The 123,449-nt window shown below is 38.3% G+C and overlaps 9 protein-coding genes and 1 long non-coding RNA gene across 13 annotated transcripts; 5 read left to right on the top strand and 5 right to left on the bottom strand.

The window, feature by feature from the left end:
* Positions 1 to 11,578: 11,578 nt before the first annotated feature.
* LOC102712018 (transcription factor DIVARICATA) lies at positions 11,579 to 14,161 on the top strand. Its single transcript, XM_006643677.3, has 3 exons — positions 11,579 to 11,866; positions 12,322 to 12,820; positions 13,242 to 14,161. The coding sequence occupies exons 2-3, from the start codon at positions 12,366 to 12,368 to the stop codon at positions 13,663 to 13,665; spliced, it is 879 nt and encodes a 292-aa protein (XP_006643740.1). The 5' UTR covers positions 11,579 to 11,866; positions 12,322 to 12,365; the 3' UTR covers positions 13,666 to 14,161.
* A 3,622-nt stretch (positions 14,162 to 17,783) lies between these two features.
* Positions 17,784 to 26,098, bottom strand: LOC102711739 (sulfoquinovosyl transferase SQD2-like). Its single transcript, XM_006643676.3, has 17 exons — positions 25,888 to 26,098; positions 25,616 to 25,682; positions 25,409 to 25,531; positions 25,238 to 25,321; positions 24,379 to 24,465; positions 24,204 to 24,287; positions 21,587 to 21,954; positions 21,049 to 21,115; positions 20,883 to 20,953; positions 20,159 to 20,276; positions 19,999 to 20,072; positions 19,526 to 19,581; positions 19,350 to 19,433; positions 19,164 to 19,251; positions 18,996 to 19,073; positions 18,801 to 18,857; positions 17,784 to 18,551 (listed from the first exon to the last, which is right to left on the bottom strand). The coding sequence occupies exons 1-17, from the start codon at positions 25,956 to 25,958 to the stop codon at positions 18,047 to 18,049; spliced, it is 2,082 nt and encodes a 693-aa protein (XP_006643739.2). The 5' UTR covers positions 25,959 to 26,098; the 3' UTR covers positions 17,784 to 18,046.
* A 98-nt stretch (positions 26,099 to 26,196) lies between these two features.
* Positions 26,197 to 30,835, top strand: LOC102711191 (probable zinc metalloprotease EGY2, chloroplastic). Of its 2 annotated transcripts, XM_006643674.2 has the most exons (13): positions 26,197 to 26,410; positions 26,521 to 26,587; positions 26,877 to 26,972; positions 27,165 to 27,242; positions 27,330 to 27,383; positions 27,599 to 27,706; positions 27,994 to 28,068; positions 28,164 to 28,269; positions 28,430 to 28,523; positions 28,923 to 29,076; positions 29,420 to 29,627; positions 29,805 to 29,965; positions 30,303 to 30,835. In XM_006643674.2, exons 1-13 carry the CDS (start codon positions 26,253 to 26,255, stop codon positions 30,555 to 30,557), a joined length of 1,614 nt encoding a protein of 537 aa, XP_006643737.2. In that variant the 5' UTR covers positions 26,197 to 26,252; the 3' UTR covers positions 30,558 to 30,835. The 2 variants fall into 2 exon arrangements, with proteins under 2 accessions (XP_006643737.2, XP_015697748.1); XM_015842262.1 differs by lacking the exon at positions 26,197 to 26,410 and having other exon boundaries at positions 27,146 to 27,242.
* Positions 30,836 to 31,134: 299 nt separating this feature from the next.
* LOC102710912 (mucin-5AC) lies at positions 31,135 to 35,826 on the bottom strand. The gene is made up of 5 exons (XM_040523540.1): positions 35,314 to 35,826; positions 35,087 to 35,192; positions 33,392 to 33,506; positions 31,869 to 32,969; positions 31,135 to 31,785 (listed from the first exon to the last, which is right to left on the bottom strand). Exons 1-5 carry the CDS (start codon positions 35,564 to 35,566, stop codon positions 31,543 to 31,545), a joined length of 1,818 nt encoding a protein of 605 aa, XP_040379474.1. The 5' UTR covers positions 35,567 to 35,826; the 3' UTR covers positions 31,135 to 31,542.
* Positions 35,827 to 40,651: 4,825 nt separating this feature from the next.
* On the top strand, positions 40,652 to 45,041 carry LOC102710627 (DNA damage-binding protein 2). The gene is made up of 11 exons (XM_040524170.1): positions 40,652 to 41,072; positions 41,650 to 41,740; positions 42,285 to 42,412; positions 42,511 to 42,633; positions 42,753 to 42,841; positions 42,922 to 43,042; positions 43,194 to 43,285; positions 43,585 to 43,714; positions 43,803 to 44,051; positions 44,145 to 44,341; positions 44,432 to 45,041. Exons 1-11 carry the CDS (start codon positions 40,773 to 40,775, stop codon positions 44,655 to 44,657), a joined length of 1,746 nt encoding a protein of 581 aa, XP_040380104.1. The 5' UTR covers positions 40,652 to 40,772; the 3' UTR covers positions 44,658 to 45,041.
* Positions 45,042 to 45,076: 35 nt separating this feature from the next.
* On the bottom strand, positions 45,077 to 49,811 carry LOC102713033 (protein root UVB sensitive 5). Of its 2 annotated transcripts, XM_015832640.2 has the most exons (16): positions 49,632 to 49,811; positions 49,488 to 49,538; positions 49,169 to 49,311; positions 48,884 to 48,984; positions 48,392 to 48,450; positions 48,052 to 48,098; positions 47,844 to 47,922; positions 47,663 to 47,735; positions 47,474 to 47,563; positions 47,119 to 47,178; positions 46,864 to 46,977; positions 46,647 to 46,707; positions 46,444 to 46,562; positions 45,743 to 45,838; positions 45,358 to 45,601; positions 45,077 to 45,274 (listed from the first exon to the last, which is right to left on the bottom strand). In XM_015832640.2, the coding sequence occupies exons 1-15, from the start codon at positions 49,760 to 49,762 to the stop codon at positions 45,362 to 45,364; spliced, it is 1,464 nt and encodes a 487-aa protein (XP_015688126.1). In that variant the 5' UTR covers positions 49,763 to 49,811; the 3' UTR covers positions 45,077 to 45,274; positions 45,358 to 45,361. The 2 variants fall into 2 exon arrangements, with proteins under 2 accessions (XP_015688126.1, XP_006645488.1); XM_006645425.3 differs by having other exon boundaries at positions 45,077 to 45,601.
* Positions 49,812 to 50,070: 259 nt separating this feature from the next.
* On the top strand, positions 50,071 to 51,613 carry LOC107304666. Of its 2 annotated transcripts, XR_001550733.2 has the most exons (4): positions 50,071 to 50,172; positions 50,275 to 50,515; positions 51,045 to 51,153; positions 51,254 to 51,613. It is a non-coding gene; the product is annotated as an uncharacterized LOC107304666 (long non-coding RNA). The 2 variants fall into 2 exon arrangements; XR_001550732.2 differs by lacking the exons at positions 51,045 to 51,153; positions 51,254 to 51,613 and having other exon boundaries at positions 50,275 to 50,813.
* A 10,499-nt stretch (positions 51,614 to 62,112) lies between these two features.
* Positions 62,113 to 69,258, top strand: LOC102710338 (protein SUPPRESSOR OF K(+) TRANSPORT GROWTH DEFECT 1). Its single transcript, XM_006643671.2, has 8 exons — positions 62,113 to 62,803; positions 63,645 to 63,750; positions 67,213 to 67,411; positions 68,123 to 68,191; positions 68,281 to 68,355; positions 68,449 to 68,547; positions 68,625 to 68,780; positions 68,861 to 69,258. Exons 1-8 carry the CDS (start codon positions 62,332 to 62,334, stop codon positions 68,984 to 68,986), a joined length of 1,302 nt encoding a protein of 433 aa, XP_006643734.1. The 5' UTR covers positions 62,113 to 62,331; the 3' UTR covers positions 68,987 to 69,258.
* Positions 69,259 to 81,158: 11,900 nt separating this feature from the next.
* On the bottom strand, positions 81,159 to 82,609 carry LOC102712765 (AP2/ERF and B3 domain-containing protein Os01g0141000-like). The gene has a single exon (XM_040527408.1). It carries the CDS (start codon positions 82,529 to 82,531, stop codon positions 81,416 to 81,418), a length of 1,116 nt encoding a protein of 371 aa, XP_040383342.1. The 5' UTR covers positions 82,532 to 82,609; the 3' UTR covers positions 81,159 to 81,415.
* Positions 82,610 to 109,785: 27,176 nt separating this feature from the next.
* On the bottom strand, positions 109,786 to 110,851 carry LOC102712486 (putative AP2/ERF and B3 domain-containing protein Os01g0140700). Its single transcript, XM_006645423.2, has one exon. It carries the CDS (start codon positions 110,849 to 110,851, stop codon positions 109,928 to 109,930), a length of 924 nt encoding a protein of 307 aa, XP_006645486.2. The 3' UTR covers positions 109,786 to 109,927.
* Between the last annotated feature and the right edge of the window lie 12,598 nt (positions 110,852 to 123,449).

The raw sequence follows: 123,449 nt of genomic DNA, 5'->3' as shown, positions 1-123,449 counted from the left end.
CTACAGTTATATATTCAGATACAAAATAGTACTAGCTGCTCAGTTTCCCTGTATGCATCAGCATTATAAACAGGCATACCATAATATCTATCATAGAGCATATCGCCCTGCAAATTACAATAGCTAATATCCTAATTTACCAAAGATTAAACATTTCAGACACTGAGCTTCGGAGCACATTTCCCCTAACAAACTAAATCAATAGTTGGCATTCAGGGGCAATCTCAGCCAACAAATGAGCATCAGCTAAAGAAATAGTTTCCCAGTTAGTGTTCAGAGGAATTGGGTATCAATTAAACAACCAGAGCCCGGAGGCAACTTAGCCTGACAAATCACAACGAAATCAACGAATCCGAAACTTTCTCAAAAGTAAATCACACTGCTCCCCCTCGATATTCCACTACAGAACCGAGGAGGAACCAAAGATTCAGAAAAGAAGACAAAATGAGACACCTTTGCTCATACCTCCTGTTCAAATCAAAGAAGCAACACCAGGCAAACACGATACTTGTAGATAAGCATCTCATGTACAGATATCTGCAAATGAGGTCGGCAACCAAGCTGAAGAAGAAGAAGGCGATGAGTGCATGCGTGTATCTCCGGATCCTCTCCAGATAGGAGAGTGAGCAGCAAAACTTTGGGTCAAAAACAAGAGTGTGCTGTCCTGATGGCTGCTTCCTACTTTCCCACTAGAGAAGAAGAGAAAGGCTGCTAAGCTTTGGCCTTCAGGGATCCTCTTCTCCATCCAGGAGCTATGGCAATCCATGTGGCTGTGATTGGCAGGTAGGACTGGTCGCTTGTCCTGAAGCTGCAGTGACCATTTGGTGGCGTAGAAGAACCCAGAGAGGAGAGTGCAAAGGTGTCACTGATCTTTTGGAGTGTAGGGTCATTGGATTATTATTGGAATCCTCAGATAAAAAGGATCTGGTTGTTGTGACCTTCTTTCCAATGTTGTTCTTTTTTTCTAAGAATCATTCATTGTTGCTGACTTGCATCAGTGCATGCTATTGAATTCAGAGTTGATGATGAGATCATGAATACTACTACTATACTATATGAGAATACTGTGTGATTGTGTGGCTTTGGACCAGTAGCACTTTGGCATCTTCGTCACCATTTGGGGGGCTCTCCTGTTTTTCTTCCAAGCACAGTAGCATCTGGAAGACAACTTTGTTTTTCTACAATTTTGTTTCGCTGCTGAATTTCTTCAGACAGTGATCACACTTTGTTCAGACTATCAGAATATTATATTCACTTTTGCTCAGACCAGAAAGATGAGGACATTCTACAGGTTAAACCGTGAAAATGAAGTGCTTTTACAACAGACTAGTAGTTTATCTAAGACATACCGTATCAGTGACGACGATGTAATCCAAGTATCTAGCTTGCGCTGCTCTGAACTTTGTTCCTTCTATGACATTTGATTAACACGTAGTAGTAAGAATATTACTACTAATCTTAGTAATCAGCTGGTCAATTACTAGTGCAAACGACAGAGGGAAGTCTCGATGGCTCACGCAACAATGACGTCCATGATTTGGTTAAACTAAACGGCGCAGCGTTCATCGTTCCCACGGAGGAGAACAACAGGCTCTGCACTTCTCGCCACCAAGAAAATGATGGACTCGCATTGGCGACTTGCCTGTAATTTTCTCCGTGTTCTGAAGCTCAAATCCAAAACGCTCCTTTCAAAACAAAAAGAAAACTACTGGCATACTCCGGATTAACATCTCGGATGGCGTCGTCCCAAATGACGGGTGATCTACGGCATTCATATACTAATAGTATTTGTTCAGTTGTTTTAATTTCTTTGGTGTACCAGTATATACCGGCGAGATGTTTACAACTAATAATATTTTGGTGATGGTCAAAGGGAATCTTGGAGGAGCCCATCTATAGCTGAAGATTCAATAATGCAATCAGTGGCTGACACTCATCAACTTCAGCAATGAGCCAATGAGCAGCTGACGAGAGGTCTCTGCTACTCGGATTATGCATTGGTTTTGATGCGTATGATGTGGTAAAAGAGATCTACTTTGGTCCAACAAAAAGTACCTCGAGGTACCGGTATCTCGTAGTACCAATCGTTTCTGATCATTGAATCTAACAGTATAAATCTTACTCAGTTAGATCCAATGATAAAAAACGATTTGGTATGTAAGGTACTGGTACCTCGAGATCCTTTTTGTTGAACTGGAGCAAATCTCACGTGTAAATCAGATGCAGAATGTACATCAGCTGAACAGTGACAATTACCAACAAAGCAAGCAATAGGCACGCGTGATTGCGTGATGAATGATGATGATGATGATAATGATAATAAGTAATGCAAGCATGAGGAGCGAGCCCCACGAAGCAACAACAAAATGGATTTTCTTGTTTGGAGACGAATGATTGAATCGACGAATGGAAAGCAAGATAACTAGCTCTATCTAGTATGCACTAATGATATGAGATGGTATATATGAAAGAAAAGCAATATATATTTCATACTCCCTCTGTCTCTAATTTTTTTTAATACCGTTGACTTTTTTATACACGTTTGACTATTCATCATATCCAAAAATTTTACATAATTATTAATTATTTTTATACCATTTTATTTATTGTTAAATATACTTTTATGCATATATATAACTTTACATATTTTACAAAAGAATTTGAATAAAACGAACGATCAAAGATATATAAAAAAATCAACGACATCAAACATTTAAGAAAGGAGGTAGTATTTGATGGTGGTTCCATATGGCTTCAGTGGCTCGACAGGAGTGAGGTTCTATGGCGATAATGGCACCTTCATCTTTTAGCTTGTACCGAAATTTGAATTTTGAGTTGAATTTTAGGTTATTTTCACTGAAATTTATTTTTCTATATTAAATTTAAGATTAAAAATTTAAATTTTGATATATAAGTATAAGCAAAAGCAAAAATATGGGGTGAGTAGTGGAAAGATGGGTTAGCTCTGTATCTCCCTAATGGCTGAAGCAAGGAGGAAAAGATTTGAAGTTTAGCTTTTTCTGGTTGTGTTTTTGGAGTACTTTAGTTCTGGGATTGGGGGAGTATGACTCAGTGTAATCTTGGTTATCAACTATGAGATATATAGAGATCTGATTTCTTTTCATCATCTTTAAAAAAAATATGGTTTTCGTATATACTATAAGCATCTCACTAAACATGTGTTAAAATTTCTTGCTTTAATCCAAACATAAAGTAAAAGAATTAGTACTAGCTATAACTATATGAACAAATACCTAGGCAATAGAAATTAGAATTTTGTAACTATAGATCTAAATAAGTATTGATGCAATTCTAGAATTCAAGTTGTTAGGAAAATAAGACAAAACAGGGACACAAAATTTAATGCGGAAAAACCTCTTGAAGGCAAAGAGAAAAAAAAACCATAGACATCAACCAACGATAATCACTATGAGAAAGATTACAATATAAGAGAATTCAACGAGCCATCACATCTTTTCCATGTAGTTCTCGAGAAATATATAAAAGAAAAAATATAAGAGTGCAAGCCTTATTAAGAAACTTAAAAGACCTAATAAAAAATGCTACAAATCATATTAGAAATTTAATAACATAACCGACTTCGTTGCATATTAAAATTGGAAACACAACTCTAACACTAGTTATGCATTGTTGAGGACTTGAGGCAATATAATACTAGGAGAGATAAGAGGCAACAAGCACGGGCGGCGGCATGAGTCATATTGGTATGTGGTTAAGGGGCTGTTTGTTTGTATAAGTTATAGTACTAAAAATTAATTCTAATACTAAAACATAAGTCTTTTTAAGTAAATGTGCATTTTGTTACGGTGAAATTATGAGCAGCACATCTATGATATTGCTACAGCTACTGAGAGCACAATTAATTTGATTCTGTGCGTCCGTAGTAGAGGAGAGGCGATCGAGGCGGATGGTTTGGCGTCACATGAAGGCTAATTAATTAAGGAACTAAATATAACCAACACGTGGCATATGATCGTTAGATGAGGCGACGATCACTAGGGCGAGGCGATCTCTCCTGCTGCTGCTGTCCATGGTGGCCTTGCCGGCATGCAGTGCATGGGCAGCGAAAGCCGCTCACTATATATACATGCATCCAACGACACATCAAACAGCTGGAAGGAGTATGGATCGTCTCGGCGTGAGGTGGCGGCGTACCTCGTGGTATCCGGCGCGGCGGCGGGAGTGCACGCCTTGGTGTCTTCTCCTCCTCGTCGTGCGTGCGGTGGTGGCGGCGATCTCGATCAGTGCGGTGGTGGTGGTGGCGGCGGCGATCGAGAGAAGGACGAATCGAATCGAATCGAATTAAGGAAGAATTTGCAGCGGCAACTAAACGCAGGTTTGAGCCCCGGTGATTTATAGGGACGATCGATGGAGCAGGCGGGCGGGCCCATGGACGCGTCGGAACGTGTGGGCCTACCCACCTAGCTACATGTTTCGGTCACGGCTACGTACTTGTAGAGCCATATTTTGTTACGGTACTCCCCGTCATCTTCGGGGGTATTCGAGAGAAAAAGATATATTAATAAAAAAATAATTTATAAATAAATTTTTTATATATTTATGTTCTTAGCAATTAAAAAGTTAATGATGAAAAAATAAAATCATAAAATCAACTCTAAATTAAAGTTAAAATTTTTTTTCTTATAAACATAAATATAAGTCAAAAGTTAGGGTGCATCGGTTTTATAATGTAAATTTTTTTTAACTCTTATTTAAATTTATAAATCTGTTAATGAAATTTATGCACATATACGAATTATATGTAGATTAATTGATGAATTTAGGTAAGTTAGTAAGTCTGGTACTATGAAACAAGGGGGTAACGTATAAGGTCACACGTTATACTTTTGCTTCCTATTGAAAGTTTGCCAACCATTTATTGAACACACTTTGTCATAATTATAACAAATTGAGTTGTGATAAATTTAGCCCCCATCCAACCAGCTCCTGTATTTTTTTTCTCTTCTCTACGAGTGGCCTAGCTAGCTTAATTGTGATTCATCACCGATTGTACAGCTCTTCATTTTGCTGCCAATACTACACAGCGGTGCACGTACGCACGTAGGAGTACGTAGTATTATGCAATATAGTATACATGTATACGTTCGTGCGATCTGTACATGGTCACGTACAGTAGTGAGATTTTTTTACGGGCGGCGTTACGGTACGGTCGAGTAGCCTACCTACACGCCGTAAACGTAGGTACACCAGGTTGAACTTGTTTGGCCGGGATCTAAAATTTTAGTTAAGGATATCCATGTCTAAAAGTTGTCATATATAATTTAATAAATCTATTTTAGCAAATCAATAATAATTGTAAAATTGATAACATGATTCAATATATTTGCATTCATATGAGTTTTTTAAAATACGTATATATGCTAATATATACCGAATATACCTAGCGTACCTGTAGCTCTGCCCCTGTGCCTCCGATACTTAAGGCTCTATCATCTATCTATTGTCTAAACACCCGTGTTATGCTACCAAAAAAATATGAATTATATATATATATATATATATATATATATATATATATATATATATATATATATATATATATATGTCATTATTATTTGAAACAACTTGATGAAAAATATGACCACTATAGAATTACTTTATAATATTCTATACACAAAGAAATAGTTGATATTTAAGATCATGTGTGTGTATATATATATATATATATATATATATATATATATATATATATATATATATATATATATATATATATATATATATACACACCTTCATATTTTTTTATGTTAATGTTGACTTTTCGACGCACGTTCGACTATTCATCTTATTCAAATAACTTATGTGATTATTATTTATTTTTTATGATTAAAATCGTTACTAAATATATTTTAGTTACTATAACTTAACTTTTTACATATTTTTTAAATAAGATAAATGATTAAATATATGATAATAAATTATATAAAGTTGATAGATGATATATTGACCATCACCGCCGCTAGCTAGCGCCTAAGCAGTAGCACGGCACGGGACCAGAACAGCAACGGTATGGCACGCCTTCTCATACGCCTTAACTGACTCTACAGCATTTAAATCATCCATGCCTACCATCATCTACTACTGCTTTACAACAATTCTCGTACATACGCCTTAAAAAAAGAGAGAGATATTTACAGATATAAGTATTTTCTCTGAACACAAAGAATTAACATAAGAAAAACCGTAGCAATTTATCCGCAGAAACAAAGCAAAACACAAGAATCCGTGGAGCAACAGCAACGCCGGCCCATGACACCGTACGTAGAGATAGGAAGGCCCAGGAGAGGTTCAGGCCCAAGGTCTGCGAGACGCCAGCTGTAAAGCAGAACGGCCCATCGCCGGAAAGGCGGCGATGTGGTCCCGTGACGAGAGGCCCACGCGACGTATTTATATGCAGATTTTTTTTAAAAAAGATTACAGTACCCATAATTTATACTATTAAATAACTATAAAAATTTAGATAATTGCTTTTTTCATAAAAGAAGCCGGGCTAGATTTTTTACGTTAAGGGCATGTACAAATTGTCTATTAGCTGACTCTCTTAATCGCCACGTAAGAAAATTTGGTAACGTGGAGGAAAGAGAGAAAAGAAGTTATTGTCATGCATAGCAACGGCTTAGAGTCGACTTTTAGTATTTATTAAAGAAAATTTTCTTGCATACGAATGTATAAAAACAAAACTAGCTTAATAAAAAATATTTTATTGCATTAATGAAGAAATCACATCTAACTCTACCTTGTATTACTATAAAATAAACTTTTGTTACTGATGTGGCTTCCCTACCTTTGAATATGTCCCAATGGTCATACTAGTAGGCTGGCAGGGCCCACCAAGCCCAGGCGGTACCTGCCTCTCTGCTGTGATGTGAGGCTGTGGTTGCATTGCATGTGCACGGATGCAGACATGCCGCTGCGCATGGCTGACATCGGCGGCGACCACAGGCTTTTTCATCTTCATCGTCTTCTCTTCTCCTTCTCTCACCTCTGTACTGGATTCCTGCATACGCAGCGACCTAGTTTATTAGGAATATCGGGTCAGAATATACTAATTTTACTTAATTTTTATATCATCTTAGCTGTCTAAATAATATAACAATGGATTTTATTGGAGGTCATCGGGGTCGGCTGACCCCGACAGTTGTATTATAGCTTTGCCTGGTGCATACGTATAGTACACCTGTTTTTCACATCCCTACTTACTCCATTATGAATTCCAATATTTTTATTTTTAAATATTTTAAATATGTTTTATTACTAAATCTTTTATGTAAAAAAATTCACCATCTAAACCATTTTTTGCTATGCCACCATTTCTGGCGTGGCAAAAAAGGTTGTTAACAAGCTTGGTGTGACAGGCACAACACATTGCCACGTCAATTACTTAGCGTGACAGTATCATCTTACCACATTAGGCAGGGTGTCGTGGTTAAAAGTTCATATGGTAAAAATTACCTAAAATATTTAGTAATAAATTGTTTTATTAAAAGGTTTAAAAAAATCTCAATTTGATGAAATGTAAAACCATTCATATACTATGGCTGCGTTATTTTATTAGACATATGAAAGAGTATCTCATTTTTATATCTATTTTATGGTATAAGCAATATAATTAACTACTACAAAGTTAAATTCTAGTTTAGAATAACATAAACAACTTCTACATATAAAAGTGGGCGTGCAACAAACGATAAATAATATAACTAAAAGAACACAGCCTATGTTTTTTATGTTAGAAAAACAAATGTTTTTGTCTTGGCTTAAATATGCGATGAACATATGTATGGGCTTGTTTAGTTCCCAAAAATTTTTGGATGGGGTATTACGTTAGATGTTTGACCGGATGTCGAAAGAGGTTTTCGGACCCGAATGAAAAAGCGAATTTCATAGCTCGACTGAAAACCGCGAGACAAATCTTTTGAGCCTAATTAGTCTGTCAATAGCACATATGGGTACTATAACACTTATGGCTAATCATGGACTAATTAGACTCAAAAGATTTGTCTCACGGTTTTCCACATAACTGTGCAATTAGTAGTTTTTATTTTCGTCTATGTTTAATGCTGTATTTAGGTGTCCAAAAATTCGACGTGATATTTATAGAAAAAAAATTAGAAACTAAACAGGCCTACATGATCAGATGAGCTCTTATATTTCACCGGAATCTCATGTGTAAACGCACAGCCAGAGCAACCCTAACTGATGTAATCAAGCTAGGAGAGAGGCTGCTGCTGCCAACTTGGCATCCAAATTAAGAAACCCATCGACGTTGAAAACCTGCCGTTTTCTTGGAGCTCAAGGGCACTGCAAGCCTATAAACAAATCCCCAAAGCCTCCTCCAAACAGATGGCGCAATTGTTTAAAAAAATAAGCTAAGCTAAGCTAACTACTAAGACATGGATCAAAGAATGGTTAAGGAGAACTCCTTGTAGCGACCAGCAGACAGTGGCTCATGGCGCAGGGAAGAGCCAACCCTGACTCTGCCTGCTGCTTAGCTTCTTTCCTCTTCCTACCTGGAAGCGATCAAACGCCTCTACGGCTGCTTTATTTGACCCCTAATCTCGGCCATGACCATCACGATTTCTTTCCAACTTCAGGTGATCATGGAACCCAGCTTCTTCATTAAACAAACTAGTTAGTGTACTTTGTGTTCTTTATTCTTGAATCTTGATGATGAGTTAGCATTTTATTTTATTTTTTTGTATAGATGAGTGTGATGGTGTTTGTATAGTATATTTTGGTACCTAAGGTTAGATTAAGTTTTGCTGGTAAAAAAAATACTGTTTTTGTTATAAAATAATCAGATGCAAATGTCATAGTTTAAAGTCAGGTCTGTTGCAATTCATGTGAATGTGATACTGTGGTGCCATTTAGTTATGATGCCTTACTATACTATATAATGGAAGGGAGAACCTGCATCCAGCTTTCACATCTGTAATAAAATGAACATGAAAACAATAAATTTCTTGTGTTCATGCGAGAAAAGAATTATTGTGTACCTGAAGCCATACGCTATGCATCACCTGAATCAATCATTTCTGACCCAAATAACATATGATCTCCGCGTCTTCAGGTTCAGAAGAAAAAAAAAACAACTCTTTCAGTACTGACAAATTTAATCATGGATGCATCTCATACATTTTCATTTTTCGTCCCTTTCATGCATCCGATAAATTTGGAGCCATACAGTACATGGTTTCATTCTCAACCAGTGTCACTTTCCTAACTGATTTTCGACAGCAATTTACATTAGCTAGCTAGCTAGCTTGTACACGCTGCTGCGTGCATGTATGGTTAGTCAAAGTCATGTAGGATTAAAGATTGCAGACAGGTTCTACAGTTCTGTGTTGCTTGGATTCAAAGCGAGGTACAGTAGTTTGTTTAATTGGGATCTGTTGTTTCTTTCTTTCTTTCTTTTTCGCTTTTCTTGTTGTGCAGATCTTGACATGCTTGTGGGCTTGTTCATCAGATTCAGAAAAAGCTCCCCTGTTTCGGTTGTACTTTCGCAGTCTTTTTTATGGTTCCAGCTCCTGCTTTTGTGGCGATCTCATCTGCTTCTGCAGCCAAGAAGCCATGTGCCACAACATAAATGAAAGCCAGAAAAAAAAATGAGAGAACAAGTCAGCTGTGTTCTGATGCAAATTGAACTGCAAACGTATACTAATTATCAGGGAGGAAGAACTGTCAGGAAGGGTTCAGTCTTAGTCAACAAATATACAAGAGTTTCTTTGGTTATTCTTTCTTTCTCAGTCACCTGGGGAATCATATGGAAATGGTCTGTCAAAGCAGTGAAACCCACATTTTTCTTCACTTCGTTTTCTCTTCCTTTTGCTTTCAACAAAGAAGATGTCACCTGTAGTATTAGATTCTGCGAATTGTGACTACAGAATGCTTGACTGTACTGTAATTTTTTCAGGCTTTGTCCCTTGAAAAGAACTCTGTGACAGGCTGACAGCAAGAGAGCGTCTAATGGCTACAAAACTTCGGCAGGGGAAAATCCCTGAAAAAACTAATACTAACACGTGTTGGGAGGATCATCAAAGTGGAAATATTATCCCAAAATTGAAATGGAGGAGATCCAAATGTGCACTGCAAGAAAGGCATATCTGAAGAGAGCTCTGAACATTATTCATGTGTTCAACATGCATCAAATCCAAAATTAGCTGGTAGTTGGAGGAGGTGCTTTAGTGCTCTCAACAAAGTACAGATCACAAATTCTTGAAGCTCATTTAAGATCTAGTTGGCAGTCGCTGGCTTGGGGTAGTACTGCATCTCTCTAAACGTGCACTCTAGTACACATCTCAGCATCTGATCCCAAGTAGTTTTAGGTTGTACTCCTATGCAAGAACTAAGGCTCCTTGCATGCATATTATTCTGTCAGCGGTTGAGTTGGTAATATAAATATCTACGATTTGTTGAGTTAGAAAAAAAATAACAGTCTTACAAAGCAAGTAGAATACTTCTTTATATATGCATGCCCAAACAATAAAATTAATCATGATGGAGCTGAATTTGGAGTGAAATGATGTGATTAGTGTGAAGCACCAATAATCTTTTCCCAAGGTTGAGTCTGACAAATCCATATAAACCAAGCGGTTCAGTTGAGACTCACGCAAGCTGCCAACAAAACGGATGACACTTACTGCAAGAAAGCCAATAATTTCTCCTTTTTTTTTTCTTCTCCTGCGATAAATCAATGACCGCCCAATCCGTGGCCAGCAAATCATATGCTCTTTCACCAAACGGCTGACAGCAACATGTCGATGAAACCCTCTTGATCTCTACTTGTCAACGGCGACTAATTATCTCTTTTAATTCCTCTGCACCTGCACAAGCACAACATCTCACACCACAACTCCACCACTTCTTCCAATCCAAGCTATCTCCAACTCCAATTAATCAAAAGCTTCACAGCCACCTAAAGCAACACCAGCAAGTGTAGTATTATTATATTCTGATTAATGATTATTAATAGCTGTACACAAATTGTATTAGAACAAATCATTAGGAGAGCTCACTCACTGACACGACGGGTCACTGGCTCGTAGCGTCTCATTCAGGCCTGATTGACCGTTTGCTGCCGACAAAAACCACTAATACTACCATTTGCAAACTCTCAACTTATCTTTTCGCTTCTATTATGTTTATATATAAAAGTTTAAATTTTTTAACTGATTTTACAGGGGTATTTTTTTTATCAAAATTTATTTTTAAGCGTTATCTTTTATATCGTTAAGAATACGTATATAAAAATAAAAATTACTTTTCATTTACAAATATGTCGTTCGACGTTCACCCTTTCTTTCGTTTTGTTAATCAGATAAGAGAAAAGAATACAAGCTTTGCAACTAAGGATGTCTAAATTCAGAAAAGCTTCTGGCCAAGTAGCCTGTAGTGGAGGTAAAAGCAAGGAGGAAGAGAAGAACAAGCCCAAGTGTGCATGCGTGTATGCGCACGCGCACACACAGACACGCACACATTGACACATATGCGGCCTAGCTAGGCATCATACCATACGGACGGGTGCTGGTAATGGTAATTAGGAGTATATATATATAGTGCAAAAGTCGGCCACGAGGTGAGAGAGAGGCAAGGCCCAATCACCAGCTGCCACTCTCTCTCAAGAAGCTGCCTTTGGATCGCTAACCCTTTTCTAGTGCTCAGGGAAAGCTAAGCTAAATAAGCCATAGAGGTGAAGAGGGGGGAAAAGAAATCCTCAGAGAAATTGAGCAAGAACCGAGGGAGATCGCCTCCTGTCTGTCCCTCGTGCCAAAGGGGGCAGTTTGAGCTTGTCACTGCGCCGTCTGGTGAGATCGATCGATTGGAGGTGGGTAATTTTGGTGGTCTGGTCTCAGTTGTTGATGATGGTGTTTGGGATGGAAATTTGGGTTCTTGTAATGCGATATGGTCTGATTCCAACGGTGCCGTGTATGTGTTGGATGCGTGTGGGTCAAATTGAGAAAAAAGACGTGAATTTTGGAGATATTTGGGGGTTGGAATCCAATCTGTTCTTAGACTACATCTAATCTGTTGGACAGTTGCCTCTGATTTCAGGTTGGGTAGTAATCTCATCTGGGTGTTTGCAACTAGTTCAGGTTGGGTAGTAATCTCATAAAGATTCCGTCTTTTCTCCAAATCTCCCCTCAAATTCCGTGTATATCTTGTCTGATTTGCATCAGCCGGAGTTCCTGTTGGCAAATTCATGTGCTTTTGCAAATTCGCAATGTTATTAGAATCCGATCTTGTTCTGATGCCCAAAAAAATCTCACTTTGTATTATCAGTGAGCTGAGCTGAGCTGCGGGAAGAAAGGAGAAGCGGATTGGAGATGATGAGGGACGCGTACATGGAGGTGCTCCCTCCCATGGACCACTACGCCTCCAGGGGCAACTGGTTCATGCCGCCGCCGCGGAAGTGGTCGCCGGAGGAGAACAAGCAGTTCGAGCGGGCGCTCGCCGGGCTTGACCTGCGCTGCCCGGACTGGGACAAGGTGGCGCGGGCCATCCCCGGCAGGTCGGTCATCGAGGTCATGAGCCACTTCAAGGACCTGGAGCTCGACGTCCAGCAGATCGAGAACGGCATGGTGCCCTTCCCGGTGTACGCCCCCGGCGGCGGCGGCGGCGGCGGCGCGTTCACGCTGCAGTGGGACGGGAGTGGCGGCCACGGGGTCGGGGACTTCAGGAACGCGTACAGGTTCGGCGGCGGCGGCGGGAAGCGCCACTTCGGCCGCACGCCGGAGCAGGAGAGGAAGAAGGGCGTGCCATGGACGGAGGAGGAGCACAAGTGAGTACTGGTTTACAACACTTGTTTTGAGAGTGATTGCTCTCAAGACTGGAGAAATTTTCTTTGCTGAATTCACCATCACTGTTTGGGTTTACATCATCTGATGGCTATGGCACTTTACAAGTTGGAATTATTCAAACCATGAACTATTGGGGATTTAAGTAGGGAGAGAAGGGAAATTTTGTTTCTTTGGACTCACCATCACTTGATTGGGTTTACATCATTTGATGTCTATGGCAGTTCTACAACTTGTGTTTATTCATTCAAACTATGAGCAATTTTATCTGTCTTGGGTAGGATCAGAGAAACAGTCATGTAGCTTGATATGTAATTGTTTAGATCTTAGTACAATCCATCCGGTCAGGATGAGCAAGGATTGATGAATAGTTACTGATCAAGATCCTGCTTTGTTCTTTGCCAGGTTGTTCCTCTTAGGATTGAAGAAATATGGGAAAGGGGATTGGAGGAACATTTCCCGCAATTTTGTGCAGACGAGGACACCGACGCAGGTGGCCAGCCATGCGCAAAAGTACTTCATCAGGCTCAACTCCGGTGGCAAGGACAAGAGGAGATCCAGCATCCATGACATTACCACGGTTAACCTGACAGATGACCGGCCTCCCTCGCCGTCACAGTCTTTGATCACCAATCAGTCCAACACAGCAGTTGCCCCTTACTCATCGACATCCGATGTTAAGCCACAGAACGCAGCGAATGCGTCGTTCAATTCACCTAGCCGGACACTTGGGATGCCGGCTTACGGGATGGGATTGCAAGATCAAGGTTTGCAGTGTGGTGGTCCTCTACATGATCAACTAGCCGCCAGCCGAAGCATATTGTTTTAGATGCAACCAATCCAAGCTGCACCATGGGTCAGATGCCTAGTGTAATATTGCCTTGCTTGTAGCTTCACTACCTGTATTGAAGTAATTAATTATGGGAATTTTTCGGAACATAGCAGAGGGGGGAGGGATCTTTGTGTCATGTTGGTGACTGGTGCTCTGTGATCCATAATTGTTGGCAATACTGAGGATGTAACGAAAAGAACGTCAAGAACTTGATGCCATGGTATTTTCAGACAGTGATTGCTAGTGCTGAACGTTGATCATGCATGTATTCTATGAAGTGGACTTGAATTCAATCATGGATCCAGCTTTTCTGAGGTGGATGAGAAGAATTCTATTGTATGTTCTTCAGTGATGCACTGAGAACACATGTTTCCATCTGATTGAGGGATTGAGATCATGCTGTGCTTCACACTTATCATCAATTTTGCCCATTGGTGCTTGCCCCATCTGAAGTGTTCATTGAATTCCTTTGGATAAACGAAAATTAGTTTGCACCGAGTCATTCAGCATTATTACTACTTTCAGTTGCTCATCTAGTCAACTTTTTCTTGTTTGTAGCTTCATTTTTTATAAAGGAAAACAATAACTATTTTAATTCTGTTGATTGACCTGTGGTTGTTTGTATGCAATTCAGTCCTATACTGTATTCTTCTATGGTTCTATTGATGATGCTACTTCCACCAAAAATGAGATTGGTAATGAGTCAGAGTTGCACTAACTTGGCATCTCATGCTTTCCCTGCCCCCCTTTCCATCAACTTTTACATCTTCCCCCCCCCCCCCCCCCCCCCCTTCTTTTTGGCCCTGTTATTTCCCTCCTTGAGAAAGGCATCCTCAGATATGAGACAGATCCTTGTGACAACAGTAAAGAATAGAACAGGGAGCAGCACTGAAGAGGCACAAATGTTGCCTACTTATGTGGGTGCTTGTGCTTTTCCCTGCCCTGCCCTGCCCTGCCTTTGCAAGTTGCAGAGCAAAAACAAAGTGGCCACTCACTCTCTGATGATGGAAAAGCACTGTTGCATAGAACCTTCTGGTGTCATGTGGCTGCTTCTGCTTCTGCTTCCTCAAGTAGGAATTCTATTCTTCAGGCTCATACAGAACGTTCCATGTCGCTGATGCTCCACTCCAGCATCACATGATTAAGTTAAACACTTAACAACCTAGTTTTCGCCCATGGAATGGAACACACAGCTTCTGATGCTGATCTTTTGGCCATACAGGGTGTATCTTTGGCTTGTACTTTGCCATTTTAACAATATCTTCAGTGTCACGGAAGCATGATCATTGGTAGACGCCGTGCAGAACATCCCTTCACCTTAGTGTCAATTGGAAGTGACTTAGCAGCGCCTCTTTTTCTGAATTTCCTTCAGACCCTTACCGTGTTAAGTTTCAGATATTTGTTAGCCGTCAAAGCTTTGTTGTTTTTTCTTTTTCTGAAGAACCTTCAAAAGGGCAGGGAATCCGTGCAGTTCATTGAAGAAGAATAGAATTGATCAGTTAATAAGAAAAAAACGAACTCAAAAACCTTACAGAGGCATAATTTTAGTTAAAGGAAAACCAGCGAAGCCCTGAGACGGCTTTGTGTGGCAATCCCAGGTTGTCAGAACTTTGCATTGTGAGTCAATGAACAATTTCTACGATGTAGGAAAAAAAAAAGGTGATAGAAAAAAAAACTGTGGAGAGAGTTGTGTATAAGGTAACGGTTTTTTTTATCATTCTTGAAAAGTATTTTGAGACACTAAGAATTTTAGTGTAAAATTCTGGTAATTCAAGGTATACTAAATTTTTATACTGAAAAATAGAGTGTAAAATTCTGGTACTTTAAGATATACTAAATTTTTACACTGAAAAATAGGTACTGAGGTGCTTTTATAAGAATGTTAAGAAAGCTCGTAAGGTAAACCACCTTCCCTAGAATGAATCAGTTCTCTAAGAATGGTCACAATCACCGGTCACCAAATTGCCAGGAACAACAGCTACAGTGTCAGACAGAACCTTTGCATCCATTCTTCAGATAAAAAGGTGGCAACCTTTGTGATACAAACAAGGTGATCCTGTGTTTTGTAGAACTGCAGCTGTCAAGGCTGTAGAAGCCAGAATCTAAATTGGACAGTCAATAGATGCAGTAAGAGCCACTGATTTGTTGTTCTGGTTTTGCCAGCTGGAAAATGCAGATTAAGAAAACTAAAGCTGTATTAAAGAGGTGATCATTCCTTGGCCATCTAGACTGAGTTTAACAAGAAGAAAGTTGTTAAAGAAGATTGGTGGTGGCAATCAGTAATCCAAGTGGCAGGGCGCAATATCGTTCACAGTTTGTCACTGCTACTATTCAGCTATCTGCTTCCTCCTTTTGTTCTCCTTAAAATATTGATTGAAACAAGATTTGTACCAACAATCTCTTAACCTTAATTTTGGTGATGGAAACAACACATCATGCATAGTAGTTCACACGACTTGTGGGTCTGATTGACTGATTCCATTCCCCACAGTCTGCATTTCTGCACAAGGTTTCAGAACAATCACAGATGTTGGCAGACAGATTAAGCTTCCACTGTTCTGCTTCCTCTTTGCCATCTAGGCCGATTACAGTTATTGCCAAAGCACATAAGAGCAAGAGATAATTTTTAATAGCATGTAGTGGCAATGCATGATTGCACAAAGCTACAAGATAGATTTGCTTTCCTGGCCCTCCCTGGACGTCATTGATGCTAAGGGGTTGTTTAGTTGGCAAAAATTTTTGTTAAATGGGTCACATCGAACGTTTGACCGGATGTCGGAAGGGGTTTTCGGATACGAATGAAAAAACAAATTTTAGATTCCGCCTGGAAACCGCGAGACGAATCTTTCAAGTCTAATGAATCCATCATTAGCACATGTTGGTTACTGTAGCACTTATGGCTAATCATATCCTAATTAGGCTCAAAAGATTCGTCTCACGATTTCCCCATAACTGTATAATTAGTTTTAATATTCATGTATATTTAATGTTTTATTTAGGTATCCAAATATTCGATGTGATGTTTTTAAGAAAATTTTTTAGGAACTAAACAAGGCCTAAGATGCCTGGCTTCGATGCTCAAAAGGGCAACTTGGGAGGCCATCTGGTTATTCCCTGCAATCTTATCAAGGAAGGGCTGAGAGAGAGGGAAAAAAAAAGGCAGGTTCACACCACTGTTACCTGATGGAACTGAAAGCCAAGCTTTAGGTTAAGCAGGCACATGAAGATGTGGAACATGTCATGTGCAAGAAAGCAAGCAAGCAATGATTTTTGCTTCCTTGTTCAGTAACTCCTCAGGTACAGTAACTTGTCATTAGCAACTTGAAATTAGATGTGTGTGTTTTCTGTTTGTCTGTAGATTGCTTCAGAATCATAATCTAAAATCTCATTTGTAACCATGGGAAACATGTCATTGGCAGGTACAACTTTAAATGTAGGAGATAGAATAGGAACTTAGTATGATTCATCATGAGTCATGAACAACTAGAACCATCAAGGACAAGATTAAAGGAAAGTGCAACTTGAGTTTAAGAAGATGATGAAGAATGCTTCTATCCATTCTGTAGCAGCCAAGAAATATCTTGGTTGAGTACAAAAGGTGAATATTTTTTTAAAAAAACATGAAAACTGAAAGGTGAATCAATATCTTGGTTGAGTACAAAAGGAAAGTACATTTAAAGAGATGAAAACAAAAGTTCAATTAAAAAAATACGCCGTGGCTGGGGATCGAACCCGGGTCACCCGCGTGACAGGCGGGAATACTCACCACTATACTACAACGACTGGGTTGACAGTTAGCCAAAAGAACTATGTATAATGTATATTATTGATAGAATAATTAATATCTGAAGAAAACAAACAGCAGAAACAAAACTTAAACAATAAAAGTTACAGTAAAACGCTGGTTAGTGTGGAAGATAGCGCATGTCACAGCCTCACATTACATTGGCATCAAAGTTCATATACTGGTACAGAAGACAAAGTTCCCCGTAGATATGCACACGATGCTGTTCTCTCCTGTCATTCCGTTCCCCAGGCAAAATAATCTGACATGTGCTCTGACATTCAGAGTAACAGATCAGATAGCATCTCAAGAGTTGACCCCAAGGCTTTGATTGCGTGCACAATAGCATCTTGATGTATTGATGCCGTGGATTATAATCAAATACAGTTCACATCATGTTCCAACAAGGCAACACATTTCCACTACAGCAATACAAGCAATCAGTTGCTTTTGCCATACCATTCACAATTCCAATTCCATACAAAAACAAGACCTATCTCACCTATTGACACTGCACTATAATCAGGAAATTTACAAGGAATGCATCCATCACATGTCTGGATCACATGGGTGCAGAAGCATCCCCCTGAGGCTTCAGTGTTGTGTAATTCTGTTGGCCTCAGGTGCTGGTAGGAACATCTGCGCCAGCCACTGCAATGGTTTGATCAGTTCTGCACGCTTCTTCCGCCAGTACCAGATTGCAGCATTGTAGAACTCATTGCGGATCTTCTTGGAAGCTGCTCTCCAGTCGCATTGCTCCATCTCAGCTCTAGCAGTCATCCCCATGTTGTCTCTGAATTCCTTGTTTGCCAGCAATAGCTGAATCTTGCCAACACAATCTTCGAGGTCTCCTGGGGTGAACAGGAAGCTGGTCTTCCCTTCCTGATCTTCTGGAATTATGTCAGGAATTCCACCAGCACGAGCTGCAACTACTGGGACACCAGATGACATGGACTCCAGGACTACTTGGCCGAGTGTTTCAGACTCAGAGGGCATCACGAAAACATCGCCACTAGCATATGCCTGTGAGAGTTCTTCACCTTGCATCATTCCAGTGAACACTGCCGGCATCCCTTCAAACATCTTCTCCAGCTCACTCCTGTCATGTAATTGCAGATAGCATGTAAGGCACACTAGTGGCGAAAATCTCAACATCATTGGTTCACATGAAAGTACAAAGAAGGTCTCCAACGAAAATTTTCTTTAACCCACAATGCGATATTAGCTTAAAGTGATGAGGATCAGGGATTCAGGGTACAGGAAAAGCATGAGCAGGAAAAAATTGAAATACTGCTATTTATGACAAATTGGAAGGTAGAAAAAAATAAAGGCCTGATACATAATATACCTGTATGGTCCATCTCCAACAAATGCAATTCTTACTCCAGGCAGCCTATCCATTACCCTGCTCAGTCATGATTCAATATTAGTTCCAGGATCATTTAGTGTAAAGCACATAGGAGAGTCTCAAATGAATCATGTTTGTCAAAAGTAAGTCAAAGACTACAACCACCACAAAGTGTAGAGTAAGTATATAGCTCACGTTTTCAGAAAATCCAAGTTTTTCTCGCGCCCAAAGCGTCCTACATGGATTATCAATGGCTTTTCAGGTTCACCGTCACTGAAAATAATAGACATAGAAGAAGCATCAGCAATTAATCTCAACCTGCTGTGCACGGAAAATCCAGAGAGAAATGAAGTGTGATACCACCTTAGTCTAACTCGCATCTCGTGGCTGCAGAACTTGGGGTGGAAACTGGCTGAATCTACACCTTTATTCCAAAGGCGTATTCTGTTAGCTGAAAAGGAGGTAATGTATATTATTAACATGAGTATGTCGTGCATGCTAGGAAGGCAGGAAATAAGATCTGAATATGTAATACAGATATGGACCAACCTGATATAACATGGGCAGTTTCGAAGTCTTTGCTGATAGCAACAGATGGCACCAATGTTAGATCAGCAGCTCTATGAAGGAACCCTGTTCAAAACAACAGGACCAAATCAATGTTCTCATCGCATAAAAATCTAACTGTTTATGAAAGTAAACAAATGAGGGGGTATAATGCTTACTTATGACTTGCCACATTGGCTCTACAAGCCAGCTAAATGTATATCTTGGAATGTATCTGCAGGGAGCAACATTAAGATGACTTTACAGCTATGATGAATAGCTCAAAATAGTTCATATAAGGCTTCCAGTATCTGCCACCCACTTGCTTTTACTGGTAAATGGCAATCAAATATAAATGTACTCTATAGTATATGCAAATCCTTTTTTTTTGTTACATTGATCATGAACTTTAAGATAAAGATACTAAAATGGAATATAACTAGTAAAGTACTGAACTTGTTTAGGAAAGAAAATAAATTGTTAATGTACAATTCAAGGAAAATTTTATGGTCCTTGAGAAAGTATCAGGAGGTATCAATTTTTTAATATAAAATTTTAATATCTGAAGGTACTAAGTTTTTACACTAGACAATGTGGTAGCTTAATGTGCCATTTTCAAGGATGGTTAAAAAGCTCATCAGTATTCACTTACACTGGGACATGAGTGTGGTAGGACATCACTAGAGGGACACCGAGCAGTTTAGCAATAGCAAGTGCCCCAAAAACCTGAATGGCCAACAAAGAGGCATCAACTTAGTGGTTAAGTAGCAGAGAATATTTGATGAGTAACTTGGTTGCCAATATGAAGTTACCATAATTCCTGGTGAGGATGCATGAATAATGTCAGGCTTGAACTTTGCAACCTCCGAAATAATCCTAGGACTGAGTGCCAGCGAGAGAGGAACTTTTCCATACATTGGACATGGAAAGCTGGAAAGGAGAGTAAACAGCTGTGACCACAATAATATTGCCACCAAAAGGCACTACAGATCATATGATCAATAAAAAAGGTTCCGATGCTTCCACTCTACAAAGCTTGATATCTATTATACTGCATTTACTAGTAGTTCATACAAGCACAACTAGAGTATTTTAAAGAACTGGTATTGCATTGGTTTAAGTATTGAGCTATAACTAACGGGATGACCTAAACAGTAAATGTGTGAATGCTATATATAGGTTTTTTTATCATTCTTGAAAAGTAAGATACCAACAATTTAGTGTCCTCAAAGTACACTGTACCTTAAGGTACTAAATTTTTACATTGAAAAACATAGTATCTAAAGGTGCTTTTTTAAGTATGGTAAAAAAGATCTTTTATATATATATACTACTAACTTAAAAGAAATTTACTGCTCATGAAGTAGGCCGTAGCTGTGGTAGTTAAGGTTTCTGTTGGAGGGTCAGTACTCATTAGGTGGTCCCCATTTTCGTTTTGAAACAGTACCTTTACAAGTCTGAGACGTTCAGCAGTATCCTGCCTAAATTGTTACTAATATCCTAACATAAGAGTAGAAAGAAGTATGTTGAGCTCACCTCCATGAACCAATAACCTTGGCGCCATGGAATTCTTGGGGAACCCCCTCATGGTTGGTCACAACAATCACCTGCAAAAGACATGAAGACACCAGAATACAAAATTAAGTGTCACAAACTAGAAGCAATCTACAATGTCAAACTTTCTAGCTTTCTGCCAAATTACCTCATCCCCCATTTCACGCAAGTGCTTGATGAAGTTCTGAAACCGGTTCTTGTACCCGGAGATGTAACTGCATACATGAAAGATGAAAACTTGCTCAAAACACGAAAGCAAACATTCAAATCAGCCCTATTGGGATGAACAGTGTAACCATTTGCCCGTTTCTTTGTTCATAGGCAACAAAATGCAATCCTGTGCTGACACGTCCTATAAATGATGAATGGGTTTACAGATAATACACTTCCCGTCCTTGCTACTACTAATTCATCAACTAATTGGGGGTTGTTTTCCCTAATCTCCACGTTTAATTCACCTGAAATTTAGTCCATTTTTTGTCCTATCTCCACACATCCCAAGACCCGAGAAGGATTCAAACCTTCTCGACAAACCAACGAACCAAAAAAAAGCACAAAGCAGTGAACACAGCATCAGAGCGTACTCTAGTGGAATCTTCAGCCTTTTTCACGGAACAGACTCATCGGTCGGGACAGGATCAGCCCCCAAGAGAAACCCAATAGAAGAGAAGAGTGAGGAGCCTTACGCGAACGGCGACGGCTCGACGAAGAGCGCGACGCGGCGCGGGCGCGCGGCCTCGTCGAGCAGCAGCAGCGGCGGCGCCTCCTCCAGGTCGTCCTTGATCTCGGCGCCAATCGCCATTGCCAAACCCCCCTCAAGAAAAAACAAGAAACAAAAGAGCAATCTTTCGGTGTCGTGGTGGAGCAAGGAAGAGGAGGACGAGCTCGCGCGGTGGCGTATATAGGCGAGAGGAGGAAGAAGAAGAAGAAGAAGAGATTGGAGTGTAGAGTTGGGGAGTTGGAGGATATTCCATCCGAGGGGAGGAGAATATTGGAGGGAAGGGGAACCAAGCTGGGAACTTTGCAAAGCATATGCTTTTCCTCCTCTTGTGTTCTGCAACATCTCCTCTCACTTGTGCTAAACCAAACCAAATTGCAGTTTTCTTTTGCAATTATTGGATGGGGGTTCCCGTTGACATGCAAGTAAATTCTGCAGTAATGTAGGAGTACAAAGCAAGTGTCTGTGTCTCTCTCTACCTGGCTTATAACATTGGCTGTTTTGCTAAATATAGGCAAATGCTCAAAACGGTCTCCTTTTTAGATAATAATGTTGTTGCAAACTTGGTATGGCCAATGATGGTATTTTGTTACTCCCTTGGTTTCTGAATACTTGTTACCCTTGATCGGTAATTTTGACCATTAATAATTTTTAAATGGTTAAATTATGATGAACAAAAGTTCAATACACTTCGATAATATGACATCTATTTAAGTATTTAATTCTTTTTTTTGCAATAAAGAAGAATGGTCAAAGTTTATAAATATAAACAGTGCTTGGTGACAAGTATTTATAAATAGAGGGGGTACAAAATGATAGCTTATGTTGTGAGATGCTTGTGGGGTGAGAATTTATCAATGGATAAGAGAGTGACTGTGGAAGAAAATGCTCCACAAGTGATAACCACTTATGCTGAAGATAAATTGACTCACATGTGTTCTTTTACAATTTCGCCAATAAATGTGGAGTTTATTGGAGAGTATGTGAATCGGAATGCTTCATAGTTTTTTTATTACCAAAGGGAGAAGAATCCTGCTAAATTTTCATGTGGTCTATGTATGTTGTGCGAGGTATATTCTCGGGAGGTCTTTGGTACCAATGGATCAGCTAATCATCCTATGGCAATAACTTATTTTTAAAACAAACTTTATTTTTAGCCTAACTTATGTATATCTCACACAAAACTATAAAAGATTAGAACGCCCTTTAAAAAAAAAACCAATCCATTTGTCTCATGCCTTTTCAAATCACAGTACATCTTTACTTTATCAAACTCTCTACAATAATTACTTAAGAAATGGAAGTCTTTGTTAGACAAACGTAAGGTCCTTTTGTGGCAGAAGCAGAACCATGCCCCACCAAAATAAATTACAATTTTTTTGCTAATGAGAAGAAGTCATCGACACCAAAAAATATTATGGTATGGTTCTACAAGTAATAATTCTTTCGTGTATTTGATTTGTATGGTGGATTCAGATTAGTATGAGACGTAATTGAGAGCAAAACAGAGGAATACTTTATGAAGGGTTTATATCATAATGAGATGATCACATCATGTGGCATGGCATCTCTGAAAAGGCAGCGCCAAAACATACAGCTACAAGACAACATCACAACTGGCCTTTTGGTCTAGCAACCACCTGATTTCATTAAGATGCCCTCTTTCCTTTAGACAAATTAAGATGCCGGGCATTTAACTTTTGCCACTCTTACAAATATTCATAAAAGATTTATCACTAGACCTATATGTCATAGACTTATGAGGGTCCATATGTTATAAACAATGAGTGGCAAATCTGTTTTAACCACTCGTAAGAGTCGCAAAAAGTTAAATTCCCCTTTGAACCAACAGCAAAGGGAAAGAAAAGTGCCAAATAAAAAATTTTGGTGGCTGTTCTCTTAATGAGCAAGATAATGATACTGACAGATACCACCATACAGGCAACAGAACAAACAGAACACAGTATAGTATTTTGGCCAAAAAACAAAAGAGTGGGGTTCTTGAAAAAAAATTAAATGCATGATAGATTGATAGATCATGCAAAGAAACATTGAACTGCCAGATGCAGGAACAGCTGCAATGCCGGGCAGGTTACCAGCTTCCTCCTGCCCATAAGCTTTATCTGGACAAAACAATAGCTGCAACGTGCCCCAGCAGCACGTGAACCCAAGGCACCGGCAGGGCGGCAGTACTTGCAACCATCATGCAGAAACCAACATATCGGTACCACATCATCATGTATTCTGTGCATAGAAGCTCAGATTTCAATCTTGATCCGTGATGTCACTGAAAGATAAGTTTTGAGAGTCAACAAAACGTAAGATGCTTGCAGATTGCTTGCACGCAAATCGGAATAATATGAAATTATAAATATTCAAACTGTTGCTGTATTCATATGCATAAAGTTTTAAATAGCTACAACATCCAGAGCTACATGCTATTAGTATACATATCATAAGCTACAACCTGAAATAACATGCTACAAGCGGAAATATGAAGGAGAGGTGCAATCTATGCAGTGTCTGACCAGAGAATTGAATGCGAACAGGTGGAAATTTTTCTTATGATGAGTGTTAAGACCTCAAAGGGCATCTCGAGCAGCAATCCTGCACACAATTGCGTCAGGCAGCGTAGAAATTGATAGTTCCTGAGGAGTGATTTTATAATGCTGCCAACAGAAATTGAAACCAAATTACTCTCTGCGCAATTCATATGAAAACCATATTAGCATACAACAAGCACCAAGCTCAACTAAAAACCTTCAGGATCTGTGATTGGTTTGCCCTTGTTTCCAATTCTGCTAGATCAATCTCAGTTCCATGGATGAGTTTCTCCACACTTTTTATCTGCCATGTTGCAAAAATTGCCACATTAAGGGTTGTTTGAGTTCCTTCACTCAGAAAGATACAGACTCAGAAAATGCATACGAAGCAGAAATGAATTGGTAAGAAAAAGGCTGCGCCCCTTTGCGCATTGGGACAATAATTTTGTGCAAAACTGACATGCATATAACTAGGATATGTAATTTCCATATATGTTCAAATCTCTGTTAGACAACGCAATTGAATTCCAAAATGCCTTCTCTCTTTCAGATTGTGAAGTACATAATTACAAAAACTCACACGGGGAAGTAAACAGAGTAACCTGTCATGAAAATCTCAGTCTGGTAAAAAATGCCGGTTTTGTCATCTATAGTAGTTAAAAGTTAAAAACAGGATACAAATATATATAAAACATGCTTCAGTACTTGCAAAAAATAAACAATTGAAAAAAAAATGCTTCAAGCTAGCCACCAGAAAATCAGCACCAGAACCTTATGATTCAAGTTCCTATACGGAGAGTGCTACTGCTGACACCATAATTGTCCCCATGGTTAAGAAGGTGCTCAAAACCTCTGGCTTGTTGTGCCCACAATAATGGAAACAACATGTTATAGATTCACATAAGATATGATCATTCAAAGTATATTGTGACTCTGAAGCCACTTATGCTTCACCAATGCTAGCCAACTCAAAAGGAGAGGCCCCCTATCAGCTCTATGTGTTCTAGCTTCTAAATAAGAACAACAATAAGCTGCTAATGCATTGAGAACATAAGTCCTTAAAATCGATGTCAAACCTCCTCATCCGAAGCATCAAAACGAGCTGCGAGGATATAAGTTGTGTCGTCTGAGATTCCGCATCGCTTTAAAGACTCTGTTATCTGGAACCAAAAATATCATACACGATCAACACATGACGCATCAGAACAATCTCACAATGCAGAAGTGAAGTTAACCAGACTAATTACATGCTTAGACCCGGAGTAGTTATAAACGAGCTCCGAATGCAGAGTTCGCGTGGTCAGCGACTCCCTCCCCTGGGACAGCAGCGCCTTGTGAGCCGCAGCTAGAACTGGGAACGCATCCGGCACCTGTCGTCGTTCACACAAAGCGTCAAGCGATCGAGCGCTACTGCTGATGCGGCGCAGACGCAGAGAAGGACAATGGCGACGTACCAGTGACGCGTTGAGAAAGGAGACCTCTGGCTCCAGCTTCCCTGACTGCATCAGCTCGAGAAGCTCCCTAACGAGTACAGAAACAAAAAAAAAAAAAGAAAAACAAAAAACAAAATTTTTCAGCGAGCTTCGCTATACAGTTCGTAGTTGCGACCAAGAACTCGGTGGAGACAGGAGAAGTAGCAGCGGTAGTAGGAGTACGTCACAATGAATCAAGTGGAGAGGAGAGGAGAGGAGAGGAGGGTGGGAGCAGAGGCCCAGAGTGGGCATACCGGCTGTTGGAGACATCGGAGAAGAGGGCGAGGGAGACGCTGCGGCCTCCCGCAACCGGGAAGCTCTTCATGCCGCTCTCTCCGGCGATGAGGGAGAAACCCTTCTCGGTCCGGACTCCGGCGAGCGGCGGCGGCGGCGGCGGCGGCGGAACCCTATTCTTCGGGAGAAGTCTAGGAGGCGACGGTCAAATGACGGAAACGCCCCTCTCGTATCTTGGGCGTTGAGATTCGTGCACCGTGCTGGATTGGAATCCTGGCCGCAGAAAAGTTTTCCTATTTTTTCCCTCCGAAACGAGGCGAGGAGAACGAGATAAGGCCGCGCTCGCGCGCTTCTCTACCACCGCCCGCGACCGCGATTACCCGCCATGGCTTCCCCGCCGTCGCAGGCCACCGCCGCCGCCGCAGCGGCGGCGTACGGATGCTGTCAGCGCATCCTCCTCGCCTCGACCTCCCTGCCGGCGACGGGGAGGCGCACCCGCCTCGGCCTCACGCTCCGCTCCTCCCGCCCTCTCGTTGGGCGTAGGTATGCAGTTGCTTTTCTTGGTTTTGGTTGTTGGGCTTGTTAGTTTTTATTTTTTTTATTTCCTCTCTCTCTCTCTCCGTTGATTCAATGGGTCATCGTGTTGTGTACAGGATCAGGAATCGAAGGTTTGCGTGCCAAGCAATGACTGAGACTGAGCCTGATGGCAATGGCGACGAGGTAGTGCATGCTTTTCCCCTCAGAAACTTAGACAGTGACGTGCCATAAATCATAAGCGAGCTGTTGTTGTGTGGGAAATCTGCAAATTCCTATTTTTATTTGGTGTTTTTAAGTGTCACATTTTCAGTTTTCCATGATCTGTCCACGATATCTGCGTGCGCTTTCTGATTCAGTAGCGTTTACTGATGTAGTGTTAAAGTGACTGAAGAAAAACATGGAATTGATGAGTAGGTTGAGCTTAGTATGAATCCTGGGGTAAGCTTTTTGTTTGCTTGCTTGCTTCTTTCAGGAGAAAGAAGAGCTTGGAGATGACGCTTCATCACCTTCAGTTGATAGTGCGACACAAGAAAATGGATATGCAGAAAGTGACTCTAATGCAGATAATGTACGCTCCTTACTCTTATGCAGTTGCTCAAATTTTACAATGCACAAGTAGGTTATCCTTTATGATGTATTGATTAGCCCAATACTTGCACTAACACTGTCACTTGTGTTACTTATGCTAATATGCCTGGTAGTCCTAGCTACATGAGCGTGTAACTGAACTATAATATTTAGCTTTCCCATGCTTCGCCAGACGAAAGACGAAACTCTGAACTCCAGTGACACAGTTCAGAACATTGATGCAGATGCTACTGCGGCCAATGATGCACAGGTATGCTTCTAGTTGATGCCAACGCAACTTTATCACGCTATACATTGAAAATGTAACCATTCCTGCAAAATATTCTGTTATGAATAGGACAAGGTGGAAGTTGTTGATGTTGCTGTCGGTTCACCTTTGCCAGGAATGAAGGTAAATATCCCTTACTAATTCATGGTCAACATGTTTGTAACTTCAGCAGCAATTCAGAACCAAATATTGATACCTCTTGTTTCTTGCACTTTCAGTAGTGCAAATGTGCAATGGCTATTAAATAGAAAAATATGTAATACTATTTTGATCTTATATTACTGAATTCTGGAGCCTGTTAAATGAGGCTTATGGTTTATTTAAATCTCAACATGCAGCAACAACTTGATGAATCTGTTAGGATCCCCAAGGCTACAATAGACATTCTCAAGGATCAAGTTTTTGGTTTTGACACGTTTTTTGTGACCAGCCAGGAGCCTTATGAGGTGACTATATGCAATATCATGGTTTATGGTCTACCACATATTATGCGCAAGTTTTGTAGTTATAACTCTGTTTGAATACCATATCACTTGAATATGGCTCTGTTAAAATATTTTATTTACAACTCTGTTAGAATACCATATCACTTGCGTTTCCAAAGTTCCGTCTGTTCTCAACTCATACATAGTTATACCAGAATAACGATGCATCTGTTTTATACTGATTTGAAATGTTTCTATTTAAATACTATTCGAACAACTAATTTGGTTTACTGTCTTTTCGACATAAGGGTGGAATACTGTTTAAGGGCAATTTGCGTGGCCAACCAGCGAAAAGTTATGAGAAGATCACAAACCGGCTGCAGGTATTAGGACACATGAAAAGATGGTTTCTTCAGAAGTATAAGATTGTATAGATGATTGAATGTCTAATCTATTTTTGATCCTTGGTTATCAACAGAACAAATTTGGTGATCAATATAAGGTTTTTCTTCTCATTAACCCAGAGGATGAGAAGCCAGTTGCAGTAGTTGTACCTAGGCAAACGTTGCAGCCTGAAACTACAGGTAATAAAATAATCTCTGTACTTTTAGCGTAGTATGTATTAGTTGCCTCTGAGAATGAACCAGTATATTGCTTAATTGTTAGGAACCTGTAAACTTGTTGGTATTTACATTTATTTACCTTTCAGATTTCTGATTATATTTCTATAAATTAAATGTCCAGCTGTCCCAGAGTGGTTTGCTGCTGCTTCATTTGGAGTAGTTACCATCTTCACCCTGTTGCTCCGAAATGTACCTGTACTACAGGACAACTTGCTGTATGAGGTTTTTCTTCCCTTTATTCACCACTGCCCTTCATATGATGTTGTATATTGTTTCTTTAAATGAAAAAAAAAGTATAGGTTGTTCGTTTCCTGTGACTAGCCTCATATCATTTTCGAATTACAACATATGCATATGATTTTGTGTCAAAATCTTCTCAAATTAAACTTTGAAGTTTGTATTGAACCAAAATATTCATGCACCTAGAGTCTAGAGGCTCGATACGAGCTTGACAGTATAACAGTAAAACTCATGTCTTCCTTTACATGTAGCATTGATTTTTCCAATTCCATTACTTCTATATCCTGATTCATGTAGCTAAAGATTGCTATTATTTCTATTTGGAAAGAGAAAAAAAAGGCCATATAACATGTATATGGGTATTTGTTTTCCAGATCAACATTTGACAACCTTGAGTTATTAAAAGATGGAGTTTATGGCGCCCTAGTTACTGCAGTCATAATAGGCGTTCATGAGATTGGACATATTCTTGCTGCTAGGGATACTGGAATCAAGCTTGCCGTACCATATTTTGTTCCTAGCTGGCAGGTAAGCTGGATGGCTAGTCTACAATTTCACTTGAAGAATATATATGTTCTAGCTACCAGAAAATATTTCTATGTTTAAAACTTGACATTTCTTAACCCCGGATGTTTTCCTTTCTTATTTCCTTTGATAAAAACTTGCTAGCAAAAAGAAACTGTGTGGTCTGAGATACACTTAGTAGTATATGATAGGCCTCTTTTTAAATTTGGGGACTTTGAAAGTCATGGCGTTGTGGGGTTTTGTGCGTCAGTGTGTGTGTGTGTGCGCATGCATAATGGGTTATCATTTAACTAATTACTTAATCTTGACACATCATGTCATACTGAAATTGTTATATTTATTGTAGATAGGATCTTTTGGTGCTATTACCAGAATTATCAATATTGTCCGCAATCGTGAGGACCTACTGAAGGTAGCAGCTGCTGGACCATTGGCAGGGTTCTCCCTAGGATTTGTTCTTTTGCTGCTGGGCTTCATCTTACCTCCAAGTGATGGCCTTGGTCTTGTGATAGATCCCTCAGTATTTCATGAGTCATTTCTTGTTGGCGGTCTTGGTAGGCGCCTTTATCTAAGATCATAACTACACATGGGACCCTCTTTTTTTCTGGATTTTCTAGTACTTGTTTGCAATCAAGCATTTTTTTTCAAGAAGATGGGATGGAATATTAACACATATAGAATTTTTATGAACTTCAAAAACTTTGTAGTTGATATATTTTTGCTTGGTACAGCGAAGCTTATTCTTGGAGATGCTCTAAAAGAAGGAACAAAACTGTCCGTCAATCCACTGGTCTTATGGGCCTGGGCTGGTCTCCTGATTAATGCCATCAATAGCATCCCTGCAGGAGAGCTTGATGGCGGCCGCATAGCATTTTCCATGTGGGGAAGAAAGGTAAAGAAATTTGTTACTATTGTAAAGTTTGTACAATATATAGAGGTGATTATTGGCTACCTGAAGCTGGGAAGAACTTCAGTGTCTCATCCTTGACTTGTGGCAACCAGGGGTGGAACCAGGCATGGGGCAATTGAGCTTGAGCCCTACGCCTGGCTAAAAAAATGCATTAAGAAAATACTCCCTCCTATCTTTTTTGTTTGACGTTGGTTAGTTCACATTTGCACTGGAGGGAGTACTTAAAATTTATGCTCTACTGTTTGAGCCCTAGTTTTGGAAAATTACTGGTTCCACCCATCTGGCAACTGTGATCAATCTCAACCTCATCTTGTGACAGATAGCAACTCGAATCAGCAGCTTCTCCATTGGATTGCTTGGAATCTCAGCACTCTTCAACGACGTCGCGTTCTACTGGGTGGTGCTGATCTTCTTCTTGCAGAGGGGACCAATAGCTCCTCTCTCTGAAGAAATAACAGAACCTGAGAACAACTACATCAGCATTGGTGTAGCCATTTTGCTCTTTGGACTTCTAGTCTGCCTACCCTACCCATTCCCCTTTGATGCATCACAACTAACTGATTTTGACTTGTGAAGACAAAGAAACAGTCACAGGTCACAACTCACGAGCCTCATCATCCTCCATAGTGCTTGCTTCTGTGAGATACTGAGATGTATGTAACATTGTCGGCTCCCTATTTTGTTTGTCTTAGCCTTTGTCATAAGGGTTTGGGGCCTATGAGCTCCATTGCTCCTTGCAGTAGCAGAATAAAATGCAGGAGCTTTTCCTGTGGTAGCTCATTTGTTGCTGTAGTATTTGGTAGCATGTGTATTAAAGTAGAAGAGCATATTGGCACATGATCCTGGATGTAATTTTCATCAGCTTAACTGAGCTACAGGTATAATTGCATTCAGTATGTAATTTTATCTGTATAGTGGGAAGAAAATGAGTGCCACCTTATTATAGGGTTCCTTGAAATGTGGAAAATTCAGCAGCGATTGACCTTCAGAGAATGTGAGAGTGATCTTATTTAGTTTTCATTACTCCATGTACATGTACATTTAGCTAATTGGCTTCACAATTTCGAATTTACAATATTACAGTAACATTTTTTTAAGGAAGCATTGACTGTCCCCTGAGAATATTACTTCCAGGAAGAAAAATGCTACTGTACTAAATTTACATTGCTGATACAATAACAGAGAAAAATGCCATATAGTTCAGCAGGGAAAACACATTTGACTACCAGGGTGTAGCATGAAATCCGCTACAAAATGGTCTCAAGACTCAAGGGGCTAAAAAGACCTAACTTAAAACTCCCAAAGTACTGAGGATGATAGTCAAGGACTGAACACATAAAAGACGCTTTTCAATGACATATAAGGTCCAGAATAAAGTTGCACATGGAGCAGCTCGCAACATAACATGAATAAACCGGATAAATATTGTACAACCAATGAACTACATATGAGAATTGAACCCAAGAGATCATCTTGAAGATGATCCTCCCACTGCTCTGAACATTTTAAGGTCGTAAAATTTCGCAGGGACCATAACTATTATACTATTAAGAAGCAAATCATCGCCTGTATTGCCCTGCCCTATCGCTGCACAACTCATCATCGATATCGATACTGTCCAAGCACATCAGGTTGTTGTTGACGCTCGGCTCAGAACTGGCATTGCTGCTTGTTGCAAGAGGAGAGTCAGAAACACTAATTGGTCTACTCCTTGTAGACCCTGACCGTGCACTATGCACAGAGGATGCTGGTATGCTTGTCATAAGAGGTCGTAAATTGTTTGGAATGCTGCGCCGTATGTCCTGTGTAAAATAATACACCCAGATTTAAGTTAATGGAGCATATAAATTTATTTTATGGACTATCTAAGAGAGAGTAAGTGTACCATATGTCGAAGAGCCATGTCCAGTGATTTTTTTGACAATGTCCTACCGAAGCCAGAGCTATCTGGAGAATTTGATGACTTTCCAGATAGACTGTTGAGGCTGGATCTTTGGTCATCATGTTTTGGAGGAACTAATCTTCTCATGTTCACTACCCTCTCAACCATCTTATTACCCATTTGAACAGGATTGACACTGTCACCTCCATTGCTAAGATGCGATCTTCTCACTGCTGGCATTGAACTCCCTGAAGGCACACTACCATTTAAAGTCCTCCCTCTAGAGGGAGAGCAAGACTGCCGCCTTGGCCGAGCAGCTGGCCCAGACTCCACAGAAGAAGACCTAGAACTAGGAGCTCCAGGTCTGCCCCGAGTGGCAGAGGTTGGTCTTTCAGGTAGTGATGTCCTCAGATTTGGAGGGGCATCAAGTGAGAAGCCAGGCATTTCAGATGGCTTCCATGGTCTTGATTTGACAGTAGGTGAGCTGCCCCTGGAAGGTGTTGATGCTATTGTTTTTGCTGGTGAAGAACTTTTAGATATTGTAGGGGCTGGTTTGGAGATTGAGGAAGATCGAACTGGTGCAGCCAAGCTACCATGCTGAGTGGAAGTGGAAGAAGGCCGTCTTGTTGGGGTTGATGACCTTGATACTGGCTTGCTTTGTGCTGGTATGGAGGGCCTTGATGATGGTGTTGATGACCTGGTAGCAGGTATTGATGATCTTGTAGGAGTGGATGACCTGCTAACAGGTGCTGAAGCTCTACCTGAAGGAACTGATGTCCTGGTAGCAGGGCCAGACGTCCTTGAAGGTGTTATTGACCTTGCTGAAGTAAGTGTTGACCTGGATGTGGGCGTTGATGATCTTCGGGCAGGAGGTCCAGACTTAGAAGGCACAGTTGCTCGAGATGTTGGTGTTGAAGGTCTTGAACCTTTGGATGTATTGGTCAGTGCAGGACGCCCAGTTGGTGTTGAAGGCCTTGATGAGTTAGATGTATGTCCTCCAGAAGATGAGGGCCTACGTGTTGTGGCAGCTGAGTTCAAGTTGTTTGACGATGTTGTTCTCAATGGAAGGGTTGTTCTTGATGGAGGATCGGGCTGATTGGCCAGCTAGAATGCCATAAACAAACAGATAAAATAGAAAGTTAATGAAGATGTAAACAGTCAGGAACAAGAATCATACCTTAAGAGAAGTAATTAACCGATGAAACTAAAATGCATTTTAATAAATGAAGAAATGGCTTTTTTTATGACAGACAAGTGAAAGGCTTTTCAGTCAAAAGATAATCTACAAGTATGCTTTAAACTCGCCGCCCAACATAAATGAAATGCTATCTTTGAGAAAAATATGTTGACAGGTCTACGAGGCAATGGACTCGGAAATTTAAATCAACTTTAAGATACAGTGAAACCACTTTTGGGCCATAGATTTGTTCATATCAAATCATTTGATATCCACCAAGAAAGGAAATTTTGCTGTTGAGATGTATATGAAGTTAAACCAAAGTGCAGCTCATGTTCAAATGACTCACCCTTGATTTTAAGGCAGTTGGACGAGTTTTGGGGGTTCCAGTTTGGCTCCCTGGGGATTTTTTTGACTCAGATTCTAGAGATGGAAAAAGTGGAGTTCCTGGTGGAGTCAGAAGCCTGAAAGTAAACGAGTCTGCAGTCAGAAGGCTGCATAATTTCTTTCAAATACCTCAACTTTGAATAGAAGATGCAAGCAACAAAATGGCAAAAAAAATGCAACATGCCAGATTGCCAGATGCCATCATTCAAAAAGGGAAATCATTTTCAAATCTACCTCCCACATAGTCTGATTGAGCACTTTGGATGAAATATGCAGCACTCTATGGTTACAAATTAGTTCCATTTAAACCCATTTTGGAACTCGGTTTACCTAACTTCACCATTCAAGACCAATTACGGTGCACCTTAACAAAGCTGTATTGCCAAACGAGCACTTCTACAGCATACAATAATTGACAAATACCCTGTGATTTGTTCCACAATCAGACAATCTAACTGTCACCTACCAACCAAACATCACCTAGCAATCAAATAGTCAAATTCATAGCAAGACAAAATCTTATTAAAGTGTTAACATAGCTATCTGATACCCAAATAGTCTCAGATTCTACACCCTATCAACTAAAATAATATGAAATCAATTAGAACCCAAAAAAGTCTCATTGCCCCCAAAACGCCTAACTTTCTCACGCCTATTGATGCATGGAACTCACAGAAGGACACCCATTTAGCAAACAAATGAAGCTGCACCAATCAAATAAACCTCAATCAATTAGGAAAATGATAAGTAGCTCATAGGAGCTAATAGTAAGGCATCAAATGTTGAAACATGTGTCCAATACTCACACTAAATTTGCAGGAAGCACACCACATTAGAGACACACTAACTAGTTAACCAACCAAAAAGCAAAGATAAGGAACTGAGACCAACAAACCCAACAAATTGGCAGCTCCACGAACAGAGCTTTTCAAGAGGTCAAGCCTGCAGCGGTGTTACCAGATTACACCTCCTGAAGGGCAATAAACAAAAGCAAATAGCACAACTTTATGTGCAAGCATTAACTAGGGAAATTACAGAAAGAAAGAAGCAATAACAAGGGTCAACAAGAGACCCAAGTGTTTCCTCAACAACCGGTACCACCCTCACCCAGCTTTTCCAGTAACAACAGCTAAATTCTAACTAACACTAGATTCACACAAAAGCAATCTTTATGGTACGACGTCAAAAAATTAACAAATTGATCATGGACCGCAGTTAGAAGTATGAACTAAAGGGGAAATTTACGTTTTGCGGGGTTAATCAATTGAAGAATGAAGCATAAGCTGAAATCGCCTAAACCTCACAGATAATCAACAAGTTAGTACTAGTAATTACAATTTAGAAATGGCACTCCACCGTTCAAAATTTTATCATCAAGAAAGCTACAGCACAGTTAAACTTAGCTATGCATTTAGCAATGGAGGTTAAAAATCAAAATTTTGGGCAGACAACCCAAAAACTCTTCAAAGCTCCCAAAATTCTTGCACTTTCGGCTAGAAAACAAAAAGGTAACTAAACTGCATTTCACGCAAATACAATCGAAATTAGCTCCAACTGACTCTCACACCAATGCATTTGCTGCGCACAACCAAAACACCACAAATTTACGAGATAGCAGAACCGTCAAAACTTGTAATTTGAAATCAACAGCACCCACCAGTCGTAATCGTTCTTATCGCCGCCGTCCGAATTGAGGAAGTCGTCGGCTCCACCGGGCGCCCTCCTGAATCCGCCGGCCATCTTGTACGCCGTCGCCTTGGGTTCTACCACACAGCGCCAAAAACCCAGACCAAGTAAGCTAGGGTTTCGCGAAACACAAAGAGCAAGAGAAAGCGAACGAACTGGAGGGGCGCTCCCCCCACCCCCACGGAGGAGAGCTCTCACCGGCGGGAGGCGGCGGCGGTCGGTCTACGAGCAGCACCCCGTCCCCCGCCACGCCCACCCCATCCCCGGACACCAGCAGCTGCTCGGCCGCAGCCGCAGCCGCGGCAGCCGCGCCGCGCTCCTTCTCGCGCCGGCGCATCTCGAGGAAGAGCGCGAGCTCGTCGTCCTTCTCCTTGATGACCGCCCCCAGCGTCCGCCCCCTGGCGTCGCCGCCGTCACCGCCACCCCCCGCCGCCATGGCCACCCGGTGCATCGATCCGAGAGAGCTCACCGTCCCGCGGCGCCCGCCGGCGGCATTGGCTGCCAGGGTCCCGGGCGAGATCTAGCGCGCGCGCGCAGGCAGCGGAAGGGAGGGGAGGAGCAGCAGCAGCAGCAGCAGTGGGAGTGGGAGTGAAGCAAACGGCAGCGAGGTGGAGGCGGAGGTGGATGGGGACAGTGGCAGCAAGCGGAACAGTGGGGGAGGAGGCGCAGCTGAGCTGAGAAAGGAGGAGCTTTTGAGATGAGCAGTTTGAATTTGGAGATGGATGGTTGGGGATTTTAATATGAGATTTGAACGAACAAGCTGGACTGTTGTTTGTGTTTAATCTGGTCTGGTCTGGGATCCCACTGTTGGGGCCTGGGGGACTTTGAATAGGGGTAAATGCTAGGTGCACTCTTTAACTGATGGAACCAAATGGTCCATAGGTATTATAACAATGACCATAGTAATTTTTTGGAATAGATTTCATGAAACTATGTAATTTTTTTTACCAAACTATTATAGAACTGCGGATTTATGATGTTGTATCATAAAAAAATAAATTATGACATGTATCGCAAAACTATAGATTTTGTAATCAAATTATTAGTTATAACGACGATTAAATCACAAACAGCAAACTAGATAAAAGCAATGGAGTATATTATATGCACTTTTGTGGTAAACATGCCATTAAGTCTATAGTTTTTTGATGTAACACTCTAAATATATAGCTCTAGGATAATTTTATTAAATGACTTGTAGTTTCGTGAAATTTACTTCACTTTGGGTGGGGATGGGTGTTTAAGAGTATGGTAGATTAGTAGTGCCTGCATTTTTTGTCCTTTAAACAGTGTGAATCTTTGTGGGTAATTAAGAGCTTTTCCATATGAGCCTTTTATTCTTGTCTTGCACGGTACCAACACATTAATGACACGAGGGACGAGCTTGAGGTACATGTGACTTTGGATGTTTTATTATGTCCACGATTTTTCAAGATTACAAATGAAGCCAGTTGTTAATTTTGTCAATATCATACCTGTATTTCGCTGACATGACTAACCGAGTACTCTTATACGACTCGACGACGTGTTGAGAAGGGAAAAAACAAACGCATACAACCATAAATTTTCGCTTCTACCTATGCTTACAAATCAGAATTTGAATTTACAATTTTAAATTTAAAATAGATTTTGAGGCTTTTTACTATAGTTTTTCAATATTGACTTTTAGGTCGCTAATTACACATATATAAAAAATTTTATTCGTAAATTGTTTTTTATTTATAAATATATCGTTTGTTTTTTCCCCAAATAAGCCAAACAATCACCCAGAGAGCATGAGCATTAAGTGTGTGTATATCTATGTGTGTATGCCGTATATATATAATTGTTATTTTTACTTGAGCAAACTGACATCCCATATTTTCGTTTCTGATTATGCTTATGAGCCATATTTTAATTTTTAACATTAAATTTTGAGTTGATTTTGGTGTTGTTTTATTAAAGTTTATTTTTTTAACCTTGGATTTTAAATCGTTAAGAATACATATATTAAAAAATTATTTATAGATTATTTTTATTTGTAAATATGTCGTTCGTCCTTTTTCATAACAATCGCCTCCGAGCGAGTTCCTTTGTTTCTAAGAACAAAAAAGTGTAATGGTGAAGTCATATTTGGTGAAACACACGTTGAGTAATTTCTGGAATTGTACTTTTTCCTCGTAGGTAATGCTTACTACTGGTATATAGGTGGTGTATGAGATAGTTAAGATTTTAGCGTTGAAAGAGTATCCGATTTTTGTGATAGCTATTTGAGGATATAAGTGACTAAATTGGTTTCTATAAATTAAAATTCTTATCTTACAAGGTCAGATGAAGAATTTTTATATATAAATTTATTGTACAAGATACGACACTTAACGCTTAAGAGCTAGAGAATCATGCCTAAAGAAAACTAAAATCCAGAAACGGGAAAGAATACAGGCATAGCCTCATCGTTTACTTATACTTATGGTAACAAAATGTACTGTTAGCCATTAAAAAAATAATTGGATAAATATTGTATACTCCCTATGTCCTATGTAATAAGGCCTTGTTTAGTTTTCAAAAGGTTTTCCCAAAAACATTACATCGAATTTTTGGACATCTAAATAAAGCATTAAACATAGACTAGAAAACTAATTGCACAGTTATGAGAGAAATTGTGAGACGAATTTTTTAATACTAATTAGTCAAGACGGCTTAATTAGGCTCAAAAGATTCGTGTTGTAGTTTCAAAGCGAGCTGTGAAATTCGTTTTTTTATTCATGTCCAAAAATCCTTTTCGATATCCGGTCAAACATCCGATGTGATATTTCTGCCAAAAATTTTTACCATCTAAACACCCCTTAAGGTGCATCAACCAGGACATAGGGATAGAAACCACATGCGAGCTCATCAGTCTCCGCGCCTTGCAAAAAAATAGTTGTGTTCGCATCCTACCTCCGTCCTAAAATAAGACTAATTTTTTAAAATTTTTTACAAATTTTTCAAATAAGACAAATGGTGAAACGTTAGATATGGAAAAACGAAAAATGAAGTTATTATGAGAGGGTGGTAGTAACAATTACGCTAGAAAGTGAGACATTTAGAATAGCCCAGGCAAACAAAGAGACGTGCATGCATGTTTTTATGGTTTGCATTCGCACACTGTGCTACATAGAAACTAGATGCATGGAACAGAATTAAAAGAGATGGTGTCTGGAATACTTGGAATGTGAATACGATGAAAAATGCAAAAATTAAATTATTACAGTTAATTTTTAAAATTTATATTTAAATTATAAGCTAAAGGTAGAGCGATGGTGTCAATATCAAATTGACTTATTTTTTCCGAAAGAGCAAGTTTGTGAGGGATTTTATATTTAAGTGAATGAGTAGTAAAGTACGTTAATTCCAAAAGAAATATTGAATGGATCTCGAGAACTAAAATTCGTAACAGTAAAATTTGACCAAATATCTGATCGAAATTTGACGAAAAAAAATCGTACCATACCACTGGTAATCGCAAGACATTTTCCTTGTGTTTTCTGTTCAACCTGAATACGACTAGTCCTCTCAACCATGGAGCGTGGGCCCCACGTACCCGCCTATCAGAGACGCACACGTGGCACCAGCGCCATCGGCGAGCGGGCGTGGGTGGGGTCCCCACTCGTGACGCACCGCCTCGTCCCGGGTCGAATCCTTTTTGTACCAGTCACCGCGTATACCCTTCCGGTGCACCGCGCGTGAGGCCGCGATTGGCCCCGCATGTCAGTGAGGGAGTCTTGGTCGCTGCTGTGGCTACACCGAATCCCTCCTGCGTCCTTTCGTGCCACGTAAGCGTGCGTGGAGATTCGTGCCACGCGAATTGTCTCTGATGCCCCCTAGAATTCAAGTTTTGCTTCATGTTTTCCCATGGGTATTTGTGTAAATATATGTCCCCATATGCGGTGAAGTGGGCCGGCTGCAGAGGAGGATTTCAGCCCGTGGGATCAAACGTGGCCGTTTCAGAAGGCCCGGTTCTCAGACGGGCCTTGTTGATAAGAAGTTTCTGAGAAGAGCACAAGACGCCTGAAATCTGAATCAATTGTGGTTCAACTTGACAAGCTTAAAATTTGAGAAGCAGATGATAAAATCTGGAACAACTGATTTTTTTTCCCGCTTCTGTTTTCTAGTTTCATTTTCTGTATTCTATTACTACAAATTTTATTAAGATGAGTACTTTTTGGGAGAGTTTTAAGACTACATGAGCGTCAATTACTACAAATGTCGCTGATCCAAACAGGGCCGATATCAGCTACATGAGCGTTAATGCTGGGCAAGGAGCAGTCGTGGTGTGTACCGCTGCTACGTAGCGTCGCAGCAATTGATCGTGACAACATGTCGCCGTAGTCAAATCGTCCGGCTACTGTACGGGTGTTTTTCATTCTGTATCATCTCCGCCCCGATACAAATCAACCTACTTTACTTGTATCAATCCACTTTTTAAATTTGAGGTCATTCACTTTTACGTTTATATTTTATTATTTGTCTTTTTCAGAAACCTAATATAATTATTAGTTATTTTAGTATAGTTTAATTTATTACTAATAAACTTTAAGAATTACTTATAATTTTACATATTTATATAGGAAATTTGAATAAGACGAATAACATAGATATAAAAGTCAATCGTGTCAATTAAAATACATAGAGGGATTAGTTATAAACCATTTCTATCAAAAATCATTTTTATACACACATGAATATCGTTTAGATTACTAGACTAAAATCGATTTATAATAGGTTAAAACATCACATTGACGACAACAACTTTAATAGTGTCAAATGACGCTAAATAAAAAAGTAAAATGAATAATGTATTACTCATATAACATTTAACTATGGATATATTAATAACATGATCCGTTCTATCTCCTAGAAAGCTCATAGAAATATGTACTACAACTGGCTAAATATTCGTGTCTTATTTTTCTTTTCTACCATTTTCGTTCCTCTCCAACTCACCGTAAACCGAAGGCGTCACCTCGTATAACTGCTTACATGACTCTATTATATTTGTTCTAATGATTCACAATATTAACAATATTAACAGTATATCTTAGTGGGTCTTGTGCAAGTTTTAGAGATTTTTGGGAGTGATCTATTTATACATATATTCGCTTTTACACATGTCAATCTTAAATTTGCTTTTAGAAAATAGGATATTCTATACTAATCCCAGTAAGGTTTCATTACCAATAAATGATATGCCAAAAAATTAAACATGATGATATGACACTCAAAATGACATACCCCATATATTTAGAATAACGTATCATCAGAAATACCGTGTAAATATGTACACCATATTGTGTATGTACATATACCTTTAAACATTGTAAAACACGGAAAGAAACCATACTGAGATAATAGGACGATAATATAGTCGGTAGTCAACTTTGTTATTAGCGGTGCTTTCGCACTGTATATTAGTCATTGATCAACTAAAAAATACATTGAAAGAACAAAATGAACCATGGATGGCAAACATTGCGAAAAAGAAAAAAAAAATGCAAGGCCAGCACGAACATCAAAGCAAAACCCCAGACCGACCAACCAACCCAACAGAGCGGAAGCCGAGGCGGCAAAGCGCTTCGTCTCCCCTTCCCTCGCCTCGCCACGCCTTCCCCTTTCCCGCCTCACACCCTCGCCGACACATGGGCCCCACCACCCGCGCCCGCTTCGTCCACAACCGCCGCCGGCGGCCCGGGCCGTACGCCTCCGACGACGAGGAGGACCAGCAGGAAGCCTCCTCGTCTTCCTCATCCTCCGACGATGAGGAGGAGGAGGAGGACGCTGGCGAGGGCGAGGGCTCCGGAGAAGCCGATGACGACGATGAGGCGGCGGCCGAACCCTCGGGTAAGGATGAGGTGGAGGAGGAGGAGGAGTCCCCCGTGGCGGCGGTGAGGAGCGGGAGGAAGGCCTCGATCACCATTAGTCTCAAGAAAGTGTGCAAGGTAGTGAGTGGGTCGGTGCCAGGATTTTTTTTTTTGGGGATTTTTGTTGCAGTTCTTTTTTACTTCTGAATATATTTTGCTATATCCATCCATTAACGTTAGCAAAGAATGTTTCGTCCTGACGGTTTGAGTTTAATTTATGCGCTGGAGCTTGCTCTTAAGTAGTTTTGGCAGCTTGGAGAGTTTGCAGCGTGAAGAGTTTACTTTATCTTGTTTGTTTCTTTGTTTATTTTTTTAATGAATAAAACTTCACCTTGTTTCTTTCTTTTCTTTGCTAGTAATTTCATTCCGACAGCTTTTTGGGATTTGAGGATGCAAATTCGGTATGTTTTTCGTATGTTCTTGATTCTGGAATAGGAAAAGGCGCTGCTGCTGATGCAGGCTTACTCGCTTGTATTTGTTGGGGGCTAAATTGTGGTATGGGTAGGGAAATACTCATTCTTTTCTATTCAATTCACCAAAAGTGTGTGCCTTTTTCCTTGGATAGATTTCCTTCCTTCATGGTGTCTGAAACGTTTCTAAGGAGTGAATGTTTTCTAACTGTAGTTGATGTGTGCGTTCTCATGTCTGCTTACAGGTTTGCAAGAGATCGGGCCATGAGGCCGGGTTTAAAGGAGCAGTGTATATCGATTGCCCCAGGAAGCCTTGCTTCCTATGCAAGATGCCAGGTTCTGAAATCCTACACTGCATTATTTGTGTTTTTGTGCTTTTGCAAGCATAAGTGTTCAGTCAGTACACTAATTTGAGATAGCTGAGCGAGCAACTGAAATTCCCAAATGGGGAAGTGGCAATGGCAAGTGCTGGTGTTGGTGAAATCGTAATTGCTCACACTCATGCTCACGGCTGTTTAGGCAACTTCTTGCTCTAGATAGTTTCTGAAATTTTCCTCTTCTATCAAGGTTAGAGGGACAAGTAAGTAAACAAACCAGTTAGGATCAGAAGAGAGACGGAGATTAACGATTTATAGCTTGTTATTGATGAACCAACCCATCTTAAGATCAAAATTGTTCCACAAATCCTTCAAAAAAAAATTGTTCCACAAGTCCACAGAATCTTTATTTTACCATTTACACATTGAGAGCTTGATTGACAGTCTTACCAAATAAATGATAAGTCCACTTCTCTGCAAAAACATTTTTTATCCCTTGACAGAAACAATACGAATGGTGGTTATCTGACTCACTGACACCACTATATTTTCCTTATTTACAGGCCATACAACTTTGAATTGCCCACATAGAGTAGCAATGGAGCATGGTGTTATCCCGGCCTCTAGAAGGAACACAAACACATCATTGGATTATGTGTTTCAGAGCCAAGTTAAAGGCAAGATTTCCATGGTATAAGATTCACCAAATGCTTATATTTCCCACTAGTATTTTATTGCAATAATTATTTTCCCTATCTTTGCTCAGTTTTTTCTTCTCCCAACTTCTAGGTTAAGCCTCAGTTTCTGATACCCAACCAACTGGAGTGTGGAAACATAAAGTTTCACGAGAGGCGTGTGACCTGCTTGGAATTTCATCCAACTAAGAATAATGTGCTTTTATCAGGAGATAAGGTATTGCAGTCCCTACTCCCTACTATGGGACTTTTTGTACACTTAAATTCCTTTCAAGTTCACTTGCAGTTCGGAACATATGCGGGTACTAATCATAGTATACTGTTCTGTCCATACAGAAAGGGTTGTTAGGTATTTGGGATTACATCAAATTGCACGAGAAGACTACTTATGATTCTGTTCACTCCTGCATTCTGAACAGCATGAAGTAAGAGCTTTTCCTTGATAGTTCTTGTTGTTTCTCTTGTCCAAGGATGAAACATTGCAACTTGACTTTATCCTGTCCAGGTTTGACACCGGCAATGATGGATTACTATACACAGCCTCTTCTGATGGTACTATCTGTAGCACAGACCTTGAAACTGGAATTGGCTCCTCTCTATTAAATCTAAATCCAAATGGTTGGACTGTAAGTTTCCACTGCTTTTCAGCCAGGCTTAAGCTATTTCAGAAAAGCTTGTGCATTTTTTTCTACTTCTTGTACTGTACTTAGATAACTATTGAATTGCACTATTCTGAACAAGTTTACACAACAAATTCTGTTTATTCCCCAATACCAGGGCCCGAGAACTTGGCGCATGATTTATGGTATAGACTTTAATGCTGAGAAAGGTCTTCTTTTGGTGGCAGATAACTTTGGTTTTCTCTACTTGTGAGTATCCTATGAAGTGGTTTGGTGCCTTTCCTGAAATAAAAAAATAGCTTACCATGCTTATATGCAGCTAGCAGCTTCCGTCGAGTAGTCTACTTGGATATTAATATGTTTCATTCAGTGCATTTGCTTGGGAACCAGTTCCATATAGTTTGTTATGAATGATGAGTTATATTTTACAGATTGTTTTATGTATTATGTGTGGCACTTCGTGTTTTATATGCATCTGCCGTATTAGAGTTATAGTCTAACGATATTATGTAGGCTATTATAAATGTACTACACTTTTCTATCTGCAGGCTGGACAGGCGGTTGAAGACAAGAATTGGGCATCCAATTCTTATACATAAAAAGGGTAGCAAGGTGACCAGCCTTCATTGCAACCCTGCTCAGCCTGAAATTCTTTTAAGTAGTGGAAATGATCACTATGTAAGTCTGCTCCGCGTACGTGCTTGTTCCTTATAATATCTGTTCTGTAAATAATAATCTTTCAACATCTCTGTGATTTGATTATTAGGCCCGTATTTGGGATACAAGGAAGCTGGAGCCCAACTCTCCCTTTGCGAGCCTTGCTCATGGTCGAGTTGTTAATTCAGGATATTTTTCTCCACAAAGTGGGAATAAGATCTTAACAACATGTCAGGACAACCGAATCCGTGTATGGGATTATATCTTCGGTAATCTGGAATCTCCAAGTAGAGAAATTGTTCACAGCCATGATTTCAATCGTCACTTGACTCCCTTCAAAGCCGAGTGGGATCCAAAAGTTCAGTCTCAACTACACATACTTGTTTGTCAGATTTTTTTTATATTACTTCACCATTGATCAGTTTTAAAATGGAATATTATTGCTATGTAGGATTACTCGGAAACAGTTGTAGTTATTGGTCGTTACATAAGCGAAAACTACAATGGGATTGCTCTACATCCCATTGATTTTATAGACACCAGTACTGGGAAGCTTTTGGCTGAGGTGATGGACCCTGACATAACAACTATCAGCCCAGTGAACAAGCTACATCCACGAGATGATATCCTGGCTTCAGGAAGTTCTAGGTAGACTGCCGGATATCTTTTGTATTCACTACCCAGCATCTGTATCATATGCTACTGCCTTTTTTTTCAGTCTTATGTCTGTCCTTGCAGGTCCATTTTCATTTGGAAACCAAAGACTGAAGCTGATGCCACTGAAGAGAGGAACAGAGAAAGGGCAAAAGAATTTGTATATGGATCAGGTAGCCAGAAAAAATCAAATGGCAAGCATGAAAACAGTAGTGATGATGACTCAGATGGCAGTCCTGATGGAAAGAAGAAACCAAAGAAGACACGTTTCACTCATACCGTGAAGGGAAAGGGCAAATCCAAAGCTTGATACTTTATGAAGTTGATGCACCAGCAATTTTTGACATAAACTACCCATTGCCTGCTGCTGCAACATCATTTTTGTACTGTATTGCCTCTTTTGCTGAAATGCTGGAGGCCCTTAGTCGTATACTGCAGCAGCCTTAAGGAGTAAAATGTTTAGAAGTGGTAGACTCGGTTTTTGAATAGTGTCATGATAGCCTTGCCGATAGTACTTAATATAGTTGACTTAATGCAGGAGCTATGTACATGAAGTTACTGAATGACAATATGCTGATCTACAACGTTGCCAAGTGATTAGTGTATAACTATTTTATCTGTGTGCATACTATTATAATTGCTTTCTGAGCAACGCAGAGAAGCAGAAAGCAGAGTATGCAGTACCTGCCCAAAAGGCCAGAACTTAAAACAGTTCTTCATTAGCTCAGAAGTAGCAGTAGCAGCAGCAGAACAAGCTGATGCATTTAATCATTAACAGTGATATATCTGTTTATGTCACAATGAAAACCTGGCCATATGCCAGGCAATATTTGCTTCCAGTGCAGACAGTTAGCCTCAGAGGTTTTGGCTTCTATTTACTGTTCGGTTAACGTTGATTCATCACTCAGCATTAGGAGTGGAAGCAAACTACAGGATTGTACTATTAAGTCAGAACCGGCTGCACATCAAAATTGCTATAATGGATTAGTTAGTTGGAATTGTCATCTTACTATATTACACTTCTTGATCAGGGTATTCCATCACCAGGACAGGTTCTTTTGGCACCTTCAAAATGACCTGATTCTGATCCCAGCCAGCTATTTCCATTTGTTTCAGGAAGTCGGTAAATCCTTTTTCCAACGCAAGAACGCTATCCTCTAGCCAAGAAAAAACATCATCCTGTCTTAGCTGATTTTTGTGAAGCCAATGCGCTTGCCATATGCTCCTGAGGACTGACATGCTGGTTGCAGCCTCCTGGAAATAATAGGAACAAACACATGGTGTTTTTTTTAGATAAAGAGGTGATACAATCACTTGAAGACAAACACATGGTATGGAAATGTTGATCTTTTATGCTTAACTGTCTGTTTGCAGCAATTTTATGTGGTAGCTTACCTTGAATGTAACAAAACATGCTGTTCCGCTTGATCCAAACGGCTTGACAAAGAGGACGTATTTCTCATTCCTGTACAGCTTTAGTATTCTATCCACCTATTCATCAATTTACAAGATTGGCACTGATATATCAAAATGAAGATGTAAATATTCTTGCAGAGTCATGAGTAAATAGGTTAGAAACATGCATGGTCAGCAGAAACCAGTTCCTGGATGCCATGGTGAGGACTTGAGACAACGCCTACCATACCCTCAAAAAAAAAGACAACGCCTACCAGATACAAACGACTGCTGAGTGCTGACTTATACTGGGTCAGGTTTAAGCTATAGCTGACTATAACTAAACCCCACTGCTTTGAAAATTGAAAACTATTATCTTGGATGAAGAAAATATTCACAACTCTATATACAGAAGATTTAATAAATCAACAGCTAAATTTGAACAATATTAGGTTAAAAAAACTCAGCTAAAAAGGCCAAAAACAACTCTAAGGCTGGCTGCAGACTGACCGTTGTTCACTGTCAAGGAATCTCAGTTATGGCTTAAAAGAAGAACGTTTCTTCTTATCCCCTTAATTCTAACTGTCGAGGAATCTCAAGTACAAACGGCATTGTAAATATGAAGTTCCAAAAAACTGTATATATAAGTAAAAGGAGTTGGCCGAACTTTGCATTTTTGGACAAATGTTGAAAATTCATACCATGTCACTGGGTTCCTCTCCACAAAGCATTCTCTCCATGGGAACACCAAAAGAAATTTGTGGATGCAAGAATCTTTCCCATGTTAAAATATTCTCCTCCTCATTGCAAGTCTTATAATCTAAAACATGACCAAAAAAAATCAACAATTTCTTAAGAATGCAAGCAAAATATCTTCAAAAGGATCAAGTGAAGAATATTTCACCAGGAACCATGTGATGTGCAACATGTGATCTCACAAGAATCCGAGCACGTTTCAGGTTTACCTAACAATATAAACATGCATTACCTAACAATATAAACATGCATTGGGAATGAGAATGACAGTGATTGACCATATTTATGTATATTACTGAAAAGGTCCGGCCTAACATGTAAATATACCGAATTGAGCAAAACATCATTTAAGACAAGCACCTTACTGTGCGGAACTTGAGAACTGATAGGGACTGATAGCGGAACCAAAGATGTAGAAGACGGATACTAAGCCATGTCGAAGCAAGTGTTGAGTACGATGACTTTATACCTGCTGTATCCTGAAATACACCAGCAAATGGATTGTTAATCAAAGGTGACATTTGTGTTCCTTAATGCACTAAGGAGAAGTGGAGAACCCATGGTTAATGGAATACTGAAAAACTGAAATAAATAACCAAGATCTGAACAGATAGTTATACCATAATAAGTATACCAATAGAAAGGCCTAACAATTGAGCTCCTACTTCCCATACTTCCTCCTGAAAATACATTAGAGTTTCTTGGTGAAAGTTTTAACAAAATTATTCTCATAAGATATCTTACTCACTGAAGCAAAAAAAACAAGATAAAGTGAATAAGTTTCAAGTCAAATTGAAACTAATATTCCATGGAAAAACTGTTCAATGATTATAATACTGCATTATTTTTCATATAAAGGCAACAGTATATTGGTTGAACTAGAATTGAAAATTTGTGACAGTATCTTTCTTGTGCAGTCAAATGGCACAGTGACACTAAACTGACTGCTAAAAAGTACTGGAACGAACAAGGTACCTTTGCAGCAACCTCCCCTAAGTTTCCAGATTTCGCAAAGTGATTTTGGATAACACGGAAAGATGGATCTCTAAATCCTCTTCCTACAGCCTGCATAAGAAGTCTGGAATCAAAGATTTTCTATACAAAAATGTAGGTGCCTTTTCAAGGTAGACTTAAGTCACAAGTGAAACTACATCGGATATATACCTTTGCCAGATTCCCCAATGATGCAAGTGGGAGGAAATATCCAGGATAGAGAGGAGTGATGAGCTCAAAGATGCTGCATACGTATAGATTATGTTGCAAGTGAAATTTGCGTCTTCAAGTAGCCATGCCCACATGATTTACATATATGCTTTTATTATTTTAGGAGAGTAAGTCAAGGAACCTTCCAGCACTTCCAATGAAATCGGCATACATCCGCCACTTCTTTGGGTCGTCATCAAAAAGAGTGCCAAATCCTCCACCTAAAGAAATCATTCACAAATATTCCTAAACAACATAGATTATACATGTAGTTCATACACAATGTAAAGTATTCATGAACCTTCGTTGACAATACATTCTGAAAAAAAGAGCAGGCATATTAATTGTACCAATGAGAAGACGCCCAAAAGCCCCTATGCCATCTTTCGAAACCCATCTACAAACAAGTATTTCTTTGACTTAGGAGGATTTTAAGTCAAACAAAATAAAAAGGCCTGTGTTAATTATGAGCGCATGATGAACACATCACTATGTGCCTAACTATATTCTTGCAAAGCTTGGTGAAGACTCTAGAAAAACTCTTTCTAATTTATAAACAGGTAGAGTTAAGGTAACCAGAATATAAATGAAACAGCAGAAAAGTAGTGTCATGATTCTTTCTCTTCAGGAGAAACAATACCAAGGTCTCTACTTTAATAATCGATATAACGCAGCAAGGATGATAATGACCTTATAGCAGCAGCAGAAGCAGCTGCCGAAGTTCCTGTAAAGGACCCAACACCTACAGCCTGTGTCAATCTATAATCAGCTAATCATAAATTATGACATAAGGTTATGACTGAAGAATATGCTTTGAAAAACTCAAGAGCAGAATCGAACTGCTCAATTGTATAACATGTCAATAAGACCAAAACTAGGCTACATTTTTCCTTGTAATTTTGCCCCTCATATCACATAGTGATCATAATCATCATCAAAAGGAAAAGACTGACTGGAAATACAGGAATTTTGGAAGCAGGGTAATTTCTCCTGTTCCCTTCTTTATTTGGGAGGACGTGGCAAAGCTCCTATCATCTACCTTTTTTTTTTCCCGGAGCAATTGCAACAATCTCCATAAGATCATATATCAAATAATAAACTAAGAGAGATGCCTGTGTATTTACTTTATTCATTTATGAACTTATTTATATTTGTTAAAGACTTGATTAAGTCATAACATACCTTCAGAAGTGTTGATGTAACCAGCGTGTGACAGATCCATCCTGTTACATTTGTTGGTAACTGCCATAGCATGTATTCCATGTAATCATCTGAAACTGACCCTGAAATATGTACACAGAGAACAATGCCCGAGTTTAGGTCTACATTCGATAAGAGTAGTGAGGTTCCGAATTTAATTGCTGAGCTTTAAACAGCACGAATTCACTGAACCCTCTGCTTTTGTACTTCACCCAACTGAATGGCGAGGTGATTATTAAGTAATTATATGGATATGGAAACATTCACCTGGAAACCCAGCCGGAAGTACAAAGTCCTTAATAGCCCGGGGAATCAAAGAATTTGCATCATCTTCTTTTTCCAATCTGTTTACCAGAGATTCATGCTTCTCCGATTGAACCTGTACCTTAGAGTTTCCATCCAGTACATACCTATTCAACCCATTCACCATACGATAAGAAATTTTAGCTACAATCCTGCAATTCAATACCTACGACTCAAAGCTGCAAGCTTTGATACAGCAATTCTTTCAAGTAAAGTGCAGATGTGCCAGGAAAAAAAAAGGAAAATGGACAACTGAGCAATCGGAGCTCAGAAGCGAACAGACCTCTTGGAAATCCCATCCTGGTATCTCTCCACGAGCAAAGGTCTCGCTTTTCTGCAGAAGCACACAGATTTCCTTCAAGACAAGACACAGAGAGAGAGAGCGGAAGGAAACGGAGAAAAGGAGCGGCGAAATTCAGTGACGGACTCGGACTCGCGGCAGCCTCCTTCTCCGGAGGCCGGCGGGGAAGCGAGGCAGGAGCGTGGCTGGAGCCGGAGCCGGAGCCGTAGTCGTCGGGCAGCTCCGCCGTGGCAGCGGGCGTCGGCGGCGGAGAGCATGTTCCCTCCGGTGTACGGACGCGGCGGGCGGTGCTAGCTAGCTATCGCCAGCGAGTGGAACTGGAAGGGTAGCCGCGAACCGCACCGCGTGCGGTACTAGTGCACAGGCCCGGTCCGTCCTCCGCCATCCGATCACCATTCCACGGTCCAGATCGAGGCGTGACGGATAGGGAAGCTGATTTCGCACGGCCCGTTAAGCACGGCGGCTGTAGCGGCCCACGTGCCAAGTACGGCCCAATACGATGCTGGGCCGTGCCGGGCCCTATAAGAGTACTAGACACTCGAAACCCTAGCCCAGCAATGTCTTGTTCGCCGATGCAGGGGAGCGGCGGTGGGGATTTCCTCCTCGCCGGCGCAGGGGCGTCTTGGCGCGGTAGGACGCGACTGCTCCGTCTCCTCCAACTACGGAGGTTCGTCGCTTGCGTCCTGCCGTAGTCGTGATGAGATTTCGCGTTCCTAGCGTCTATCTTTTTTGTTTTCCTGTAGAAACTAATCTTATCTCTCGCTGCTAGGGCCAACTCACTGTGCTGGGATTTGGAAATTGTGGAGCACATTATACAAGATAAACTACCAAAGTCTAAGACCCTTTTTGTTTTTAATGTTTGTTGAAATATTATTCGCATAATTCGAGAGCCTTTTTCTATGAATGCATTGTCAAGGATTGGAGTGATGACTTGAGAAATGTATCGTCGCAAAGCATAAACTATCCACCTAATTAAGGGGATAGCCCCTAAAGAAGAAGAAGAAACCTAGGTTATCTTTTGCTTCCTGATGCTCTTCAGATAGTTACTTCATTTTTCTTCTGCTGAAAATCCATTGCATCATATTTTGTGACGCCCTTCTCTTACTGCATGTCTTAAATTAGTTGTTCTTTCAGTGTGTATTTGTGCGGGTTGTGATTAGTTTTACAGCAGTGAGGAGAAATCGAAAGGCCGGTCTTACGGCTGCCTCCCACTCCCTCCGGTGTTCAATGATTCATTTCATCGGCCTCTGGGCATGGGATGGGAAGGTAGTAGCATGACGCAGTTCGGCGAAAGGTTCTCTGAGCCATTCTACTATTGCATTAGTCAAGTTCTATGTGGTTCTTTTTTAGAGAAAAAAAACACAGATTATTTGGTGGCCATTCTGTGTTCATATACACAATAATGCATGACAGAATTTGCATATTATAGTGTACTGTTTGTATTTTAATGCTTTCATAGAAGTACAACTATGTATTACAGTGTACTGTTTGTATTGACTGCTTGTCTCTAACTCACATTTTATTATTGATCTGGTTCAGGCGTTTCCAGCTTCTTTGGCTGGTACGCATGACTACTTGTAGCAACTTCTGATTCTAGCATTCGTAAGTGGTCTGAGATGATGACACTATTTCTGATCTTTTGTGCAAGGTATGACGATGTCCTTGAGGTTAGCTTAAGATACCGTCTTAAAGCATGGACTAGCTATCCTTTTATGGGCCCTTTTTTTTACATTGAATTATGCCTGAAGATCGTTGCAGGCTGCCGTCAAAGACCCCTAATCCGGAGGCAAAGTTAGGAGTGTTGCTTCGCTTGGTGTGAGGGTCTCAAGTGGTACTGATATTTTAGAGGCAAAAGGCCATTATAAATTGGGCTTGGCTTTAATTATTTGACACCCTAGCCTATTGTCTAACTCAGATATACTACGTGCACATATAAGTGTCAGCATAATCAAAATGACAATGCATAGTGTCAAATCATCAAAAATGTCTGTGTTACAATTCAGCTATTAGTAATAATTTATTTGACCAATGAGCTCGAATGGCACAGGTCGACAAGTTGTATTCCGGTAAAATGACTTAGACTACACCCTACTTGAAAAGCTCTAGAGATAATGTATTCTTACAGTAATAACTCATTCTACCAACGTGCTTGAATGACACGGATTGACAAACTGTGTTCCAGCAAAATGACTTGGACTACACCTTATTTGGAAAGCTGTGCAGCTTAGTTTTGGGCATGTACGCAATGTGTCGATGGGCTCGTGACATGCACCGTGCAACAAAATGCGCGGCAGGCGCGTGGTTCTGCTGCGGCAGATGCATGTGACGCCGCGCAGAAGTAAACTGACACGAGTGACTAAATTAGGAAAGAGAGATTGATTTACTATTTTAGTTCCTTAAGTTTAGAAATAATTGGTTGAGGATAAATTAGTTGCTTTACTATTTTAGTTACTCATGGCGATTTCCTTCTGCGTGGCGTTGCACGCGCCTACCGCAGCAGAACCATGCGGTGTTCTGTTGCACGGTGCATGTCGCGGGTCCATCGGCACATGGTGTACGTGCGCCTCCCACATGACACTACCGCTATGTTTTGCATTGCTTGTGTCTCCAAAGCCTATTATCATGGACACAAACTAACAACGGATTCATTCTGATTCTCACAAATAAGCAGCAAAGTGAGTTCATTCTGATTCTCACAAATAAGCAGCAAAGTGAGTCATATCATACTAGCTACTAGAAAATATGCACAAGTTCAAGATGTATGAATCAACCTCAGGTAAATGAGTTTTATATGTGCAGTTAGCTAGGGAGGTGGCTGAGTTTTATATGTGCAGTTAGCTAGGGAGGTGGCTAAGAATTAACAGGATTGAATATAGCAGCTAACAAGTCAAGCAGAATGCATCTATGGATGGAATAAATATGCATGTGAGGTTCAAGATGCTCATTGATTGTTAAGGACGCCAAGTGATTCAGAAGATTTTGTACGAGTATTCAATAAGTACTACCCTGTTCCATATGGTAATTAAGGCTTCGTGGTCCTGTCAAGATCTAGATTTATTAGCATCCATAAGGATGCAAGAAAGTACTATACTGAAAATTAAAGCGAAAAAAACACTCTTGATCTTGAAAACTGGTTGTGTCTTGTTTGAAGCAGTCTGCAGGTCGCATTAGGGCATGTTTAACAGTAGAGCGCATTGTGGGCGCTATCTCAAGCCACGTCAGCAAGAAGAGTCCATTTTATAATGATACCTACAAAGGTAGGGTTAGGTGTGTTTTCTTTATTAATGTAATAAAATATTTTTTATTAAGCTAGTTTCATTTTTATATATTCTCATGCAAAAAAGTTTTCTTTAATAAATGTTAAGAGTCGACTCTAAGCAATTGCCATGCATGGGAACAGCTTTTATCTCTTCTTCTTTCTCTTTTCTCTATGTCACTAAATTTGCTTATGTGCTGATTGAGAGAGTCAGCTAATAGACACCTTTGTACGTGCCCTTATACATTGTTAAAACAAGAGTCTTGCAGAAATGTTGCTTTATAATAAGAATGTTGATCTGCCCTTAAGTCGAAACATGAAGTTACCCGTACAGTACCATCTTGTCAACACAGTTTCTAATGCCTTACAAGCTTACGAGTTATACCACTGGCCCTAGCTAGTTTATTTAAACTGTGACCAGGATTTTAATTGGCTGTTGTATGTTTTCTTTTTTATTTTTGTTGTGCATGAGAGATTTTAAACCCCGGAAGGGTGACAGGGTGACAGTGTTGATTCTGTTGATCGACGAACAAGATGGAATGTAGCATATATTGCTTTACTCCCTTCTTGTAGGTGCCTGAGTTGGCTTTGGTATGCAATAATCTTTTCAAAGACAACCCTAGGCATAGGGGAACATGGATCATTCTAGTCATTTGATTTTTCCAGAAGCCTTTGATCCCTGAAACTGATTTTATGAAAACATAACATGTTGTTCTCCTGTTGAATGTATATGCTGGACAATCTGCCGGAACTGAACATCGTTCCCTAGCCAGCCTATATTTCATTATTCCAACACCTCCCAAACCTACATATGCATGCAGTATCATGTTATTGTCCATGCAAGTTAGAAGAAGAAGCCATGTTCCATGTTCTCAAGTGTAAAAAAAGAATATATATGACTCATGCTCCTGATAGATGGGAACACAATTGAACTAGGAGAGGAATGGCTGACGGTGGCTCATCCAAACGAATTGGCTTCTGCTATATGTGAACTCGTCTGAATAACAAGCAGTCCCCTGAATCTGAATGTGTGAAGAGTGATATCTGCAGTACATACGTATTGATGAGAATGCATGGTAGGTTTACGCTATTAGTGATTCTCTGAATGCCTGCAAAATTTCTCAAGATGCTAGTGACATTATTAATTTACGAACGCAGTCCAAACGCAACGAGATATGCAAAATCCGGAAATTCGTGACGTTAGCACGTCTATCTTTCATCGGTTTGCATGACATTAGAGCATGTAGAGTAGCAGACTAGGTTTGCATGACATTAGAGCATGTAGAGTAGCAGACTATAAGTCAATTATAAACATATTTTAGGAGATAAGAGAGAGAAAAACAGTCAGCTATAAACATATTTTAGGAGATAAGAGAGAAAAACAGCGGGATATAGATTTATAACCAGCTACACAGCATGGACTTTAAGACACATGTGTATGACATGCGGGGTCAGATATTAATTATATGGTATATGACTATGATCTATTAAGTTGATTGTAAATAATTTATAGCTAATAGTTGGCTATACTATTAAACTTGCTCTTAGCACGAGACAGACGTGGTTTGGGTCGAGACCCAAGAGACGTGAAGCCCAAGACTTTAAGATCTTGTTCTTTACGTGATGTTTAGTTGGACATTAAAGGTAGTTATGTTATGGTCTAATATGGAATTCACCAATATTTCTTTCTTCAATCAAATTCGTACCAAAAAATCATGTTGCATATTAAAATTTTCTATCTCCAAATTATAATTATTCTGTTTGTAACAAAATTGTTAAGTCAAAATTTCTAGTTATATATAATTTAGGAAATATTGCTAGGTTTTTATTCCAAATTAGGATTACTATGAGAAAAATATAATTTTAGATATTCAAAATAATTTGTATCTACCCATAATGAATAAGAATTTAAAATTCATGTTCAAATTTGCATATTTAAATTTAATATAGAATATCAATTTTCATTTATCTTCACTTAAATGATGATGGTAATTCAAATATTTGAAATATATTTTTACCTTGTATATAAAATATATGATTTTAAATAATCATTTGTTTATTTTCTAAAGCGAAATGTTTGTCTGCATATTCCTTGCACGTGTGGTTGAAAGTTAGAAAGAGTAATGGTTGGGTTATTAATGCTATTTTCCTTAATGTGATTTATTTATTAAGAGCTAAAAATTATATAAAACGAATAGATTAATTTGTAGGTCTTATCCAAGATAAGATGAATCGCTCTAAAATAACTCATTGTATGAAGATTAATCATATATCTCAGCTCCACCAGAAGAAATTTAATCTTGAAGTTGGCGTCAATACTGCACAGTTTGGTTATGAGCTGTTAGCATAAGATCACGTATTCGCTGGGTGAAAACTTGACAGCTGAGTCATTAGCAACCTAGATTATCGTAAAACTGGCATCCGGCTATGTTCCTCATTCCTGGTGTCTCCAAAGCCTATTATTACCATGAACAAGAGCAACAGATTCATTCGCAACGTTGGTTCCAACCTACCGATAAACAGCTAAATGAGCCATATCATATCATAAACAGCAAATTTCTCTAGCTAGAAACTATGCACTCCGTATATACCGTCCCACCCTCTCAGGTGAATGCATATATGCATAGATAGCTAGGGGTGGCCTAGAATTAAGAGCATATTTTCATCTCATACTCCACCTATAAAATAGATGATAAAAAATAAAAAATATATGGTCTGGCAGTTCCTTCAACATACTTCCTCCGTTCTAAAATAAACCAATCTTTCGCTTTTTAGTTACAATGTTTACGCTTCATCTTATTCAAAATAATTTTATGACTAATACTTTTGTCTCTATTAGATGATAAATTATAAATAGTAATTTATGTGTGACTATTTTTTTAATTTCTTAAAATATATCAAATAAGACGGATAGTCAAACACTAGACATGGATGGTCAAAAGTTTGCCTTATTTTGGGACGGAGGGAGTATTCTCTATTTTTAGCCATCGTCCATATGGGAAGAGAGAAACTCTTATTCTAAATGGGGATGCAAAACTTTTTCTTGTGTAGTATATGATCAAGGGGAATAAGTAGTTAATATATTAATAAAATGTAGTTGTTTGTGATACTGAGGATGTAATACGGATAATCTGTTGAAGTACAAACATATATGGAGGATGAATCTTTTTTGATGGTAATTCAAATAGAAATGTGGATGACCAAATTTATGAATTGTTGGGCATGCTCACAATTTGGAAAATATATACGCGGAAAATGAAAGAATTTATGTTACTAACTTAGACGGAGAAACACGGCCTATGTAACAACTAACAAATCCATGCAAAATGTATACAACAAGATTTAACACTCCCTCGAGTTTAATATTTTTTGTCGTTTTGAACAATGTGATGATTTTCTAAATTTATTTTTGACCATGATTTTTTGTTAAAATATATAATAAATATTTACTTTCACTAAAGTACATATTATGATTCATCTATACATGTTATCGTAGGAATTTAAAACTATATATTTTAAAAGTTATTAATAGTCAGCGTTTTAAAAGTTTGACCATAGTCTTATCCAAAATGACAAAAAACTATGGAGCTGGAGGGAGTACAGGATCAATTAGAGCCCTCCCCCCCCCCCCCCCCCCCCTCCCCTCCAAAAAAAAGTGTGATCTAGTTTCTTGAAAGCTACCTGCTAGTTGCTTGAAGCACTCTACAACTCTACATGCTGTAATTGTTTACATATAGTTTAGTGGTCTTTCGATTTGCTGGCTGATGACAGGATCTAGTGATGTCCCCATAACAAAATGTAACTCTATTATGAAGCTCGACCATCTTGTCAATATATCTGTGATGTCTTCTAGTCTATTAATTTACCATTATGTTGGCGCTAGATAGTTCATTGAAACTGGACCAAGACTTTAATTGGCCTTTTAATAATAATTCTTCGAAGGAACAAAACTGGGGATATATGAATTACTCTACTCATTTTATTATTTCCGTGTTCCTCAACATTTTGTTAGAAGTCAAGATGGAACTCCAGATAAACTTGAGTCAACTCAATCTTCTAAAACTGTATCTCTTGAGAACTACCTAGGCATGATCAGTAGAGTAGAGAGTGCAAGCGGAATAATTCACAGGTTTACGCGTTTTAACCACCATTTCATCTTCTTCATAAGAGAAACATCGCTGAACACCTAACCAGAAATGAACGTTGATCTATAGACCGTTTATATTTTATTTTCCTAGTACCTCCCAAACCTAATAGGAGAGAGATGACTGACCAGAATTCATATCTATTCATAGAGCATGCTCTTGATTGGGAAACTAGAAATTTGGGAGAGATGAGAACAATTTAACTCAGAAGAATGATTGAAACCGACCCATCCAAATGAATTAGCCATTGCTATATATACGTGAACCTGTCTGAATAACAAGCAATCTCCTAAATGTGTGAGTAGTGAAATATACAGTACATAAGTACTGATGAGAATGTACAGTAAATTTACACGATTAATTGCTTCTTTGAATGCCTACAAAAACTATAAAGATGCCGGTGACATTCAGCCATCTTTTGGCTTTTGCAACGAAAAAGCCAAATGGCATATCAGCAAACAAAAAATAATTTGTAAATAAAATTGTTATATGTGTGATCATAGTGATCTAAAAGCCAAGGTTAAAAAATAAACTTCGATGAAAAAATCTCAAAATTAACTTTAAATTTAAAATTTAAAGTATAAAATTTGGTTTATAAGCATAACCAAAATCCAAAAAATAGGGGTGAAAACACTACGCTTGTAGCTGTGCAAGCTTTTTCAGAAAAAAATATTAAAACACGACATCTAATTCCAAAGTAGTTACTGTATGCATCGTATACTGGCGTCTTTATATTATGAGTTTTTTTTACCATTTTTAAAAAAAATATCTCAAGGTGCCACATTTTAGCGTAAAAAGTATGGTACCGTACCTTGAGGTATCAAAAATTTGTACTAAAATTCTTGGTACATCGAGATAATTTTTTTCAAGAATGGTAAAAAAACTCTTATATTATAAATAGTATCTTGTGGCTTTGTTATGACTTGATGCTGGTATGGGATTACCATTGTGCTAATTAACACCCGTCAATGTTAAGAGAACCCGTTTGAAATGTCATCATTAAGAAACTCTTACACAGGTCTATTTATCGCCTGTGACAAAAAAAAATTTATCGGTCGATTCTTTGAAAGCAATGTGCTCCAGTGGAATGGCAGCGTCGAGAAAGCTTCGTTATGGCCACATACTTCATTTTTTGATGCCTCCCAACCAGTGACGGAGTCAGAATTTTTTTAAACATAGAGCTCAATGAGATGAATTTATATAATTTTGCTTTTATCTTCTAGTTTTTAAAATAGAACTAGAACTTTAATGCATATTTAGAATCATAAATAGGATTACGGCCCTAGCTGTCTTACTCATGTCTCCGCCCCAGCTCTCAGCCCTAGCCAGATAATGTCATCCATGCATATCAAATATATATGTTCCTCATATATATGTATCTATATGTCAATCTACAGCATGAAAACTGCACAAGACCGGTGCACTTGTGAAACTACAAAATCGGGAGCTTTATGAAGGAAAAAAAAAAGAAGGATGTAGTGTATAGGGATGACATATACAAACAAGTTGGCAATGCTTATAAATTTATCAAGCCCTGAGCATTTTCATCTTTGTAGCTGTACTCTGCTCCCCGATGATCGACCAATTGATAAAGAAATACTTGAATTGGTTTTCTAAACATTTTCTGAGCACATTCATACATGTATATATGATGGAACTTAATTAGAAACTTTACGTATAGGTAAGCTTCACATTAAGTGCAAGTGACTGCGAGGCTGTTTGGATTCAGAAACTTTTTTTATCACTTGTCACATCGAATGTTTGGACATTAATTAGGAGTATTAAACATAGACTGATAACAAAATCAATTGCATAAATAAAGGCTATTTCATTAGACAATTTTTAAAGCCTAATTAAATCCACGATTAGCAAATATTTACTATAGCGTTACATTCGCTAATCATGGACTAATTAGGCTCAATAGATTCGTCTTGTGAATAGTCCAGAGTATGAATGTGTTTTATTAATAGTTTATATTTAATACTTCTAATTAGTATCTAAACATTTGAGGTGACAAAAATTAGAAAAAGTAGGAGGGATCCCAACGCCCCTAGGCTGCATGGTTGGTACTAGTTTCCACCACATCACAATACTTTCAAGATTGGATTCTTTACATACCAGTACACCACCATGCATCGAGGTGATTTACATGTTCGTGCGGATCAACCTGCCTAGATCTTTATGACCATATTCCCGATACCTATCAAACCTACCGTTAAATCAATCATAGCAACTGAACTGACTTTGATCTTTATATAATCACCCTCGTCTTGAAGCTTATCGGTGAAAAAAGCAAAACATCATATTTATAAATAGAAAAAATACGAATAAATTTTTTATATAAGTGTTCGCATCACTCTAGAAACCAAAGTAGGAAAATAAACTTTAGCGAAAAACTTTAAAATTAATTTTAAATTTAAAGTGAAAAAATCAAAATTTAGATTATGGCCACAACCCTAACCCAAAAGATGTGGCTGAGCCGAGAGTGAGAAGAATTGGTACTAGCTACAGAGCCTTCTCTGTTCGCTGAATATATAGAGGGAGAGAGCTGTACTTTCAGTTCACATGAATTAACTGAATCTCACCAACCGATGCAACATACGCGCATACATTTTCACAGGTATTTTACCAAATTTGGGGTTTTCACCATATATTTTCAAGCGTAATTATGTGACAGCATAATTTGTGATGATAACACACGTCATTAGTAATTAAGAAAGTGTTACACTCCTCTTTCTATCATGATCATGTGAAGGACCCTGCACGGTGGTGATCTTCTTGACCACATGTTTCCTAAATCATTTGATGCGAAGGTAGAAATTGGCCTTCTATAATAGTCTCTCAATGTTTTTTTATATGAAGTCGTTGACTCATAGTTATATTCCTGATCATTTGTTTTATTCAAAAATTTTGTTCAAATATGCAAAATTATATGTCATATTTAAAGTTCCTAGAATAATAAATCAAATTATAATAGGATATTTAAAGTTCCTGTTTGATCAAACTTTTGTACATGGTTTTAGTTATACAAATAAAGGCTAAATGAACTACTATGAAGAAAATCAATCAATACTATACTTAAATTTTAAAATTTATTTTTTTAATTTATAAACATTAACATGAACATGGGACTGATCACTCCTAACTTGTTCTTTCACTGCTCCATTGATCGGTCTTGCGTTAATTAATTAGGTTCCGTTCGACCACACGGTTTGTATGCGTGTAGGTTCCCGTGTGGTCGTTCATGTGAATGGAATCCTCGTGTGTTCTTTTAGCTATATAAGCCCCTCCACTAGTATTGTATTTTGATGCTAATTCTTTTTGTTTACCTCTTTATTTTACAATTATAAATTTACAACCGGTTTAAGTCGTTATTATAAAATTATTGAAAAATTACAAAATTACCATCCGCGCTATCATTCGATTGACATCATTACAATTAGAAAAATAATCGGTGATAAATTTATAAAACTCATTTTCTTTATTTAGCTTCCAGTGGCATATGCATTGATTCACTAGTTTTGGAACTAGTAAAGAATACACCAAATAATTTAAGAGTCAAACTGTTGACCTTTAATAATTTTTTTATCTCAAAGAGTATTTAATAATTTTTTTATCTCGAAGAGTACTCTAAATATATTCAGTAAAGCTAAATTTTGGAAATAAGTCTAAAACTAGTCCTCAATGGTACCTAAATTAAATCCACTCCCAATATATCCAGATGCTCAATAACGCAATATTTTGGTTGATCACTCCAATTGTTCATCGTTTGTGCTAAAGGTGCCTTCTTTTTCATTTTTTCCCAATAATGTAAAATGAAAAAACTACAAAGATATGTTCATTTAGATTTGATTGTTTGGATATTTAGAAGTTCAAAGGGTAATTAGTAAAATATACTATGGAATAGGTGAGGGACAAATTCGATGCCACACCGCTATTTTTGTTAAATGAATGTAGATTTGGCGCCATACAAGCTATCTTTCTACCAAAAAACAATAGTTTGTAGCCTGTTTAAAGCATATATTGATCGCTCTTTAGTTTTTCTACATAAACCTATAATATTGAGTTTGTATTGATTTTTTTAAATCAATTTTGTATATTCATCATAATATTCCTCTATCCACCACCATTGAAGGGAGATAGTAAACAAACACTTAAAGAAGGACCCACTTAAGAGTGACCCATCTAAATGTTTTTTGTAACCAACATAGGGATATTTTGAAGAATTGACAGCCGCATCTTTTCGTTTTTCTTATGCTTATAAACCAAATTTTAAATTTTTAACCTTAAATTTATAGATTATTTTGGAATAAAATATCAACAAGAAAGATAGCCTTTATTCCTATTTCTTTCAAGAAGTGAAAAAGATACAAATAATACAAAATAAGTTGTCTGTAACATACATTGGTATTAATGCCATGCCAATAACCACATGTTGAATTGTTCGCATGTAAGAGTTTGGGATGCTTAGTTATTTTGGCCTAACACTTGTGGATGAACATTCCCTCAAAAATGAAACACTAAGGAAGAGCAACCTATGCCTATACTTCTGCTATAGCAACCTCTGATGCAAAAGGGATATATGTGACAAATGTTTACAACGGATTGAAGATATGACATATTTAACACATACACTATATAAATAGACATTATCTGGATCACCTTTTGCCATTACAGATACAACCATACTTATATAAATTAATTCTTTTGAGAGGAAATATAAGTCTATACAAGGAGATGAGCTAATTTACTTAGGCCGCGTTCGGCACTCCACTATCTAACATTTTTCACGTGCACCGTGCACGCTTTATGAACTGCTAAACAGTATATTTTTATAAAAATTTTCTATAGAAAAGATGTTTTAAAAATAATATTAATCTATTTTATATTTTTTTAAATAATTAATAATTAATTAAACATGTACTAATATATTATTATATTTTTCGCGCTGGATTTCCCCACGCTGAATACGACCTTAGACTTTAAACAAACTCAAACAATGACATAATTACAGAATTACCTGTATTACTAGAGGGCATCTCTGGAATAATAATGGAAGCTAAGGAAGGACCTACACCTAAAATTCCCAAACACCATAAATATTTCTCCTAGAAGATCCAGTAAATAAATAAAAAAATAAAATAAAATTAGGTAGGTAAAGGGGAAAAAGGGGAAAAGAAAACACGCATGACCTCTTTTGGTTTTGTTCCCCACATCTTCGTCTTCGTCCCCCTTTCCTCTTCGTCTCCCCTTCGTCTTCTCCCCACCGCGTCAAACCCTACGCCGAAGCAACCGCCGCCGCCCGCCCCCCCACGAATCCGCCACCGCGGCGCCCAATCCGCGCCTTCCCGGACCGATCCCCCCTCCGATCCGCCGGAATCCCTGCCGCAAAGGGGCGCGCGTGCCCCCCCTTGCCGTGCCCCCGATGTACAGCAACTTCAAGGAGCAGGCGATCGAGTACGTGAAGCAGGCGGTCCAGGAGGACAATGCCGGCAACTACGTCAAGGCGTTCCCGCTCTACATGAACGCGCTCGAGTACTTCAAGACCCACCTCAAGTACGAGAAGAACCCTAAGATCAAGGAGGCCATCACCGCCAAGTTCACCGAGTACCTCCGTCGCGCCGAGGAGATCCGGGCCGTCCTCGATGAGGGGGGTGGGGGCCCGGGCGCCAACGGCGGGGACGCGGCCGTCGCCACGCGCCCCAAGACCAAGGGTAAGGACGGGGACGGAGGTGGGGATGACTCCGAGCAGTCCAAGCTCAGGGCTGGCCTCAACTCGGCCATCATCACCGAGAAGCCCAATATCAAGTGGAACGATGTTGCCGGCCTAGAGAGCGCCAAGCAGGCGCTGCAGGAGGCCGTCATATTGCCTGTCAAGTTCCCGCAATTCTTTACAGGTGAGCGGCTGCGACGAATTTCCCGAGAATTATATGGTTGCGATTGCCATGGATAGTATATGCCATATGGATCTTGATCTTCATCAAAATGGATAGGGCGAGTTTGGGTTGGCTGAAATGTTTGTTGTTCCATGGTTACCTGGTTTGCAGAGTAGCATACATAATTATTTGATTTTGTTTGTATAGGGCGATTTTAGTCTCGACCATGGTTTTGAATCCACATCTAGGGGTGATGGGTGTAACTATTTATGTTGTATATATTACAGTTTCGGTGGATGCAGGGAAATCTCCAAAGTTGCACCCTAGAATATTTTCGACTGCCCATTTTCTATCGAAATGTTTGCTATAAGTGAAATTAGCAATGATCTGGTATCAGACAGCAATTTGGAGTGAAAACATAATTTTCAGCTAATAATTTGAATAAAGAAGATGGTTGTGGAAATGAGGGAAAAAATCTGCTTTAATGATAAGTGCATTTGTTCTTACAGTATAATATATAACCCCACACCAAGTTATTAGCTTGACATACATTCAATTGTTTAATCTGGCAAACAAACTTAGTTTCAAATATTATTGGTCTGTTTTCCTTTTGCATCTATTGCCCATCTTTAATTTGACATAAAACTAAGGGCATTTTATAAGCAGCTGATAAGATATAAGTACCATTGTTCTCGAAACACTGTTCAACTGTTCATGACTCACATGTTATGTATCTTCTTTGTTACATGATAATGTACTCCATGCTAAACAACGTTTAATGAAAAAAAACATGTGCATGAACTCATCTCTAGAGATTTGGTGCTGTTAGCTATTTTATATTAATGGAGAATTCTGTCTTTAGGTAAACGGAGACCATGGAGGGCTTTTCTTTTGTATGGTCCTCCAGGAACTGGAAAGTCTTATTTGGCTAAAGCTGTTGCAACTGAGGCAGATTCTACATTTTTCAGGTAGTTATACTATATATCTATATATTAACTGCATAGTTGACAATAATTCTTCACTTTTCCTAATTCTAATACTAAATTTTTCAATCATGTGGTGCCTTTTACATTGTGTCCTAGTTATCTGTTCTGTGGAGTTGTGTGTCAAATTAATAACCTCCCAACATCTCTGACCTTTTTCGCTGCTTCCTCACTTTCTGTGCCTGTTCCGGAAATGTAATTTGTAGCATACTTTTCTTTCTTTTTTTCCTGTAATTTTAAACATAAATAAGATTTGTGATTTCTTTTTGCACTTTTGTGTGTACTCAAGGGTTTAATGTACTAATATGAGCTATTTAAAATTCATCCAGCATTTTCCTTTGCAAAGATTATATTGAGCTGAAGATACTTCACACTGTTACTGTATTAGTTTTGCAGTTCATGTTTCCGGGTATTATAAGGCTCTAAAAAACTAACAAAGTTCCTTATTTCAGCAGCAACAATTACTCTTTTTTTTTTAGATTTTTGTTTCATCATGTAACAGTTTCTGCTGTCAATTTTTTCTATGATTTTTTTTAAGACTTGAAGTTCTAGTTATGTAGTTGTTATCAACAATATTTACACAGCTGTATGCCTTCAGTATGCAATGTATGGATAATGAACAGAATTAATTAGCGTGGAACACTAGTATTGGAATTGATTACTCTGTTTGCATGAGCTCATGCCCTGATTCAGTTGTTGCTCCATTGCTGCAGTGACAATATTGGTGTCTAGCCTATAATAATGTTTGTAGGAAGCTACCTTTTTCCTGAAAATTGTATAATTGATGCAGGCAAGTTATCTTTTTTCTCAAAGAAAACATTTATGGAAAACTAGGAAAGTTGTTCCTTGCAAGGTGTCTCCTCATAAAGCAGCTCTTACATAGCTACATTTGGTTTGGTCACTTTTCATGTGTGAAATAAGCAACTTTTAAGCCATCAGCAGACGAAATCCTTATGTGTGATACTTGTTACGACATGTTGTATACTGAGTTTTATTCACCTTTTTTCGTCTTTATATAGATTTTTTGATCATTAGTACGGATCCAACACCTGCAATGATATTGTAAAATCACTTGTTTTTCTGGGAGTACTTGTGGTTTCCTTGACATATTGCTAACACCTATATTTATGGAAGCACTGGTATGATTTGATGGCATGATGCCCTGCGATGTTTTTGCTTTTTTTAAATATGTTTAATCATTAATCCTCATCTGAATAACTTGTGTGTGTTAATTTTCGCTGCTAGCATCAGTTGTCCTTAACAAGAAGCCTATCCCTTGGTGGAACTATAGAGACCAACCTTCAAATAAAACATAAAATATTAATGAATGGTGATCCTTTTTTAATCCTGGAGTAAATTTCAGAAAACTGCAATTATTTGTCAAAACTATCACTTTTCTGCAACTTTAGATTGGTATTTCACAAAACTGCAATAATAGCAAACAATTTTATCATAAAATTACAACTTTACCCCATTTGTGTGTATGACATATGGGCCCAAACTTTTCAAACAAATAAAGTTGTAGCTTTCTGATAAAATCATATACTATTGCTGCAGTTATCTGGAATGTCTAGCTAAAGTTGCAGCAAACTTATAATTTTGACAAAATAGTTGCATTTATCTGAAATTTACTATTTACTCTTTATACAGTGTAACAGTAATCCTGCATGGCCTTGTACAGTAACACTGTTAAAAAAATTACTGCAAGTGCTTACATGTTCATGTAGTAGTCAAATAAGTATGCAATGCATATTTCATGTATTTTAGAAAGAGAATGTCAACAGTTGTCCATGGCAGCAGCAAAATGAGAAGAGTTTATATATTCTGGTTGCTTAATACTTGACACTAGAAGTTCCATGATATATTTGAGATTAGAAGCAGAGATTTTTACTATAGATGGTCTTAATAAACATATAAGGCCTGTTAGCCTAAACTATATTAATGCCCTTTTATATCCTTACCAGGATTTCCTAGTTCCCTTGAAATGTAATTTAACACAGTGGAAAGGCTATACTTACCTGCCTTGCAGAAGACCACAGAGACCATTAGAAGCAGAGATTTTTACTATAGATGGTCTTAATAAACATATAAGGCCTGTTGGCCTAAACTATATTAATGCCCTTTTATATCATTACCAGGATTTCCTAGTTCCCTTGAAATGTAATTTAACAGTGGAAAGGCTATACTTACCTGCCTTTCAGAAGGCCATAGCGACCTTTATTGAGAACAACAGTACAGACTGGAGCTGAATCTTTACACTTCAGCGACAGCAATTGAGTGATAACTGTCAGTCATCACTGAACTATAGGTGATTGACCAATATGGGTTGCAGATTGAATACTAAAAGCAAGTTCTCATACTCCCTCCATTCCATATTATATCAATGTATCAATCTGGGTTTTTGCCTAGATTTATGTATCAATGTATATGTTTTGTATATGTGTATTCACTACCACACATATGAATCTAAGCAAGGCCAGAAAGTTTTATAATGTGGGACGGAGTGAATATTTCAAATATAGCGGCCTTCTGATTATCATTGTAACATCAAATTCAGTGAGCAGAAGCAGGTCCTTATCCATGCCCTAAAATGAATTGTGACCTGCGTAACAGGACATTGCTCGGATATAAGTTCATGTTTTTACCTAGTTCCAATCAAAACAGAATTCATAAAAGTGGAATAATCAACCTTGTTGCTAGCCCCCACTGGTTTTTGTTCGCCAGAAACTCGCCAGTTCCTGGAGTTTAGCTGTAAAGCTAGAAATCAGTCAATATCTTTGAGTAAATTCAGAATGAGTCAAAAGTTGGTTTAATCCGAGACAGATTGATGTTCAAGCTAGGCAGATGATCCTATGTCTGCCCAGAAATCAACAGTTTGACATGGAAATGTCAGAGCCAGTTAATTCTGACATACTTTCTAGCCCGGGTTCTGATATCAAAATGGAGTCTAGTTTGGAGCATGATATGGCAGTCTTATTAGTGTAGTATTAGACCAATGACCATTTTACACAGCTACTTCCACTGCATGCTAAAAGGAAATTTGACATATAGTCCTGTAATAGTCATGGTCTATCATACATGCATTAGTGCAATTTTGGTAGCAGATCCAAAGTAATTAAACAAGCTAGCTCTTTGCTAATCCTACCACTAGAGTTGTGAGTTAGCTAGATCACACAGCAATTTGTAGTCACTGTTGACCACCCTAATCCAAAGATTGAATTTCATGCGATACCTATCTAGCAACACCACATGTGATCATTATGTGATTAGTTATGGTTGTGGCCACACTTCCATGATTATGTATGTGGTTTGTCATGCCACAGCTCTATGCATGTTTACAATGACATGCAGACATTTGTGAGAAAAGGAGAAACTGCACTATTCCTTTTCCTGTACCTGATTGCTCCATGATGTTGCCAATGATCAAATGTGTTTGCTTTCTTGTAGTATATCTTCATCAGACCTGGTGTCAAAATGGATGGGAGAAAGTGAAAAACTAGTTGCAAACCTTTTCCAAATGGCTCGAGAAAATGCACCTTCCATCATATTCATTGATGAAATTGATTCTTTATGCGGTCAACGTGGAGAGGGTAATGAGAGTGAAGCTTCTAGGAGAATCAAAACCGAACTTCTTGTGCAAATGCAGGTGAGTTCTTGTGCTCGCATTATTAACTTTTTCAAAATCAGGTGCCTGCTAGCCTGAATATCAGAATAGCTACTTTTAAGTGTTTACTTGGGTATGTTATCCTTAGATGAATGTTCAGAGCTTTGAAGGAGGTGCATGAAGTGCTGTTATATTTGACAATTATAACTCGTTATGAAGTACTTGTATATCTAAGGGGCAAAAAGGATCATGGCATATTTTCATTTCACATTTTAGTCCTAAGATTTGTTGCCCCACTGTTTTGGCTGATACTGGGGTACTAGACCAGTTACCACCTCTAATACTGGTAGAGTATTAATTCTAGTACCAAATCCAAACAGAGTTGTACTTGTATCAGGTATTCAGGTCTCAAACTAGTTAGGAATATTAGCCTCTCCAGATCTGAAACTATTACCACAAGAATGAATACATGCTATTCCATCCAGATTTGGAATCATAAAAATGAAAATCTGCTAACTTTCCATGTAGGTCAGATGCAAACTGGTAGATTAGTTGCTTTCTAGACACATGGATTCAATATTGATACATGACTTCGCCATAATAGTTCACATCATTTGATGGGCTTCAAATACAGTCCACTCTTAGAACATGTGACATATTAATTCTCTTATCTTATATGCATTCCATGGTTTGTTAATTATTTAGAGGGTTTTATGTCAAACACTTGAATTACCTTTTGCTTTGTTTGTCCAGGGTGTTGGCCATAATGATGACAAAGTATTGGTTCTTGCTGCTACAAATACACCATATGCTCTAGACCAGGTTAAAGAAGATTTATTGCACCATTTATAAGTCTCTCAAAATTCTCTTGATACCCATTGGACAATTTATACTTAAATCTGTTATCTTAGGCTGTGCGCCGGCGCTTTGATAAGCGTATCTACATTCCGCTACCTGACCTGAAAGCAAGGCAGCATATGTTTAAGGTGCAGAAACATTTGTGCAATTCAGTTTCTAGAATATTATCATGCTCTGTTGTTACAATCTTTGTCTGAGGCTGCTAACGTTATTTTATCCAGGTCCATCTTGGGGATACACCACACAACTTAAATGAAAGTGATTTTGAGAGCTTGGCTCGTCGAACAGACGGGTTTTCTGGTTCGGATATTGCTGTTTGTGTAAGTAATTTCCTGCAAAATTTGCATATATCTGTGCTTCGTTAACATGTACTCAGATCTTACTTTTTTCCCAACAGGTAAAGGATGTGTTGTTTGAACCTGTGCGCAAAACACAGGATGCCATGTTCTTCTTTAAGGCGGATGGTGATACATGGATGCCTTGTGGACCAAAGCAAGCTGGTGCAGTACAGACAACTATGCAGGAGCTCGCATCCAAAGGTCTTGCTGCAAAGGTAAAGAATGATGGCATTTCCTCCACTGCACATGTTAGAAGAGGATTCTTCGATTAATAAGGTGTATTTCCTGTTTGTAGATCCTTCCACCACCAATATCAAGGACAGATTTCGAGAAAGTCCTCGCCAGGCAGAGACCAACAGTGAGCAAGAAAGACCTAGAGGTGCACGAAAGGTTTACAAAAGAATTCGGCGAGGAGGGTTGATAGATCATGAAAACTCACCTGTGCACAGCTGCTCCACAGAAATGTATATTGTTTATGACTCTGATTGTTCTGGTTGGAAGTTGGATTCGCAGATTCGTATAATCGGTAGCCTAACTATGACTGATTACAACTTGTTTATTGCGTTGGGCTATCATTGTGCATCTGTTGTCAACTTATTTAATTTTTACTGTCACTTATACTTGAAATTTTCCACAAATGTATTAATTAAGGAATAATACTTAACGTGGAGCCCTTGTGGTGCAGCTTGTATAGTTTGTTCATCTCTGCCTTTTGATTCCCCTCATTTTATACAGTGCCATATTTTTGGCCCAAATTTACATGTTCTCCAATCAGGCATTCAACATTCAAAGGACCTATTTTTTGTTCATGTAATTTTGGTGCTGGACCAAGTAGCAGCGATTCCTTCAATTTTACTGCCTGACTATTCAACGCGACACACACTGATCAGTTGAACTTCTCATGTGGAATCAACTGTCATCATTTCAGCTGACATGTATGAAACAGCTTTTGTCCAGAGTCCAAACTAGTATAGTATGTTGCTGGAGGCCCGTGATTGTGCAGTGCAAAGCCGATGGATGAATCATGCGTGTACGTGCCTGCACTGTCTGTGTGCTGCACCAAATTTCAGCCAATCCAGGCATGGACACGAGCCGATCAGGTACTACGTAGTACCGGCACTGCTGGTGCTCGTGCAGACTAGAGGCCAAAACTGTTCTTCCAAATGATTCGGTGCTGCTCGATATAGATAGATCATCCATGGAGCGACAGCCATGCCGTGCCTGCATGTTTGTGGCTGCAGGCTGCAGCCGTCAGAAATTCAGAGCACATAGCTACAAATGCACACCGTATCTTGTGCCCCCGGATAATCCAAGCCAAGGTTATAGGACGATTACTCGAGCCTTTTCTCCGAGAAGATGACCAGAAATTCAGATGTGCGTATTTGAATTCAAGAGATATGTAGGACGATTACTCCAGCATTATTTTCTCTGAACATGACAAGAAATTCAGATGTACACATAGTATGAGCCAATTATTGCGTCTCAAACCCATTGGCCGATGCTGCTGAATTTGGGATGGTGTAGTACGCCTGGTACTACTTACGTACGCACCTCTTCTGACGGCTCTAGCTCGTCGCTGTACTGCAAAAGTACAGTTAACACTTGCATGCATATAACAGGTCAGGAGGACCGGGACAATGCAAGCTACTGTTTTGCCTAGCTCGTTCCTACTCTCTCTCTCTCTGGATTCAATGCTTAATTGCTTTGCTTGCCCGGTCTTCTAGCTAATAGTCTCAATTTGATTGATGCTTCTGTACTAATCAAGTACCCAGTGGTAATGCTCTTTTGCTAATCTAAGTGCTTATCTGCATAGTTAATTCCTAGCAGCCTCTATCATATCCTAACGATTTGGGCTTTTCAGCATTATATTAGCTTGGCTTTGCTGTCAGGAGTACGTGGACGATGACTGGCCTAGGAGACTCTTCGTGATATGGGTGGTTTATGTGTTCCATGAGATCATTATCTTTTAAAAAATGTGTCATGAGGATGATCAAAATGTCATATGGCAGATTAGTGCTTAATTATGTTGCTGGTTAATATGTTATGGCTGCTTGAGAGGCACAGTTGGAGAAGAACCTACCACCATCCTCCAATCTTGCAAAATTTGTCTGTTCTCTTAGACCAATTAAGGATACCGGGAATCTGGGACTTAATCTCATTAATTAATTAAATGACAGGACAGTAGTAGACCCTTGCTAATCCCTCTGGTCAATATTCATTGATATTTTTGATATTGACATAATCCCTAAAATTTAACTTTGACTTGATTGATTTGTTGTCATAATCATAGTATCATGAAAGTGTTTTAGACAAAATCTACCTGCAGTGCCATTTTTCACATAGGATATATCTCCCATCTCCATGTTCGGCCGTGTTCGTTCCATCAGACTAGCAAGCTGGATTCTCTCTTTTTTTTTTCGCGCGCACATTTCCCAAACTGCTAAACGGTGTATTTTTTATGAAAAATTTCTATTTGAAAATTACAATAAAAAATCATATTAATCTATTTTCAAAATTTTTATAATTATAATTAATTAATCATGTACTAATCTAGCGCAACGTTTTCCGTGTGGGTTATTTATGCTACTGCCGAACACGGCCTTCGTATCACAAATTAAAAAGAATATATGATTCTGGTTAATTATTAGCACCCCAACTCTGGGCTCATAATAATCTCGGCATAAAATAAGCGACATTTTTTTAATACCAAGACAAAATAAATATAGATTTTTTAAATTGAAAATCGTCAAATATTGCCAATATGCCAATGGATCAACTTGTATATCCTAATCATGATCATTATGAAAACTCCAAGAAAAGAAGACAAAAATGCTGAAGTGTGATGCATGCATATGTACATGTTGCTCCTCCAAATGGTCCAGAATATTAATGAAGAACCGAAAGAAACGATTTTTTTTTTGCATTTGTTGCATTGTCATAATGACATTTAAATCAAGTGAGTGCATGATTTCAGTTGGTGAATTAAACTTGGTCACCTCGAGCACCTTTCCAAAAAGTTTCATCTCCGTAGAGGCTCTAAAAAAAACTAGTTGGCAAGTGGAAGTCTTAGTCTCTTCTTTACCCAGGAAAATATCAAGACCAGCAGATCAACCAATGGAGTTTTCAAAATTAAATATACCCATTGATCAAGTGCCAATTCTAATTATAACGTGCCAAAAAGTTTCAGCCGCCAATGACACAGCCCAAATTGATGTACTATAAAAATGCATTTGCTAATCAATTAACAAGTCGGCAACATGCATGCACAAAGCCACACATATATAATATATATACATGATCCTAGCTTCCTTCCAGGAAGAAGTAAGCATCAATCTTATATAAAATTTGTGCACTTTTCATCATTAATCAAAACACTGCTAGCATAACAAGTGCACAACTAAACAAATAATTTGGAGTCCATGAATGCATGAACAGATACATGTGCACAAGATCACACAGCATCAGCTAACCAAGAAAAAGTAGTTTGATTCCGAGACGGACATCAATTAACAACTAATACTGATCCTGTCAAAGCAACTTAAATTATACTCCAGAATTCCAAATGGATCCGTTTCCCTTGACCAAACACTGCGTCCACAGCTTGCATATGTGCATGGACTTTTGAAGCCACCAATACATAAGCAGCAAACAAATCAAGCATCGGTTTCTCTCTGACAAATTAAGGCATGCATGCCCGGTAGCTTGGAATAAAAAAAAATTAATGACATACGTACATATACAAAAGTCATGACTAAGAGAGAGCAAAGTAATGATAGACTAATACCAAATGCTCAATTAGGTAGGTGGCAGCAAGTTAATTAAATCTGCTCCTTGCATGCAGGCTTGACGCCATCCACAGAATTGACATGCATGGCAACGTGGCCGGACAGCATCCAAGAAGCAGCTCCTTTGAACTAATCCAAGTAGCTAGTCCATGTTGCATATGATCACCAGAAACGCAGAGATGCAAGTTGCAAGCTCCATTCTTTGAACCGTCTATCCATCCATCTTTAAAGTTGGGGCCAGAGGACGACAAGCCAGCAGCAGCAGCAGCAGCAGCAGCAGTAGCAGCAACTTGCAAAGAAAACTGCAGGCTAGGTCTACACACAAATGAGGAGGAGGAGGAAGAAGAAGGATTGGATTGGATTGGGTTTGGAAATGGATGGATGGATGGCAATGGAAACTTGAGCCGGTCACTGCAGCTAGAATGCCTGCTTGGGCGGCTAGTTGCCAACTTGGTACGCACACGGTACGAAACTGTGTGCTGTACGTCTCAAACTGCCTCTCTACCAAAGCTAGGCAGCTTGTGGTTTTCCACTGGAAAGCTGCTTCTTGCAACTTGCAGCTGGGACTGGCTTTTGTGCTCATCCATTTCATGGATCGATGCATATACTCATGAAATGGTATATCTGAATGCATGCTGCAGCCTGCAGAAATGCACAATCTGAATTTCTGGTGGTTTTTACAGGTTAATTCCGGACCGTGCAGATATATATATGTGTCTATGCTGAGCCATCAACGAGAGAGAATCCTGTCGGTCATACTTGGGGTGCTACGTACCTAGACTAGCTTGATCATGATGTGCATGTGTTACTACACGTCTTTGTCGCAACTAGGAAGTGTCGTGCTCGGTCGATAAAACCATGAAAAATTGTTAATTTTGTGGTCGTCGATATGTTGCGTCCTTACACAAGGCGAGGATTAATAATTGATTATTTTGAACCAGTTTGAGCACATCCGATTCCCCTACGGTCTAAAATCATCTCAAAACTTTATGAACATAATTAAATAACATTTTCTTAACTTTATTTTGGTTGAAAATACTATCTAACCTTTATCTTGAAAAATAATTCTATTGTGCTACAGTTTTATTTAAGTTTGCAAAAATATTTTCTAACATAAATTATAGTGCAAGGTTTCGCTTTGAAAATCATATCAATCTTCAGAACAATTAATGATATGTTTTTTTATTACAGGATATGGTTTAGCTATGCAATAGAAAGTTTTGAAGCAAAGAACAGTGTTTCTGACAGCCTTTCTAAGAGCAAGATCAATAGTAGCATCTGTTGTCTACTCCAATTTCATTCCATGTCTTGTAGCTCACACATACAATAAAAGACTCTAATTTTCAGCTTATCTATCATAATAATAATATTATATTCTTTATGTCCCCTATCATATCTCTTTCTTTATTTTGTAAGTAGTACTTTTTCTTGGTTTGTGTGTACAGCCTGGCTCTAAATTAAGCATCCATCCATTTTCTCTCTCCTTCTTTGTTTTTGCCAACTCAGCAATATTTTTTTTAAGTCAGCTTAGCACCTCTATTGTACCTGCTCTAAGAGAGTTAGGAGGGAAAGATGGATAAAGAAAAGAGAAAATAATAATAATAAGTTCCTCCCCAACGATAGGGTTACAAAGATCTATATTTATTGCCTTTAAAACTAAAGATCATCTTTAGCTAATTTAATTTAAATTTCAAATAAATGTTAAACTAAAGGGCGTTCCAAGTCATTCCGCGTTCTCGTGGTCATACCGCGTTATATCTAGTGATGGAAAAGAGATCGAACCCGGTCTTAGTTGGGGTGCTTGCTTGCATGTGTCTTTGTCGCAACTAGGAAAGTCGTGTTTGTATAACAACGAGGAGTTGAACTGAATCAAGTCTCATGTTGAATTTGATCAATTTTACGCGAAATCAGGTATACATTTGACGACATATAACAAGCAATTAAAAGGGGTAAAAAAATAACTGAAAAATGAAGCCTTGATGTTTGAAGGTGTGTACATAGTAAAAAATAAGCAATTTTTTGAGTACTAATATGTACTATGGTAAGCAAGTCAAACTATATGATTAAATGAAAACAAAACTCTAATAAAAGTTAAAACATTTCTTTTACTCGAAGCGATGAAAAAAGTGTAAGACCCCCTTTAAAACAAAGGATTTGTGAAGGAATTTTGCATGATTCAAATCCTTTAGGAAAATTTCTTATTTGGTCCTTTGAAACAAATGATTGGTCTTGTCCAACTGCATGACATTTGTAAGGAATGGTTCATTGAAGGTAGATTTAGGAGGAAAATCAGTAAGAGCTGGAATCTCTTGAAAAAATGCTTTGATTCAAGCTCTCTCATCTGATTCCTGTGTTTTTAATGCAGTCTAATTAAACAATAAATTATGTATTTTCTTGAGTTTTGCAACCCTCTGTTTTGCATTTGCATTCATGTCAAAATCTTGTATTTTTCACATATATAAGCTGGTTTCTCAATCTCATGTTTCAGTAGAGCCCTAAGTGGGGTATTGTGTGAATATGGATCCACTCAACATATAAAACGGACAAATGTGGATTTTAGGCATTATGTCAGAGGAGTATATTCCAAATTTAATTTGTATGCATTTAAACATTATGTTTGAAGTCAAATAATCATCTCTTGTACTAGTCATGTTCCTTGTGTTGGTTGAATTGGATGTTTGATTGAATGGAGTCTCTATTTCCACAAATTCCACTTAGTAGTATTAGCTAAAGGGAAAATAAGACAAGTGGCCGGTCTGTGCACATGCCATTCTTCTGGTTAACAATCGATCAATGCAAGACTTGATTCAATCGTTAATTTGCATGCATATATATTGCTGATACAACGCGCGTGAGCATTGACCAATGACCATACCTGGAAAGCTACTGGCTGAAGCATGCATGCATATGCTAGAAAGAATTAGAAAGCAAGAGATCGACAATAATCCAACCCGGCCAAGAAATGTTCTTTGTGACACATCTATAGTTTGTTCATTAAGCTACCATGATATACTCCTATATACCACGCAATGCAGATGAGTACTACAGTCAGCTTCCATATATACTTTGGGAATTTAAGTATACATATCTATGGAGGATAATTTCATCACCATTAGATAACTTGCAGGGTATCAAAATTTTTAGCACAAAATTTTGGTACATCTAGGTACTTTGGTAGGGCCATAAAATTTTTCATCTATAAAATACTTTTCAATCTGATCAAGGTTGATTAAACTTAATTTGATGGTACATTTTAAACAGCACAAGAGGAGTTAACTTTGAATATGGATGTTGATAAATTAAGCATTTTAAGTAAAAATAAATCTAGTAGTGCCACTTGTATATTCTGGATTATACTTAATTATAAGATACTGTACAGTAATATTTTCAGAAACATATACCACAGTACCTTGATAAATGAAAGTTGACAAGTATTTGCAAACTGTGCATTAGAATATATATACTCATATCCTTTGTCGCAACACTGCACTAGTAGCCTCATCTTTTCGTTTTTTCTTATACTAATATGTTAAAATTAATCTTTTAACCTTAAATTTGAAGTTGATTTTAGAGTTATTTTATCAATATTTATTTTTCAAACTTTAATTAGATCATAAGAACACACGTATAAAAAATTTATTTATAAATTATTCGGACATGAAGCGACAACACGTACTACGATAGCTAGCTGCATCTCTGCTAGCATGCGTCCCTTTTTTTATCAAAGAAAAATTGATCAAATTCATCTGATCTTACCGTACACACACATGTATTGCACACAGCTACCAGCTAGAGGACTGTCCTACTATAATTTAATGTTAATTAATGCATAATACTGTATAATCGCTTTCACATATACGTACTAAAAAAAGTATTAACACATGGATTAATAAGATGCCAAGCTGAGCTCGATCGATCGCTAAAAGTGGAGCTAGCTAATGGCGACGTTCTGCGATGGTCTGCCAAGAATCTTCTAGAAACTCCCCCAGGACGACTTTTCAAAGTCTTTGGAGTCGTCTCAGGACCGGTCGAATGCCATAACAGTTAATGATACCACTATACAAGTTTAAGATTAAGATGAATGCGCAGCTAACCACATGGCCAACGTGCTCACTAATGTAATTAATTAAAAGAAACTGATGTTAATTGTAACAAGCAGGTCTTTCTTCTCCCATTGAGGTTGGAAAAGAATCAAAGCTACCTAAATCAACTACAAATGTTTAAAGTCTCCCTTTGATTCAAACGAAAAAAAACATAGGAAATTTGAAAGACTTAATTTAATACTATAGAAAAAAAATCTTATGAATATATTTGAAACAGATGATTGAATTATATCCTCTTCTTTGAAATTCCTATGAATTATGTAATATAGAGATTTTAAAGAAAAATAAGCATGACTTTCTGCCTTATGTTTTATTCTTCCTATTACTCTAAATCCATATTTCTCCTACGCGTCAATCAAACAACATTTTTTAAAATTCTTACGTGTTTTTAACTCTTGTAGAAATTCAATGGACATATCGTTCCATTCATAAAGTTTTCCTATTCACGTGTTTTGTATTTCAAAGGAGCCATAAATATATTGTAATACTCCCTTATAAAAATAATATTGGACTATGTATAGGTTTTTTCTCCACTGTTTATAAAAGGAATAATACAATATTGCTTCAATTTTAAAGGTTGCCACCACATAGTTGTCGGGTTGCTAAGAAAAAAAAAATTACTACTACCTTAGCATCTGCATCATGAATGCACATAGGCTGAGCTACTTGCACTACCTATTTCCAAGGGGCTACTATTTTAATAACGTGATATCATAATAAAAAATAATATTAAAATGTGTAAGGTCTTTTCTCCTTTGTTTCTAAATAAAAGCCGCAACACTGCCTTAATTTACAATGTTGCCACTACAAAGTTGTTGGGTTGCCGAGAACGACAAATTTCACTATTACCTTTAGTCTCTGCATCATGAATACATATAGACAGAGCTACTGCCTTACAGGTCAGAGAGAGAGACAAGTATACGTCGATATCGATGACCAGTACCCAGACTAATAGTTAATCGCACAAGCAGCTAGTAATGTCGTTTTGATGCAACTTGCAGCTAGGTGGCTTGTACGAAGCACAGCAACTCGAAAAATTTAAAGATCGATGGATTGATCGATCGGTTAATGTGATCCATGAAAATTGCAAGCTGGGGTGAGTACGCCAGTACATGAGAGAAACAGCAAATGTTCAGTGCAGTGAACCTTGCTAGCCTTTCGATCGTGTTCATGGTGCAACTTGCCTGCCCTGCTGCCTGCTGTCCTTCGTCCAACTTGGCCAAGTAGCCATTAGCTCCATCTCCAGAAAATAACCCAAGGAGATCGAGCATATATGGTATTTTTTCTCGAAAAAATGTCAGTGCTGTTGCTTTTAAATTTTTTATTAATCACTACAGGCTTGAGAATTGAGATGGATGTAAAATGGGAAATTAATTTAAGGAGTGTTTTTTTATTTCATCTGCGAATAAATTTTAGAATAGAAACGATTACCCTGCTAAACTGGTTTCTTCAATTCTTTTCAGCTTTTTCACCATATATTATCTGTACCAGCATGTTTTCTTTATTAAAAATACTTTCTTCTTCTTCTGTATTACTTAGACCGTTCTTTTTCTAACCTATATATTTGTTAAGTATATTTCTCCAAATATCTAGGTTATTTCTATAATCAAGTAGATAATCGATTGCAGTAATAGCTGACGAATATTAGTCTGTTTCAAACAAGGCTAAATGTTTGAGCCTGGTTTGCTGACTGAAACTCTGTATCCCGTATATGGTTTGGGAATGAATATGGTATGAGTAAATTTGTCGAAAAGCTTTTCAATGATATTGCACACTTTACAACTTTATTCTGAACATGTTGTGTTAAATCTAGTGGACAAGTGGATAAAAGTGATGACATTATGTTGACTTTGAATAGCCAAACTATGATTCTACCCTTGCAATATTGGTGTATATATGATTCTACAAATTAACACAGTAATTACCTTCTGCCAGATAATTAAATTTAAGGCCAACATTGTGGAGGAAATTTAAACGATTTTTTGAGGTATTAAATAAAATCATGTAAATTCTTGATTTTTGAGGGAACCCTAAAAGGTTGGTCGATATATGTGACAAACAAATCTGACTAATGCCTCTATAAGATTAGAGCATTCCTCCTTGAGGTACCATGAGGTACCACTGTTTTCTATATAAAATTTGGTACCTTCTAATATTTAAGATATCAAGAGATAATAAATTTTATATAGAAAAAAGTAGTACCTCATGTTACCTTCTCAAGGATGATAAATTGCTCATAAGATTAACTCGGTAATTAAGGTAATGCATTCCGTGGCCCATAATAATGTGCACTTTAACTCTAGACAAATAAACAAAATTTTAATTATTAGATGTAACAATCCCTTGCCATAGGTTATGTAGGACGGATTAAAATTCGACATGCCTCTTAGCCTAAACTTTTAGAGTGAACTATAGTTGGTAGATCAATTAAACTCAATGTTCATGCGTGCATAGTAAATTACACCAGTGCTTCCTTATGATTGAATAAATTGAGTTAAGAGTGAATATTATTTTTCATCTTTTTTAAAGTTATGATACTTGGGATTTGAGGGATATAGTGATGATCGGGAAACATATGTAGAGATGAAACATTGATCTATTGATAATTTCTTTTCTTCTCTCTACCCATCAAACTTAATAAGAAGCAGGAAAGTAAAACTTAAACAGGAATTTTCACACAGGCATTTTCATAGGAGCCTTAACGTGATAGTATTATATATAGATAATAACAACATTATTGCACATTTTTGTTATGTTAGTACCTACGATGTATATGTATATATAGCAATTATCCATTTCGACTGTGCTTGTTCCGTGATCCATTTCAAATAAAAAGATTAAAAATAAAACAATTTATTCAGAACTAAAACCATTATTTCCTCAAACTTTAGGTGGCACCGTACTTTTTACAACATATTACCTCATATTACCAAAATATTATATGTCACGTGCAAATATATTTTAATTAATTGCCAAAAAGAATCTATTTCCTTCCATGTCTACGGCATAGAAGGGCATGTACACATGAATTATCATGAGAATAAATTACATACCTTGTTGTTAACACTAAAATATACTCGCTCCGTCTAAAAAAGACTTCATTTTTTAGCATACTTTATACATATAATTACAAAACTATAGAGACTAAAATACTCATGATTTTTGACACTTCAATACAACGTTTCCTGATTTTAAATCATAAGACATTCAATCCTCGCTTTACGAACCCCAATGCAATGATTGCTCAGAAAAGAAAGTCTTTGAGAAACACGTAATAAATGTTAAAAAATGAAGTCTTTTTAGAGCGGAGTGAGTAGCTTTCATGAAATTATCCTAAAATATATGTAAAATAATACCTATGAGACCGGGTCTAGCTCTATATAGACCGACCGTACTTTAAGTTAGGTGATGTAAACATTGAACTGGTCTTGTAAGATTAATTTCAAAAATATATTGTGCGTTAATAAAGTCATGAGGGGGCTTTTAACTTTTTGTCACTTTTTACGGATTTTTATAACAGATTTACCACTAGACCCACCTGTTACAGACTTATGAGGGTCCATATATCATAGACAGCGAGTGGCAAATCTGTTTTGGCCGCTCGTAAGAGTGGCAAAAAGTTAAATTTCCCGTTTGTCTAACCCAGATTTTCTCGTTTTTCGTGAGCACGGTTCCCAAACTAACTAAATGGTGTATTTTTTATAAAAAAATTCTACACGAAAGTTGCTTTAAAAATCATATGAATCCGTTTTTTATAGCTATTAATTAATTAATCATATGCTAAATGCTACTACCTTTTCCACGTCGATTACTTACCCATGAAAATAACACAGCCTAAGACCATGAAAGGATTTTTCTCACCGAGAAGCTTAATTTTTCCCTTGAAACACGGTACATTTTACAGTTGTCTTGAAGATAACATTCATTTTTTTGGGAGGAAAGTATCAGTGTGGCCACATTGCCAAATAACTCAGACTATAAAAAGGAAAAAGTGAAAAACAATGACAAAAAAAAAGACAACTAGATTCTGGGAGTAAAACACTGTAGTTATAGATTTTGGGGCAAACACTGTAGGTGGCCAGCTACCATGCGAATTCCCAGTTCTACGTAGTACAGTACAGGAATTGGTTTATGACAAAAGCTAATTAAGATTTTCAAATATGGGCCACATATGCAAATTAAAGATCACTAACATACAATAAAACAAAACGGAGTAGAAAGCTGCATAGATATAGACACTTTGCTTGATTATTTGTTATAGCAAACGTAGATTCGAACAATCTGAATGTTCAACCAAGAAATATCAAATGAACAGCTGCCAGGAGAACTCATATAAAAGGGCCTAAAATCAACTTTAACAAAATCTCAATAAGGTAAGCTACAAAAGAATCAATAGGTTAAGAGAATTCAAATTCCCCGCAAAAAGAAGCGATAGAGAAAGGATCCATATGTGGAAGGTCTGAATATTATCTAAAAATGTGCAAGTTCAGAATCCCTGAAGTGCTCGACCCATGTATTTGGATATCATCTTCGATTGATGGTAGATTATACATGTAAATATTATTACCCGCACTCAGCGCGTAGCATCAGCTAATTAATAGTACAGATTACTCAGTGCAGCACAACCAATTAATCTTGCCAAGAGTAAAATTATGTAGAGAATCTAATTAAATCCAACTCACATCAGATGAACAGAAAAGGAGGCCACTTATAAGAAACAGAAGTTCATTGCTATGTACTAGTAGATAATTGTACATACTTATGATCTCAGGAGGATTATGATGATATCTAGAGTCCCTAATTAAAGGCTGTACACACAGCTGGATCGATCGATCATTTGCAATCTCTGGTTTGACAAGTTCTATGCAAAAAAACGAAGAACACCGGCTCTAATTGAAGATCAAACAGATGATGAACAACAAAAGATGGGAGATTTATAATCTATATATGAAGAATTCGTTGCTATAACAGCAGGGCACCTAGGGCAGGAGAGCGCTGATGAACCACGCATTGCCTCTTGAGCAAGAACGCTTCTTGCCCTCTCTCGAGTGCCGCCGCCATTTCCAGCGTTCTCTCCCGTTTCCGGCCTTCGCCTCCGGCTATGTCGACTCCGAACAGCCTGACAACGCGGGCTTCGCTTGGCTTCTCTGAGTTGGCGGCGGTGCAGGTGGTGGTGGTGGCCGCCGCCGCCGCCGTCTTGTTCTTCTTGCAGTCGATGAAGAGCAGCTTCTCCGGCCCATATGCCGAGCGGGAGAACACTATGGTGTCGCCGGCGCGGAGGCCCTTCTCCCTGACGAATCGGCTCCAGCCCTTGGTGAGCACGTAGCTCTGGCTGCTGTTCCAGTAGGAGTACCGGAACCTCCAGACCTTGCCCTCGCCGTCCTCGAAGTTGAGAAGCACGCCCTTGCCGGTGGCCGCCGCGGCGGAGTCGGGGCTGCGCCGCAGCGGGAAGTGCTTCTCCGCGTGCTGCTTGGGCACCACCAGGCGGTTGAGCTTGCCGACATCGCTGGGCGTCACGGCCTTCTCGAACAGGGGCTCCCGCGCCCACGACGGCGTCGGCTGCGCGCGCGCGCCCATGCCGCGGCCGCGCCGCAGGCCCTGGCGGAGCTCGTCGGAGTAGGTGTGCTTCCGCAGCATGTCGACGATCTCGGCCTTGGAGTGCGCGGCGAGGAACGCCAGCTCCGCTGCCGACGCCGCCGCGCCGGGGAAGTTGGTCGCCGCGTCGCGCCCGCGGTACCTGAGCGCGGCCACGTCGTAGGCCCGCGCCGCCGCCTCCTCGTCGGGGAACGTCCCGAGCCACACCCGCGCGTGGCGCTCGTAGATCTGCGCCCCCCACCGCCCGTTGGGCTGCGGCACAACCCCCTTGTACCTCGACGACTGCTGCGCCGCCGCCGGCTTCGACGTCACGACATCATCCACGGTGGAGGAGTCACCCCCCACCACCACAGGGAGCGCATCCACCGCCGCCGCCGGCTCGACGACAGACAACAGCTGCACGGCGCCCCCGCCGGACTCCGTGGTGGCCGTGGACGCGCCGGAGGAGTCGGAGGAGGAGGAGGAGATGGTGTCCACCCCCATAGAGAGAGTTGCTATAGCTGTAGCTGTAGCAGTAGCCTGTAATTAGCTAGGGCAGCTAGTGGAGCCAAAGAAGATGAGGAGGTGGTCTGGAAATGGGTTGTGTTGCGTTGCTGTGGGTGTGTATATATAGACTCTGGTCGTTGTATTTTATTTGGACCAACCCAAACGAAGCATCTGTACAAAACTCAACGTGTTCTTGCTGCTACTAGCATACTCCTTGCTTATTTTGCTTGGACAAAGATATGTATGCATGTGTGGAGACGGCGTCTATCTATCTTGAGCCAAGTTGATTCCAATAATCTAAAAGCCCTCTCTCGAGTTTTTAGGTTTTTTTTAAATATTTATTGTCGTTGAGTTTTAGACTTTTTTATAGAAAAAAAATCAACTTTTAGTGGTCCAGATTTATCTTGGAAGATGGGTCTTTTACAAAGAAAGTATGTTAATTTCATCATGTGTCTTATTAAAATTAATACAATTATTATTTATTTTATTATGATTAATTTTATCATTAAGATATTTAAATATGACACATTTTTTATTTTCAATGTCCAAGGTTAGCCACATCATCAAACATAATAAAAAAAACAAGGCATATGTGTGCTTTTATGCAAAGTGGCCATGTCTTTTTGGAGGTTTTGTTTTTGTGTCTTAATTTGGTCCCTGTCAAAGCTTCATATTTACATGTGTGGTTGGGAGGTACTAGTAGATTTTTATTAATTAATTGATTTATTTCATTAAATTGCTGGATGGTGATGTGGAAGTTTTATTGGGGTGTGATGCAATGTACTTGATGCATGTTACAATGTTACCTGTCCGTACTATACGTAGGAACCAGTACTGGACAGATATGCATAGCAGAATATCTTCATGTACTCTCTTCATTTTTCCTTTCTTTTTTCTTTCATTCCTAAAAATATACATATGCACTAATTAATTAATTAATCGCTTTGTTTTCAACCTCTCTTTATCATTATCATTGTTTCAGACGTACGCATGCATGTTCTTCTTTCAATCTGGCCAGGAATTTCTTTTGCAAAACCTTCCTGGTCCTGCAGCGGCATGGTTTCACACCAGTACAAGAACTGAGGAAACAAACGGTATTGACTGTTCTGCAAACTGAATTTCGTGCAGGACTTATCCAGAGTATCTAGCTAGCTTAATTTGATTAATTTCTACAACTTGTAGATATATGTTATTTAGGTAGGTAGATACAGAATCGGATCACTGCTAAATTATTTCTCACACTTTCTTGTAGCCTTTGTTTCCAGATATATAGAAGGAGAAAAAAAAAAGAGAGAAAAGTTTGCTTGTACATTCGGATTATGAAGCGAATAAATTGATTGTAATAAAATAGAAAAAAAAACTCGCTCTTGAACTATTCCTCTGTTCAATTACTTTCTATAATATTTTGGTTTATTTTATAGAACCATTAATCAAAATATAACCTGTGTTATGCAAATAGTTCCAAATATTGTCATGAAAGTTAATTTTGCATGTAGTTTATTATGCAAATACCAAAGAAAAAAGTGCTTTTACAAATTTATCACAGATTTTTCTATATTGCAAGGTTGCTGCTTGAGTAACACTTTTGCGGGCAATTTTACAATTTTCTAGTAATATTCTTGCAATAACGATTCAAATCAATGGCAAATTTGCAATTCCCTACGAAAAAAAGTTAAAACACAATCTGCAATGCATCAGAACTCCCACTTAAAATACCATTTATGTAAAAGGAAAAAACATACAATAAAGTTCTCGTCCACTTTTACTAATTAAAGAATAAAAAAAATTAAGGGTGAATTCTTTTGGTCAAAAGTGGTCTGATCGAAATAATTTTCTCATTCAAAACATGGTACCACATGATTAATTATTTTAAGCTTAAACAATGAGTTTATTTGTGGTTATAGAGCAACTTATTTTATAGAAGGCTTTTGCAAAACATAATAATTAATATATATCATGATTTACCTCGTTTTACTTGAGCAAATTGTTTGAACCATTTTTGTCCAAAACAAGCCAGGAATAGTTTGAGAGCGTGAAAAGGAATTTGTACTGGGAAACAAAACCATACATTGGCAGGATAAGCACAGTGACATTGCACTGCACACGCACAACGACTTTAAAACAAAATGGTTAAATTTGTACTTTGTTTTCTTGTTGCGCAACATGACAAGAATTGCTATCGTCCGGTGAAGCAGTCCCATCTAATTAAACAAATGAACCCCCTAAATTATGGTATAATTTAATATACCTTAATATAGATTAATTAGCAGTGACATAATTAAACAGAAGGAATTAGTCTATAATAATAACCGGTTTGACGTGCACGTGCTCCAAGGAAGTCAAGGATTGTGTCGTCACTTGAGGAACTGGCGTGTGCGTCATCTTTTTTAATCTCTTGGATCTGATCGAGTATATATCTGAACACACCCCTTTATTATCTATCTAGAACAAAAACTGTTGGACCAAGCTGCAAAAACATGTGGCGGCTGCATATATAACAAACAAGCAATTAAAAATTTTAATCAGAATCTAACTGAATGCATGCATCTACGTATACTACTCTATCATTTATATAGATATAAAGGATTGTATGAAAGAACATATGTAGTATAAAAGAAGTTCCAAACAACGTGAAATTGAGATATTATATTTATGTGTAATATGTAGCCTATTTTTTGATTGAGTTTTTTCGTAATATGTAATGATTCAAGGCGGAGGAAAGAGACAACTTCTAGCAGGAAAAAAAAATTAAAAGTATGTACAGAATTGTGACGAGTGAAGAAAGCGAAGGCCATCTTTTTGTTGGGAAGGGGAAGAAGGTTCTTAGAAGGCGAAAATTCTTCCTAGAAAGAAATGAATCATGGGTGCGTCAAGCATTTAGGCAACAAGTAGGCATAATTATATTCTGATGGATAAGCGTCCAATAGGAAACTTCTCATGAGATGAGAGACAATGAATTGAATTGACGTGTGCATATCAAATTTGTTATATTAAAGTTTACTTAACCACTAATAAAATTTAAGCTCCCTAATTTATAGATCGTTATATTCCTTTAAATCAAGGTCTACATGAGTATTATGTTTTGATTAGATAGTTTGTGACAACATGATTAAACTCTATAGGATAATTCCGGACATATAGAACTAAAAGTGGAGAATCATAAATAGTATTCCAGTAAATGATCTACTTAGGACTTGTCTTCAAAGAGTACATATTAATATTAATATTAATATTATAAAGTATTAATTAGGTCATTCCGGATGCTAAATCCTATAAAATACATGATCTTGATATTATATTAATAAATGATGTTTAAAAACATGTATCAAGATAGTCGTAATTATCCATAATAAAACAATACACGCAAAAGAAATAATCTCTTTTGTTTTCAAAAACAAATATCTCTTTTAAAAGATAAGTTTAGGAAAGTAAACCAGCCGATCATCAACCACATAACTAGTAACCGTTTTGTACATGTTGATTTTTTTAAGAAACGTGTGCAGTCTGATTTCAACTCATCCCGCCACTAATTAATTTAGAACCCATTTTAAAAAAATAAGATCTCACAAACAACGTTACAACGGTCCTCACCCTCCCTCATTTTGCATGTGCTAGAAAGCCAAAAAAAAAAAAAAACAAACCACCCTTGGTGTTGTGTGTAGGGATCGATGGCAATTCCACCCGCGGGTTCAGGTCTCCGGCGGATACCCGCCCTTACGGGTACGGGGTCGGATATGAATTTTGACCCGCAATAACTAGGTTCGGGGCCTCGTATATGGGCGGGTGAGAGGCCGGGTATTGAGCCCTACCCGCACCCGAGAGGGCTATATTAGACTATAATCCCTTAAATTACAACCCATAAAATATGCAAAAGTCCAATCCTAAGATGGCAAGGAGCAAGGTACAGAAACCGGCGAGTGATGGATCTTGATTATTGTGTATTCCAAATGATGGATTGATGGATCATGCATGAAATATTCAATTTTTGTTCAAGCTTATTCATCATTATATTTTATTTATTGTGTTGATTGAAGTGTTAGATACTACTCAATGTGGGTGAGCGGCTCACCCGGTCGGGTCGGGTACGGGGATTAACTGTTTCTCCAATCAGGTCCAGGTTTGGGTATACAATTCAGATTTATTTCTATCCAACCCGCTCCGTCTCATTGCCATCCCTAGTTATGTGCGTGGTGGTGGTGGTGGGGGCGTAGGCGTGTGTGCATGTAAGAAATGTGGTAGCTATGGCCAAGAGGAGCAGGTGGTTGTGCTACTGGTGGTGGTGCAACATGGGCAAGTGGGCGGGAGAGGTGACAGGCGGCTGCAGTACTAGTACCCAGCTGCACACACGGAAGTGGCCAAATGCAGCTCCCCTCTCCTCTCCTCTCCTCCCGCATCATATTCACATATCGCTCTCTCTCCCTCTCCGGCCGGCTTTATCGTGTGGGGCAAACACAGATAGATCATCATCATCCGTTTCAAAAGAGTGTGTTTAAATATAAGTATTTTTGATATTATTTGTTGCACTTTTTATTATATAAAATAGTTGTTATTCATAACTATTTTTGTTTTATCCCTGGCTACCGGCCCTCTTGTCATCCCGATTACTCATTTAGTAAGCTCTTTAATTTACTCTTAACCTTAAACTTTACTCTCTTTGTTCCATAATGAGTGCATTTTTTTATTGCGTATGTTTTATGATCGTTCGTGTTATAAAATATAAATAATATTCCATATCTAACTATTTTTTAAAATTTTTAAATAAGATAAATAGTTAAACATCGGATATGAATTTATACTGAGACGACGGCGGTTCTTACTAAAAAAGTGGTTTACGTTTTGAAAACGATGATATTTTGCGCCGCTGGCTACGGCGGGATCGATCCGATCCTCAACTAGCTGCAGATCGATGGTGGCTATATCCACTGCATCATGCATCCATCTGTGGTAGGCAGGCATATTGCACCTGGTATTTTCTGCTGCCCTGCCGACAACACTCTTATCGCCTGCCTGTTGTTCCGTCCCAACAAAAACACAAAAGCTTATCCAACCCACCCTCGGTTATGGCTGTGAGTCTCGAGCCTTCGGTTATGGCTTCCTTCGTAGGCCGTGTACGCTCTCCGGTAAGATAATTTAACCTCTTGTTTTTCACGCGCGCTAAATGGTATATTTTTTTAAAAAAATTTATAAGAAAGTTATTTTAAAAAATCATATTAATTTATTTTATATTTTATTAATAATTAATAATTAACTAATCCTGTACTAATCTATTATTATGTTTTTCATGTCGGGTTAACTTACACCCATCGTTAGCGAACATGGACTAGAGTATCAATTAGTTGATCTCAAGGAATGATTGTTTAATTTATAAATATAACTTTTATATGCATATTAATTTTAGTAGCGAAAGACAATGTTGTAAAATAAGCTATGATAAAAGATACTTAAAATCAACTTGATATTTAAGGTTGAAAAAAAAATTAAAATTTAGCTTATAAGTATAAACAAAAGTGAAAAGGATGTAGATACCAAACTCTAACGATGACAACGGTATACATACGTAATTTCAACAATATGTTTTATTATGATAAAACAGTAAAACCAATTTTGGACGTGAAGAGCGGGAAAAAGATAGCTGTTTTTAGGTGCGGATGGTTAGTTGTAATCAACATTACGATTGATGATGTCAAGCAATTAGTTTAGCCAGTGTTGTCAACCATCAGATACAGGGAAGATACGGTGCAGATCGAATTTTTTTTCCCTAAACACGTTAAAGTATGAGAGAGAAGTGCAACACGTCCGATAAGCATGGAAGAGTGATTTCTCTTGCACTTACTTATTGATATGTCTCTAATACAGAGGCTATATTATTACTATGATCAACATCACAGTGATAATATCATTCCATAAGTAGAAGATATTGTACCCAGCATAGAAAAGAAAAGAAAAGCACAAATATTTCTCAAGAAAGTTAATCCCTCTGTTCTATATTATATGATCTTTTATCTTTGTCTAAATTTATTTATGTAATAATGAATCTAGACACATATATAAAACACATATATTGAGATACGGATAAATCTAGATAAATATAGAATGTTTTATAATACATAATGGATGAGAAAATAAAGATGCAAAACGAGTGGACAGAGGAGCCGGTAGGGTGAAAGGAAGAGAATGGTGCTAAAGTAATAGAGTCTACAGGGACAAGATACCGACAGGCCTCACCAGCAAGCAAGTTGAGCGACAAATGCCCAATTAAGTGAAAATGTACTATTTATCAACATATTTATTACATATTAGAGTTAGTAAGTACCATATTATCCCTGTAAAACAAAACAACTAAAAAGGAAAAAAATGTTATTTACTATCTTTCGAGGCTCAATGCAATCACGTAATTTCATTTCACCCACACAAGTTGCTCAAAAAACTCTGACATGGTACACTGCATAATTACTAATAATTATTAATATTAGTATATAGCAGAGCCCAAAATTAAACCGTGACGTTTTTGAAATAGTCCCTAAAATTAAACCACGACGTCTTTAAAATGGTCCCCTCGAAACCTGAAAAAATCGAGCTGTTTTATAATAAAACCTCCTCAGGCACCTGACCGAAAAAAAAAATCCGTCCACGCCCCGTAGCATCACACGTCACGTTGCTGCTCATATATAGTAGCCGTCGTACACAAAGCTCTTCCCCTCCTCACGCTAGCTAGCTGCATCGATCGTGTGCGTGTGCAAGTTGTTCGATGCCCCCAACACAAAAACCACGGCGGCCGTGTGGTTGCATCGCCTTGCAACGAGCCCGTGGGGGCGAAAACCGCGGCTGGGTGGTTTTTTTGGGAAGGGGAGGGGTCATATTTTGTGTGCGTGGTTTGCATCAGTATTTCAGCTGCTGCTGGTCCTCCTGAAAAAGAGATCACCCGCCAATGAATTGATAGCAGCGCAAGCTACTGCTTGCTGGGGCCCACTGTCCCAAGCCTGTCATCTTCTGCTGCTGCTTCTCTGTCTACTGTACCACCCTTAGTTCAAGAAAGTTAATATTTATGTTGTTTAGCAGGGTTATTGAAAGTAAATAAAAAGTAATTAGAGTGAAGTTGTGATTGTTTGACGAGAGAGTGTAGTTGGAGAAATAAAATAAATAGTTGTTATGTATGGTTGAGACGACGTGAGAGAATAGCTATATTTTTATGGTAAAGTTAGAGCTATAGAAATAAGTTCGTAGCAAGATAAGTGGAGTATCCGATGAGAGCTGAGATGTTCTTGAGGACCCCTTTGAATCATATAAATAAGAAAACGGAGGAATAGAAAAAACATAGTGTTAGGAATAATAGATCGAGGCACATGATTTAACGTGGAAAAACTCCTCTAAGTAGAGAGAAAAAAAACCACGGGAGACAAATCCACTAATAACGGTACGGGATTACAGGTACAAGGGTGACCTATATTTATATGCATTGAATAAGACTAGCACTAGGATTAGGACTAGTACTATGACTAGGATTAGGACTAGTACTAGTATTAGGATTAGGTTATTTGAGTCATAACCCAACAAACCTTCCCTTGAATCAAAATTTCTATAAATATGAACCAGAAGAAGATGTCTCCAAAGCCCCGAAGGATAGCTAAGCATCATGAATACCTACTAAGTCCAGGCAATGCTTGAACTTAGTATTGGAAAGTGACTTCGTGAGCATGTTCGTAGGATTGTCTTCAGTGTGTATCTTCTCTACAGTTACTTGCCCTTGAGCAACAATGTCATGAATAAAGTGGTGCTTAATATCAATGTGCTTGGTCTTGGCATGAAACATGTCGTTCTTGGTCAAACAAATAGCACTCTGGCTATCACAATAAACAACATTAGTGCCCTATCGAATACCAAGTTCAGAAACCAAACCTCGCAACCAAATAGCCTCCTTAACACCTTCAGTAGTTGAAATATATTCTGCTTCAGTAGTAGAAAGAGCAGTAACAGACTGAAGTAAAGCTTTCCAACTGACAGCTAAACCACACAAAGAAAAGATATATCCAGAATGGACCTCTCTGTTCTTATCAAACATCAAGTCAAAATGAGAAGTACCTTTCAAATAACGAAGAATCCACTTTACAGAATTCCAATGTTCTTTGTCAGGATTATGCATGAATCTGCTAACCATACTAACAACATGAGCCAAATCGGGTCGAGTGCAAATCATAGCATACATAAGATTGCCAACGACACTGGCATAAGGAACACGGAACATGTAATCTTTGTCATCTTCATTAACAGGACACTGACTTGAAGATAATTTAAAGTGTGAAGCAAACGGTGTAGAAACAAGTTTACAATTACCAAGATTAAATTTCTCAAGTATCTTTTCAATGTAACTTTTCTGAGAAAGAAACGGTATACTAGTCTTACGGTTACGCTGAATTTCCATGCCAAGGATTTTCTTCGCAGGACCAAGACTTGTTAGGGAAATTGACGCATAACCGAGTAGCAGATTTAACGTGGAAAACCCTTGCGGGAAAAATCACGGGCGCCAACCGGCAATATTCACTATGAGATGATGATTAAAATAATATGAGAATACACCGGGCCGTTGCACCCTTCCCGTGCAGCTTACAAGAGATATATATAAGGATAAATCATGGAGTCCTAATAGAAAAAGGCTGACAGAATTCTATTAGTAAACTAATCCTACTCCTACTCCAAGTAGAAAACGGTTACAAGAAAGCTAGTAGAAAACTAGTAATATAATCCAAATATATTACAGATAATAATTCGGATCATATCTCTAACACATAGGATTCTGACAGGAATGTACATGTGTAAAACAGAGGATTGCAAAACACAAAGAAAACGTAGAAATGATTGTTTGATTGGACCACAGGAAAACATACAGGAATTTGAGGGGGCCTTTGAGTTATGGGAAAAAGAAACATGAGGTAGGACCTCATGTTTATTTTCCTCCGAAATCTCTATAGGAATTGGCTAATCCTTGGTTTCAAAGACTTTTATAGAAATTTTTTCCATAGGATTAAAATCCTATAAACTTCCTATGTTTTTCCTACAAATCAAAGGGGACCTGAATGGAAACAAATGCTTTTTCTATTTCGTGGCAAATAAATAAGAAGATGGATGCTAGTGCGCTGCTCGTAACTTGTCAGGGGTGTGGTAATGCTAGTGGTTGGGGCTCGAGCCCTCACTCCTCCCTTAGGACCACAAGAGCCACCGTATAGATCTTTCTAAAATTAGAAAGATCAATGGAAAGAAAGACTAAACATTTATCTAATTTATTAAGTCTCATCTAATATTATTTACTAGATTCGTCACTGTAAATTATCCATTGTCTGCAACGCAACAAGAAGAGAGAGAAAGAGAAACAAACATGGAAGATTGTGTTTTACAAACGGACAGATTCCGTCATAAGTATTTGTATTTAGCACAAGATTTAAAAAAGTTTTTAATTATATTCTCTATTAGGATACATGGTATGTATGTACATTTTCCGAATTATATTCCTTCTCACATTTCTGATAGCAGTATCAAAATCTAACCTCGTGTTTAATGCTTGGCAAAATCTGTTGCATAATACCTAGTATTTGTTTTCCAAGGAAGCTGCTAGCTAGTGATGCCGTGGTCCAGGTCACAATGAGCATACAGAACAGAAATACAAATGGATGCCCAGCACTAGCTAGTACCTTTGCCCATTGCAACCAGCCATCATGTTTCTGTATGCCTGGTCCATTCTTCTTTGTCGCATTCATGCTTGGACGATAAACTTCGAAACTATATAATATTTACGCACACTGGTTATTCTATCATCATCTAAACATGTACAATACTCGATTGAATCGTGCATATTTTTGTTTATTTTGACTGCGATAGCTAGCTAGGGTATAGTATATATGTGTTGAAGCAAATGGAATAGAATTAAATACTGTTAGATAGGGGAGAAGATGCTAAGATCACTTTCTGCAGATGCATGCACATATATGCTCACCAGTACAGATGAATTAATGATTAGTAATTTCATGACTTCCTTTTTTTTGTGTCTTGATGATTGGATCAAGACCTAAAAGATACGGAGTACTACTTTAATTAGTTTGGTCTAATATAATTCTCTCCTGTCAAAATTCCCATGCGCCGGCGCGTTCAAAGTCAAAGCCTTTTGAACATTCATATATACAAATATCTTTTGGGTCTAAGATAAAACGTCAAACGATATATTTGTAAATAAAAAATAATTTATATGTGTAGCGATTCGAAAATTAAGACTATAAAATAAACTACGACAAAAACCTTAAAATCAACACCAAATTTAAAGTTAAAAATTTAAATTTTAGTTTCTAAGTATAATTAAACATAATCCAGAAAAATAGGAGGGCGTATATATATATCTGTGTAGAATTAGCGTAGAGGTTAGCATGAGTAATATTAATTATATTCTAGAACTTTCTACCATGCATGCATGCAGCCAATTAACGGCGGCTACACCATATCAGCATCGTTTTTGGCATGAATGGTAGGGCGATCGATAGATGAGTCACTTTCCATTTTGGGTGGATATAATACAAGCATTGTAAAATCTATATATGTGCATCGTGCAACATCATGATACAGTAACTCCGACTAGGACATGGCCACCTTGCATGACTAAATGACACCGGAATTCCTGACTGACCTAACAATGTTCCAGTAGAAGTGGTATCGTTTTTTAACTGATACTACTTGTCACATATATAAGATTGTATATATATTTTTACCTTATCTAGATTTTTCATTAATATATGAGTTTAAATTTATTAGTATCTACGTAAATTTAGAAAGTCTTAAGATGTGGAACAGAGTGAGTAAAAATGGGAGTACTGTAGAAAAAATTATCAACCCACTGAGACTTACTTTTTAAAGAAATGTTATTATTTTTTACCATTTTCTTCCATATATGCGTGGTCTGTGGTAAAGACCGTAGTGTATAACCCTTCGTCTATTACAAAATTCAAATAAATCGTGATACTCTGCATAATATAACTAAGGGACTTCTGATTATTATTTTTTCAACGTTTTGGAACTGTCAAAGGCCAGGCTTTTACATTTAGGGATACCCAGCTAGCGGCTAGGAGGTCAATTTTTACCCAATTGGACAAGAGCAGGTACAGTGTCCTGAAAAATTAATATCTTGTGTATCAATTTGTGGGCATGAAAATATTACTACTGCATAAAGCAGTTGCAGATGCAGGTCTGAAGATTCAGATTGGCATGCAAATGCAAGGATGGTCAGCAAGTCTCTTTCCAAATGAAGAGGTCCACAGCAAGCAGACAAGGAACATGCACAGTGCTGGAGGACAGGTGTGCTTGCTCGTACGCAAAACGCAGTAAAAAAAGGTACAGTGAAAGCGAGAAAAGGGCACTGATGATCATGCCACTGTTAAAAGTGAAAGAAAGAAAAGAAATTATCACTGCAAAGTTGGAAAATGTCTGGACCGAGATCAATATGGCCATATGGGCTGGGCCTACCTATCCCTGCAAGTGTTGTGTCATCCAACCAATGGTCAGGTAGTTTTCTACTTAGGTCCCTGGAAACAGTCAAAATTGGAGCAGCAGTAGAGCAGTGGTCTACTGTAGTGACCAATACCAGGTGCAATTCAGCTGCCAGTATTGATGGTGTCATCTTTAGGAGTATACTGTATAAATATCTAGCATATTGACACACCAACTTGGACGAAGTTTTTAAACACACAGTTACTTACATATCATCTAAATAGTCATAAAAATATAAAATACAAATTGATAATATAGATTAATATGAGTTATATCACTCCACGAACATATAAGTTCAAGTTCAGCTTCTGCATGTTGTAATAAAAATAATTATGAATATACATATACTTAGTTTCAGATTAATTTGTTTTTTCTTCGAACTTAGCAAGAGGAGGCAGGGTACGTAGCCTAGCTGGAACAGTGGATATATATATATATATATATATATATATATATATATATATATATATATGTATATATATATATATATATATATGTATATATATATATATATATATATGTATATATATATACGGCAACACAGTTGGTGGCTATCATTCTGAGCCATTCATTTTGCATCGCCATTTGGCCAACTTGTTGCATATGCAGCTAGCTAGCAGCAACTTCTCTGATCTGATATATTCATTCCTGGGCAGGCAGTTTATGTCGCCATTGTTGCCAGATGCAGTGCATGCATTTGCATATAATTATCTCCAATAAGTTTTCTTTTCGATCGATCTGCTGGCGCACAACATCGCATCAGTAGCTACTTGCATTCGCTGCTGCATCGATCATATATGTCCTGTGCACTGCATATGCTAGCTAGCCTGTTACGTTTGTTGTGGATAGGGATGACAGATTGTGCTGGTCATTCAGAAAGGCAGGCAAGCAGGCAGGCTCGAGTTCATTTCTAATGAAATGTGTGATCGAGGCGTGTCCATCGATCAGTCGACGTGGTTCTTCGTCGAAGAACTAGTAGTAATTAGGGGTTGTTTAGATGGGGCTAAACTTTTTAGCACCATCTCACATCGGATATTTAGACACTAATTTGAAGTATTAAATATAGACTAATAAAAAAACTAATTTTATAAATGAGAGCTAATCTGCGAGATGAATTTTTTGAGCCTAATTAATCTATAATTAGCAAATGTTTAGGTAGCATCACATAGGCTAATCATGGATTAATTAGGCTCATTAGATTCATCTCGTAAATTAGTCTAAGATTATATATGTGTTTTATTTATAGACTAGTTTACTATTTATAATAAATATCTAAACATCTGATGTGATTAGAGGCTAAAGTTTAGTCCACACAAACCAACACCCTCTTAATAAGTTTGTCGCTGGATATAAGTTGATTGTAGATCAAATTAAGGGGGGAGACATGCAGTACAGAGCAGGGAACTGAAAGTCAGTTTTGATGGTTGAAGATTGATTGCCACACTGACTGCCAGCTTGCTCGATCCCAGCTACGTACTCGTAGCTTGTCTGAAAGGATTACGGATAGCCTTACACTTTTTTGTCGTTTAGGATGCGAATTGACGATGATTCACTCCGCAGTACGCATATTTTACCATCGCCTTTTATAATATTGTATTCATCCGTTATAAAATAATGTTATTTTTAAGTTATTCTATTATGGCCGCGTTCGTTTCTTGCCATTAGTTAACTTACCTCCTCGTTTACCACGTGCACGTTTTCCGAACGGTTAAACGGTATACTTTTTGCAAAAAGTTTTTATACGAAAGTTGTTTTAAAAAATCATATTAATTTATTTTATATTTTTTTAATAATTAATAATTAATTAATCATGTACTAATCTATTGCTACGTTTTTCGCGCCAGGTAAGTTAACTTACCATGCCTCCAAACGAACGCGGCCTATGTCTCAAAATAAATTTATTTTTAAAGAATCATACCATAGGAGTTTGTAAAAGTAAAAAAATACATTGAGAATTGGTAAAACAGAGTATAATTATATCGGGATTCGATAAAGTGATGAGTATTTTAGTATTTTGTCTTTCGTATTGGTAGGTATGTGATGAGTGAAAAATAAAGTTATTTTGGGACGGAGAGTACACATTTATATCATTTTTAAATAAATGTCCTAATTAATATTTTATCCATTTAAAAATATATCCATCTAGTATACGATGAGGCACTATAGGTAGAGGTAGGTAGTGGTATATATATTGGATACCAGGTAGGTACATTTATACAAGGAGTATCACTTTTGCATGTATGTCGAATCTTTTTTTCTGTTATAATAGTAGTGGTTTAAGGTTATTTTCTACACAAACACGAGTGTGCATTCATGCAATACTTCAAGAGAATTAACAGATGAACGTACATGTGGTCACTGTCCCTTAATTACGTTCATAAACTGTCGCTGCCGGTCTGCGCTGCCGTTGGCACATCTCAGCGATCAGTGACTGTTCCAGAACCCTACCAATAGTAATTTAAAGGAGTACGATTATTAGTCGCACAACTTATAACCCTCTCAAAAGTTTGAAACATCAGAATTTTCATATATAAATATGTATTTATATATAAAGATGCAGATGAAGATCAAGATCTCTCATTTATCATTTTTCACCCCTTCGATTGTGATTATAGTTTGGGTACATACTCCTTTCGTATTTTTCTTATTCAAAGATTTATATAATTATGATTGATTTTGTTGTAATTAGATTTATAACTAAATATATTTTAAGTACAACCTCTATTTTTTAAATAAGATAAATAGTCAAACATATAATAAAAAGATCAACAGTGTCATCATACTCTTCGTATAAAGGTTAGAAGTGGTCTTAAAGTAATTGTATCAGCTTGATGTGATTGTCTAATATAAATAAATCATTCTTCATATAAAAATAGATAAAGAATTTATATGTATCTAAGACATGTCCTTAGGTGGGTGTGTGTGTGTATATATATACATACCATCGAGCAAAAGAAGAAATATCGTCATTTGGCTTTTCCGTGAAAAAAACCAAATAATATTTATAAACGAAAAGTAACAATTGTGAATAAAACTTTTAGATAAATGCTCTTAGCGATCTAAAAGAAAATTCTAGAAAACAAACTATGATGTAAAAACCTCAAAATTAACTTTAAATTTAAGATAAAATATTTAAATTTTGGTTTATGAGCATAAGGAAAACAAAAAGGTGAAGGTGAGTTCTAACAAATAATGGCATTCAGACTTTTTATTTTCCACTACGGTGTATTCTTTTCTAAGCAATGGAACTATTCCATTCGTTTGAACCCTCGAACAATTATGGTAAATCATTGAGCTACTCAAAATTCCATTCCATATTATTAGCAGAAAAGAACACACCCGCAAGAATTACAGGTCCTGTTTTCACCCCCATGGGACTCCATAAGACCTTCAGCAAACCATGAGTTCGATCATGATCATTAATACATTGTTTGGAATTTTTATAGAAAAAAATCAAACGGCATATTAGCAAATAAAAAGTAGTTTATAGATAAAACTTTTATATATATACTCTTAACGAACTAAAAATCAATGCTAGAAAATAAACTTCAGTAAAAAAGCCTAACATCAACTCTAAATTTAAGATTGGGTATTCAAATTTTAGCGTATAATTAATTAAGCATAAGTAGAAGCGAAAAAATGGAGTGGTAAAATGTACGTGCAAATGCAAGGGCAACCAAAAAATGAAAACATAAAGTCATAACACTGAACGATCATCTTGACCCACCTAGCTAGAGAAATATGGAAGGAAAATAACATCTCAGGGTATTTATTTGTCCATGTCAAAACCTCTTGTTGAACCTTTTAGTGAGTCATGCATTAACTGGGGTAATTAAGTCTCTGTCTCTCTATTACCGTTTCTGCAGAGAAATATATAAAGAGATTAATTCGAGTTACCCCTATTCAATTCGGTCCATTTGCCACCCAAGCATGCATGCGTACGTGTTACATCTGCAAGAAACAGCTAGATAATATAGGATCGATAGATAGATCTTGGCATCTTGCATATTCGATCGGGAGAGAGAGGATCCGGCCGGGTTAATTTGTAGCTAGCTAGTGCGCATTCATGCGAGCTGCTTTAGCTGTTTGGACCAGCAGCAGCTGCAATGCTGATGGAATGCATTAATTTTCAATTAATTGAATGAATATAAAGTTTTCTGTTTTGGGCCTAGCTACTTTGGTATCGAACGGAACAACGACAAACAGCAGTGAGCTGAGGTATATAGCTCGATCGATCCCTAGGTAGCTAGTAGTATGATGATCAGTACTGTGGAACTTGCTAATTACTCTTTGCATCTGCCGACCGGGGGCCTTAATTGGAAGAAGTAGATAGTCACACAAGATAGATAGATGGAAGGAATTGTCTGGAATTAATTAATTAAAGCCAAATAAATTCCATCGATCACTAGCTAAGCTACCGGTAGCCTGGTACTCCATGCTACTATATATTGGTTCAGGTTCATGAACCAATTAATCACCAACGTACGGTTGATCTTGAGTTCCTGATAGATATATGCATGCATCAAACAAAAGAAAAAAAAATGATATCTTATCTTATCAATCTAGATATATAAAGAGATTAAATTAATTCACTGTGATATGGTCAAGAGATCGATGAGCTGTGCAGGTCAGCGAAGCAGCCATATATAGCCGATCGAGATTAATTTCGTGAGCATATATAAGTAGCTAGCCAAGGTGTACGTACACGCATGTCGCTTCTCGATCAACCGTACTCAATGCATGAATCAGCTAGCCGTCGGCCGTCGCCGTCGCGGTACGTATACCTGCATCTCTATCTAGCTAGCCAGCTTAATTTCCCCATGTCGGCAGTCGGCACTACATGTACTCATAACTAAAGTCATTAGGTTAATCATATGTTCAAGCCAAGCCTAAAAAAGCTTAAAATTTATGAAAAAAATCTAAGAAAACTTAAAGAACTGAAAAAAGCCTGATCTGACCCGAGAAAGCTAGTGATCGGGTGTGTGCTTTCTATTTTCGTGAATTGTCAGGTTCGGGCTTATGTTTCTTAATTGGTTGTGCTTTTTCCTAGGGCCGGCCTGGGGTTGAACATGACTATTCACAGTGCATTGACGTAGCTAGTGGTCTCACCTTGCCATGTCGGTGCGGCTGCCACAACTCACCGATGACGCATCCTAGTAGGGATCTTCATGCCTTGTGCAAGCCTCGTTAGTCGTTAGGCTAAGACTACAGCTGAGGCAGCTGAAGCCACAACGCTGGCCATATTGGAGGGACCTCATCACCCTGTGTCATTATGTGTGGTCTTTAATATGCGAAGAGAGGGAAGCCCATGACGATTCTCAAATTTGCTTCACCATGGGCCTCCGCTTCCCCTGTTGAGGCCACTGCAACCATGGTCGACCACTGATAGGAGTAGACCAACCACAGGGAAGGTGATGATCTACTTCCATACACTCACGTTCATCATCGACCCATGGCAGGACAGGGTGAGATGACATCGATCTTCGTCGTTTTCGACTTGTGATGAGGAAAGGGAACTAGTGGTGATTGTGGTGTCCTAGATCAAGAGCTCGACGATGCATTGTTGCCAAGTCCACTATCCCAAGCAAATCCACAATTGATGCCCTGCCGGAGAGCTCGACGATGCATTGTTGCCCTTTCCTTGTATGATTTGCGCCGCTCCTAGCATGTCATTGCCACTTGAGGCGAGAGGGAGTGATAGTTAGACGTATAGTGAGGTGTGATCGTGGTGGGTGGAACTCATTGCACTCCTCTGATTAATGCACAAGTGGAAGGGGAGATGTCGGCAGTGGCGGATGAAGGGGATGGTGCGAGTAACTCGGCGATGGCTAGGATGACGCGTCACTAAGGGAGGAGTTTGGTGATGGTGATGGGCTGATCTTCTTGTGGAGCTGCTGGAGAGGAGGCAGGATGTCGTCGGAAGAGATGTAGAGGGTAGAAGAATGGATTGGGGTTAGAGTGGGGTCGACTGGGTAAGTTTTGGATTTGTTTAAAATTTTTGGGTATTTATTGTAAACCATTGTACTACTTTGTAAATTGAAAAAAAATGTAAGGATAAATAGAAAACATCAAGGGCTGAAATAAAACTTAAAATACACTCCTACGACCACTTTGCACGGTGATAAAAATGTATTTGAAATATGTGCCCTCAACCTACGTGGCACTTTGAGACCACTTGTAGGACTGTCGTATGTGACTGCACTTAGGGGTACATTTGTATCATAGTATAGAAACTTTCTCTCCTTAAAGGTAGGTTAGGATGTGTATTTTGTAACCACTTAAAATACTTGCTTTTCTTTACTGTCCGCGCTACAAAATTATACACTACCTCGCACGGGAGAGCTAAAAAGATTCACCTTCACTGAGCTCAATCTTGAAGAACCAACCTTGCTTTGGTTGCCTATATCCTAGATGAGCTAGCAAAAGTCCTAAAGGTACAATAGATGTCTAGATATCCATGTATCCTTTAGAGGATATACACCCACATATCCTAGCCATCCTAGGGTCTCCAATCAAGTCATTGAATATAGGATAGACTAATGGAGTCCTTAAGCTAATATGTTGTGGAGATATGCTCTTAGAATATAACTTGAGATTATATTTCAGAAAAATGTATACCTTGGGATATACGTTTTAACATCCAAATGACTACCTCGCGAGTGCAATGTAAATGATATGGAAAATATAGGGACATATCTCCACCCTCAATCTTTGTCTCATAAGATCTACAGCGAATTAGTTTGCGCTCATTGCTTGTATGTCAAATGAGCAGAGCCCAAGCCTCCTTCAAAACTTGTTACTTAAATGAGCCAAGCTTGGTGGAGTGTTAGGTCAACCTACTACATGCAACTCGTGGCCTAACTGACATGGTGGAGTGTTAGGTCAACCTGCTACATGCATCTCATTATCCTTGTAAAACCATCTTCTGACATGTTTTTAGTCCCAATCACACACTCCCACTGCTTGCATTTATCAACATCACGGTTGCCACGTCTCTATATAAATCGGCCATTAATCTTGCTACCTCACCCCAATGCCCTGGTGTTTTCCTCATCCATCCTTCCAGCCTTCTCCATCTCTAGTCCACCTTGCCGCTACCGACCACTAAATTGAATTAACGTTGGCTCATCCATCAGTAGCCTATACCTTCAATGCAAGTCATTGATGTCAACCGCCACTCTTTGCCATATTTATAGCCTTACTTGCCCGCTTGCCTCATGTTCAAGTCATCGCCATCGACTTCTCCACCTGCTTTGTTGCCACCTGCGCCGACTGCTTGAGACGAGCTTGATGCCTCCCACTAGTGGAACTTCACTAATATGTCAATTTGATGGAAGGTTTGCAAGCCCCCATATGCTAGTTCGAGTCGGTAAACAAACCGAGTAGAGCCACTCTCTTGCTAGCTTGTATCTCCAATAGAGCCAAGCCGCTACATATAACACTTTATGGAACCATGGCTCAACTCATTTCCACTCCTACTTTATAATCTATGTATATGTATTGATGCATTGGTTAGACCCAAAGGGGACAATCCTTTATTTTCTCATAAATTCGACGTCATCTATCTAGCTAGCTAGCTATCTAATTCTTTCTTTTTATTAAGTAATCTATCAGTGTAGTAAATATCACATAGCCCACATGAACGCTTCTACTATGACCTAAAATATAACATACCTATGATTAAACAGAAATTGATAGCCAGATGTGGTAAAGACACATATGGATAGATGTATGATCTAACAAAGGATGAACTTTGCAGTATGACAAGGGGGAGACTATATGTTTAGTCTGCACAGCTAGATATCATGAGTTTGAGTACTACGTAGATAAGGGGTATCTCTATTGTAAATACAATGTCTCCTAGGAAAAAAAAAAGGTGCTCAACTCACAAGCCATATAATCCACACCACATTGAATCTATAGCCAGAAAGAAGCCCTTAGCTAGCCGCCTACTATATATTCTACCAAGCTTAGTTTGGTAGGCTAGATCAGACAACTTATTTTTCTATCTTTTACTCACTATGTTGCACCCTTGATCAATATAAATAAAATGGAGTAGGATTATTACCCAAACCAGTGATCTAAACTAGTGTAAATCCTTGTGAGTTTTTTCTTTGTTTCATGAATAACTTGGTATCAAATGATCCCTACATCCTTATAATACTATAGTCCATATCTTACCTGTCGATACAATCCACTAGCTATATTTATGTCTATAAGTGACTTTGATGTCATAAAAATCACTTCAACTCTGACAAATTAGCTCTAAGTACTTGGATTGATTTGTCGTATTCTTAAGTATTGTTCTCATTTTATTAAATTAATGTAACTTAACGGTTAGTAAAAAATCATTTTAATTATCAAATGAACTCCACTCACCATTACCTTTGCAGTATGGCCTTCTCACTTTAGTCCATGCCTATCTAAGTCCCCACCCCCCGCCCCCCCCCCCTAAAGAACAACACACACCCCCCTAAAGTCATTTTTAGTCAAGATTTCATCGTGCGGTTTCCAATAGTACGACATCATCGAAATATATTTGAGTGGATGAGCTCACAATGCAAAATTTCATTTCACGGTTTCATATGTTAACATATTACTTAAATGTGCAGAGTGAAACAAATTACTTTTAGTGAAGGTTTCAATCCAGTTTTATGGTTGAGGTAACTATGTACACCAAGTTTTATCCCCGTGAAACTCAAATCCTCTATCTCATTATAAATTTATGACACATCACTATTTTTATCTGTATGGCATGTCATTTAATGAGATTGAAATCTCATTGAGATTGGCCTAAAAAACAGAACCCACATGTGTTAGTCAAAACATATGACAAGTCAGAATAGCCAAAGGTCTAATGGGTACACCTTCTTTAACTAGTATTTACATTTTTTGTAGTTTTTCACACTAATTATTACCTTCTAATTAATTTCTTGTGGCAACATGTGGGGTACTAGTTGACAAACCGGTGAATACGGTGGTTTCCCTTCTCACCTTGGAAATATTGTGTTTACCTCTCCTATCTCATGACCATTAGTGACCAAAATTAAAAGCAAAAAATAATTGATAACGAATGTCTGGCCGAATGTACCATATGCATGATTAGGGTATTCACAATGTAATGACTAGAGTGGTGTCAATAGAATAAATGAGCTGACATATAGGATAAAAGATAATGTGGTAAGTGAGTTAACTAAGAAAGAGAAGGAAATTATATCTTGTCTGAGACATGGTTTCCACACAACACCCAAGACATGAGATGAGATAAATAACATTAAGTTTAGATGTAAATTAGTAGTGTTTGCATTATTAGAGTGGTGTTCAATACTAGTTTCTTTGTGACATGAAAGGTATAAAAATCATAGCTAGTGTCTTGCATTAGGATTGCTCTTACACAACAATTAGAATTTTAGGAGGCAATTGCATTCTTACTCCTAGTTTTATTCTAATTTTAATTTTAGTCCCAACTTTTGAAGTTCGTTATGTTGCCCCCACTTTTTATTGAATCTTTTGCTTGTAACCATTATGTTAAGACAACTTAGGCCCCATACGTTTCACCTCTCCTTACCCACATTTTCCACACACACATCCCAAATTGCTAAACGATGCGTTTTTTATGAATTTCTATAGAAAGTTACTTTAGAAATTCAGATTAATCCATTTTTCTAATTTTTTATAGTTAATAATTGATTAATCATCTACTAGTGTATTACCATGTTTTTCGTGCCGGTTAACAGCACAACTGCCGATCGCAGCCTTTATGGTATGAGAATTCATATATCAAAATGCTCACTGTCAAAACTGGGACAAAAACTCAGTGTGCTCAGAAATGTATGGTCAAATTTGCAAGCCTTCCTCTAGTTAAAATGGAGCTATTACTGGCTCTGGATACGAATCTAGATAGGGGCTCTCAAGATTCGTAGCCAACAGACTATGACCCTCTTTGGTTCAAATGACTAATCTGTTAGTCCTTCAATTTCAGTCTCGTTTAGTCCCTAAAAATCCAAATAGAAGGGATAAAAATTATATTAGTCTATTAGTTCCTTTTAGAGGTACATATTAGGACTAAAACTTTCTTCCACACCTGCTTCCTAACCAAAATTTCTTATATAATATACTTTTAGTTTCTTTTAGTCCCTCTAACCAAAAAGTAGGGACTAAGAGAATTTTAGTCTACGGACTAATTTTTAGTCCTAGACTAAAAAACCAAACATCACCTATATGTCTTTGAACACAGTCAATTCCTCTTAATGGAATGGAGTAGGCAAACATAGGCTTCACTTTTAAAGAATGAAGGCAGAATCACAGAAGTTGGAAAGGTAAGAGAAATCGTCATTGGTGTTAAACACAGGGACAAAAACATGGGTAGGCCTTAATTGTGATATGCTTTTAGAAGATGAAGCTATATATGTTACTTCTATCTCCTCCTTAATTAAAGGACCTACTGGTACTTGTACCACCTATATATGTAAATACTTCTCTTTTAAATTCAGTTTATATCTTCTAATTAAAATGACATCTAATTGAAATAAATTGTATACCATTTCCTTATGATACTATAGTACTGAAAAAATTGTAGCACATCAACGAAAAAAAATATACTGACATGTTTGGATTTTGGGATAGAGAGGCTAGAGGGACAGGATAAAAATCTGGACGTATGAAATATGAGGCTGACTACTGTTGTTTTACTGAAAATGAAACCAAATGCTCCCAAAGGAGTTGAATATATATGATATATAATGTCTCCGGGCAGTGGTTAGCTAGACACCATAAAACAGCAAAGAAATTGTTTATTTGAAACTTTAGATGTTTGGTATTTTTAATTAAAAAACATGTTTTGATATATACCGTTCTTAAAAAAACTATGATAGTATTTTTACTGTTAATTTGTGGTATATATCAGTGAGTCATGACTCTCGGGCTACTCCATCCGTCATGATCTAAGAATATATTAAATCATCTTCAAATCTCGATTTATATGACTTGATAAAATCTTTGTATCAAACTTTTATAGCAAACAAAAATCATTTTTGGAGATTTTTAAGTATAACATTGATTATTTTATTAATATTGTGTAGTCATTTTTAAAAAATCTCAAACAAATACTTCAAAATATTCAAAAATAAAAAAATTTTGTATGTTATAAGATTTTGATATAAAAAATTTATTGAGGCATATAAATCTAAATTTAGAGGTGATTTGATATGTTTTTGGACGATGAGTATCTCACGGCGATATCTGATGTAAAGTAAAATCTCGTAAACATTATATCACTAGACTGTGCCACCACAAAATTAAATGCATCACTTTTGATGAAAATTGAGTGCCCAGAATTGAAATGATGTGCAGCTCATCAATCTGCTAACTACCAATCATGATTAGCATTGATACACACCATTTACATCATGAAACTTTCTTGTCCTGTCCTGCAACATAACTTACGCATAGGCCATCGTACGTGTGGCAGACGATTCAGCTAAATGTGCATCGATTGCAAGCATAAAAGCCAAGGCCGGTTTGCTTGCATTCAGTCGTCAGCAAAATTACAATGTACTGTAAATATTGGATTAGGTTGAGCCAGGCCTACCAACACTAGATTATTGGGCCACAAAGGGCCAGAGGCATCGAGCCGGTGAAAACACCTAAGGGGAATTAGTCCAAAAAGCACGTGCCTCCAGATTATTAATGCTAGATTTAGATTGAATATCACTAGGGATTTACTAGGGTAGAAGGATATATAGTGGATTATGTGTTTTACCGTACTCTCTACTCTCTACTGATAGTAAAACTAATTTAGACTGTTTATTTTTCTAATCTAATGTATCGGATCTATTTATACTACCGCAACAATTACTAGTAGTAGAATATTTTTTCTATGGACAATAGAACTTTAAATCAATAGTCGAGGTTTTTATATCGATGATAATATTAGTAGTAGTAAAATACTACCAGCAGAGAGTACTGTAATCAAGCTCATAGCAGATTAAGTATAATATAGTTGTAAAATCAAGTACAACATTGCGATATTTTAAAGTTAACATAAAGTAGTGCTCAACTCACTTATATAACTTTTTTTTGATACCATGGAGCACATGTAGCTACTCCATGTTTTGAAACAGGGGTTACAATTACTTGGCTTTTTATGAAAAAAGTCAAGTGACATATTGACAAATGATAAATAATTTATTAATAAAAATTTTATAGACGTATTTTTAGCGCCATAAAAGTCAAGGATGGAAAATAAACTACAATGAAAAACCTCAAAATTAACTTTAAATTTAAGGTTGAAATATTCAAATTTTAGCTTATAAGCATAATCAGAAGCGAAAAGATAGGGGTGTAGATCTATAATAAATTTAGTCAATTAATTAATACCCAAGCTAAAATGATAGCTGTGCAAATAAAAAGTCTAGAAACATTTTAGCTAAAGTTTATCTATTTTCACCATAGAGGCACCACACTCGATCTGAATTTAGGCACTCGTAGCAACCTAAACTCAATTATAAATACTAAAAAGGAAATGAGTAGCACCCTTTTTATTTTATTAATTCTAGCTCCACCCCTGGCTATAATTAAGCATTAATTTGCAGTATTCTTTGAGCATGTGTTAGGGGTGCACTCCCGAGAGGTTGTGTTTGTGAGCGTAGTGTAACCTCAAACAAAAATACTGGAAGATCTCCACTCATGTCACGGCTGAGACAATAAATTAATCTCACAAAATTGTACGTACCAATTAATTAAGGGTGAGCTAAACCTTGGGTTGTGTCGAGGGGTAGAAAACACAAAATTTATATGATTAAGAGAGAGGTATTTAGCCTTAAAAAGGACTAAAGGAGTAAGCTCACTGCTACCTCCATTTCATATTATAAAATTTTTTAACCTTGTCTAAATTCATCTTATTGATGAATATATATATAGAGATTCATTGGCATCTATATGAATCTAGACAAGATTAGAGAAAGTTTTATATTGTAAAATGAAGGGAGTACTAATTAATTCACTTGGTGACATTTTAGCATGGAGTGTACATATTTGTACCTCAAGATGACAAGTGAGACTATCATGGACCTTGCATGCATGATCTTTAATTATCTACGTCTAATTAATTTAGCAACCTTCGTATGGTCGATCTATGCTAGCTTCCAAGTAATCTGTGGCACTACATACATATTGTAGACGATTAATTGTGCATGCTTAAATATTAGTTTTTTATTTTTGGAAAATCTAGAACATTCTACACACGTGCCCTCTTTTTCCGGCGACGACCCTACCACACGTGGGCAACCTCGTCCTCCATTGCCGGCGCAGGAATATTCGAATATACCCAAAATGCAACTAACAAAACTGTGCTCGAGCTAAACAAAATATTACCTGAGTAATTAAGGCCAAAAAACAGACTGAAAACACACTGTACTCACATTAGAGAAAAATATACACCCTCCTATTTTTTATTTGACATCGTTGACTTTTTATCCACGTTTGACCATTCGTCTTATTCAAAAAATTTATATAATTATTGGCTATTTTATTATGATTTGATTTATTATTTAAGTAACTTTAAGTATGATTTATAATTTTATATATTTGGACAAAATTTTTGAATAAGATGAATGATCAAACGTAAATCAAAAAGTCAACGACGTCAAAAAAATGAAGGGAGCATGTAGTTTATTCTTCAACTCATCTATATATTGGGATTGACATATTTAACTTTGAACTCAGAAGGAAGTATAATGGTTATTTACCTGTAGAAGCAACCTAGTTGGGAGATAAAGAAAACTAGCATGCAAGCAATATGGTTGATCAGTTCAATATGAGATTTGCTCCGGTCCAACAAAAAGTAACTTGAGATACCGGTACCTCAAGATACTAAATCGTTTCCGACCATTGGATCTAGCTGAGCAGGATGTGCATTATTAGATCCAACGATCAAAAATGATTTGGTACCATGAGGTACCGGTACCTCGAGGTACTTTTTGTTGGACTGGAGCAAATCTCGTTCAATATACCTAGAAAGTAGGGTTGAAAGTGATTCGGATAATTTCCGTCCAACCGGATCATTTTTCAGATTCAGATAACTTCGGTCGGATAGTTTCAGAAATTTTCGGATTTGAAATCGAATTCAGATATTTTTCTTCAGATACGGAAACGAATACGGTACGATGGATATCCGTCGGATTCGGATATCCGTCGGATACTATCTGGATTTTTTCGGATATCTGGACCTATGCATTAACCATTCAATCAAATTAGCTCGACCTAAAGTTCATCCCAACGGTCCAACTAGTGTTAACCTTAGCTGGTTCTAACTAATTGGCTTCAAGCAGTCTAAGTGTCCACGACCACACAACCGCCACAGATATTTCTTTTTATGGTATTAGTAATCACTTATATTTAAAAATATTAATAATTTATATACTTATAATAAAAAAAATAACAAGTTATATTTATTCAATGATATATGAAGCTTAGTTTAAGAGGTTTTTATGTTCCGATTAATATTCATCACCATATTCGTTTCGATTTGTATTCCCTCCGTATTTGTATTCAATAATATTCGATTCTGTTTTCATATCCGAGTTTCCGATTCCGATTTCGATTCCGAAAAAATATGAAAACGAATATGGTAGAACTAGTTTCCGACCGTATTCGATCCGTTTTCATCTCTATTATAAAGGATCACTGTATCGTTAAACATGAATGATGCTTAATTTTTACAACCAAATCATGTCCATTTGAGTTCATATATCCTCTTTGAATTATACTGAACTCTAACCATACATTCATATTGCAATTTGAAGTTACATTTTAACAGTAGACGGTACCACTTTGCATATATAAGTCTATCTGCTAGTCAAACCTACTGGATATTGAGATATTGTGGGCCTGCTTTCCCAAAAGCTACTTCTGCCAGAAGCTGTCCCAAACGGTCTGCAACTTCTGAGAATCACAGATTCTGAAAAATGAACTAAGAATCCAGAAGCTGAAGAAGCTGGGCTTAGGAGCTTTTCCCGATTCACAGAAGCTGGCTACCAAGCAGCAGCTTCTCAGAATCTAAAGCTCCCCAAACAGGCCATGTGTCCTCCTCGTAATAAATTAAGCAGAGGGAATAAGTGGCTTGCAATGTGTGAATTAAGGAGATTTGGATGAGTCCGAACTGTTATGTTTGATGAATCGTTTGTAATTAGAAGGTGGTTTATGAAGAGGGAGTTAATTTTATTGTATGACCCTAAACAATAAGTTAGAGGTAGACAAAAACATAAGCTAAAATTTAAAATATAATATTTCACAAACAGTCATCTCCAACGGAAAACCACTCTTGACACTAGAGCATCTATTCTGAAAACAACAAATTTAACATGTGCTTTGGAGATGTAGACTAAAAACTATATAGCAATAGCAATACACATGGCACATTCCTGTGAGCATGGAAACCCCGGTGTTCATCCCAATGCGTGGGATTTTTCGGGTCTCAAATTAAAGGCTAAAGCCCAAGGCAAAATCCTAGCTTTTTGCCTCTGGCAATAAATATATTTACATGGACCACTCTTAAAGTTCCCAAAACAATAATTTACATAGAGCACACCGATCCTAATTCGTCGATTTCTTGATCAGAGCCTAGTTAATTCTTAAAGAAGTTCATCCCATCATCAAATTATAAGTACGGCACTGAAAAGCTATATATCGATGTAGAGAACGATGAACTTTATGTGAAGGGTCGATAGATGAGGCGGATCATCGATCACACTAGGGTAGCACCAGAAGATCGATCAGGAGGAGGAGGAGAAGAAGAAGAAGATCCGAAGAAGATGAAGAAGAAGAAGACGACGGTGCCATGCATGATCGATGCAGCTAGCTAGCTGTGTGTTACCTTTGTGGCACGCCCTTGTCTCCGGCAATGTCAACGCCGAACAGCTTGACGACACGGGCCTCGTCGTCGGCAATCGCGTGGGTCTCCTGGTTCCTCTGCATCTTCTTGCAGTCGATGAGCAGGTGCTTGTCCGTCCCCCACGCCGACTGGGAGAAGGCCACCGTGTCGCCTGGCCGGAGCCCCTTCTCCCTGACGAAGCGGCTCCAGCCCTTGGTGAGCACGTAGCTCTGGCTGCTGTTCCAGTACGAGTACCGGAACCGCCACACCTTGCCGTCGCCGTCCTCGAAGTTGAGCAGCACGCCCTTGCCGGTGGCCGCGGCGGCGGCGTCGGAGCTCCGGCGGAGCGGGAAAGGGAAGTGCTTCTCGGCCTGCTGCTTCGGCACGACGAGGCGGTTGAGCTTGCCGACGTCGCTCGGCGTCACGGCCTTCTCGAACAGCGGCTCACGCGCCCACCGCGGCGTCGGCTGCGCGCGGGCGCCGCGGCGCAGGCCCTGCTGGAGCTCGTCGTCGTAGGTGTGCTTCCGCAGCATGTCCACGATCTCCGCCTTGGAGTGCGCGGCCAGGAAGGCGAGCTCGCCGGCGGACGCGCCCTCCGGCGTGACTCGGTTGGTGACGGCCTCGCGGCCGCGGAAGCGGAGCGCGGCCACGTCGTAGGCGCGTGCGGCGGCGTCCTCGTCGGGGAACGTCCCGAGCCACACCCGCGAGTGGCGCTCGTAGATCTGCGCGCCCCAACGCCCGTTCGGCTGCGGCACGACGCCCTTGTACCGCGACGACGGGCGAACCCGCAGCTCGACCGCCTGATGGCCGCCGCCCAAGTCCTGGAACTCGTCTTCCTCCATTGCTACCAAGTCCTCTGGCTTGGATTCAGTCGACGACGACCCGCCGGAGTTGCAGGAGACGACCATACCTTCTTGCTCCATCTTCTGCATCGAAATACTATAAATTTCTCGAGCTTCTGATCGATTTCTGACGACTAGCTATGATGTCGACGTCGTTGGTAGTTCTTGACGAATGGAAGGAGTATGCGACTTGGAGTGACCGTGTAGAGTGATGTATATTATTGGGCTTGGAGCTAGCTAGTTAATTAAGCTTCTTAATTCCAGCCTTTCACTTGTATATATGCTACTTAATTTTGTGTTTATGTTAGCTTCTACAGATGCCTGTAACTTTAATTACAATATTGTTGGGACTGTCATTTTATGCTATATTAATTTGTCGTCTAGCCTTTTCATGTATGAGAGACGTTCTTCCTGTTCAGGCATGTGGTTACGAGAATCTCTGTTAGCAATCAGCTAATTGGTTGGTGCTCGTTTAATTTGGACTACCGTATTTAATTTGATCCGTGCAAAGTGGGCATGTTTTTTTCCACAGAAATGGTCAGAAATGGTCCGTGAGCATACATATAAGTAAACCTAATTTAATTTAGTATTTTGATGATATATTCTCTCCGATCAAAAATATTTGTTTTTGAAACAGTTTGGTTAGACTTCTAAAATTTCGATAACCAACTTTTTGTTAGAATAAATTTATAAAGTATTTAATTGATGGTTAGAATTTTAAAATTTTAATCAAATCTTGTTCTCAATCACAAATATTTTTGACCGGATAGAACATATTTTAATTGATGTAGCTTTTTCCTATACACGTCCATTTGGTTGTGTATTCTGATAATGCATTCTGTTCTACGTACAGGCCACACCAACTTGTTCTAGTTTCACAATGGAGTGCTCATCTATATATCTAGGTATATTTTTCTACCAAGAGTCTAAATTAACTAAGCCATTGAAGATGTTCCTCCATCTGGTTGCTAATTTAATTTTGACACGTACCGTTGATTTTCTTTAGCTACGTTTAGCCATTACTCTTATTCAAAATATGTGGATAAGGATGCAAAATATAAGTTATGTTTGAAGTGCATATAATGATAATTAAATCACATCAAAACAAACGATAATGGTATAAATTTATTAAATAAGACAAATAATTAAACATGTGGTCAAAAGTTAATGATGTTTAATATTAAAAACCGATGGGGTATGCGTAGACAGCGAGGCGCCTGTGGTAACTTTGTCAATCTCTCCAGGATATGCCGGCCAGGCTTCGGAGGTATTCATAGGGGTAGGGTTTGCGTGCGTGCGTTCTCAGGGGTAGGTGTGCGTGCGTTATAAGCGTCTGTGTTGTACTGTGTTCTCTAAAAAAAATCGATGGGGTAAGTAGGTAGGTCGATCTCGGGTAAACACAGCGATCGAGTAATACTCCCTCCAGTACTCTCTCCGTTTCTTTTATGCTAGATGTGATTGACCTTTGAAATTATGTTTGATCATTTATGTTACTCAAAAAATACTAAATTAATATAATATATTTTATCATTAAGTTAGCTTTGAGCATGACTTACAATTTTATATATATATATATATATATATATATATATATATATATATATATATATATATATATATATATATATAATTTAATGTCTAAGGGATTGTTTGGATCTAAGAACTTTTTTAAGTTCTGGTCGCATCGGATGTTTGAACGTTAATTAGGAGTATTAAATATAGACCGCTAACAAAACTAATTGCATAAATAAATGCTATTTCATTAGACAAATTTTTAAACCTAATTAATCCATGATGAGCAAATATTTACTGTAGCAACACATTCGCTAATCATAGACTAATTAGGCTTAATAATTCGTCTCGCGAAATAGTCCAGAGTATAGGGTGAGTTTTATCAATAACCTATAATATTTTCAATTAGTGTCCAATACGACAGTGACTTAACTTTAAGTTAGATGGAAACAAACGGGTTCTAAATCTTACCTACGTCAAAACACGAGAAATCGGAGAAGAATAATTTCGCAGTTAGTTGATTGGTCAAATTGAAGTACTTGACCGACGACTGCTGAGTAATTAATAATATATATCTGCAGATAAGACAGGGAGGGTGATTGTTTTACTACATACATGCAGGATCGATGCCTGTTCACTGTCCGTACAATCATGGCAGCAGTCGAGGAGATAATACTTTTTGGTGGAATAATATAAGAGGTTGATTAGGTTAATGTTTTAAGTCATGCACATATATATACTTGTGCAGTACGGGCCCATATGGGGTCCTTACGACACTGAAGTTCTGCTATACTTTTCTGGACTTATATGTACACTGTACCCTTCATGTGCTGCCTCCTATACTCAAGTTGAGTTCGAGGAATTAATTGAGATCTCAGGGACATGGTGACGATAGCAAAAGCGCTATGAATGATTTCGATTGTTTCGCACGTGTGTATGTGGGAAAAAAATCCAAACATCTCCATCGATTTCAACTATATTTTTCCTCCTAATTCTATGCTTACTTCGATCTTTCTCTGCATACTGCATATCAAATCCTATACAGAAACAAGACTCCCATACAAATAAATAGTCTCAAACAAATAAGGAGAATTATGCGATGTGTGTTGGGTGGGTGTGGATCGAACCAACACAAATTTCTCGGCAGTGATGAAAGGGTGCTCATCGATGTTGGAGATGTGACCCGGCACAAATATATATTTTCATAAATTAAAGAAAATAGCACCGAGCCAACTTGCTGTGGACCTGAACCAAAATCATTTACAAAAATCTCCAAAATACATAATCATTACAAGCTAGTGGATCCGAAGAACCACAAATTAGACTAAGATCATTCAAGTCACATAATCATTCGAGTCCCAGAATCAGCTACAAATCCAATCAAATTAAACTAAATAACATCACCGCATCTCGATCCGGCTAGCGCCGTCGCCGCTCCTCCCGTTACTGTCAGTTGCTTCTGCTACTCGGGCGGGCTGAAGGTGCCACCGCTCCTACTCCTGCTTCTGTATGTATTGTTTAGGAACGTTGATTGGGTTTTATTCCAAATTAGAATTATCATGAGAAAATATATTTTTAGATATTGAAAATAGTATATATCTATACATAAATAGGAATTTAAATTTGTGGTAAACTTAAAATGAACATAGAATATCAATATTATTGGAAATCATCCCACACTGAAAGTTTAGGGGGAGTATCACCGACTTAAAAGGGGAGGAGTCACTCACCTCACGGGTAGCTTTTAGGGTGTAGAAAGACATCCTCCTGGTTGGGCCGACATCTTCCGGTTTTGGGCTAACAAGTGGTATCAGAGCTGGGTCCACAATCTCTCTAGTGTGGTGCACACTCGGGTGGTGTAAGCCCAAAGCCCAGTGGACCATAGGTGTGAAGCCCGTATGTACCTATGTGTTGGGCCGGTCAATGGACCACGAGTGTGAGGCCCGTATGTGCTCATGTATGGAGCCGGTCAGTGCTGAGGGAATATAGTCTCACATTGAAAGTTTAGGAGGAGTGCCACCAACTTAAAAGGTGAGGAGTCTCTCATCTTAAGGGTTAGCTTTTAGGGTGTAGAAAGGTTTCTTCCTGATTGGGCCGATGTCTTCAGTTTTGGGCCAACAAATATTAGCACTATGTTTGCTTAAGTGATTATGGAAATTTTCAAATATTTTGAAATTCATAGCATACTTTAATTTTACTTCTTGTATCAAAAAATGTGTGGTTTCAAAACAGACATGTATTTCTCTTGTAAACATAGTATAAAAAATCGGACTAGACCGACGGTTGAACCGGAAAAAACTGGAACCGGCAATCTTGAGGGTCGGTTCCGCTCAAAAACCACCCCTGCAATCGAACCGGTAAAAAACTGGTGAACCAGCTGGTTTCTTAGAATCATATAGATTTTTTAATTTATCCTATGGCAGTATTACATTATAAATTTATTTGGTTACCATGCTATAATTTTTTGATGTTGTAGCAATAAAATAATACATATTGGTTTGTTTATATATATGTTTACTAATTTGTGATGGTTTTATATAAAAAAAATAATATATATTAAGTATAATATTAATAAATAAAAAACTAGTGGTTTGATCGGTAAACCGATGGCCCGAGAGGGTCAACCTCCGATTAGGTTTGATGTATTATGCTTCTAAAGTGTAATATTTGTTTGCACATTTGTTGCGTGGACAATTGAAATTTGGACAGAGTAATTATGGTCATTAATGCTCCTTTTTTTTACAGTGATTAATTACTAGAAGCTGAAAAATATAGGTAAAAAATAAATAATTAAATAGTCAAGAATAATTCTTAGCAGGTGGAGAACTCTAAAAGACCTCATATAAATATGGCAGGTATGTGTTACGTTTTGTTATTTTTATCGAGCATGCATCTTTGTCCATCTTTATTAATGTTATAGTTGGAGAGTGAGAACATAGAACTCCCTTTTTGTCATGTTTAAAGGGAGAGGAGAGGGTGTTAATTTTATCATAATTTATAAAAATTTAGTTGTCAAATAAGTGACAATTTGGAAACCTTATCGGTCCCCCCACTCCAAAACCATGTGTTTTTGTGACAGTAGAAGCAGCTGTATTGGCCTTAAAATCAATGGGCACGGGCTGCAATAACCAATAACGATTCAGCAGCGTGTGCACTTGAATTTTGCTGAAGCAATTTGGCCAAGTGGAATCAGAGGACGGAGTGTGACCTGGATGTTAATGGACAAGAGGGCTCCAATGGTTCATCTCCCCTACGTACAAGGAGCCTTTAATTTGGGCCCCTTTCTCATGTACCGGTGGTCACATTTTATACACATATATTTCCTGTTTCTCCAATTCTTTTTAAGGAAGAGTACGTTAATTAGGTAGCACGTCATCCGACCTAGATAGCTTCATCGATCTCTCTACATGCATGGTAAACGTGCAACTGAGATAATAATAATAAATATATTGCACAAAGAATCTCTGACTCCAAAATAGTGATCAGTCCCGTTCCATTTGTGAAGCTAGTGTATTTTCCGTATGGGAAAATATGTGGCCGAAATTACAGAGTTTGGTAAAAAAAAAAGTATTGGAACCTTATTCATATGGAATTTTGTTTTCTTTAAGAGAAGCATCTGAAATATATATTGAGAATATATGATAGTTTGTTTACACTATATGTTTACCCTTTCATCCTAATATAACGTGATTGATCTCGACGTTTATCGATCACCAAAATTCAGTGGAGAAAAAAGTTAAATTGGTGTATATATTCCCATACAAATCAAAAAAGTAAATTATGTATGCACGCGCATATTATATATATATATATATATATATATATATATATACACACACACGACTAAACTCAAACATCCAATTTAGTTTCAAATTTCTTCATAAATAAAATATATTGTTTGTCTTCACATACATATATATTACCTCCGTTTCATAATGTAAGATGTTTTACTTTTTTGTTGTAACGTTTGACCATTCGTGTTATTAAAAAATTTAGTACAAATATAAAAAATGACAAGTCGTGTTTAAAGTTCTTTTGATAATAAAGTAAGTCACAAGTAAAATAAATAATATTTTCATAATTTTTTGAATAAGATAAATACTTAAACATTAAAAAAAAGTCAAATATTATACATTATGAAACGGAGGGAGTATTTTATATTTTGGAAAGTATCATTTCCTTCTTCTCCGCCATGCATATTTCTTATTTATATGTGCACTGAACGGGACCGGTAAATTGTGGGTGGTCACACATGTTGAAAAGGACCTTGGATCATTTTTGGATTATTGATATGGCAAGATCGATACAACTGTAGAGCAACTAGTTTGGTTGATACTGTACAGTACTTGATAGTGGGAGGGGCAACTGCAAGTTGGTAACTGTAGAGTAACCAACTTATGTAAGGTCATTAATCTAATGTAAGGTCATTCTCAAAAATGCCACACTTAACTTTAAGGTGGTGTCTGAGAATTGAAATAACTGAGATAGAAGGATTGATTTTGTTATTTTTTTATAGCTATTTTAAGTATATAAATGACTAAATTAACTATTACATAAAGTGAAAGGTGTAAGTCTTGTCTTAAAAGTGTCCGATGATGACCCTTTATATATAAGCTAGATTTATACACGAGATTCATTGTTTACTGTAGTAGTTAGAAAGCGATACGCAAGAAATAAAATCGAAAATCCATCGGTGAAACTAATTCAGCCTAAACAGGAGTTCCAGTTTAACTATCTAGTAGGAGTACCATAATAGATATTAGTTGCTTGTATGTTTGATTTTTTTTCTCATGCTTATGCAATTTTACACCAATATATAAAATCAATGATATCCACCGCTGTACCCCAAGATTTTGTTTGAAAAATTGTACTACTACTACAAGCTTCACTTGATAGTCACTTCAAAGTAGGAGTATAGTAATTTTGAAGCTGGGTAAGAAGCTAAAAGGAGCACGATATAATGAGTAGAATGATTTTTATAGAATTAAATAAGCTACCATATAGAATAAAAGATGACGTAACAAGTGTGTTATTAAAGAGAAAGAGAAAATCATGTTTTACATGAGACATGGTTTCTACGTAACACCAAGGTATAATGAGAGATAGGTAATATTAAATTCACGTGTAGAGTAGTATTGTTTACATCGTAAGAGTGATATCATATACTAGAATTCAGCTCCCCACTACTATCCCTTAGATTTTCTCGTTTTTCGCGTGCACATTTTTTTGAACTGCTAAATATAGTCTCTCCATTTCATATTGTAAAATTTTCTGGATTTAACTAGATTTATCCACATATAAGACTTTCTGACCTTATCTAGATTTATTTATATTTTTTCAAAAAATTATAGAAAAGTTATTTTAAAAACTATATTAATCAATTCTATAATTTTTTTATAATTAATAACTAATTAATCATATACTAATTTGTTAACATGGTTTCACGCCGATATCTAGCCTACGCCAAACGCGGTCTACCGCCCAGTGGAGAGTGCAACTATTTGGTCAGTGTTCTGAATATATTGACCAGTGTCCACAAGATATTCGACCAATCAAATCCAATCTGCACCGTCAAAAGAATCCAAAGGCCCACGACGATGGCTGATTCCAATGACAGCTATATATAGTACAGAATCCGAGGCTCTCCCTAGTAACTATTCGCAGTACTGTATACTCCTTTTGGCAAAAATAGTACGTCAGCACCTCATGCCTGAAACGGCCACGCAACTTTAGTCCTTTCTTTCAGAGACAACAGTGTAATTAACTTGAAGTACTCCCTCCCATCCTAAATTATTTGAGATTTTGACTTTTTATTTATAATATTTGATTACTCGTTTTATTTAAAAAATTAAAATTATTTTTTATTTTTTATTATTTTTTATTATTAAAAGTAGTTTAAGTATTACTTATAATTTTTTATATTTACACTAAGTTTTTTCGAATGGTCAAAAATTAAAAGTGAATAGTTCTAATCCCTTATAATCTAGGACAGAGGTAGTAATGCACAAGGACAGTAAACTTTTATGAATCCAAACCGGAGTAATTTCGAGATTTTCATTTCTGGATTCTATACGTACATATTGAATATGAATATCCATAGACCGGTACTAATTATAATATTCGTCTCAAAACATAAATATTTCTAGCTAGGTTAGTTGTTTATAAAGTATTCAATTTGAAAATAAAAAGATTACGATGTTATTTAATAAATGAGAAATATATGAGAGTGAAAAGGTACGATTGTGAATAAAATAGAAAGGATTTTAAGTAAAAAAGTAGTTGATGGAACAATTAGTAGCGCTAATAGTGTCAGAAAAGTTTATAAAGTATGACAAGAATTTTAAAGTAATTGTTTTAGCCGTAGCAGCAAAGTGAAGCATGCATTAAAATGTGCATTAGGTGGGACTGTGGGTCGCTGGTTAACGCGCTAGATTGGCTGCTGCATGCGCTAGATTAGCTTTAATGTTAATTGCGGGTTAATTTGTCTTTGAAGAAGTGACCCTTCTTTTGCGCATTAATTTACTATATACTCCCTCCATCCCGTTATATTTGTCGTCTCCGACAACCATGTGAAAATTAAGGAAGCTATGAAATGATTTTTTTGCCCCTGTGCCTTCTCCTCGTCAATACAGAAATCCCTAACACCAGAAGAAACGCCGGAAACGTCGGCCGCCGCGCCAGCCGCCGGGGCTCACCCCCAAGACACTGGTGAGGCCATCCTCTTGGTCCAAGCACCCCGGAGGAGGGAGATCCCCCATCAGCTTCGTCATCGGAAGAAAACGAAAGTGCAGCCGTCGCCGAGATCCCAACTGACCGGAGCCGCTGGCGCCCTCCCCCAACACTGCCGCGGCGCCGATGGCCTTCCTCTTGAGCCGGTAAACGCCTTCGCCACCACCCGTACTCACCGGAGCCATCACCGGAACCCCTTCTTGCTGGAGCCACTGGCAGCTGCGCCATTCTCTTGAGCCACCGACGCTCTTCCTCGACGCTGTTGTGGCACCGGCGGCGTTCTTTCAAGCCCCGACATCCCATTGACACTAACGATGGATGGCGGGGTGGTTAGGCAGCGAAAATTCGTCATGCCATGGAAGAAGATGGCACACGAAGGCATCAGCGGCGGTGGATCATCGACCAATGTCACGACACCATTCCCCTAGCAGCCTCATCCTCAGGTGGTGGCGACATACACGCAGCAGGCTAGCGATGGCAATCCCAGCCACAGCCATGTACAAGACTGCCTCCATCGTTCCGCCGCCATGGCCGCGCGAGCCGGTGTAGCTTCGTCTTCGATGACTCTCTCCCCAAGGTTTGTCTTCTATCAGTACACTATGTCTTAGATTGATCTTGCTCAAGAATAAATTTTAGTGATTATTATCAAGTGAAATGGCACTACAACCTCAAGAAATGCATTGCTGCTAACATGGAGTTCTGCTTGTTGTGTCGTTCCGTCTTTTAGAATTTGTTTGTTATCTTGTTTATCTAGAATTCAGAATTTTAGACAAATCCAGAGCCTACCCTTTGTCTTATGTGATGAATATAATCTCGTTGTTTATAGTTAAACTACTCAAATAAACTGGAGCTTGGCTCGTGCTGCGTTCACAAGGGGTTCGCATTTCAGAAGTGGTCTAATTGGTTTTCAGTTTTTTAGTTATTCAGTTTCAGTTAGAACGTAGCTGCAGCTCACATTTTGGAAATTAGTTTTGGATGGGCTGTCCATCTGTTGTTTTACATTCTTCACATGTTTTTTTCCATGTTTGGAAGACATAAATTAAAGTCATAAGCATGAAGTTTTTTATTTGATTAAGCCATCAATTTTTTGTTTGATAAAGCAATTTCTAGTTTGTCAAGGATCACTAGCTGGTGCTAACAGTTCAAGAGTACTTTAATTTCTTGTTTGGAGTGTTACAGTTACAGAAGATACTATGGTTCACTTGTAGTCTGGTTCAGTAAATACTATGGTCAAAATGAAGTCTTGCATTGGTAATTTGGTATGTTACATTTATAGTCAAATGAAGTAATTAGGCACAAGTAAATTTCACTATATTTAGTAATTTGGTAAAAGGCTATGTCTCCTCTCTATTCTTCAGGTTCGTTAGTTACTGTAGCACAAACACAGCTGCAAAGAGGTCAAGCGTGAACCGTCCTGCAGGAACGATCGAGATGAAGCCCATCGAGTCAATCACAAAGGAAGTAATCCGAAACTTCATGATAGAAAAGGTTTTGCCGGCAGTTCATGCTAAGTGGCCTCGTGAAGACGCTGACAAACCTATATACATCCAGCAGGATAATGCTCGGCCCCATATTGCACCCGATGACAGAATGTTTTGTGAGGCTGCGAAGCAAGACAACTTTAACATCCAACTTGTTTGCCAACCGGCCAATTCCCCAGATTTGAATGTCTTGGATCTAGGTTTGTTCAACTCCATTCAGGCCATCCAGTATAAATCAACCTCAACAACAACAGAAGAACTTGTAGCCGCCGTTGATCGAGCATTTCAAGATTATCTAGTGCGGCGATCAAACATGATTTTCTTGTCTCTTCATGCATGCATGAGGGAAATCATAAAAGTACATGGTGACAACTCTTTTGATCTGCCACACATCAAAAAAGGAGTGCTTGAAAGGCAATGTCACCTTCCTTTGCAACTAAGGTGTGATGCTAAGTCAGTAAATGATGCTAGACTTTCTTTGGGGTAATGACTCGCTTTATAGGCCTTGCTCTCAGTGAAATACTCATAGGTTAACTTGCTTGATGTGTGTTGATTAGTGACATTTATATGACTCTCTTTCAGGACAATGGCAGATACCTGAAGATGCTCGCGGTGTTGCTGGTCTGAAATTTTTGGAAGTTGTTGCTAGAAGTGCTACTAACTGTTGCTAGCTGCTGGAGGTTCACCTGCTTGTATTTTGCTCAAATAGCACCACTAAATTCATGCATGCTAGAGTACAATCGAAGAAGCACAATTATGTACTTTTGAGTTTTTTTTGGTGTGCTGGAGGTAGATACTAGATTATCTTTTTGGTGTTATGATACCCATTATGTTTGATATTGTGCTCCATCTGTTCAGACAATTTTCCTTTTAATTAATTGCTGCTTGTGAGTTGTAAGATCAAGTGTTGTTCCTGTTGGAATCAGAACCCTGAAGAATTCATGGAGTTGGGAGTGAAAGCTCTTTGGTTCATGTCTGCACTTAGCCAAGATTGCTAACTCTGATGATTGATGATTCTGTAGTGGAGTAATCTGATCAGATAGCTGATCAGCTAGTGACATCCGGTCTCCATGGAAGCAGCAAGCTTGTTGGTTGGTTGCTCTGAGTTTAGTTTGGGAATACATATAACAGTATGTCTGATGTAAGTCACTATGTCTGAATTTAGTTTGGGAAGACATATAACAGTGTGTCTGGATTTAGTTTTGCTCTGAATTTGAGTAATCATGAATAATCACGAATGTGGATGGAAAACCTACTTCAGACCGGCTGGTTTATTTGTTCATCAAGTTCTCCTCCTCGGAGACGTCCTCGTACGTGGAGCGCCGCCGCCATTCAGCCGCATAGTTTGGCAGCCAAGCGTAGTGGAGGAGAAGCCGTGGAGAAGGGCAAAAATGGAATCAGTGCTAGAGATAACACTATGACGTCAAACAAAAAGAATGTTTCCAAAATAAACTAGAGCATCAAACAAAACGGGATGGAGGGAGTATACAGCAGGTACAGATAAATGCAGTAGTCCTCGATCTGCGATATGATATTTCAAGGTGTTTAATTAAGATAACCTTTTGATGTACTACTGGAATACATATTCTGGCCTCAGTATTGTACTAGCAAGTATGATATACTCCCTCCGTCATAAAATAAATCAATCTTTCACATTTTACCTATAATGTTTGATTCTTCGTCTTATTTAAAATAATTTTACGATTAATATTTTTGTTTTAAATAGATGATAAATTATGAACAGTATTTTACGTGTGACTATTTTTTTATTTTTTAAAAAATTTAAATAAAACATATGGTCAAACACTGGACATGGAAAGAGAAACCGAAAGATTAATGTGTTCTAGGACGAGAGGATCTCAATCTGGCCGGAGTAACGTAATTGGTGCCAATGATATAGTGTTGTTGGATATCTTTCGGCACCCTGGGGGGTCGGGTCCCTGTGGGAGCGAGAGCAGAGGTAGCTGGGAATGCAGTGAAGAGCCAGCATGAATACCACTAGCTACTACAGTCCTAGTATATATACACTGTAGTTCTGAGAAGCAGACAAAAGCAACGCGACCGAAGTGTTTCAGGAACGGTTTCTACTTTCTACTACTACTAGATATAAATATAAAACCATATAACATGCGCACAGGGGACATGAAAGAAGCATTGCCGAAGGTGATTGGATGTTCGTACGAGAGCAACTTTATGGTCTGCAGTACTGCTTGCAGCCGATAGCTAGCTAGCAGCAGAGGGGATCGAGTTGGGACAAATTCAGGTCTGGGCCACCATAAGGAAGGAGCACTGTTATTATATGTGCAGCCAGAGACATGAGATGTTTGTGCATCGATCTGTGAAGAACACCGGCACGGTGACGGCAGCTTTTCCGGCCGGCCACTTTACTAGCTCTCACATGAAATCGATCGTCCCCAGAAGTCTAGAGAGGCCATTTTCCTGTTCATCAAAGTCATCCGATCCATCCACAAAATGCTGATCGATCATGAGTTGTTATGAATCGCCCCTAATTAAGTACAGTACCGATCGATGATCCTTAACTTAACTTAATCAGGCTAACTAGCTAGCTACTGTACGTTCGTTAGCTCTGAATTTTTTTAACTAGTTCCCGAGCAAAGAAATGGGAAACGTACTACCGGCCAGTACCTAGCTGGTGGCTCTGATGAACCATTTGCATGCATGCATACATAATGCAGCCCAAAAATTTTATTCAAAAACATTACATCCAATCTTTAAATACCTGAATAGAGTATTATATATAAATGAAACGAAAAACTAATTACACAGGTATGTAAGAAATAGTGAGACGAATCTTTTTTTGCCCAATTAGTCCATGATTAGCCATAAGTGCTACAGTAACCAACATACGCTAATGACAGATTAATTGAACTCAAAAGATTCGTCCCGCGGTTTATAGACAAGCCGTGAAATTTGTTTTTCATTCATGTCCGAAAATC

This window comes from Oryza brachyantha, chromosome 1 (assembly GCF_000231095.2).
Source record: "Oryza brachyantha chromosome 1, ObraRS2, whole genome shotgun sequence".
In the NCBI taxonomy this organism is placed as follows: Eukaryota; Viridiplantae; Streptophyta; class Magnoliopsida; order Poales; family Poaceae; genus Oryza; species Oryza brachyantha.
The sequence above is the reverse complement of the archived record's forward strand: the minus strand, read 5'-3'. Positions and strand labels throughout refer to the sequence as shown.

Bases quoted from the DNA above. Each gene is read 5' to 3' on its own strand.
- LOC102712018 (XM_006643677.3), top strand. From the start codon at position 12,366: ATGATGAGGGACGCGTACATGGAGGTGCTCCCTCCCATGGACCACTAC. The intron at 12,821-13,241 runs GTGAGTACTGGT...GTTCTTTGCCAG, and splicing joins TGGACGGAGGAGGAGCACAA to GTTGTTCCTCTTAGGATTGA.
- LOC102711739 (XM_006643676.3), bottom strand. From the start codon at position 25,958: ATGAAGAGCTTCCCGGTTGCGGGAGGCCGCAGCGTCTCCCTCGCCCTC. The intron at 21,116-21,586 runs GTAAGGCTCCTC...TCATGTATGCAG, and splicing joins GTCGAGCCGTCGCCGTTCGC to TTACATCTCCGGGTACAAGA. The intron at 19,582-19,998 runs GTAAGTGAATAC...TGCTCCCTGCAG, and splicing joins TACCACACTCATGTCCCAGT to ATACATTCCAAGATATACAT.
- LOC102711191 (XM_006643674.2), top strand. From the start codon at position 26,253: ATGGCTTCCCCGCCGTCGCAGGCCACCGCCGCCGCCGCAGCGGCGGCG. The intron at 27,707-27,993 runs GTGACTATATGC...TTTCGACATAAG, and splicing joins CCAGCCAGGAGCCTTATGAG to GGTGGAATACTGTTTAAGGG. The intron at 28,069-28,163 runs GTATTAGGACAC...GGTTATCAACAG, and splicing joins AGATCACAAACCGGCTGCAG to AACAAATTTGGTGATCAATA.
- LOC102710912 (XM_040523540.1), bottom strand. From the start codon at position 35,566: ATGCACCGGGTGGCCATGGCGGCGGGGGGTGGCGGTGACGGCGGCGAC. The intron at 33,507-35,086 runs GTGGGTGCTGTT...GTTTACTTTCAG, and splicing joins GATAAGAACGATTACGACTG to GCTTCTGACTCCACCAGGAA. The intron at 32,970-33,391 runs GTGAGTCATTTG...ATGGCATTCTAG, and splicing joins CAACTGCCTTAAAATCAAGG to CTGGCCAATCAGCCCGATCC.
- LOC102710627 (XM_040524170.1), top strand. From the start codon at position 40,773: ATGGGCCCCACCACCCGCGCCCGCTTCGTCCACAACCGCCGCCGGCGG. The intron at 41,073-41,649 runs GTAGTGAGTGGG...GTCTGCTTACAG, and splicing joins GTCTCAAGAAAGTGTGCAAG to GTTTGCAAGAGATCGGGCCA. The intron at 42,842-42,921 runs GTAAGAGCTTTT...TATCCTGTCCAG, and splicing joins TGCATTCTGAACAGCATGAA to GTTTGACACCGGCAATGATG.
- LOC102713033 (XM_006645425.3), bottom strand. From the start codon at position 49,762: ATGCTCTCCGCCGCCGACGCCCGCTGCCACGGCGGAGCTGCCCGACGA. The intron at 48,099-48,391 runs GTCATTATCATC...ACTTGTTTGTAG, and splicing joins GCTTCTGCTGCTGCTATAAG to ATGGGTTTCGAAAGATGGCA. The intron at 46,708-46,863 runs GTAAGGTGCTTG...TTATATTGTTAG, and splicing joins CAGTTCTCAAGTTCCGCACA to GTAAACCTGAAACGTGCTCG.
- LOC102710338 (XM_006643671.2), top strand. From the start codon at position 62,332: ATGTACAGCAACTTCAAGGAGCAGGCGATCGAGTACGTGAAGCAGGCG. The intron at 63,751-67,212 runs GTAGTTATACTA...GCTTTCTTGTAG, and splicing joins GCAGATTCTACATTTTTCAG to TATATCTTCATCAGACCTGG. The intron at 67,412-68,122 runs GTGAGTTCTTGT...TTGTTTGTCCAG, and splicing joins AACTTCTTGTGCAAATGCAG to GGTGTTGGCCATAATGATGA.
- LOC102712765 (XM_040527408.1), bottom strand. From the start codon at position 82,531: ATGGGGGTGGACACCATCTCCTCCTCCTCCTCCGACTCCTCCGGCGCG.
- LOC102712486 (XM_006645423.2), bottom strand. From the start codon at position 110,851: ATGGAGCAAGAAGGTATGGTCGTCTCCTGCAACTCCGGCGGGTCGTCG.